We start from the raw sequence: 132,392 nt of genomic DNA on the forward strand, positions 1-132,392 counted from the left end.
CTGATGATCATTAACTGATCTCAATATTTAAACATTTGAGGTTGATTTCGATCTAAAGTACTAGTGTACGTATGCTGAAGCAATGCTCTTATATATTATATACTACTTTGAGATATATTCACTGGCCTGTATGTGGTGATCAGACGGTGGAGAAACACAAGCATCATGGCTTTGGCCATGTTCATCCCAAGGCAAGTCCTCCCTCCCATCCCAAATGCCAAGAAGCTGTATGGCTTTGTTTCTCCCTATATCAATGGAAGAGGGAAAATCACAATTATACTTCTTTCCTTCCTGGAAAATAAGAACAAACAATTGAGATTTCCCGGAAGAGATAAGACTTACAGCAAATCTTGTTGGATTGAACTCGCTTGGATCCTTGTACACCATAGCATCCAGGTGTATTGATTTAGCATCAATATTAACGTTCCACCCTCTTTTGATCTTAAATCCTATAGAAGCAATTAGTACATGACCTTAAATCAGATGAAATGTATAACTCCTTAAGCAGAGTATTTACTTTTTGATGCCTTTAAGGCAACAAACCTTCAATCTCACAGTCTTTGAGTGCTTGTCTTGGGAACCATGGTACTACGGATGCCATCCGTAGGGATTCTTTTACAACCTGTTCGTGACAACTATTTATCAACTTTTCGAATACATCCACAAAGAGATGATCATACTACAATAAGTACTACCTTTGAAGCATAAGGCATCTCAGTAAGATCTTCAACCGAAAGATATGGCTTCAGTGAAATCTTTTTGGCCATGAGCTGTTGTTCATTCTGCTCCCATAGGCAAATTAACATATAAGAAGAGTTAAAAAATTAATAAACCATAATCTAATGGAAATCATCAACAAAAGCATGATCCTGTGTTTTGTTGGGCATATACTTCGTTTCACTTACCCTAAGTGTCTCCAGGACATCTTGGTTCTCATCCAAGAATTTAACCATCCATGTGATTGCACTTGCTGTTGTATCCTGACCTGCATTTTATCTTCCACGATGTAAGTGGGGGGGCGGGGGTTTAGGAAAATTGTGCACTTCGCAAAATTTTTGAAATCTAGATGCCATTAGTTTTGTCAGTCTAATTATAAACGCCATGGATTAAAGAGTTTGTGGGGATAGATTTTCATTTACAATCTTTTGCTAACCTGCAATGATCATCGTTAAGATGTTGTCTTTAATCTCTGCGTCTGTCAGCCTTGGAGCTTCATCAGTACTAGATGCTTTTTCATCCTCCATCAACATCTGTTGCAGAAAATCTCCTTGATAAGCTTGTTTTATGCCTCCTCTTCTTTCACTAATCACCTTATCCAGTATGTTCATTATTCTTTTTCTGCCCTGAATTGTCATTAAACAAAGAAAAAACATGATCAAATGTGGCTACTTATAAACTTTTTAGGCGTTCTGATTACATTTACCTGGAGGCCTTTATGGAATCTTGTCCAAGGTAACCTCAAAGGGAATGCGAGCATTGCTTCACAAACTTGGGCGACTTCCTGCTGCAACATCTCTAGTTCTTCCCCGCTGTCTAGACTTATCAGCATTTTGCACATTGCTTTGCAAGTTATCTGCACCCGATCCAATCCCAACATCAGTACTATAGTAACTCTCGACCACAGAAAAAACACCAACAACAACAACAAAAGAACATGCTGGCTTTCGCAGCCAACCATGATGGTAATTCAGTCAGTGTGATAAGAAGTGTTGCCACTTTTCTGATACTATTTTTACTCTGACATGTCTAGGACTGTTGATCTTTGACTTGGGTTTTCGAAGGGATTTTAGTAGCTCAGGAGTTCGGCTCATTAGAGTCCGCTCTAGCTTATTTTTGAGATTCATATTGGGAGATAGAGCAGGTGACAGAAAGGATCCAACAGCCAGAGGTTCCGTTTTATGGGCGCTTAGTTCCCTTCTCATCCATTAATGGGCTTCATTTAGAAGGCCTTTAATTGGGCCAGAGACTGAAGCAAGCATGAGTCCAACAATTCAGATTTGGACTAGATTTTCCACTTGTTGGACCCCCCCATCTTTGTGATTAGCAACTATTTTATCAAGAGTTTTACCGCTGAATTAGGTTTACACAAAATTTTTATATAAAAAAATTTATACTTTAGATTTATAATGTAATTAAAAAAAACTTTATAATCTGATTGATTACATTAAGTCCCTTTGTGTATAAACTTCCTAATATAAGATTTATGTAGAACATTCAAAAAAAACTGAAGACCAATTATTTCTTGTATCGCGAATCATACTTATTGATGTGTTACATTTAAAAACATTTAAAAAGATGACTACTTAAAATATGATTTTAATATGTTAATTATTTAAATAAATAATTACTTAAAATATGTTGCCTCAACCGTATGAGATTACAAAATATGATATCTTTTTTTAGTTTTGTTATATATAATCATTTTTGTATATCTTTTATACATTTTATTGACGTGATTAGTAAAAATAATTATTTTTTATTAAAAAAATTATATAGCCAATTATATCAATATAATATATAAAAAGTACTTAAAATAGTACATGTATAGTTATTTATTTATTTTTATTTATTTTTTTGTCTTTTTTAACTGTTCTTCCTCTGAATTTTTGAGTCAAATGTACCTTGAGTGCCTCTTGGAGTACGACCACAGTGCTGCCATCATCCCAGGAGCGAAGTGTTTCCACGATAGATTCATCAAACTGTTTGACAAAAACTGATATAGAAGTAGCTGAGAAAAAACTGGAGAGACGGGTACGGATCAGTTTGTGGTGTTGGTCAGAAGCACAGAGAAGGCTTTGATCACCAACAAGCTCCGCGATCGACCTTATGTATCTTTTGGTGAATTTTCCCGAGTCATTGTTCAGAATTGCCTTCGCTGACTCTGTGCTCGAAACAAAAACATGCGTCTCCCCAAAGATGTTTGTCCTGAAGCAGTTCCCGTACCTGTTCCACTAATTCAGGATGCTTTTGTTTCGAAGAACAAAAATCTCATACCAAGCAGGAAAAAAATAAAAAGCGTGTACTTTTAAATCCACGTGAAGTTTTGGATAAAACCAGTTTTTATAATCTATGAAAACTTCTTTTTCCTAGGAGTACTAGAAACTGGTTTGCAGAGAATCAGATGGCATTCATCTATAAATAGCGTCGGAAATTTTATGAAAGAGATGTTACGTACTGGAGATGGCGAATCCGGACAAAGTGATAGAAGCCTTTGCCACTGTAGATGGAAGCCATGAACTGCAAGGTCTCTCCAATCAGCGGTAATCCTGGACTCCCCGGGGGAATCCCGGCAGTTGATTCTTGAAAACGGCATCGAAATATCTTCAGTACTATTTGAGACATCAAAAACAGAGAGACACTCAAAACAACAAGAGTGTAACAACAAATGCGAGGTTGCAGGAGATGAAGCAATAGCGGAAGCATTTTTCGATCTGCTACGCTGCTGGGTGGGCTGCTATATTCATTCTTTTGCTGCATAATCATATATATATATATATACACACACACACATATACATAAAAATTCAAAACGGTTTTCAGGCGAAAGAGCCACGCGTACGGTAGATAAAATTATGCTGGAGTTTTGGCCGACAATGGTTTTCCCTTTCAAAAATCAGGTTTCCACTCAAAAATCAGAGTGACAGTGGTGGGGTTGTGAATGGAGGTAGGCTTTCTTTTGAGATGGTGAGTTGATTAGTGAAGACCTTTTTCGTTGTGGTCGGATGACGGCAGTAGGTTGAATAATATTGAATTGAGACAGTGTGATAAATTTTATGAGATCTATTTAAAATATGTTTAAATATATTTATTTTGTTTAAAATATGTTTAAAATATGAATTATTTATTTATAAATAATTAAAAAAATTATAATTCATATGTGTATAGAGATATTAAATTAAAAAATAAATTGTAAATTTTACACGTAAAGAAATTTTAAATTAAAATAAATTTAATCATACAGGGTTGGAAAAATTAGACTGAAATGTTCAGTACAAGTTAAAAAGCACTTGATACCCCATTTTCGGGCTGCAGAACAGAGAATCAGCCAGTAATGAATCTAATGATGTTATTTTGTACGTTTGTTTCTGACTTTTCCTCATTTCCAATTCGTGGTATAGATATCGAGACAGCGACAAATATCGAATTTCTTCTTTCGGGTTCACCCAATATTACAATAACAATGCTTCAAATTATAAATATTATACAATTATTTAAAAAATAAATAAAGTCTATGATTAAAAAATTAATTTTTTTTTATGTAAATCTCATATTAATTCATTTTTTTCAAAACGTCTGCACGTCACTTACATAACCACAGCTGTAAATATTATTTCTCATATTATAATAATCACTTAAAGAAAAAAATGGAGAAAGTCATGAGTATAAGATCAAAAAATGGAAAAATTTACTTGTAAGTATAATTACGTATTAATATATATTAATTTAATGTGATTAGTTAAAAAATAAATTTTATTTAAAATATTACTAATTTAAATTTAAAATATAAAAGAATCAATATTAATATGTAAATTAGTATACGACTTTGTTTATACGTAACAAAACTTTCAAAAAATAAAAAGGATAAAGAATAAAAAGATTTTATCAAGGGATTCTATTATCTTTTGTTATCACAATTGTTTTTGGATTATTTTATTATTATTTATAAATTATTTTATTATTATTTATAAATAATAGAATAATATTACTCATCTTTCTAATTTGTAATGTTAGATGGTTGAATATTATTTGTTATATTTCGTTGTAAATTTATTATCTAATGTCATATCATAAGATAATTAAAAAATAATAAAAAAATAAATGATGAATAGATTTTTTCTAATAATTTTTATGAATTTAATTTTATGATATGAAATGGGGCACTTGTGCCATTGTTACATGTTAATTTTTAACGTGTTGGGTAGGGACAGGAATGTATACGATACCACTCAAATCTATTCCCCAAGTGCAATGACGGATCAATAGATAAAGCTGTACGCCAACATTCTCTTTTACCGTCCGAGCATGGAGAATACTTTCCGGGTGCTCTTGAACGGTTCTCTCAAATTTGGGGCCGTGAGTGGAGGTGCCGTGCGGACTGTACTAATTTTGTGATTGATGAAGCATTTGAAGATGGACTCGAGTCCGCCATTAGGTCAGAGAATGGCTTTGCGCATAAAGAATATCCTCCTGCTTGTTCTTGAAATAATTTATAAAGTCGGGCATACGGACCTACAGGATCGGGTTATTGAGGGGAACAGAAGCTTGATAAGTTTTTGACATAATAGAAGAAGCGGTTCATGCATGCTATGACATCATTTCTGGGTCTTGTCCAGTAACCAGAGAACTAAGTGGAGAGGGAGTGTCACACATTTATGCATACCTCTTTGCATTCCATTCCTCTGGTTGGAAGCTTGAAGATTGCAGAGGATTTTTTTATGATTGCAACTGCAAGAGAGACTGTAGTCTGATTATTGGTTTTAGACCAAGTGAAGATGGGGAATTCAGTATTTTTTATTTAATAAATTACATCTAGGGAGGGGCAACCAACCAAGGTTTTAATTACAAGGTACACAGCTATCTACACATTTCATTTGAATTTTGATATGCATGGTTGCCATTGATTTACCTTTTAGGCTTTCAATACTTTATTATCAACAAAATATGGGGTCGTCCTCTTTTAAAAATAAAACAAATCATAGCACGCTTTATCATCTTGACGTTTGGAAAGCACATAATTTTTTCCCCAGGAAAAGTGGGATTGTGTAGATAATTCATACTAGTGCCAAAAGTTTGGAATGACATGGTAAAACTTTTAGATAAAGGCAAATTTTTACTAATTAAGTAACTGACTAAATTTCCAGATTAAAAGTAGAATTTTTCTGCTGCAAGGTGTCGATTGTTATGATTTGAGTTGCAATTTCCTGGGCATCTTTCATTGAACTAGATTTGAGACCGTTTGAAGAAAATGGAAGACTCGTTACGAGTTACACAAGAAGATTGGGAGATGCTACACTCGTATGGTGGAAGCCGAAGAAGCCACAAGCATGAAGGCTAATTCTACTTACAGAGATTCACACAATGCCTTGGATGATAATTATCTGACCGAAGATTATCACTGCTCATCTTAACTAATGTTTCATCACGTTGATGAGGTAATTAGATTTGCCTTATAATATATTCTTTGTTTTTTTTTTTTTTTTTTTTTTTTGGGGGGGGGGGGTGTTTCTTGGTAATTCAAACTACCAGTAGCATTTTTTTGTGTTCTCTTTGCTCTTCACAAGAAGTCTTTTTTGTGTTTTTTTTTTTTGTTGGATTAGATTTCAGACCACGAATCCATACTCTAGATTTGATCTTTGCAGATGGAGTTACCGTGTTAATTATATCATTCCTACCAAATTTGTGATTTGCAAAGAAATGCTGTACCTGTAGGACTTCCAATATACATGTGTACTTCTGTTTCGTATTGCCAAAAAGGAGCTTACAATGTTGATCTAGCATAATCTTCAATAACAATCAAAGGCATTGAGTTCTGGACTTCATGTTTCTGGGATCTGTAAACAATGCTTGCCACTGGTTCTTAATCAGGAGGCATGCAATTGCATTCGGAAGATTGGTTTTGCACATCGCATCTACATGCATTGCCTACATTATGCAACTCTATTGACATACGTGTGCATGCTGCCATGTACCTCATATGCAATGCGATTTCACATGGTATTTTCATTTTCTTCTCATTATATTTATGGAATTTTAATAAGGGAACAGGAGAAAGTGACAGAACACTTACTTTTGCGCTCAGTGGAGAAATTGATGCATCAACCACTTCAATGCCATTTCATCCATACCCACGTGCTATAACTTCATACAGCTAATATTAATATCATATTTACTATGGTGTCCAGAAACTTAGGGCTTACTTACTGTTCCGGGTAGACCTCCCTTTGAAGCGTAATTACTAAACACAACTCTGCAAGCCAGACAATTGATATCAAAATTACTCAAATTAACCATGCTGTATAAAATTAGTTTGAAGGACGAACTGCATATTCATATCATTACTTGATACTCATACAAGTGTTCTCAGATCCTAGAAACTGATATCAAAACTGCTCATATTAACTATGATACCCTTGAGTTTGACACATATCGATGTTGTCACTATGTATGCAGTTGTATTATGGAGGTTTGCCGCCATTCAAGCTATTGATCTCTCCTAAACAATCCCATTCCCCCCCCCCCCCCCCCCCCCCCCCCCTCAAATATGGAGTGCAGTTTAAAATTTGTGTGGAAGTCTCAACTCTAATCATCATGCATCTTGAACATATAGTATTTCGTTTTAATCCTTTGTTTCAAATTGATCGAAGTTGGTAAAGTTTTTTAATACTCGTAAAACCAGATTTTGAGTCTCGGGTTGGACGTATGATATAGAAAATCCATGTTTCTAACTGCATTTTCAACTGCAGGCCGGCAGCCTTCCACAGACCTACTGAAGAATCAGTTTGCCTGACACCATAGAGCCTATTCTCATAGCAGGGCCCAAAGTAAATATTTTATGAAAAAACAAAATTTGCAAACTCAGGCTGAGCAGTTTTGGTATCTTAATCAGCTTAGTGGAATGATTGTGCAGTCCAATTATGTTGTCTGCATCCGGGTGAGCGGTGAAAAGGTCTCTCTCTCTCTCTCGCACGCGCGCGCGCGCACACACAAAACAGTGTCTTTAAAACATATTGTTGAAGGTCTGAATACGACCAAAAAATGTGTTAAATATACCGTATAAGTGGGCCAAGTTGTGTCCATTCAGATGACTTGAGAAACTAAAGGGTGTTAAATGCCTTGTTCGCTACCAGTTAAGACAAGAGGGTAATGTCAGGTATTATAAAACATCCTAGATTAACGCAGTGGATTATGTCTAGATAAGATCGTGGTTCCTTGAGAAAAGGATCAAATTTTCACTTACTTGGTGTATCATATAAGTAGCAAGCAGCGGCAATCATTTGGTTTTTCTTCCTTCAGCCGTCCACTTATGCACTTGCTATCCAGGGGGGTGAAATTAAAAACTGTCCAACCTCTCCCAAATGGTGAGGGAGTTTTATTTGGATCAAGGGCAAACAGTGTATTCCAGAAAAGAAGGTGTCTGTGCAAGAGTTTCCGGACATTCTGCATTAAAAGCACGTGGGATGGCATGTGTGATTAGATCAACTGCCTTCTGACTGGCATTTACTTCCAGTCACCAACTAACAGTGTCACTCTTATTATTCAGTATTGGACAACACTTATATATCCAAGAACACAGAGAAAGGATATCCCAGCACCTTTAAAAAAACAAAACCTAGTGAAACTGAGAAGAGAGAGCGAGAGAATGATTTCTATATAGCAATTCTGGATCCATCCGTACTATCTGTAGCATTGGTTTCAATCCTCTTTTGCTTTGCTTTGCTTATTGATATCCAATGAGTTCTAAGGTTCCATTCAGTCTGTCCTCAGGCGTGCATACTTTCAAATGCAGCATGTTCACATGATATTCTTTTTGCTTGTTTAATTTATCTGTGACCATTTTTTCTCCTTTCACTGACACTGCAGTATGTGCCATAGCATTTCTCCCCCCCTCCTCTCTCTCTCTCTCTCTCTCTCTCTCTCTCTCTCTCTCTCTCTCTCTGTGTCTGTGTGCAGTACTCAGTGGTACGTTCTGACCAAATTCTGTGTGTTGCAGAAAACTGTAGTGTCAGTGGTACTGCTCTGTTCAAAGTGCAGGCAGAAGGTGATGAAGTCAATTGCAACAATCGAAGGGATAACTTCTATAGTCCTTGACCCCTCAAAGAATACGGTGACAGTAATCGGGGAAGCCGATCCAGTGAGGATCATCAAGCAGGTCCGAAAATTCAGAAAAACTGCCACTGTGGTCAGTGTAGGTCCCGCCAAAGAGGAGAAAAAGGATGAGAAGAAAGATTCAGTTGTAAAAGAATCAGTTGTTACTTGTGTTCCAAAGACATGTCAGAGATGTGATTTATGGTATGTGGTTGCTGATGATTATTACAATCGTTGTACCATTATGTAACTAAGCAACTCACATTTCAAGAATCCTTTCATTATCATTTCATGCTGCAAGATCTGCTAGCTGTTATTATGGGGCAAAAATAATGAAAACCATCTGATCTAATGATTCGTCCCCCCAACAAAAGTAAAAGCAAGAAGCCTCAAGTTGTGTAAATTTTAAACAACTTACTGAAATATTCATTGAAATCGACATTATTCTCGACTACATTGTCCAACCAGAGAAGCCTGAAGGTGTGATTTAGGTGTTGTGGATGTTGGCACGCCGCTCTTGAAAGGTACGTACCAACCACAGAGAGAGAGAGAGAGAGAGAGAGAGAGAGAGAGAGAGAGAGAGAGAGAGAGAGAGAGAGAGAGAGATTCTATGGTCATTTGAATGTTCATCATGTTGCGCCTTTGGCATGTCTAAAATTATACAAGACGATATTTAAATAGTTTAACAAATTGTCTACACCACTAGAGTCAAAATTTACTGAGTTTGTATGAGATTACAACACTCAACAATTTCTCTCTCACGTCCACTATCTCTCTATTTTGCCCCTATAATTTTACACAAATGAGCTCTCCTTTTATAGGAGAAACTTCAGAAGACAAACACCTACAATTATTGACCAAGAGAATCGGTGCAGCAATTTATGATCATAAATTGCTGCTAGAGAATTGGATGTCCTAATATGACAAAGGACTTTCGGTGGCTACACATGAAGAGGTAACTGTGCATGGGTATGCATACTTGGGAGATTTCAACACATCTTTCTCGTATGAACCAACAACATCTTCTCTGTTATCCATCTGTTTTTGTCATCGTAGTTTAATCATTTTTATAAATATAATTATATGAGATACCAATCAAAAGGATTAAATACCTGGTCGAGAGCTAGTTTATATTTTGAACAACATAATGATTTCAATCAAGGGAAAAGCTTGGGACGGATAGGTGCCAAAATAATTTTCACACAGGCCAATAACAAATAGCCACGTAGACACTCCAGAAAAATCAGAGATGAGCCCGCATGTATAGACAACACTCTCCCTCTCCTTCTTTCTTCCCAAAACTGATGCGGCAAACACCTCATTGAGTACTGATGTTAGGCGTTTCTCATCCTCCTATTCCTTGCTACCTTTCTGCCCTTTTTTTTATTTTTCGTTTTTGCCGAGTCTTCAAGGTTTTGGGAAGGAAGAAGAGAGGGAGAGCGTTTGTTTCGTGCATGCGGGCTCATATTTGATGTTTTTGGAGTGTTTATGTGGCTGTTTCTTATTAGCCTGTGTGAAAAATTATTTTGGCACCCATGCGGCCCAAGCTTTTCCCTTCAATCAATCCCACTGAATAGTTGATCTTAGACTAGATCTAGGAATCATTCTCGATGGTTGGTGTAGCCATAAATCTATGTTGCATTCATTGAGTACTGATGTTAGGCACTATTACATTGCTACTCAGTCCCCCGAGTGTACAGTTAGTCTTTGAGAAGCATTTTATTTCGTCTAATAATTATAAATTTTTTAAATTTTCACATAAAATATAATAAATAATTCAACTTTTTTAAATTTTTATTCAACTTTTTCGAATCTTAAAATAATAATTATAATATTAACAAATAATATTCTAATAATATTTTATTTTATTTCATATTTTATCTAAAATAATTCAACTTTTTCAAATCTTAAAATAATAATAATAATATTAATAAATAATATTCTAATAATATTTTATTTTATTTCATATTTTATCTAAAATTATCTCATCTCATATCTGAATTCAAACCAACCCTTAGTACATTTTAATTTTTTTAAAATGTTAAAAAATATAAATAAACTCATTAGTGGGTATTTTTTAAATATATAAAAAAAATCAAAATACACTACCAGACACTTGAAGGGACAACCTAAGATTTTCCTATTGCCAATAAAAAGAACTTTTCATAGATTCCGTTGTAGTCAGGAAATTATATATTAATGGAAACAAGAACCTCTGGTTACATTTCTATATTTCTCTGTCTTGTTTATTTATAGGATGAATGAAGCTAAGGATCCCGTTGGGAGAGGGAGCTCTCATTCTTTTTTTCTTTTCTTTTTTTTCTTTAGTGATTAAAAAAATATTATTTAATATTATTATAAATTTGTTATTATTTTTAAAAATATTAAAAAATGATGTGAAAGAAAAAATTTTAAATTTAACCTAGCGGGCGCTCCCAGTGGTTGGCTCTAGAAACACCCTTATAGGATATGCTATAAATATTTGTTTATTTATTTATATTAGTGAAATTACATAATAATGTAATAAAAACTAAAATACAATTAAAATTAAAATGAAGTCAGTTTGGGTTGAGCCACAGAAATCCTACTTTCTTTAAGAATTCAAGTTATCTATACTATACAAAGTCTTAAATTAACTAGTGTTGCCCATATGACTAATACAAGAGAGTGAGTGAATTGAGTTGTATTAAAAAAATTACAATTATAAATCAAATATATAATATAAAATATAAACAAAATATGAAATAACGATAAATGTAAAGAGTAAGGGTAAAAGAGAAGCAAAGTCAGTATGTTAACGAGGTTTAACCCTACTACCTACGTCCTCGCCTCAAGCTACCCCTTGAGAATTTTCAAATTCACTATTCAACCTCCTTTACTTGGAGATAGAAACCTATTACACATTTGAATAACACTGCTACAAAAGATCCGTGTAGAACACCCTCTACACTTGCAATCACCTTACACGTAGTGATTCAACTATTCCCTGTGTAGAACACTTTTTACATGCACAAGAGTTATACACATCCTTTTAGTGATACAAGGGCAGATAGTGAATAGGTTATTAGAAAACACTCTTCAATTAGTGAAATAAGAACAATATAGTGCAAACTATATATTTCAAAATGAACAAATATTAAGGCTCAATGTTTAGAGAAGAGAAAATGAAAGTTTTGAATGAATTTTGTATGCTCTAGGTGCTATAAATGTGAAGCTCTCAAATGATCTATTTATAAGCATATGAGATTTCATATTTAAATTTAAAAAGACTCACATGTCAAAGACAACATCATTCACTTTTTCAAAAAATTCAAATAAAATGTTCTTCTTTTTTAATTGTAAAAAAAAAACATCATTCATTTTTCAAAAATTTCAAATCTAATATTTTACTTTTGACATACGACAAGAGGAGCACACTTTACTTTTCAAAAAATTCAAATCTAATCTTTTTACATTTTACATATGACAAAAGGAGCACATTTTACTTTTCAAAAAATTCAAATCTAATCTTTGTACTTTTTACATATAACAAAAGGAGTACATTTTGCTTTTTAAATATTTCAAATAAAAATATTTACCTTTTTCATAAGTAAAAAAAGCATCAATCACTTTTGAAAATATTCAAATAAAACATGTATATGCGAAAGATGACAATCAATCATCTTTAATATTTTCAAAATTCAAACTTTTAATCAAGACATGCACATGTGAAAGATGACAATCAATCATCTTTCATAATTTTTAAAATATTCATGCATATGTGGAAAATGTATTTTAATATTTTATGATAAAATATTAATTTTGAGTCTTAATCTTAATTTCAAATTTTTAAGAGATTTACAACATTATTCTATGACTTTAATGTAAATTTGTTCCCTTCTTGCTTATGCTTGTTTCCTTGATGTGCTTGATTTCATTGTATAGACAACTTAAGCTTGAGACTCCTTTATTCTTTAAATTCATTTGTTATCATCAAAATCTATGTGTAGATATATAATTATACAAAACTTAAAACTTTAGATTCAACAGCTAGTATAGCAGAACTCTTCTTAATTTAACTTTTTCAAAATATAATAACTCAACTGCTCGTCATATAGTCCAAACTAACTCTATATAAGTAGTTAAGTCTAAAATTCTACTCAAATAAAACCTCACTTTTATCTAAAAAAATACTCTAAAAAATATGTCTACCAACCAATATTTTGAATACCGTGCCAGATGCAGTATCGGTCAAAATACTGAAATGAAATATTTCGGTACTAATATCGTTTTGTATACCATTTCAGGATAGTCGATATATGAATAAATTATATATATAAATATATATAAATTATATTCTAAAATAATAGTTTGTATATAAATAAATTATACATAAATATATATATATAAATTATAAATAATCTAATCTGAATTAAAAATTAAAAAATAAACTTATAATTTGAAAAAAATTAAAAAAAAATAAAGTCTAAAATATCAACCAATACTACAGATACGGCGGGTATTTAAATCGGTATAAAATAAATAAAATTTCTATATTAGACCTGTGATCAGTACAGTACAAAATTTAAAATAATGGTACCAACTCCCCCACGTGAAAGAAAGACGCAACACACTAGAACGAGCGATAGCACAGATGGACATATAAACAATAACTTTATAATTATTGCATTCGGTAGCGTATGGTAATGTAAAAAACCATTTTAACAAGAGCTTTAGATACAGTCGGCAAATATAATTGATGTGCATTTACCTATATAGAATGAATAAAAAAAATTATAAAATTTTTTTTTTTATATTTAGGAGGATCTACATGAATAAAAAAAATTAAAAAATAATTTTTTTTTTCATGTAGGTTTCGTATTAATTTATTTTTTTTTTTTCATGACTGCACACCGACTATATTTACCGACTATAAAAAAATATTTCTCTTTTAACAAAAGTTGACTGACTGTTCGTTTTTGTTCAAAAGTCTCCGCTGGGCTGGGCTATTGAATGAAAGGACAAATAATGAGTAATGTCTTTTGTACACCCGAGCGGTTAAAGGAAATAAATGCAACCAACATTAATAGTAAACGTTACTACCTTGAATGTTAAAGTCAATGGTTACCCAAGTCTTCCTCAAAAAATTAAAAGAAAAATAAAAAATTGAAGGAAATCAACAGTAATGACTCTTAAAATAAAACGTTGATAATGATCACAAAAGAAACATTATTAATAAATATTATTTATTAAAAAATACCAACAATTTATTTTTGGACAGCCCTCTCATCAACTAAGAGATTCCCCGTACACGAGCAACGTGCCTGGGAGAGGGTTTTTGTATATACAGATTATACAAAGTTTTGGGACAATTTAAAAAAAAAAAAAAATTAAAGAGTGGCATTTTTATTTATATTGAAATTTTAAAAAGCATACAGGAATTATAAATATTTTTGAGAGACCATTTTCTATTTACAAATAATTAAAAAAAATCTAGAGAATATAAATTAGAAAAAAAATTTGAAAGATTATGATTGCCTACTCAAGTTATGTTTAGATGATAGAATCATCTCGATTTATTTTAAATTAATTATTGATGAGATCTATATTTTTTTAATTTTTTATAAAAAATTAAACCATTTCAATAAATTTTATATATTTAAATATATATTTTTATTTATTTAAATTCAAAAGAATCATAAAAAATTTATAAAATATTATTATTTATAAATTAAATCCACTTCATCGTTTGGAAAGATAACGTAGTTCAGACTAACAGCCCGCTCCACCATACACTATGGCTAGACTCATTTATTTGACTGACGTGTACCGAGCTCCAAAGTAGCTGCTTAACTGCCTGTGTGTCCTGTCTTTCTACGAGTTTCGTACTCCTCTACCCAACAACGTGAGGTTGGCGTTTAATGCTAATAAGCTGACCGTTAGATTTAAAATCAGGTGGTGGTAGTTGACACGAGTAAGGTTCTACTTAATTACTGAAAATTTTTAGATAAGAATTTTAAATTCTTAGATTAAATATTAAAATATTATATTTTAATATTATTATTATTTTAAAATTTAAAAAAGTTTAGAAAAAGTTAAATTGTTTATTATATTTTATAAAATAAATCTACACAACAGCCTCATACTTTTTTACACTATTGAAAAAAGTGAATTTACTATTTTATCCTTTGTTATTTTACACTGGTGTGTTGGGTGTGGGGTTACTGTGTAGCAGTGCTCTATTTTGTATGAAGATTTAAGAAAGTTATACTGATGAAATGAGAATTTTGTGTTTGAGATAAAAAATTCAAATGGCCAAATAATACCTAAATATAATTAAAAAATTTTATACATCACATTATTATCTTATTTCGATCTTATTGTATCAGATATGGCATCATTATCATTATTGAATAATTCTATGTTGGATAATTCTTTATTATTTAATAGTGATAAATAACCACATCTTATATAATGGCATGAAAGTAGAATTGTGGTATGTTGTATAGCATTACTTAATATAATGTGTCAAATTTTGATATTTAAAAATAAGAAAATTTTATACATCATACTACCATCTAACTTACATCTCACTAAATAAGATGTGATATATTTATCATTATTAAATAATCATTTATTACATACTTCTTTATCATCAAATGGTAATAAATATACCATATCATATAATAAGATGTAAATAAGATAATGGTGTGGTATATAGTATTATTATAAAAGAAAAACTTCTACTTACAAAATTACGTATAAATACTACAACTTACCGTACTAGGACGACATCATTCGTAAAAGAAATTCAAATAATATATATATATATATATATATATATGTATATATATTTATGACAGTTGACGGGACAAAGTAAGCTACACATACAACTTTTAATTAAGAAAAATGCTTGTATATCCTCTAGCCGTGCCCCTTCAAAATGACCTCTAGTCACAAAAAAGAAAAAAAAAAATCTTTTTATTTAGTAATTAAGAAAGTGTAATGATTTTTTTTTTAATTTTTTAAAAATATTTAAGTATATTAAAAAATATGAAAAAAAAAAGTGTGTATGCGGTCAAAATAAACTATGCACTCTGAGTGGCAGAGTAGTACTGCTATTTAATTAATTCATACAACTAAAGGTAGAAAGGACACCACTAGGGATCTGTTGGGATTCGCTTGGAGCTCCCACTCCAATTTTAGTTAATGGTTAAGGAAATATTATATACTGTGAATTTTTTTAAAAGAAAATATTTATAAGTTTTAAAAAAATGATGTGAATTTAAAAAAAAAAAAAAATACTCTTAACGAAACTGGGCAACGGGATCCCGCTGGGTGATCCCTAGCATTGCGACAATACAATGAGGTGACATGAGATATAAAGGCATGCAACGCCATTGTAATCTAAATCTTAACAACTAGTGTTGGTGTTGTGGACCAGTGGGACGTGATTTTTCCTGTTTCCGATCTTCTAATATATAAATTTGGAGGGGGATGTGTGCAGATTTCCGACAAGTGTGAGTAGTCACAATTTGGACATTTTTGACCTCTTAATAATGTTTAGTCCATCTTAATCGATGAATCGATGTGATATCAACATGAAATAAACTTGTGATGTCCGACGAAAGAGACTTAAAAAAGAGATCCCCAGGAAAGAGTATTAAAGCGATGGTTACACGTTAGAGTTAGTGCGATCACTTTTGGACAGCTATATAACACCTGTTTGTTTGTTTGTTTTTTTTTTTCCTTTCATTCTTTAAATGAATCTAATTATTTCCTCTTTATTTTTTTTACGATATTAAATAATCTTAATTATTTTTGCTTTGTTTTTTTCTTTGGACGTTTGAGAAAGATATTGACTTTTTCCTCTCTGCGTTAATTTTCTTATGCTTTGGCTAATAAAAAGGTAAAAAATGCAAAAATAAAAATAAAAATAAAAACAGTCATAATTTAATTGGGAATGGATCCGAGTTCACCATAAAAGCCCATTTTATGATAGAGTGAGCTATCATGGAAGCATATGCTACACAGCCTTCAATCTAGCCAATTATATTACATAACACATCTGTTTCATATTTTTAGTGGGCCCTTCAATGAGTCTTAGGCCCCAATAAGGTCACAAGCACAGGCCACATGAAGAGAGTTCTATCTTCATTGCCCAATTCCCTCTTTCTCAAAACCCTCACAGTTCTCTACCCCTAAAATAGCCACTGGAGCCCTCGTCCCAAACCGAAATGTTGCAGATAACATTCTATGATCCTATCAGTAGCTGCCACTTTTTTGACACAATGCAACCTACCTGGATGCGAAGAAACGTTAATAGGTTTACGAGGAAAGAGTAGAGTAAAGCAGGCAAGGCAAGGAGACGTGAATATTTGTTGCATGGAAGGAGCACCCGGTACGGGAAAGTCCAGCTTAGCGTTAATGATCTCTCAAGCTATGGAAAATCTACTTAACATGAGACACAATAGTTGGTGGGAATCGGGACGACAAAACTCATGTTGAAAAACAGTAATTTTCTATTTGTATTATAGACAATCTACTTTACATAGAGAGCACATTAGTTATACAGATGAAAAAAGAAAAAGCTCAAAGAGAACACAAAATAATAGCTTCGAATATATTAATTCATTTAAAAATCGCTCTGGTTCTGGAAGACCCAACTCTCTTTCAAACTATACAAAGCACATGAACGAAGTGGAGATAACATACCACCACATACTTCCTCCTGTACAGGAACCTCCTTTTCACCAGCAAGACTTCTTCTGAGGGACGCAGATATAAACGTAATCTTCAGAAAGCAGAAGAGGTATGGGGAAAAAAAAAATTATAGGGTACACAGAATTAAAATCTTAAGCTTACCCTAAACTTGGCTTCTTCCTGTCTGTCTATGTATGCCAGAAGTTCTTCCTGCCTCATTAAAGCTTCATGCAAAGCCTAATCAGGAAGAATCATATGAGATCCCAGGTAAAATAACAAGCGACTGAAAAAGGCAGGCAATAAGATCAGCCACGCATTGGGGAACATTTTGTCAGCGAAGTCCCTGAAATGTACTCATTGAAAACCTAGGCTAATGCCAAACATTATCAACGCCATAAGCCATTTACAAAAAATTAAGAATTCGCTAGGAGATTCAAGAATGTTGAGCAACTATCAGCAGATAGGCACCTTTAAAAGTTTTAACTGTTTAACCCAACTGGCAATCTACCACATAAAAGTACATGTCACCATATGCAATTGCTGCAGAAATAAACGCTTCAATCCAAACTAATTTAGACAGTCTACTATATATGGGAGTTATATTGTCCTAGGGGTTGGAGGGGACTTAAATATAGACTCAGGTCAAAATCAACTGATGTCTTGCTTTACCTAAGGCTCACGATAGCAGACCACAGCTCTTAAAAGACACGAACAAACATAAAATATTATACTAGTTATGCAAATGCGAGCTAGACTCATAAGTCAACTTATGAAGATTTTGGTACAGAGCTAGTTTTTTACGGTAAAGAGATGAAAACCACACTACTGTCATTGGGTTGCGTTGAGATTATCAAACGAGAGGATATAGTCACCTTTTTTGTTGCAATAAGCTCAGCCTCCAACGCATCCACACGACAAACAGCAGAATTCAGCAACTCCTCTTTCTCATAAGGCATCTCAAATGGCTTTGCCAGCAGCATATCTACTTTCTCCTCAAGCTTGCCCAGCCTTTTCGAAGCAGATGAGAGAAGGTCTGCTGCATCAGCAAAACCTGGAGCAGGAGAAGGGGGATGACACTTCTCCTACAGTAATTCAACTGTCAGGTCACAAATGTCGCAGATAGAATCAGACACAGTTTTCTGAAGTTTCTTAGTCACCTGGAACGCCACTGAGCGTAATAGGGTAATGAGGGTAAGGAAGAAGGCCACCACTGCAGCCCAGATTTGAGTTTGGATTCTTTCTGGAGCTTTTTCCATACTTGGAAAAGAAGATGTCCCTACAATTCATTTCAATAGGTATAAAGACCCCACTTTTGGACTCAATTTCAAGCATTTTTTCCCAATAGTGTATGCAACATCCATGCCCGCTAGAATCAGTGATCTTTACATCTAAAAATGTTAAGGAAATCAACCCAAAGAAAGTATGAAAACTGTGTCCAAATTATCTAAACAAGCCAGCACCATTTCACATTAGGAGGCATCAACAGGATACGACAAGAATGTATCTCTATAAAGTTTTCCAGTAGTAATGATATGTTATGCAACAGATACTACCGTTGCAACAGATGTGGAATTGACAATGATAACATATGAAAACCAGGCTATACAAGAAATAGTTCAATAAATGTGCAATTAAACTATCTAACCTCCAGACGCACTTGACTCTAGAAGTGATACTTGTTTCTTCCATCCCACATCCACAGCCTTGTCAATCATGGGAACGTGTTCATCATATTCCCAAACGCCACCACCACTGCTCCCCTTAACAGCAATTCTAGCCTGAATAAACACCAGAGCATACCAAATTTGAGTTGAAGTTTCACTATCCAATACTAGCATTTCACTAAATTTCCCTCCTAATGATGTCATGCAACATTAAAGCATTGTAAGTACTTATAATAAATACCAAATACTTATAATAAGAAAAAGGAAAAGAGAAAAAAAAAAAAAAGTGTTCGGACCCAATAATAAATGAGTAAAATATGCCTAAGAAATGGACAAGGGAATAAAATAGGATGATAGATATGAAGTTTATTAAAGAGAAGGCTTGAATACAAATTCTCCGTTATCCTGATGTTAGGCTCTTCCAACCTAAAGCGAATGATAACCAACTCTACAATTTGAGCCATACTCAATAGAAGCTTTTAGTTTTTGTAAAAAAAAAAAAAACTGAGCCACTAGAAGCTTTTTTAATTAAGAAACATATAGAAAAAATAAGAAAAGTTGAATAAAGGTATATAAATGTGAATTTCAAGTAAAGCAAGAATAATTGACTGCTTATATAATATTCAGTTTAAAATAAATCAAACTATCATCTCAAAAAAGATTAAAAAATAAGGGTTTATCCCTCATCAAACTGATCCAGATGTGCCTCCTTCCAATCATTCTTGATGAACATATTTTATAAACACTTACTTCTTCACGGACAGGAGTCAACATTGGTTGTGAATAGCTCCTACTTGCTTTAGGTGAGGTCATTTCTTCCATTTCAGATCCTGACTCTGCAGTAGATGCATCACTACTTCTTATCTGAGTTGCCAACATGATAAAACTAGGATTAGAGAACAGAGACTGAACTCTAATTGTATAAACAAAACTCAACGTCAAGGGAGTAGACCATACCATGTTATAATGTGGCTTATCAGATGAAACTATCTTCCCCTCACAGTTTGTAACAGTTACTATTTGTCTAGAACATCGTGCTTCACCGCGAAGAACCATCTACAAATGCAATTACTTTTCTAAGCCATATATGTTGCCACTAAGATAACTAGCAGATCTACTGAAACAAAAGCTAGCAACAGAACAGTTCAACAATATAGAGTGAGCACTAAACCTTCAATGTGTTTGGATCATTCCACGGCCCTTTGTCTGATTTCATACATCCTCCCTGGTCGGCACATGTACAGCTACCACCCAGAAATTCTGGCAAGTCACTATACAAGTCCCAAAATAAAAACTTTTTTATTCATGATCATAAAACTGAAAAGGAAAATGCACCACATCCAAAACCAATAAGTCTAATCACCTTGCATCAATTATTTCAAGTAATTTGCTTTGGTACTTGTTGCCAAGAACCTGTGAGAAAATCCCACTCTCAGGTAATTTATGATAATTCTGATAATCGTAAACAGTAAACACTTTAAAGGATATTAAAAAGGTACAAATTTAAATCCTTGAACGTACATGAATCTTTGTGGTTGTTCTGGGATCAAGAAAAGTTTTCACAGTGCTCCAGAGCAGCTTAAAACCAGGACCGGCGTTAATTATAAACATTCGAAAAAGCGTCTGTCGAGATGTGGTTTACATGTTAAAAGAAAACGCAAGCCTGTCATAATTCATATCCTGTAAGTACCGGAAAGTATTTCAAATATATTGACAAATGAAACTACATACTTCAGGGTAGTTGTCATTGTCAATCTTCTGCAGCCGTGTGATGAGTTCTCTTGCAGACTTGGTTAGGTTTTTAAAACCCTGCAGTGAAAATAAATTGAACAGGAAACAGAGGATTGTCACTACAATATTATAACACAAGGAAAAAAATGGTGCTAGGAAAACTTCAGATATTAATATAAATTAGCAAACATACCACTCCTTGAACATCTAAAATTGTTGTACTTGAATCAATGTGTCTCTTTGCAGCAATAGAACAGGCTGGAAACTTAATTGCAAAACTCCGTTCAAACCCCTGTACATGGTATCTCACATACCGATCCATAGTTGTCACTTGCATAAGCTTGTTGGGATCAATTTTTCCCAGTCTCTCAATGTATATAGGTCTTCCTTCCTTGTCTACGCCATGATAACCCTGAGGGTAGTATTGTAGAACTTCGTTCAACTCAGAAAACTCAAAATCCTGAAAAGATAAATTAAGTGAATAAAGCATCGTGTCAGACTTTTGTAGGAAGACCTATCTCAATACTTACCTTAAAATCCACAGTACGGGTCAGAAACATAGCCTTGAACTGAAGGAAAAACATTTACCTCCAAAATTGTGTCTGTACCAAAGTCTTTCCTCCAGTGAATCATGTTGGCCCACATGTGCTTTGCCTTCTCAATGTCAAACTTTCTTGCTTTCAAGAATCTGCAACAATAAAGCTGGACAATCAATACCGTACCCATGTGCATTATAAGCTGGACCTGCAATATCTTATCTTCCATGAGGCAAAAATTATACAAATTGCTTTAGCTGGACCTGCAAATACTACTTCCAAAAATTTTATTTCGGTTGCTCAATAAACACCAATATGCACCGACTCATGGTTGTTTTTTCTCCCCCCCCCCCCCCCCCCCCCCCCCTTTTTCCCTCTTCTCTTCTTCTCTCTTTTCTAGGTGAGTGACACCAAAGCAACTCCCCCCCCCTTTTCCCTCTTCTCTTCTTCTCTCTTTTCTGGGTGAGCGACACCAAAGCATACTAGTTGAAGTCAAGTATGAGTTATATGTAACAACATGAAGCATATTTCATTCAATAAATCAATGTCTTCACATCTAAGATATTGAATTATAAGATAATTACAGAACAGGACATGATTATACACGAATTTATAGTGGTTGAAACCTGCATTCAGGAACTTTCGGCCAAAAGCCCACATCTAGATAATACAGCCAGACTGAGAAATTAAAAACAGAGATCTTTAAAGTTTGAAGGCCGCCGTCATGTTTTGGAAACAAATCAACTAGCTTAAACTGGGGACATTAATGCCACTTAGATTTATTCAGGTTCCAGTAGTATAAATAGATGGAAACTAAGGCCAAGTTTTCAAATTGATCAGTCCATAGAGAAGCTAAAAGCAGACACAAACAGTAATAAAGCCCAAATCTGAACCAGGAGACTGCAGAACTTATACAAGAAAAGATCTTTCATTACGCATAACGCGAAACAAAGGAACGTCACCTCAACAACATATGGTAATCATCGTGTCTCGGAGGAAGCAATTCGTCCAAGATAAGTGCCTGCCGAAATGAATCTACGACCTGAAGCTCCTCAAGATCCCGCACATCCTCGATTGAAACGGAATTAGTTCGACTAGAACTCTTCTTCCGGCTCTTCCTCCTAAGAGAATGTCTGAATTTGCTTGACGCACTGATTGCTTTCTTCTTCAGACTACCGATTCTCGTCCTCTTGTCATCCTCCGAGTTTTCGAAGTCTGATTTCCGTTCTTTTCTTTCGTCGTGGCCAGAGAACCCCTCAAAACCTAAAGGAACATCAATAAAGACAAAACTCAGGTCCTATTCAATTTCTAATAGACTTGCTATATAAATTCATTACTTGTTCAAGATAAACCCTAATTTCTACTTTTTTTTCGATTTCTTCATGCGATCACAAGGTCAAGCAGGCCAAGACCGACAACTGTAAGCCACAAAACTAGCCAATTTAAGTAAGCCACAAAACTAGCCAATTTAAGTATAAGAGAAGATTCAGATTTCAAGAGACAGATGAAAACCAGGGGAGATCAGGAAAGAAGTTGGTAAAGTAAGTTAGTTTATCGACTCACAAGGCCTCGCAAAGCGATCGAGCGGACCCGACATGTTAACGCAATGGGGTAAGGAATTCGAATTCTAAGTCGAAGCAGAAACAGAACAGAGCATGAAGAACAAAAATCCGATGAGACAAAACCCGGGATAGATGAGACCGATACGTTGTTAATCGGTCAGAGCGAGGAAGGTCAAAGCACGGTGCCGATCTTTGAGGAATACTATTCAAAGACTTTTTAGGTTATCGATATGCAGAAAATGAATAATTCTTCTCATCAGCGTAAAATGACTCCGAGACGCTAACAAGGTGACGCCGTAGGGCAGTACATGCTAAACAGACGTTACGCGGGTAAGTCTTCCTCGGTGGTTTTTATACGTTGAGAAACGTTCCACGTGTCAATAAAGTGCGTCGGTCCAATTGACTGATGGCGGGAAACTGAGTGGAGAGCAGAGGGGATGTCGGCGTCCCTTCTAATTTTATCTTTTGATTGTAAATAACGTAAAAAATTAAAAATAGAATTAGTATTTTTTAATAATTTAGTCTTAAATATATCTTATAAAATTAAATTTACAAATTAATATAATTTTATATGATATATTAAATCATAAAATTATTTTTATTATAAAATAAATTTAATATATTATATAAAATTATGTCACTTTATATATTTATTTTTATAAACTCTTTTTATGACCATAGTACTAAATATTTTTATTAGTACTGAAATTTTGGAATAAATGGTCAAAATACAAAAGAGTAATGTTAATAAAGAATAGATTCATTATTAAAAAATTAATTTTTTTATAAAAATATTGTATTTATTTATTTTTTTTAAATTAATTGTGCAATACTTGTGGTATAACTACAATTATTATTTTTCTTCTTCCAAACTAAATCGAACATTTTACTGGTCATTGTAATCGTAATTAAAATCATAATTAAAATATGGCATATTTTTGCTAATATTTAAATTAAAATGGTTAAAATATCTTCTCGTAACAACTAGATTAAACATTAATCCAACCAATCTATCTGCCAATTACAGGATCTTCTCGTAAAATTGTTTGATCTAATCCAACAGCCATGTCTTTGATTTTGAAATAAAATTAATTGAGCGACCGAATAGAGTTTTTAAAATTAATAATATCTATTGGATGTAAAATTTAATTATTTCAAACAGTGTTCTGAAGGCTTATAGGTAAAAAATTTCATAAGTAAAATTATAAAAATCTTCAATATTTTTCACTAAACTGTTACCCAACTGCACATTTCCATCCTCTCTCTCCTTCCTCCAAAATAATCTTCATTGTTTTTACTTCCCAGAAATCTCCTCTTTTCTCTCTATACTATTCCCAATAGAATTGGTCAAGCACACAGGCATCTGCCATCATGTATATATGCAGGAACAACCAAACTAAAAAAGTAAAAAAGAAAAGAAATAATGTAAACGAAACGATTCATCAAATTAATGAACAATGTGCAGCTAAACATCCTATACAGCTGCTGCTTTTGCCCAACATCAAAGCACAGCCCAGCAATACGCTGGTGACAAGAAACTGTGCATCCTCATAACAGTTCCATTAGCTTCGAAACCACCAGACACAAATAATATGCAGAGTCAACCAGTCCCACATGTTCAACAAGTACTACATTTGCATTTAAAGTTTGTATTTACATATATATTCACAAGCTTCCTGTAGATAGAAGGGATGAGAGGTATCATTTTCGTGTTGAGGACCTCAACAACTTTGGATAACAATGTTTTTATGTGCAGATTATACTGTCCAAGAGCTGAAAGAAATATTTAATGACTTGTCAGTTCAATATCGTAGTTGTAACGATACAGCAATCAGCAAGTAATTTTCCAACTGAAGCGATGTAATGGCGAGTTACATACCTGTTATTTAAGTTCCTTTTAGCCCGAAATTGACTGAGTTTGTCGCGCCACTGAGCTGTAAATAAAAGTATCAAAATCATGAGAATTTGAATCCTCTTAACACTAACAAGGTAGTTCAACAGTTTTCTTCTGGGGGAAAGGGAAGGGGCAATGAATATGGGGATTATATCATTCCATTATAATTCACAAACGATGCTCAAGAAATTTTGAAAGACCAAACCACCAGCCAGACTGCCCATGGGCCATGGGTGGGATCAGGATAAGTATAGCATCATTCTTACCTAACAAAATACATCTTATTATTTTTAAATTTTCCATACTGATTCAGTCCTTGAACTGCCCTAGAAGCACTTCACTATCTTCTGTTTGAAAAAATTAACATTCAGAAGGTAAAAAAACTGAATATATTGTTTAATTGAAAATGACTGGACACAATATGACCCGTTCCCTTCCAAATGATGGCCCGTAGCTAATTGTCGCAGATTAAAGTTATTAAAATTAAGACCCACAACTTGATCCTCCTCACTAGCATATAGCACAATGTTGTACCTAATATCACAGGCTATGATTCAAAACCTGCTGTGAGTTTGAGCTCATGACTTCAATTAAACATGAGAAATAAGTTTTTTATCTAAAAGAGTCATTCTATTCTCAAGTCGACACCATCCACATCACTTAAATTGCAAAATTTAATTTGTAAGATTCAAGTTTTAAATCCACATCAAATTATGTCATGTAAATATTTTACTAAGTGTAATCTACACACCGGCTCGATAATAGAATTTTTCTATTTAAAAAGGGGCCAAATTCCAAGCAGAGGAAAAAAATACCAGCATCTCTATAGCGTTCTTCAACGACAGCAATCAGCATGTTGCGCACAAGATCAAACTCCTTTGTTTCAATGCATGGTTGACCACTTGGCCTGAAACCATATCATCTTCAACTCTCATTAATCAACTTTCAGAATTTATGACAAAAGAGTGGATCAATGTAAAACTCAGGCTAAAAATCATCTAATAGATAACAGCTGTCAGGTTGGATAAAAGAAAACTCACCCAAATCCACAAAAAGAAAAACACATTTTAACAGTATAGCTAAAACAGTCCAAACAAAACACCCAGAACGCAACTTGTCTAGACATCCAGCACATCAATTCACTCCCAATCAAAGAAAATAAGGAAAAATCCTTCGTAATCATAAGATTTACCGATCCATTTCAGTAAATAATAAACCATCTGAGGCTAGGGTTTGCATTAACAGCTTGCCAGATTCAATGACTTTCATTCCATCACTATATGCCAAGTACTTGTTAACCTGAATTGGCACCTGCAAATGAAAAACAAAAGGGCAGCCGATCATTAATCCATTACTAGGCATTTAGACCCTTCATATCTCAACATGGCCATTCTAAAGCTTGCAGAAGTACACCTCAGAAAATCATGAAGCCACAATGACCCGCATCAGCAATAGACCTCTAGCACAATTTCAATATTTACTTACAAAACATATTGTGACAAAATGAGCTCCCATACTAGGCGGTCAATCAGACATTATAAAATAATGTGCTAGGCCCAAGCCACCAGATATATAGGTAAATACACAAACATCTAAGTAAGGAACCATCTAAATCTTGGTTTATCATGTATAAGGACTTCAGACTACATGCAGAAGGTTCCAAGTTCAAAGACCTTCACAAACTTTTGGGTCCAAAAATCCCCCACACACCACATTTGAGGCAGCCAAACACTATCAACACAAGAACACATGCCCTATCCAGCAATCCTCAGTATGAAGCAGTTTGTGAGCTAAGAACTAAAAGTCGCCAAAAACACCAAAATTATAACCCATATCTCCAGACTCATGCATACAACGCACTGTATTGCACCATAATGTCATTATATTAGCCAGATTTTAATGTAGAAGCAGACAGTCACAGTCACACTTGGTTGAACTGTTGCATTATTATGTTCCTAGGAAAAATTAAATTGACCCTCCTTATCATCCCTCTTCCTGGTTATTACTATGTTGGAAAATGAAAATTCATAATTCAGAGCAGCATCTTGGGGTAAATGAAACTTTCCCTGACATAACAAACCTTCATTTATGTACATTCCAATTTCTGTTGACATATTGTTCATGATGTTTCAAGAAGCATTTTATGCAATTGTAGATCACTTACTAAAATAATACTAAGTTCCAATACTGAAAAAACCATAAAGAGAAAAAAGTTAATGAATAACAAAATGCGAGTACCTTGCATCTGACTGCAATGTTGATGGCATCTGAAGGCCGAAGGTCAAAACTAATACACTCTGTTCCATTATCTACCTGTTACAACATTGAAAAGTGTAACCAGACACTTTCTAAAAATCAATGGTTGTATAATTTAGCAATCCTCCCTCCCCCTATTTTTTCTCCAAATGAGAAGAATAAAAAAGGGCAACCAGAGTACAAGGGTATAGTCTATATTGCCTTGGTAAGATATAACTGAGCAAAATATGCCTCATGCACTCTCCGAGTAACTCTAACGAGTCTGACCTGCAGAAATCAATCCATATACACTCTCTTAGTATATAAGAATATTAAGAAAGTACGTTTGAAATGTTATAGTCTGATTGAAAGAGGATTATAAACAAACACACACGTACTTCATAGCCCATCTTATCAATCATCTCCTTAACCACTTGATACAGTGTGGGTCTTGCCTGACAAACATAACCACATGTTAGACACAAAACCAAAAGATTCTGCTTAATTCAGGATTTGACAGTTCAACACCACTGGGAATGGGAAAACAAAAAAAAAAAAAAAAAAAAAAAAAGAGGTAAGAAAGTATAAGTGAGGGGGTATGAATTGAAACATACTACTGGAACATTGCGTACGGCTGCCATGAGTAACACACTCGGCATCTCCACTGCAATTAAAGGCAAATCACAACTTTCAAAATGAAAAACTAAGGGAGCATCTGATATAATTTAAGTGAAAAAATTATTCTAGAACGAATCAGAAGCAAGATGAACATACAAACAATTATTGGAAGAAGAAGACCGGTCCCATCTTCCATTTTCAACACAATTGCAGGATGTGGAGCATAATCTGGCAAATGCCCACCCTGAGGGTTGTTGTGGGCACATCTTAGATGCCTTCCATCCCTCATTTTGATCATGAAACCATCTGCTCCACTCTTCACCTCAACTGTATGGAACACCCAAAAACAGATACTAAAAAAATGGAGCATTAACCATCAAATGACAGGAAAATCCTTGTAACACTCTATTATTTATTACCAGTTCTGACGCAGATAGTTGTTTTATAAGAACAGAATTTGGAAGCAAAACCGATTCTTTTTATTTTTATTTTTTTCACAAAAAAAAAAACCCCAACATATATCAGCAATAAGAAACAAATTGAGTTCTGAAAATCCATTAGCGTTAAAGACGTGAACTAACCACTGGCTTAGCTTACCAGCTTCAATCACGCTAGAATTTATGTAGTCTTCGTCGTTTTCATTGAAGTTCTCCGAGGTGCTTCCATTCCCATTGGAGGATGAACCATAACAACAATGCACCGTCTTGCCCTTTTGCACGTGTAATTGGTGAGAAAGATTCCCCAATTTAGTCTTTCTATAACTGATCCCTTTGAATCCCCAGAATTCACTCCCAAACAGCCTAGCCTTCGGGAAAGGACCAATCATTGGCAGAGCGTAAAACCCCACTTGCTTTGCTCGAACTGTGGGGCAAACAACTGGTCCTTGCAGAGACCCCATATTCCCTCCTTCGGCCTACTAAAATGAATCCAATAAAAAGAATTGTGATCTTACGACTTTATCGTAAGGGGAAAACAGAGAGCAAGATTTTGATACGCATAACTCGATAAAAAATTTAAAAAATAAAAAAAAAATAAAAAAAAAAAAAAAAAAAAAAAAAAAGGATGGTTTCAAAACAAATGTATTCATACTTGGCCTCGCTGCAAGTAATTAAGGCAAAAAATACAGTATCTGTCCTCGTATGTCGGGTTTTCCTTACTTAGAAATACTAAAAGCCACCAATCACAGATGAACCCATATGTTGTCCTCTTTTTTCCTTGTCTGTTTTTTTTTTTTTTCCTTTTCCTCTTTCTCGGAAACCAACAGACACAAAACTTTCGGAGTGGCATCTCTCTCTCTCTCTCTCTCTGTGGAATTTTTTTGAGTTCTCGAATGGTATCAGTCAGTTAGAAGTTCTAGAGAATCATCCAGATAGAATAAATAAATCAAAACCCGTAACCACACCTAAAAGCCTCCAAAAGCTTTGGAAGTTAAACAGAGATCAGCGATCAATAGCTCTTACTCACCGATCACAGACGGAAGCAGAAGGTTTCACCTCAGTTCCTGGACCTCTCCCACGAGATTCCCAAGATCAAGGATTCCGGAACTCAATTCCGACCAGGTAAATTCCTGAACGAGAAATGGTCGGGATCGGTCGGGGAATTATATAAAAGTCTTATAGATCCGAATCCAGGAAGCCCTTAAATCGGAAAAATAAGACAGAAAAAAAAAATAAATAAAAGGTGGGCTTGTTGCAGAAGAAATAGCTTTTGCGTGAAGCAACTGGAGGGATTGGAAGTGACAGACAACGAAATTTGGATAAAAGGAATGAGAGAAGGCGAGAAGATAAGAGATTCTTTTCTTTGTCGATCCACAGAGAGAGGATATTAAAGACCGATCGAGCTCTCAGTCTTAAGTTATTGTGTTTCCTCGAATTACGATTATGGCCCCTGCCTGCTCAATCTTGTTGATGAATGGAATATTATTTATTTGCAGAATTTTTCTTAATAAATTAATAAAATTTTTATGTATAATTATTTTTTGATATTTTTTATTTGCGATTGATTAAAATAATTATTTTATATTAAAAATAATACAGTTAATTACATTAATAAAATATATAAAAAATACATAAAAATAATTATATATAATATAATTCATTAATAATATCATAGAAATGCAACGTTAGTAGGTGACTTTTAGAATCTTCTGTTATTTTCATGTAAATCGTGGCATATTTTAGTTTTGATGTTTTTATGTATTAATAATTTCACGTGGTTGGCTATTAAATTCTTCTCTTTTTGTGCTCTATTATTGGGTTTGAATTTTTTTTATGAATTATTATTAGGTTTTTCATATTTCTTAATTTGAAAAACAAAAAGCTAGCACGACACGAGATTTATAAGCTCTGAATTTATACAAATTATTTCTTAATTTCATTTTCGGACACATACAAACAATTGGTCCCCTTTGTAACTCTTATGAGTTTTGAAAGTATGGAAATTTAAGGTAGCTCTCAAGTGATATGTAATTCATAGTTTTGTAAGGTACATATTTAATAATTATACATGAAAGATCCAACTCATAATACATTATATATACCATTGCATGATATTGTTGAAGTGACAACAAATCAAGTCAATTGTCTTGTTTAATGATTGGTATTGTAGACATTTACACACCAATAATGTTATATGAGTGTTGCACTTGTGACTATAATAGTGTGTTACACAGTGCTACATTTTGAATATTACAAGTAGTAATTAGTATGACTCTTTATAATTTCAGGAGAGATATGTTCTGAAAAATAAAATTTTATTAAAATTGGGTTGCGTTTGGATGTTAATATGAGTTGAATTTAATTATAAATAGTAATATTTTGTGAGTTTCATTTAGATGGGTTAACTTTTTAGATTGAAATATATGAAATAAGTTAAAATAAATTTAATTTTTTTATGTAAAATTATAAAAATAGTGAATTCCATTAATGACTAATTTAATATTAATTGAGATGAGTTTGTTGAACAACCAAATATAACCTTAGATACTGTAACTTTTTGTTTAATAGCTTAGATACTGTAACTTGTGTATTGTTAACAAGAATAATTCTATTTATTATTTTCATAAATCATATTTATTTTATTTTTTTTAATAAGTATGTCATCTATAGATAATAAATAGAATAATTTAATTAGTTTTAAAAAATAAATTAAAATAATAAATAATTTTAAAATATATAAAATGTGTAGTGTGTAATAATAATAAAATTAAAAAAAAAGCACGTGGGTAAAGTAGTCTTTGTCATAAGGGTAAAGATGACTTTTCATTCGAAACGGAGAGCATAAGCATCGCACGCTTTTAGAGTGTGATGAAGACATCCTCGGCGGCCGAATAGTCAGATCTGATTCTGAACCTTACGACTGACAGAACACAGAGCCGGCGCTCGACGATATCGAGAACGCCACGTGTATAGTTGTGAAGTGGCAGAATCTGGACAAGGCTCAGCTTTCCAAACTATCAATAAAAATGTCAGTTTTTAGAAGTTGAATACCTTTCCGGATTTTACTTGCATTCTCTCAGACACATTGCAACAATGCCAACAAAACATATCATCCTAAGGCCATGTACTGAAGCCAAGAATATTTTATTTCATCTTAATTTATTTTATTATTATAATTTTTATAAATTTTTATATAAAATATAATAAATAATATAATTTTTTAAAATTTTAAAACAAAATTAACATTAAAAAATTATTATAATAATATTTTATTTAATTTTAAAAAATATTTTACCGTATATCATCTCGTCTCATCTATATAACCAAATTAGATTCTAAATATTTTACACTAATTATATAATAATTTTTAACATATTTTTTATTTTCTTAAAAATATAATTTTTAAAAAAGTGAGAGCAAATTTGAGAGACTGAGACCTACTTAAAAAATCTCTTGTTAATGTTGAACGAACTTCCTTATAAATAAGTATGTAAGATTTTCACATTTAAAAACTGTATATAACATTATTATAATATTTCTTCTTATATATGTAAATTTTTCACATAAAATATAATAAATAAGTTAATTTTTATCTAAAATCATCTCATCTCACCATCTAAACCTCAACTAAATGTTCAACAAATGTTATAATTAAGACTATTAATGTAGCAAACTTAATAATTTAAATTATGATTGTTTAAAGATATATATATTTATATGAGGGGACGGTGGAAGACACTAAAGTCGTCCATTTTTACCATTCACATCACATTGTGTAGAAGGATGGAAGCTAGAGTCCTGTTTGGTTACATAAATGAGATGAAATAAGATGAGATGTTTTAAATAGTAATAAATAAAATATTTTTATAATATAATTTTATAATATTAATTTTATATTGAGATTTGAAAAAATAAAGTTATTTATTATATTTTGTATGGAGAATTGAAAAAGTTGTAATAATGAGTTAAGATGAGATGAGATGAATTTTTTAATTTTATGTAACCAATCCGGATAAGTTTTTTGATTGGCGGGATCAATCAGGGCATTTCTAGCTCTCTCTTTCTATTTATATATATATATATATATAAGTATATATGTGTCTTCAATAGGATCAACTTCAAAGGATAGAAGTCATTAGAAATAGATTTGAATAATTAATTTGGGGTAGAATATTGAATCAGAAAGAGCGTGGTTATTACATATATGCTGTTAATAATGCTCCTTGGCTCTTTGCTTGCTTCCAAAATAAATATTGATCATTCTCCCAACTTTTTTGCTTCCTTTTAATTAATCCATAATTTTGATTCCTTTTAATTTTAAATTCAAAATTGAGAATATATATTTCTGTCCATTTGTGCGACCTTTTAATTTTGCTGAACTTTGTGAGTGCAGATAGAGCAAACCATAAATAATCTAACTAATTGAATCTAGAACGCTCTTCAAATAAAAATTATTTTTTTATTATTATCATCTCAACATTATTTGACATGGCATAAAATGATAAGCCCATATATAAAATATATTTTATTAAAATATTGTGTAAAATTTATGAAATGGCTATATATATGTATTATTATTATTTTATTAATTAAATTAAATATTTATTATTGTCAACATTGATACACAACCAATTAGGGGTGTACATAAAATCAAAAAACTGGTTGTGACGAACACAGACCGACTGTCAGAGGCCGGAATCAATCAATGGGCGATAACATTTTAGCAAAACCGATGGACGTCAGTTCGGTTGAGGTTTGAGGCTAGCTCAAACAGTTGAACTGGCTGACCCCATATACTATTTTTTTTTTTTAATTTATACATATTTAAAACGACATTGTTTCACTTAAATTTAAGTGGAATGGCGTTGTTTAGTATTAAATTAAATGATGTCATTTTATCTATGAAGTACGGGAAAAAAATAAGTAGAACTACGTCGTTGGATTTAAAATCAAATGGCGTCATTTGATTATTACATCGTCTTCTTCCTTCACTTCTTCTTCCCCGCGATTCACTTCAGTCTCTCTCTCTCTCTCTCTCTCTCTCTCTCTCTCTCTCTCTCTCTCTCTCTCTCTCTCTCTCTCTCTCTCTCTCTCGGACGACCAGTGCCACTAGGGGAAACCGAGAACTTCTAGAGTCGATAAAGCCAATTCTCCGCCTTTCTATTAACCGGTTATGGTCAATTGGTGCTCCCTATTTCGTCCTGTCAATTTTACCCAAACTGAACCGATTGGGTCAGTTTTCACTCCTACAACCAACAACATGTTTTGAATACGATTTTATCGATTTTCAAGAGAAATGGGTTTCATCCTATCTATCTCCATTTAAATAGAAAGTGCCACTCCACCCATGCTAAAGTGAGATGAATGTTACTCATTTAAATGACATGTGACCATTATTCATTTAGGTGAAAATAGAAAATGGAGTCAATCCATATTAGAAATTTGTATCTCTCCATTTGAATTGAGTTTACAATAACCATTCAAGTAAACAAAACGCCCTAAATGGAGCAATGCTATCTGCCATCTTAAATTTTATCATTTTTAATCATATTTAGCATGCTTCAATCACCTACCCATTTAATTGATAAATATAAAAAATTACTTAGGCATTATTTGGATAGTAAAAGTATTTTATCTCATCTCATATCATCATTACAATTTTTTTAAATTCATACATAAAATATAATAAACAATTCAACTTTTTCAAATCTCAAAACAATAATAATATTAAAAAATAATATTTTATTTAACTTTCAACTTTCATCTAAAATAATTCTATCTCATGTCATTATCCAAACCGCATCTTAAAGCGATTCATATCAGCAGACATAATTGCGGAGAATAAGAATTTAGAATTGGAAAATGCTTGGGATCCCACTAGGGGATCCTGCATGGAGCTCCTGCTCCTTTTGTCTTTTTAACTTATTAATTAAGAAAGTGTTGTTTAATAATATTGTAAATTTTTTTCTTTTTTAAAAATATTTTTCAGTGTTAAAAAAGTAACGTAAGAAAAACTTAAAAAAATGCACTAGCGGAATGAGGCAACATAGTCACTAACATTGTCCTTTAGAATTGTTTGTTTTAGCTTCTATGTTACCAATAGCCATAATTTTTTCCTTCTTTTGAGATAAATGTGAGTGTAATGGTTTGGTTTTGTTATTATTCTAAATTTCTGTATTGACTCATCCAAACTATTATTGTTTATTGGAGTAATAACTTGAACACCTCATTTTTGTAGCTTAATTATAATTAATTCCTCTTTAGGGCATTGCATCTCCGTCAATCATTGAATGAGTCTGGTGAAACATCGAGAATCACCTTGATTAAATTTTAAAATGGAGACAAGGTAGTTTCAATTGTTCTTCTAGATGTTTCAATTCTTTAATAATTTGTCCAATTGCTTCCTCGTTTTGGGGTCCCTTTCCTTCTTTCGTGTACTTGGAATACAATTCAACCCTTAACTCTTTGTATTTTAAACTTAACTTTACTTGCTCTCGAATCGGTGGGAACATACATACATACATACATACATACATACATACATACATATATATATATATAAAGTGTTTATATCACATAATTTCATTTATAAGATAAATTTTAAAATTTAAATCTTATAAATCAAATATTATTATTTAAGTAATATTAATAGTGTGTTCTATACAAATAATTTTTTAAGTATACAAGTCACAAAATTAGTTTTTTTATAAATTTAACATATATATATTAATAAATTTTTGGGGGCTCCAACCCAAAGGGTGATTCCGGGGATTACGCCCCTGTACAGATGGAACATGTGCTTAACTTGTTTTTTTATTTCTTTTCTTAAGAAAATGGTAATAAAGTGAAGATCAGTTGCTACTTCGCCCTCGATGTGACTATTTTAAATCCTCGTTACGGAGTTTCAAGGCCGGGAGTCACGCTGATGAAGACATACTTGACATTCGCTCCAACTTATGGGACCCGTCTCGCATTAAATCATGTGGGAGGTATATCATACTTTTATATATATCGATGATTACTCTAAGGAAAGTGTGGAAAAATTCTTGAAGTCAAAAGATTAAATTTTTATGGGCATTCAAGCATTTCAAGACCGAGGTGGAGAAAGAAACCGAAAGGTGCATGAGTGCGGCGGGTGTATGTTGCGTGTTGGTAAAGAGCTTTGTTATATAACTTATCTTGTGAACAGGTCACATTCGGCTGCACTGAGAGAGTCAGAGAAACAATAAAAGTGAGATCCATAAAATACGTGGAGAATTATTATAGACATTCCCTCAAGGCTGATCTTTACCACAGGTACTTAATTTGGTTATAAGTGAATTTGAAAAATATTTAAATATTGAGTTAAAATAACTCATAAAAATGAAGGACTAATAATAAATATTAAATAGGAATGGCTAGTTTCGAGTTACACAGGGCAAGGGCTTCCAAGCCCACACCACATCTGAGCAAATACAACACAATATTTTAACAATTATTTTAGAGCCTACTCACCCTCTATTTTTTCTTAATTAATTAATTTAGTTTTGAGAGTTGAGACAATTACAAGGTCACTCTGTTAACAGTTATCTTCAAGGAAAAATGCCAGGTAAGTAGACAGAGAGGAATGATCGACAAGGGTCACCGATAGGACATTCTATTTTTTTTTTTTTTTAAATAGGTGGGGTGTTGAGGTGTTGGGAGGTTGTGTAGATTTTTTCAAGAACAATATGAGAACAAAATTCAGTATTTCTTCCAACAGGCTGTTGTCATTCATGAAACACACCATGCCATGCATTTTTCTACTCTGGAATTAAACCATCCAAGAGTTCAAAACCAAACAAGAGATAGCATCTCAACATCTAGAGTTTTTGGGCAGTTAAAGAATGATAGAACCCCTGCCAGGAACAAGAAATGCAATCAAAAACCCTATCCAAGACTGTTTGATTGTATCTGAAACCACAATTAACAATAACATAACCCCCCGCAACTGTCATCTTTATATGTCTGCTGCAAGGAAGTTCCCAGATAGTGATACCTGCATAAAGAGACAATAAGTATATAATGCTTGTTTCTCAATTAAATACATCCCTAAAATTGAGCGGAACGGAGGGGGGTGCGCTTATGATTTCATGGAGTACCTTCTCGCCCAGTTTGAATGGTGGAAGACCCTTGTAAGGGCATGTACTGCACCGAAAAGCATCCCCGAGTCCACACTGCAGGTTGCAGAAAACTTTCAAAGTATTGTAACATTTAAGAAAGAAAAGTGATTGAGATATGTTCGAGCAGCAAGCAATTGAATGCATTACAAAGTAGATAACTTTGACATTTCTTTAGCTCCTAAGATCTACCGAGTAAATTTTGATCTTTGATCATTGTGTACTTTTATAGGACAACAATTACATAAGCAACGCTACTTTTAACCCTTAGCTCGGAAACACGCTACCATAAGTCTATAAACATTTTTTTAGTATGTGAAAAACCAATAAAACCGACTCCAAATAAAAAACAATTCCAATATGATCAGTATCTAAAATTTCACCTCTGATCATCCTGGACTTTAAACATACCTAAAAGTAACACCACTATAACCTTTTATGACAGCATACCAGCTACATGTATGGGTATGCCACTTCAATCGTTCCAAAATGGTTGAAGAAAAATCAACATATGCAGCCAAAAAAGTCACTCCATTCAGCAAACAATATTCATAACAAACACTATGAGACATACACTGCCACAAGCTGATTGAGGATTATTGATCTGCTCCGCAGTCGGTCCTATCTGTACTTTTTCCTCTACTTCAGCCCTCCCACACGTGCAGTTTTTGCAAGCTTTCCTCGTGCTTCCAACTTCACAATCATCAACTGTACAAGCATATTGTTGCAAAATATATGCAAATACAAAGTTCAGGGAAAAAGAAGAGGACAAGAGGCAGCAGGACTCCCAAAAATAAACAAGATAATTGTTTAAGTGGTATTTGTCTAACCCAGTGTTATCTTCTTCTTTTTTCTTATACATAACCCTGGTTTTTATCTTACCCAGTGGTATTTGTGGTTTCTTCAAGTCTTCTTCACTTAATAGGCTATCTTCATCTATCAGGTCCAAATCATCATCGATCTGGACTTTAAGTGAACTTTTTGTGGCCTTCTTGATAGCAAATGAGGAACCAATCTTCCAAGAAGGCTTCTTAGCCTTGACCTGGGCAAAGAGGACACCAAAATTCAACTGACTAGCAAAAACAGGCATTGCAGATATAAACCTTCCTATTTAGGTTATTCTTCACACCCAAAAAATAATAGCAAGCCTCTAAGTCAAGGAAGTAGCATGAGAAAGTACCATTGATTTTTGTTCAAGAAATTCTACTTCTAAGAACCCCACCAAAAGTAATTTGCGCTGAAGAGTAGAGGTTGTCTGCAAGAAAGCCCTAGTGAGTCTTGCTGCAAAATAATTTAATGAAGTCATATACAACTCCAAAAAAATTACCTTGTCTATTTCACCTGCCACAGACTGAGAAGTGCCATGAATTAAGATTGTGCCAGCAGGCTTCAACACTCTAGAGACTTCCTCAAACAACCGATCGCTGGGAAATTCGGCTGATCTCCAGATACAAATAACATAATCTAGAGAGGAAGCCTCCACAGGTAGCTGATCTATTGTAAGTCAAGACCAAAATTTGAAGACAGTCGTGAACAGAATATTTATATAAGAACATACGTAAGACAATATAATCAACAGAACAGGGTTTTCTCCATGAAAAATATGCTAGAATAGGGAAATCATAATTCTGCATCATATAAGAGCTTCTCAAACCAAATATGAACAGTCATAATCCAATAAAAGATCACGAAGATTTTTCCATAACAAGAAACACAAAAAAGGATGGGTAGTGCTACTATGCCGCCCAGGTTTGCCCACTGGTTGTGCCCCTAGTACAAATTGCACTTTTTTGTTTTTTGCTTTTTCTCTCAAATATTTTTAAACATCTTTAAATATTTTTTAAAAAATAAAAAAACCAATACACTAATGATCACTTCCTTAATCATTAAGTAAAAAAAAAAGTTAAAAAATAAAATAAAATACATGAGCAGTCAAATTGAGGGGTCAAACTTAGGCAGACATAATATCATTTTTCGAAAAGGATATAAATGATAAATGATATCCAATTATTTTTATACTTGAGTTAAAATAGAGAAATCTGTTGCGTACCGATGCTACAAACACGTAACAGGCAACGAGGAAAAACAAAAATCACACGACACAAGGTTTACGTGGTTTGACAATGTATCTATGTTTATGGAGCTGTAGAGGATTTTATTCAATACAATGTAGGAATAATGTGGAACAATACTCTCTCTCTCTCTCTCTCTCTCTCTCTCTCTCTCTCTCTCTCTCTCTCTCTCTCTCTCGGGTTGTCTCTCTTTGTCTATGCCATTCAACTCTCCTCAAAATATCTCTAAAAAACATATATAACACACATATATATAGGCAAGCGGCAAAAACCCTAGAAAAACAAATTTTGGGTTATTTGCTCGAGCAACTCTATGCTGACCTATTGCACGACTATCAAGTAAGCTTTCTATTTTGCATTTTCTTAGCTCACAAATTAGGCTCCACAAACACAACAATCTCTCACTTTGAGACTGATTCAACCACAACCGTTAGCCACTATCTCCAACACAAGCCCTTCACACTTTGTAGCTCACAACTCCTGTCTTCAAGCTAGAAGACCATATGAAGTCATGCATGACTTCAGTTCCTCAAGCGTAGTTCCCTCAATTAACACATTTGCTGGCAACTCACAAGTTCCACTATACTAGGAATACCTGGTCTCATACCGACCTTGGTACACATCAGAGAACCTGTAGCTAAGGCCTCATTCTTTGATTTGGGCGACTGATCTCACCTCTTGTTGCCATCTTGTTTAGCCTTCAGTCAATGTGCCATCTTCTGTGCAAAACCTACTTCCTCCTTGGAAGTCCAGTCGGATTCTTGACAATTGACTCCCACTTGCTCGAATTCCCATCTAGCAAGATTTTCCTGTAATTGTGTAGGTCTGGTCATCCTGGAAGCCCTACGAGTAGCAATTGTAGGTGTAGAGGATCTTAGATCACCATACGTGCTCTCCTCGTCTCTCAAACCTTTGCTCTGTGGTCTCATGAAATTTATCCAACCTCACAGATTTAGATTCATAAGGAACTATAAAACTGACCCCTTTTTACTTCCCTGACCTCACATTCAAAAGTGTCTTCCCGTTCTGATTCATGTGACCAAGCTTGTTGTGTTGCAACTCTGTATTATTCTTTGCTTCTATGACAACAATCACATCACTTGATCCAAATGTCATATACAAAGTATATGCCCTCTAACCACGTGTGATACCCCCATATGATAAGGATAAAGATAAGGATAGGTGGTGTATGGGATCTTACATTGCTTGAGAATGAGAAATTCTTGCTCTTTATGATATTTCAATGGGGCCCAATTGTATCAATGACTAGTCCTTTTTGAAGTATAGACTATATGGTTTGGGCCTCCTATTAAAATGTTACAAATGATATCAGAGCCTATCTAAACCATAAATGTAGGACTTGAGCCCTACCCAAGCTTTTGAATTTCGTTCCATTTCGATCAGAATGGCTGGAATTTACCAGAACGGAATTTTCCGTTCCAGTGTAGTGCCCGGTACACTCTACAACCCCATTCCGTTTCGCTTCAAATTCCAGTCCCATTTTGGCCATTCCTGTCCTTTTGGCCGAAATTGAGCGTTTCGGTCTCCATTCCGTTTCGGACAATTTTTGTAATTTTCTTATACTTAGATGGCATTTTTATAAATTTTAAATCCAAATGGTATTTAATTCATTCTAAATATAAAACATATTTATATAATTTTATTTTATTTTTATAATTTTAAATATTTCCCCTCATTCTCTATTTTTTAATTATTATTATTTTTAATAATTTATCTATTCTTTAATTTTTTTCTTTATTTTTGTGTCTTAACTCAAGTTTGTATTTTTTTCAATATATATTCATTTTATAAATCTTCGATTCTTCTATATATATATACATATACATAATACACACTTACATATATATGTATTTATTTTATTAGTTGTTAGTTTTTATATACATATAAATATTTATATATAATATATAATTAATCTCGAAATAGTACACCGAAATGTATCGGTACCGAAATATTCTGTTCTAGTGCCTCAACCAGAATGGTCTCCGGAACAGATTTCAAAACTTAGGCCCTACCACCTAAAATGGACTAACCCAACGAAGATGTCAGGAATTTAAAGGGGGAGATTGTTATACCCTATATGATAAGGATAATAGTAAATGGTGTATAAGATCCCACATTGCTTGAAAATGAAAAGTCCTTGCTCTTTATAATGTTCCAATAGGGCTTCAATTGCATCATTGACTAATCCTTTTAAAGTATAGACTATGTGGTTTATGTCTTCCATTGGGATATTACACCACGAGCCAAGATCATCAATCCTTTTGTAACCTTTCACATACCTCCTGAAAAGACTACGGAGTGATTGCTATCATCAACTTGTCCCACAAAAATTAGGTTTTTCTTCAACTTGGTTACTCAGGAGTGTGTCCAACTTTCTGCAAAATCCACAAATTCCTGTTTGGGAGTATGATGCGCAAATCCCCCCACTTCTCCCACATCCAATGCTTCTCCATCAGCCATGTGCACCTAACCAAAATTACCAACAATATAGCTCTGCACGATTTCTCGGTGTGAAGTTGAATGGAACGAAACCCTAGGATCAAACACCCAATTGGCAACCGGACTATGAACTACAAGAAATAGAGCATCCTTTATTTCTTCAGTTATCACATTCTTCGGATTTCGACAATCTCTTTCAATGCGGCCCATCTTGTCACAATTCCAGCAAGTGATTTGCTCCCTAGACCTTAACTTGCTATTGTCCCTATTTTTAAACTTTGACCTGTTATGTCTACCATCCTAAGGTACTATTTGAATAGTAAGCTGAGCTGAGATAAGATGAAAGTTGAATAAAATATTGTTAGAATATTATTTTTTTAATATTGTTATTATTTTGAGAGTTGAAAAAGTTGAATGTTTTTTTATTATATTTTGTATGAAAATTTAAAAAAATTGTAATAATAAAATCAGATGAGATGAAACATTTTCACTATCTAAAAGGGAACCTAAGTGTCAACGTTTAGGGCAAAACCCAATCCTGAAATGTCTCCAAAATCTCTTCTTTGCAATTCCTCAGGAAAAATCAAATCTCGGATGTTGTCGTATTTTAACTTCATCTTATCGGTAGAAATGCTTACAGTTATTGTCAAGGCCTTCCCAACCATTCAACAATGACGCCAATAGGATCAATGCTCGAGTCTCATCATCAAACTTAATTTCGATATATGACAATTGGTTTGTGATGACGTTAAACTCATTCAGATGTTGGGCAACAGATATAATTTCTGCAATCTTGAGGTTGAACAGTTTCTTCATCAGATGCACCTTTTTATTCGCCGATAGATTTTTCATACAAACTAGGCAAAGTTGCCATGAGGTCAACTATAGTCTTCTCCTTGATAACATTGTTTGCAACTGATCTTGATAGAGTGAGCCTTATAACTCCTAGGATCTGTCGATCTACCAAGTTCAAATCAACATCCTCCATGTTGTCCAGCTTCTTTCCCAACAGAGGAAGATTGAGCCTCTTCCCATAGAGATAATCCTCGATCTGCATCCTCCAGTACTTGAAGTCCGTGACATCAAACTTCTCGATTCCAAACTCCACTTCGTCTCCTACCATCATTCTTCATTCGGACCTGAACCTTGGCTCTTAATACCAGTTATTGTGAAACAATGCTATAGACAAGTAACATGCAACGAGAAAAAATAAACAATCACAAGACACATAGTTTACATGGTTCGGCAACGTGTCTACGTCTACAAAGCTGCAAGGGATTTTATTAAAAAAAAAAAGTAGGAGCATCGTGGCACAATACAATGTCTCTCTCTCTCTCTCTCTCTCTCTCTCTCTCTCTCTCTCTCATACACACACACACACAAGGGTTATCTCTCTTTGTTTCAGTCATTCAACTCATCTTAAGATATCTCTAAAAAACATATATAACACATATACATAGGCAAGCGGCAGAAACCTTAGAAAAATAGATTTTGGGTTATTCGCTCTAGCGACTTAATGAGTGAGCCTCAAGCAAACTCTTTGCTTGAGTTTCACTTGAGCGACCTATCACATGACTATCAAATGAACTTTCTGTCCAACACTACACAAAAAACTTCAACCATAAAATAAAATCCTATCTTCAAAAACAGTCATGTACAATGCAGTATTGCATTCATGAGTTAAAGGCATACATTCTTCTTTGTGGATAAATAAAAGAGCCAAGAAACATACTCAAAGAAGACGCTTGAGTGATAATTTGAGGATTGCATTGTTCAACCCCTGTAATCCCAAGCTCAGCAACAGCAGTAGAAACAGCAGTGACTGATAGAACTGCATCATCCGTAAATGCCAGCACACTACCTTGCATTGTGGTGTTATCCTGCAAAAGACGATTTCAGATGTAAAAAAATGTGAACAGATGCTCAGTGGACTTTCAATCTTCATTCGCCAGTCAAATAACACAACGCATACTTCACGCAAGATTTTGAGGGAACAGCCTGATGCCTAACACATGAGACCCAATAATAAGGACCAAACAACAAAAAGAACAAAAAACAAAAAAATAAAATCGACAGCCTAAAACACCAACTGCCACAGATACACCGAGTTTTAGAAAACACGTAGGAAAGATATATTATTAAAAAAAAAAAAAAAAGTTTTGTCACAAAGCAGTCTAGAGCCTCGGGCACCAAGTGCTAAAATATTCCCTTTCAACGTGATAATTCTAGAAAATCTTTATTCATCAATACATTACGCAGGTTTAATCCATCCATCCACCGATTCGTAGACAAGGCTAGAATATTTAATACTTTTTTTCATTTTAACTCTCTTGCTAAGGTTTCTGGGCAACCAAAACTCGGTTTAGCGAAACCAACATAAGAAAACAAAAGGGCCACAGATGAAGAGGAAGAAGAAATCGAGAAATATAGCAATAAAATTAAGATTTAAAGGCAATCAGAGAAATGCGTTTGGATCTGATAACAGTACGGAAAGAAGAAGAAGAAGAAGAAGAGGAAATCAGAAGGAAAAGAAAAGGGACTCACCATGCGATCACAAGTAGGAGCTAACGAAAATCAGAAACCCTAAAGAAGAGAAAACCTTTTGGCTACTTTCTCTATTCCTCGTCAAAATTACCGCGTGATTTTGCGTAGAGCTGTATTAATAGCGAATCACTAAGCGGGGTGGTTGGGTGGAGAGTGCGTCTGTTTCTCTTTTTTAAAAAAAATTAGAATGTGGAGGAGGGATTACGTGTGTTAATCGACTGTGTCGCCGCCACGGGAAAGGCCAAATCAGATGATGACGTCGGGCTCAACGCGTGGGGTTTACGGGAGTATTTGACTCCTTGGGGTCAATAGAATTGTTCAAGTGTTCAACGAAGGCTCCTGATTTGTAGAAGTGTATTGATAAATTTTTTAGCTTTTTTTTTTCTTTTTTTTTTCTTTTTCCAAATAATACTATATATTAAAAACTGGAAAAACAAAAATGAAAAAAAAAATACTTTTTTAGTGAAACTATTTTTATAGTGTACTTAGGCAGAATTTGTTTATTTAAGATTTATACTTAACATTGTTCAATTAATAATTAATAGACATGTAAAGTAAGTTTTATATTATTTATAATTGTTTGAATAAATTTTTTTGAGAATATTAAATGCTCTCATTTAGAGAAAATATATTTATAATTGTGAATTATGCAATCGTCACGTAATAGCCTTAAAAAATTAAAATAAAATATAAGATCTATATGAAAAAAAAAATTAATTTTTTAATAATAAATCTCACTCTTTTTTAAAAAAATTAGCAACATTTACTCACTTCACAATTGTATATAAAATTACTCACCCTTTCATTTTTTTCGTTCAACTCTCATTTTCATTAGCTTTTCAAACTCCTTTTGATATATTCCGACCTCCTCCTTTGTCTTCTCATTTAATCTCATTTTTCTTGTTTTTCTTAATGTTCCTTCAAATTCTGAAAGTTACATGTATGGCCCCTCCATCCATCTTCATCAAACACACCTCTCATATACTTGCCTCATTGGACTGCGACCTTACGAACTCACCAATCCAACAATTTTCATAATCTAAATACTTTCTACGACTCGAATAAATATAAACATATTATATTAATTCCACTTTATTTAACGTAAGAATCCATATATTATGTTTGTCTCTATCTATTTTATGTCAACCCAAGTGAAATACAACATTTTTAGGCTTTCAATTAACTTGTAAATGTGATTCTGAGAGCTTTCTGTCTTATTCTCGTACTCGAAGCTTGGGAATCTTCTCATATATGCAAACTGTGACCTAGTCCCCCTTGATCTCAACAGAGATGAAGATTAAGGGTAAGATATGATGAGGAAGATGATATGTGACTCCATTACCATTCAGAAGCTGCTAGAGCTAATATGGAGGTCTATAATTCCTAGTCTTTTCTTGCTTGGTATTGCAGATCAGAGGCCTGGGGTAAAGGTTTTTCCCTTCAGATGATGACGTTTTTGCTGTTAATGCACCGTATGATTCTCTGGTGAAGACTAGTCAATAGATGCCCTGAAATTATAAGTAAACATGAATTCTTATTGGGCCTTGGGTCTTATGATCCACAGATGTTATGGGCATTGGGCACTAGGATTCAGGCTAGCCTAGTAAATTAAAACATCAGATTTTCGATAATTTTTATATGTAATTTTTTGTTTGGATATTATGATGATATGAAATAAAAAATTTATAAATAATAATAAAATAATTTATGAATAGAAATTAAATGATTTGAGTTAATATGTGTTTTTGGATTGTAGGAAATGGAAGAGAAAAAATTGAATAAAAATGTTATAAAATTAAAATATTATTAGAATATAATTTTTAAATATGATTTTTATTTTAGAATTTGATAAAATTGAATTATTTTTTGTGTTTTGTTTAAAAATTTTTAAAAAGTTGTAATCATTAATAATGGATACTTGGATGTTAAGATAAGATGTGATTTCTCATTCTATCTGAATATCTAAATAAGTCTTAAGATACTCACTACAATTATGCGCTGAGAAATAGATACAATATATATATCCATGATATCAAATGTGCAAGATTTGCATTGTCTAAGAGTAATATTTAATGTAGTAAGATTCACAAATTGTATCTATCTTCCTTTAAACTTAAACGGCGTCATAATAGAGACCACAGGACGCAGAAATTGAGTTTATAGAAAGGAAGAGGGTTTTCTTATCTTGCTAAAGTAAAGGCAATGACCCGTGTAGTGCAATTCGAAGTTGATGGTAGGCTCTCGACAAAGTGAAAGGTTATTGTACATAAATTAGGTGAGATCATGAGATCACCATACATAGTGACTTTTAAAAGATATCTTAACGGTGGCATCATGATCAACCTCTCAAAATTTAAAATTTTTTCATTATATTGAATAATAGGTGAGGTCATGAAAAATATATAAAATTATCTCTTATAATGAAATTTACCTCTAAATAACTTGTGAAGATAAGTATTATGTCGAATTACGTAAATTTATATATATATTTTTTTTATTCACTTATTTATTACTTATTGTCATTAATAAATACAAAAAATATTATATCAATGATCAAATCATTATCAAGGATGGAAAAAAATTCTTTTTTTCGACGATCGTGAGCGTGTTGGTAGAAAGAGTTTTTTTATATATAAGTAAAGTTGTGTACTAATCTGTGTGTCAATATTAATTCCTTCATATTTAAAATTTAAATTAATATTATTTTTAATAAAATTTAATTTTTAACTAATTATATTAAATTAATATACATATTAATGTATAATTCTACTTGTAACTAAATTTTTCTTTACAGAAAATAGCATGATAATCGTGAGCCTGTTGTGCAAATTTATGCACTAACATGCGCAATCAGCAAAAGGACGTGGGTTTGGACTGCCTTTTGTTCTTGACAAAAAGCGAGTTCCGAGTAGTAGTAGTTGGGTAGTTTGGTTACGCTTTCCAGAGTCTTCGATTGTTTCTTCATTTGATACTTGACATGTCACAATTAAGCAATCAATGCATGGAATCTACGATCACCACGCCCAAATCTTATTTATTTATTTATTATTATTTAAATATATTAAAAAATATATACTAATGGACACATCCATTAATCAAAATTAGGTAGCACACTAACACTATCTTTTTTTTTAAAAAATCTTATTTTTTTAGGTGATGCTGTGAATATTGAGTCTGTTCCGTACCGTTTTCTTATTTTTTTTTAAAAACAAGAATAATGATTTTGTACAAAACTTGTATGGTCTCTTTATAGTATCCTATCATCAAATGTGTAAAGAAAATTACTTTTTATAGTATAGTTTACTTTTTTAATAAAAAATTTGTCTAAACTTCCACATATTATTACTCTTTTTTAGATAACTATGACATTGACAGAGATATATTTTACAAATTTAGAACACGAAAAGATAAAATATACTTGTGAGTGAACCATTTTTTCCTCTATTTTTTTTTTTTTTATACAAATCTTTTAAAGATAATATTCTATGTTGTTTTTGTAAAAGTGACGAACCCATTAATTAAAGACATATTTTGAGAAAATTTCTTAGACATTTGTTATTTATTGTATTTGAAGTTTGTTTACTCATTTTCTGGTTTTTGGTTTATTTCGAGGATCCATTAAAGTGGGAGCCATCAGATGATTTATCAGTAATAAGAATCAATATATAATTAATTATATATAGTCTTACATAATTAAACAAGTCACGCTTATTTTCCACGTTCTTATCAAACCAAGGACTGAATTTTCTGTTTAACGGAGGCCATATAGATTCTAATCCCTTCTAGAAAGATAGATACCTGATCTCAACAAACAAATTAGGAAAAGTCACCAAAGCCAGCAGAGATAAAGATAGAAAGAACAAAGCCAGCAGAGATAAAGATAGAAAGAAAAACGTGTAAGCGAAAGAGGACATGGCTTTGGGACACTCATTAATGCAGAAAAAAGCAGGAAAAGTTCCTCAGCAGCATGACCCTACAAACCGACCACTAAGTACTAATACAAACATTTTCCTCCGTCTCTCTATCAACTTCGATTCAGATAACAGAAGATGGTTGTTGAAGAAGAGACTAGCAGTAAGGAGGATTAAAGACTGATGGCAGATCACTACTGGTCGTAATGGGCGGTGCATTTCCTTTCTCACGAACAGAGTTGTACTCGTGCGCAAGTTATACGTTCAATTTGGGGCAGTATCTTCGAGCATTCTTTTCTTTGATTTTTTTCCCCTCTAGCAGGCAAATAATGGCTTGGAAACGACCTCTATAGCCTTTTGATTATGCTCTATGAAAACTAAAATAATCTAGAAATTAAAAGGAGTGAACTAAATCAAAGACTATGTTGCTAAAAGATGTACTACAAGAAAAATTATCTATTGCAGCGATTTTTATATTATTGGAAATAAAATCGCTTCAATAAATCATTAATTTCAATGATTTTAATCTCATTGTGGACTTTTAACATCAAGTTTTAAAGTTATTCTTTTGCAGCGACTTTCTCACCTTTTACGACGATTTTTTTCGTCGTAAAATTTAAAAACTTAAAAACAATCCTTTTGCAGCACTTTTTTATTTTTTACGACGAATAAATTCACTGTAATAATTACAAAAATTATTACAGCGTGACTAATACGATGCAATTGATATTTTATCACTCGGGCACCTAAACGAAAATGCCTTCCCCTTCCCCACTGAAATTCGATTTTAGCTTATAATTCTCCATACATATTTCTTCCCCAACTTCTTTTTCTCCATTTTCATCAAACCTGCAAACTAACCCACCCATTTCGAACGGCATCCTGCGAAGACCACTTCCTCCCTAACCCAGTGCCACCTCGCGTCGCCTCTCTCTGCTCAGCGCCACCCCGCCCCGCGTCGCCTTCCTTTGCCCAATGCCACCCTGCAACACTTCCCTTTGTGCAGCGCCACCCCGTGACACTCCTTGGTCGCGTCGCCCCTCCCTGAAGCAAGTACATATCTCAGTTCAGATCTGTATATGCATGATCTTCCAGGTCAGCTCCTTCTATTCAACTCCATTATTTTTGTGGTGTTAATTACTCTGTTGGATTCATTTTTGCAACGCTAATTAAACCCTAACCTAGACTCTTCCTTCCTGTCTACTTCGCACTCTTCTTTTCCTTCCCCCTACTCTGCTCGCACAATAAGTTGTTTGGCCGAAGGTTTTCCAGGTTATTTCCTTTGGTTGACATTATGCCTCCCAATCTTGCAATTTGCTGCTTGTTTTGGTTCTACTTGAACTTCTTGTACATGGATATGTTCTGAATTTGTAAAATGAGTGATGTTGTGTTGTTATATTTTTGGTCGGAAAATGGCATTGTTTTTAAAAAAAACTTCACCAAGAAGATTAAATTTGGATTATTTAGGTCTTCAACCTCTAGTTCAGTTTCTATTTGAATATATGCTTGTGCAGGCTTTAGATGTTGAGTACATGCTGATTCTACAACTCTAGATGAAATTTATGGTTTTGGAACTTTGACTGTAAGTAGAAATTTATGTACAAAACTGAAAATGAATCTTTGGCCTTGCATTGAGGTTTTTTTTTTTTCAATTTTTCAATTTATTTTTTTATTATTGCATTTAAACTTAACTAATCAGTGTTCTTGACTTGTAATGTGAATGGATATTTATGTGTCAAGATTTGGGTTGGTTGGTTTTTTTTTTTTTTTTCTCCAAGTAGTTTGGTTGGCTATTTTTTAACTGAAAAGGGGGACTTTGCACCTCCAAAACTCAAACCCAGATGTTTTTCCTTTGTAGGATGACAAGCGTATTATATAAATGAAGGGTGAATGCATCTTCCTACCAAATTTTGATTGCCATCTCTCGGTCGGCTTGCTATTTTATACTTATACAATATGCATAATGTGCTTGCTCCACTTTTGAAGTACTTGGTATCTCTGATTGAGCATTAGATAGGATACTGATTCATTTTGGGGTTTGTCAAATTATAAATCCTATACAATATTCATTGCCAACTCTGTAGTAGATGCCAAACTCCCATGTTTCATTAATTAAGACTCTGTTTTGATACATACATGTTTCCCTCGAAATAATGGGATAGTATCCTAAGTTTTGTACATGGTTTGCAATTCATTCCATGGTGGGGCAATACTTGTCCCATACCATCTTTCTAGGCCTTGCTTACCCAGCTAGTTCGATCTCAAGATTCTAGATATCAAGCTCAAGTAATTAGCTACCTTCCATGAGAGATTTGTTGTTGGGTGGTGTGCCCCAAGTTTGGAGAAAATGCTATAAATTCCATAATGCTTCAGCTTGTTGGCTTGGATGGATTTCCGAATAATTCATGGGAGAAAACACAACCATTTCTTGTACTAGATAATTGCATGCCTGCCCTTCCTAAACCTAGACCCATGCCAATATCCTCTCATCTGCCACCCTTGAAATTATATATAATATATATATATATATATATGGCCATTGTTGTAAATTTCATATATATATGCATGCCTGCCCTCTCTAGTCCTTTGGGCCATTGCTGTAAATTTTAATGGCCAAAATATGCACGATTTTCTTATGTCTTATTTAGCAATTTAGATAGGTTTTATCTCTTGTATAACTTCTTGTTTTACTTTGGCTATATCTATTCGTATTAATACTATCGTTTACCTATAAAAAATATATATTTATATATATAGAGAGAGAGAGAGAGGTCTATGTTAAAACTGACATTCACAAGTTGGTTTATCATCCATTGTAGGCAACATATATGAATGCCATGCAATCAGAATGTCATATATCCATGTTATAAATTGCTCTATCACCCACTTTTTATGTGAATCATGTTCTTCTTTAAAATTTGTACATGTTCTTTTTCTTTTTTTCCTTTTGTAATTGTATGTAGTCTTTTTTTTCTGTCTTTGGGGGTTTGAAACCAGTCATGCATGGATATAATTAGGAGGTAAGAAGTAAACTTTGGTTTTCATGGTTTATCCTAAATCCACGTACTACAAAATGGTCACTACCATGAATTGGATTACATGTCATAAAGGATAAAGTTTTCTTCCAAAATATAAGCTATTAGGTATATTCATATATATATGATTAAAACCATTACTCATGTAATTTTTTCTTTATTTTGTCTGTGTTATATTCTGGTATTGAGTTTGAACTGAAAATTACGACGATTTTTGGGTGTAGCTTGTAGGACGGATGTCAAGTGCATTTGATTGAAAAGGTGTTGACTGAGCTCGACAAAATTGTTGCTGAGCTTCAACAGCCAAGGTTTGTCTGAAACTGGTTGCAATTGGGTATTGAAGGTAACAAAAGCATCTGCAGTTGGAAATCCTTTTTTTTTTTTTTTTTCGTTTCAAGACTTCTCTAAACATAGATGGATGTGCTATCTATCTGTTCAAGTAATGTAACCTTGCTTCTTGCTCTTGTCTTGCAATAACTCTTTGTTCTAATTGGTAACTAATTAATGATGGCACTTGGGAGATAAAAAGAATTAGTCCCCTTTATTAAATTTTCCAAATCACTTTATTCTTTCTTATCTATGTTGTCTCTTCTTCGAGTAATTCTCTAGCTACTATGACTCTACTCTTTGCTTTAATTGTTATGGCTTTTCTTGATCTTGATGATTATTAGATAATCACTGAAAGTCAAGTGTATTTTACTGACCATAGTATATTGGAATTGGTTTCATGTTTTGGGTGATGATGTTCGTATGTATGTAGACATGATTAGTCCCTTTGAGGCATCATTGATTGAGTGACACTTCCCCTTAATTACCTTCAAGATGCCTAAGTAAGATTCAGAAACAACTGGCAGCTGTTCTTGGTTCTTCAGGTTTCCTTAATATTTGTTATTCACTTAGAGATTTGATTCTAATAATAGTCTTGGTACATGCTTAGTATAGACCAACAGCAATATACTATATAGAGCCTTTTTTTTTTTTTAAATGGAAAAATTACTATATAGACAACTGGAGACCAATTAACTAGAGTCATCATCGATCTTTTAACACCTTAATGCAGATGAAAAATTTCCCACATATCAATTTTTGACCAAAAACACTCACATAATGTCATAAATAAGGATCATTTAGATTTTTTACTTTTAAATTGCCCAATGATCTTCATCTAGTAGATTTATGTTTAGGCAGCCAAGTATCCTGGGACCATGCCATCGAATTGTGGTTCCAGTTGATGACAGCAGCTTTGGTAATGAAATTTTTATAAATGTTTGCCCTATTAACAATTATGGGAAACTATTTTTTGTCCTCTTTGGGTGCTTTTTGGTAGTCAAGATGGTGGCTGGGCAATATATATATATATATATATATTTATTTACATTCACTGGGAGGTTCAATAGATTGCTGTTTTGTTGGAGCTAACTGGGCATGTTTTGGATTTTTGGGTTTTTGACATATCCCTAAATGTAAGTGAGATTTTAAGGTTCATGTTTTGGGTTATCTAGTGTCCATGTCGTTTTAAGAAATAATTGGGGGCAACTATATTTGTGATGAAATCAAGCAATCAGGGTAATAGAAGCATGTAAGTTTCTAATCTACCACTTTTATGCACTTATTACATTCAAGTATTGGCATGCACCCTAACTCCTTTACTTGGTATACAGGATCAGCAAAATCAATGCATGGTGTTGGTCGTCATATACCATTGCTGTCAAAATCTTGACTGCATGCTTTTGCTGGGTAACTGGTGTAGTCTTTTGCCAAGTTTGAGTTGTGACAGTTGTCAAGACTTATGTGCCACATAACGAAATGTGTTATGTGCTTTCGTTAGTCTATTACATAACGAAATGTGTTATGAGCCACATATTTAGGTACATTAGACTTATTGTTGTAGAAGCTCTGCGCTTGTATCCTCAACCTCCTTTGTTAATTAGACGTTCTCTCAGATCGAATGTATTGCCAAGTATTTCTTCTTACCAATATAAAACTATTTGATGAAGAATATTCATTCCTGAGGATTATTAAAACATATTACCGTCTCTATTCACTTTGCATGTGAATTCTACTGTTGTTATATGAACATTGTTCTTTGAAACTGAATTGCTTTGTATAATTCTCTTTGACGTTCATTCATTCATGCATTAACAGTTATATCTGGTTGATAAATTGGACTGTCCTCAAACGATATGTTGGTCTTTTTCCTACGCAAGTAATTTGACGAAATTTATATGTAATATTTGATTAAGCTTAAAAATCCTACATTCAAATTAGGGGTGTTGATCTATTTGATAATAGGAAATCATCAAAATTTGTAATAAAACTCTGTTTGTGTTCATGTCACGCTTTCTTAATTGATGCTAGAAATAAACTTTCTTCTGAAATAGGGTGGGAGTACAATAACATATAACTAGATTCCTAAAATTTACTAGTTAGCATACCATTCTCTTCATGGCTCTATACAGCTTTTAATACATCCTACATAATGGGGAATATCTTTCAAACTCTACTACCTCACCTTCCAAGCAAAAGAGAGAAAAATATGGGAAGCATTTTATATAAACTCGTTGCAACAAGGAACAAAGTTATTTTGTTGAAAGTAAGGACTGCATGCTGGGGAAGAATACTGGGCTGTATATGTTGTGGGATTCCTGAAAACTAATTTATATTAGCACCATAATGTATTTTTTGAAGCCCAATAATCTGCTTCTTCCAAACATCTTCTTCTTGGAGTTAAGAATATTCATGAAGAAGTATTATCAGGTTATGGCTGTCACACAAACTAACATACATTGAGGGGTGCTCTGATATATATTTTTTTTTTAAAGTTCTGTTTAGGTATACAAGAAAAATATTTTTATTTTTAATTGGGCTTGGTTAAGTTTGTCTATGGTTCAGCCCTCTAGTTTATGTAGGAGTGAAGGCCTAAACTAATATTCTGAATGTGTTTTTTTTAATATGAAAAATGATAGAAATTTGCTTTAATTGATCCTTCTAGCTTCTCCGGCTCTGCATTTCCAAGAAACATATCCTTGGAGACAACACTTTAGGCTTTTTGAGAGGGAGAGAGACAGAGAGAGCAAGTAATATCATTAATTATAGAGGCATTAATGTACACTACAAGAAATAGTGATTATATTTACACTACAAGAAAAAAAAAAAACCTTATATGTGATTGCCAAGTTAATGGAAACCATCTATCTTCTCACCTTATATTAACACTATCACCATTCCATATCCTCCAAATACACTCCAGACAACAATATATTATCAGTGCTAAGATTTATCTGGCCTTATTCTACATTTCCAAAAGAGATTATTCACTAGCCATGAGATAGTGCTAAGTTTTTCTAGTATAGAAAGTTGTGGTACTAGTTTCTAACTTCATCTCTGTTTTGGTTGTAATATCTTGAGTCTTGATATTGTCATAAACATGTCCCATAGAAGTTAGAGTCTTACTTTTTTTCAGTTATGAAGAAATTTATTTTTCAAAACTTGTCCCAAGGCTTCTAAGTCTGGGAATGTATCAATTGCTGCAAATTTTAAGTGCATGTCTTTCTGTCCCATTAATTTGAATGCCTCCATTTATATGTGTGTGTGTGTGTGTGTGTGTGTGTGTGTGTGTGTGTGTGTATTGGTGATTATACCATTTTTTGTTGGGTATGTGCTAGTAATTATCAGCTAAGATAATTTGGGTTGAAATAATAAATTTTGTAGTTTGACATGCATATATAGTATATGAAAATATGATATTAATGAAATAAATTCTTTAATTCAGCAACTCACTTTGTTAAGTTTTTATTTTTTTTTGCATTTACCAACTGCAGTTTTTGTCCCTTATATTTCTATATCTATTTTGATGTTTCCAAGCTCTTCTACATTCTCCTCTTTTGCATTTTCTTCCATTTTTTATCCTACACTATATGTGACTAAGCATTAACTTTCATTCTCATGGTTTTGAGTAATGGTTTGCTATTATAGGAAGTCATGACTTCATCTGATCCTTTCATGAATTTGGCTACATCAGATATCAAGTATTCATTTTGCTAACCATCAGTTACTCATCCAAAGAACCTGATGTGGAAGGTATAGTGTAGTTTAACCTTTGTCCTTTGTTCTGTTTGTAACTAAGTTCTGTACTCTATTGATTTACATATTTTTCCAGAACTTCTTTATACACATTTTAGAATTAGAGGGAGAAGACATAAAATCTCATCACAAACATGATAAACTAGTCCAATTTTCAATAACCTCAAGACAGTACTGTTAATCACTAAAAAGAACTTCTCTAAATACATTCTGTTACTGAGTTTCCTTTTATTTATTTTTTAAGTAAGAATATTTTATTAATAAGTGCAATGGTGGAACCCCTATACACAAGTAGTATACATGGGAGACACCTAGGTAGAGTACTCATTCCATGTTGAAGGAAAACAATATAATAAGAAAAACTGACAGAACATGTTGATCATTACAAATAAAAAAAGTAATTAAAATCACAGCCAAGTTGGGGTTGAAAACGCATACATTAACCAGAAAACAAAACCATGCATAATGCTAAAACTAATATAGCTTGTTTCCTGTTGATGACGTCTTCACATGCGTTCCTTTATGATATAAGCTTAATGTATTTACTCCACTGTTTTGGGTTCAGCAGTGTATAAGATCAACTGATTTCAAATGAAATCACTGTTGAAGATCAACAACATTTAAAGTTTAATTTAAATATGTACAACTATACAAGTAAAATGTGAGTATTGCATGTAATTGCTTGTACAGGAATATTAGTTTCAGATGCACTTATATATATATATATTGCATGTATAGCACAAGTAAAATATATAGAACGAAAGAATTCTTTCAAACATCTTTACAATCTATTTCTTTACAAGCAGCTTTGGTAAAAGTGCTAGTTTCCTTGTGAAGGGTGTTTTGCTTAAATGATTATAAGATATGATGGTTTTCAGCCTGATTTTATGTTTGCAATTTTGGCAATTGGTGATGATGAAGGAACATTAAATTTAGTTTTCAAATTTGAGTATTATTTTTTTGTTCATGCCAATGTATGCTCTATTAAACCAATCGTAGGGTTTACGTAACGATTCTCTTTATTCATTGACAAATTGGAGTTTGAGAGATTGAAATATCAAAAATGTTGAACAATGAATCCCTCCCTCCACATGATGTAGGCGTGTTGAAACTGTTCTACCCAAGCCATAATGCCCAGGTGCACATTGTTATAGATGACATATAATTTTAGTCCATAGAGAAGTAGGATAGTTAAACAATTTGAATGAATGTGGACATTTTTAATGAATGTGTTCTATATATTTAGTAGTTTGTAAGTTGTAGGTTTTGGATTCAAATTGGTCCACCCCAATGTATATAGCCCATAACTACATTAATGTGAATTTCTTACTGAGTTTAGATGAATGAATGTGTTATTATATTAAATGAAAAAGGTGCTCAAAGATTTGATTTATAATGAAAGTCCCAGAATTTTTCTTTATGTTTCCCATTTCTAAATTGGGTGTTAGATAAATACTATAAGTGTTATATAGCAATGGAATAAAAAGAATTATAGGTTTATGTGTGATCGTTTCATGTATGTGAAAACTTGTGGTGATTTTTATAATCTGGATTATGATTGAAAAGTGTTCCACAATGAATAATGAATTAATCTTAATTTAAATGACTTAATTTAAATGCAGTTTAAGGTATTAAAAAAAGTTAATTTATTGTTTCAGGTTTTTTAATAAATTGATTAAATAACTATTTAGTGATTGACATGAACAGAATAAAAAAATATTAACAAGATAAATAATATATTTCAGATCAAGTGCAAAAATGACACTTATATATATATATATATATATATATATATATATATAACCAACACCTCTGGAGAGAGTGGGGAAAAAAAATGCACCAAAAAGGCAATTGCAGCGATTTACATAGTTTTTACAGCGATTCTACATGCTGCAATTATACTTTAACAACGATTTTCCATACAGTCATGACTACATTTGCAACATTTTTTTCCTTTTTGCAGTGCTTTTGATTTTATTTTCAGCATTTTTATTACGCTGTAAAAAATTATTTGCAATAATTTTTAAATAAATCACTGGAATTGATCAGATCAATTCTAGCGACTTTATAGTAATTGCAGCATTTGCTCAATTCCAGCGATTTACATAGTTTTTGCAACAATTCTAAATGCTGCAATTACATTTTAACAACGATTTTTCATACACTCATGGCCACATTTGCAACAGTTTTTTTCATTTTTGTAGCACTTTTGGTTTTATTTTCAGCATTTCTATTACGCTGAAAAAAATTATTTGCAACAATTTTTAAATAAATCACCGGAATTGATCAGGTTAATTCCAGCGATTTTATAGTATTGCAGCGCTTTTAAATGTTGCAATTATATTTTAACAATGATTTTCCATACTTGAGTGATCACATTTGTAACAGTTTTTTCTCTATTTGCAGCACTTTTGGTCCTATTTCAGCGTCTTTATTAAGCTATAAAATACTATTTGCAATAATTTTGAAATTTTCATTGGAAATACCTTGTATCAATTACAGCGATTTATAGAATATTTACAAGGATTAAAAATGCTGTAATTGAGATTTTTCAGCAATATATCTTTATGGGCATGAGGACAGTTATAGTAATGTTGAGAGTATTAGTAAGGAAAAAAATTCGCTGGTAAAGGTATTTTTAGCAGCGAAAATTTTTTTATCGCTGCTTTGAGCAAAAAAGAAGCGATAATAGTGGCGAACATGCAAGGAATTTAAAATCGCTGAAAATGAGTATATGCAATATTTTATATAGTTTTTTGCAATGATTTTAAGCGCTGCAAATGACATGATTTCTTGTAGTGAAGAAAACATAAACATAAAACAATGCAACGACTGAGTTGTATTTAGTTTGTATTAGGTACTTGAGCTTAAAATTGGATAAAAGATTGAAGAACTAGAGATCGATCTCACTATACAACTCATGAGAAGTTCCGTTAAATAAGAGCTATATTTTGTTGTTCGCTGCTTATATCTTACTCGCTACATATAAGTAGGATATATACACAATGAGTAATATTAGATACAAAATATATAGTTATATGCACAATCAAGCAATGTTTCATTCGCTAGAAATCTCGTGTTATGCGTTCATGTCGTGAAAATTTTTTAAAATTCATGAAAATGGAATTTTTATTTCAGTTTTGACATGATTTTAACAGGTTTAGTCCACCAGTTAGCTACAAAAAATAAAATAAAAATATAACAGTCATCATCAAGACCAATGACCATGACCCAAACAATAACTATTAAACAATGGTATTCTATATTAAAGTCCCAAATTAATTAATTAATTAATCACATTGATAATAAATGTATTAAAAAAACACATGAAAAACTTATTTAAACCTTTGTTAGACATATATAAACCGCACCTGATGCGACCTTCCGAATGCACCCTAGAGGGTTCTCTATGGCCAACTAAATTGGATGCCAACAGCTATAAGTTTGAAGTAGCTTTCAGGCAACAGATTCGTATTAACCTAGGTAGTGTTTTACATTTGTGCCAAGGGAAAGTGTAATATTATGTGCAGTCATGAAGTATATAAGTGTCGTACAGTTATTTTGAAAAAGAATAGAGTCAAAATTAATTGTCTTTTCATGTGAGTCTCATATTTATTTATTATTTTCAAAATAATTATGCAGTACTTATACACTAATGACTGCAAATATAATTAAAGATGGTTAATTAATTATTGATGTGACAGACTTCTATAGCTCACATGATGCATGCATGCCCGTGCCTAAAAACAAGTAGATATATTATGTGAGAGGGAAAGTTTACCAACCTTCTCTCGATCAAGACAATACATTTTTTTGGACATGGCCTTTTTTGTTGAAATATTGTCAAAATTGATATAAGAAAAAAAGACCCATTTGCTTTTTATGCAGAGTGGATAAAAAGGATACATTGTTACCTAAAATGCATAAACAAAGAGTTGGGGTCGTATTGAAAAGTTAGGTTCAAACGTGGGTGTGAAAGCAATGGTACCAGTAATTGATACTCTTTTAACTTAGCATAATGGTGACTTGTGAGGGTGACTTTTATCAGTGCCTCAAAGACAGACTAACCTATCAAACTCAATCCATGTGTGCTCTCTTTGGCTCCATAAGATAAACCAACGAAAATTGCTTGAAATGGGAACTTAAAGGCGTATTTCTTGCATGCCCTTGTTTTGTAATGTCGCCATCTTTGAAGGACCACATTACTTGGTCATTTACAAATCTCCAAAGAATGCAATCTTGCTAGTGCATGAAAATCTTGGTCGCTAAGGATTTCTTTGAGTTTTTTAACCAAACTCTAGGGTCTAGAGTGAGAGACATATATAGATACATGAAATGCGTCATAGAGCATCTATAGTTGTTTGAATAAATTTCTTAGCTAGGTTCTGTGGAACGCTCAATAATTGATATGAAATCTATTTTATATGTCTATTTTTTTTCTATTTTAGACTCTAGAGTTTGGTCAATAACTCTAGAGGATTTCTTTCAATTTAATGCGGGTGTAATATAAATTAATAGAAACAAGATAATTAGGAATTTAAAAAAAAAACGGTTTCTAATTTATTTAAAATTTCAATCTTTTTCACAAATAATCTATCTTATATTTCTCTATTTTTATTTGGGGTGGGGTTAATTAATTGACACAAGCATTCTAGACATGAGTTATTAAAATCTTGGAAAATCGGGGTTCATTATCAATAGCAATTTGAGGGTGATTAAGATGTCCACTATCGATGCAAGTTGTGTATGTAGGGCTAAATGTGCGTAGTTTAATGCCCAGGAGGAAAGAAAAAAAAAAAAAAATCACATAGAGTAAAGAGAAGAAGAAATTGACAATATCATTTTATAATGTCTTTTAATCTCCCTTAGTACTTTATGATTGAGGACTACATGTACACCTCATAACACACTTTACTTAAGTTGAAGGGGAAGGAAGAAATATGCAATAAATTAAAAGAGTAATACTATATATAGTCAGCACTTTTACGTATTCTCTGCACACTATACTGATATAATTAGTTGAATTAATTTTTTTTTAATATGCAACCAGACACATCAATAAAGTGTGCAAAAAAGTATACAAAAATAATTGCATATAAAATTTTTGAAATTCAAAAGTTAGGTCATCTTCCCTCCTCGATCAATCTCTATCAAAAGCCACATAAGATGTTAACATTAGCCAATTATAAGCTTATAACTCTCTTTTCTTCCGAAAGCCAGAATTTATCTATCCTTTTGAATATCTTTCTAAAATTATACACATCCATTTTTTTATCTATCTTTCTCTCATACAGTAACATATTTAGAATAATATTATTTGACCATCTTAAACTTTTCACCTCAAACAGTTCTCTTGACATGGCACTAAAATGTGATGCCACATGATTTATTAAAAAAATTAAAAGTCCAAACATAAAAATGATATAAAGATCCTAAAGTTTCAATATTTCATTTTTTGTATATTTGGATGCTCTTTTGGTTTAACTATATTTTGTGTTTTATTTTTTATTTTTAATAAACCGTGTAGCACTACATGGTTGTACCATGTCAAGAGGGTTTTCTAAACGGTAAGTTTGAGATGAATCAATATCAATTTTCATATTTTACAGCTTTCATTGTTGCCTAAGCTATCGCATATAAACATGATCGGCAGTCTCTAATTTAACTTGTGTTGAAGAGTAACCAACCTAAAATGAGAAAAAATAGAAGAAATTATACTTCACCAACAGTCCCAATGTGATCACTAAGTCAATTAACCAACATTAATTAAATTTCCAATTTGGTCGTCCATATTGAACCATCAGTTAGTCGTTGAAATTGAAACGAATAAAGTGTCCTTAAATTTATCAAAATTTTTATGTACAGTCATTTTTGTATACTTTTTATGTACTCTACTAGTTACATTATTTTTTTAATATAAAATAATTATTTTAACCAATTATATTAGTAAAATGTATAAGAAATATGTAAAAATAACTATACAACATTATTCTCAAATATTTGATTAACTTCTTATAAAGAAAAATAAATTTAAAGATTGTCATACTAAATTGAATTATTATAGTGAGATAAAAGAAAGTCAATAGCGTGACAATCCTAGGGTAAGATTTTATTTTCTTAATATGCATCCACTTACCTTTTTGTGAGAACAAAGTAATTGATTAAATTTAAATTGGTCGATTAGAATTATTTTTACTTAACTACGTGAAGCTTAAGCATGGAATGAAAATTCAAATTCTTATAATATTTATTAATATTTATATTTATTTTTCTATATTTCTGATAAAAACCTATAAGTTGTGATGCATTTTAAGAGTGACTCTACAGTTACACATGGGATTTGGATAATATAAAATATTTTTTTTGAATTTATATATATATAGTTTAATAATTTTAAATATATACTTTTAAAAATTTACAATATTATTAAAAAATAAATTTTTAATCAATAAGTAAACAAAAAAACTCCCGTCCGAATCTCCAGTCGGGAAAATTCACGTGGGGCTTTAGCATTCGTGTGCATTTCAACACCTTTTTGTTAAACATGCAAGACACCTACGAGGAAAAAGATTGGTTCGTGTGACTGGCGATTATGACTGGGACCCGACCCCAAGGACAGTTTTATTAATTTCAGTTGTTAAAGATTGGTTTTTTATTTGACTTCGACAAGGAGTGGAGCCTAGTTGTAAATGTTTGAAAAGGAAATTATCAAAAATTTAGAAAGAAAAATTCCACACGGCATCTAACATTTTTTCACACTATTTAAACATGTAATTTTATTATTTTATATTTTAAAAATTTTAATATATTGAATGTGAAATTAGTGTGCAGCATGTCTCATTTAAAAAATATTAATTCATATTGTAGATTATAATCTTTTAATTTATGTCCAAATTCTATGATAACAAAATAATAGACACGATGGGTAGGCACTACATAAATTATAATAGATTTCTACGCATAAAACATCATTAAATGTAACGAAGAAAAATGATATATATAAATTCTAAATATATATATATATATATATATATCTTACAATCAATTAAAAAAATAGATTCTATCAGAAAAAAGATGTAAAAATTTATTTATTTTTAAGAAAAATTATATTTTTATAAAAGATCTATATATTTAGAGGTTGTATTTAATATTATTCTATTATGAATCGCATACGCTAGATTTTTTATTTTATTTTTATAATTTTATATCAAAAGTTCAAACAGAAATGCTAACGTATGAATATGTAATCATTTGAAAAGGGTTGCTTTTTATTTTATTTTGTGAAAATTGACAGGTTATATTTTTAAAGAGTAGAAACTGAAACTTATAATTTGAGAAGATCTATTTTCATGCCTATGGGTGGAATTCGAAGAACAAGTTGCAGGAATCTTACGAAAGGACGGTATCACCCTTCATCCAGTTCCATTATACCACCTCCATCCCTTAGATTCCTTTGTGACGTTCAGGTGTCATTTGTCAGATAAATACAGAACGTTCTCTCAACGGCGGTTTAATTCATTTCAAGATCAGATTTGAAAGGATTTATATTAAAGTTAAAAATTAAATAAAATATTATTAAAATATATTATTTTTATATTAAAATTTAAAAATATTAAATTTTTTTATTTTATTTTATATAAAAATTAAAAAAATTATAATAATTAGATTAAATAAAATGAGATAAAAAATTTTATAAAAATAAATGAGACTATTGAAATTTTGGATTATTTTAATATTGAGATGAATTGAATTGAATTGAGTTGAATTATAAATATAATATTTTATAGATTCTATTACAATTTTTTTAATTTATTTAGATTAAGATGAATTTAATATTTTAAATTAAAATTTATGAAATAAGTTGACATGCATTTAATTTATTTAAAAGTTAAAAAAATAATTAATTTTATCAATAATTAATTTAAAATGTGTTTAATTTACTTCAACAAACATAAAATAAGTAAGATTACGTTGGGTTACTAAATTTATCTCAACTCAATTCATTTTATTTAATTATTATAATTTTTTCAACTTTCAATATAAAATATAATAAATAATTTAATTTTTTTTCAAATCTTAATTTAAATTTTTAAAATTTTAAAATAATAATAATATTAAAAAATAATATTTTAAATTGTCATCTCAAATCAATTCCCTGCAAAAAAGAGCAATGTTATATATAGTCGTGAAATTACAAACGCCGCGCAATCGTTTTTAAAAAGAGTGAGGTCTACAATTAAAAAGTTTATTTTTTACTTGCATAACCACGACTATAAATATTATTTCTATACAAAAAATGGCTTTAACTTTGGGATGGTGTTCTGCTCTCCAGCTAGTCTTGGACGGTTGTTGAAATTACGTCTCCACCCTCACATCCCTGGTCATCTCTCTGCCCCCAACTATACCCTTGGAGGAGGTCGAATGCACCCTTTAAAAAAATTAATTAATTAATTTTCTTGCACCCATTTTTCTCTTCTTTTTTTATTCTATAAATTGCCTCCTCAACACCCTCAATCTCCTCTTCCTCCTCTCCCCTCTCCCTCTGTTGTTAGATTTCAGGCTTTCCAGTTCTTCCAGTTTCCTCTTATAAGCTCTGAGGTTCTGTTGTTTGGGTCGAGGAATTCTGCCTCTTTTGCTCTGTTCTCGTTCTCGTTCTTTTTGCTTCTTCTTTTTTCCTCTTCCTGTACCCCCTCGTGGGTTTTGCTCTTTTCCATGTTTGGATTTCTGGGCTTTTGCAGCCAAATTTTGGGTTTTGGGATTAATACCAAAGCCCATTTAGTCAATCTGTTAAGCCTCCCATTCCCGACGGCTAAAGGGTCGTGCTTTTTGCCGACATCTGCCAAACAAACTGTGTCCCTCATTTTGAATTTTGATGCTGAATATAGCGTTCTTAATGTTTGAGATTCATGTCTCCAGTTCTCAGTGAAATCCTCCGTTCCGGGTTTATGATCAATTCCTCACTCAGACGCCGGACCCACTTAGTTCAATCTTTCTCCGTCGTCTTCCTCTACTGGTTCTATGTTTTTTCATAAATCATCTTTCATCCCTGCCTGACTTAATATATAACTACGTATTTCCTTATATACCTATCATATATATTATATGATCGTATGAATTAGATAGATATTATCACTATTTTTGTTATCTGAATCCTGGATTTTTAAGTAAGTTTTCTTTAGTTTTAAAACGAAAGGAAAAAAAACAGAGGAACAGTTTTATGGCCTCCACCAGTGGAAACTCCTCAGCGTCTGCGCCAACCCAGAACTCTGGATCTGAAGGGGACGTGCAGCTTTTGATGGACCAGAGAAAAAGGAAAAGAATGCAATCGAATCGGGAATCTGCGAGGCGGTCTCGGATGAGAAAACAGAAGCAGTTGGATGATCTGACGGGCCAAGTGGCACAGCTCGGTAAAGACAACAACCATATCCTCATGAGCATCACTATCACCACCCAGCTCTACATAAATGTCGAGGCCGAGAATTCAATCCTGAGGGCTCAGGTGGTGGAGCTGAGCCAAAGACTAGATTCTCTGAATGAGATCCTAAATTTCATCAACAACAGCGGCAGCGTGTACGAGCCAGATCAGACCCTTCACGCAAGCCTTGATAACAGCTTCATGAACCCCACGAACTTGCTCCATCTCAACCAATCCATCAGGGCTGCTTCTGCAGACATGTTTCAATACGAATATTAATCAGGACCTAAAAAGGGTTGAAATTTGATCAATCTATGGTTGGTTGTCTTGTACTAATCTTTTCTGGTGGAGGTTGTTCGTGTTCTGTTGGTCTTAATGAGTGGAGAGGGAAAAAGAGTTTGCCGTTTGTTGTACTGTTGTAAAAGAGCAGTAAAAAGAGCAAAAAGAAAGAGTTGAGAAAGCAACAGCTATCTTCTTTATAAAGCTCCTAGGAGTAGGGACTGGCTTTTGAGAGAATGGTGATGGTCCAGAAAGGAGAGGGGAGTCAGGGGACCCGGAGGTTGGGTTCTTGCTTTGTCACTGGGTCAATATAAATATGGTGTTAATGGCTTTTAATGTATGTTGTCTCTCTGGTTATATTAATATGAGTATTAATCTTCATGACTTGTCTCTCCTCTTTATTAATGTTGATATAATGTTGACCACTCCTTTTTTTTTTTTTTTTAATTCTTTAATTTTTATTTTAAAGTTGTTCATTAATAAAACCAATTAGATAACTGCTTTTTATTCATGAACAATTTGAAAAGTGAAAAAAAAAAAAGAATAAATAGAGTGATCAAATGGTTGGCTGAATAGCACAGTCCATATAACATCGAGGTTAAGATCTTTTTGCCCATTTTCTAAAATATGCTTTGGAATCCATTCCTTATTTTCTCTGTTTTTGTGGTAATAGAATCTCTGATCTTGTCATTCTATATTTTAATAATTGGCCATTATAAGGTACTTCAAATGAGAATAGAATAGGATACTTTTCCTTCCATTCTTTTTTATATTCGAAACTTGACTTAATCTTTCAACTTTTAAAACTACAAAAATCAATATTTTTAACAGGTATTCCTCCATGGCCATGTGTCTATGGAGGATATGCTCTGGGTAAGCAAATATGGAGGATATGCTCTGGTTGAGAATTACAAGAAAGAAACAGCATCAATATCAGTAGCAATTGCCCAATTGGTTGAGACTTGAGAATTAATATTGGTTGAGCCTTGCAGTCAAGCTCCCTTCTGCATCAGTAATTGTGGATAGTAAGCTCAGAAAAATACAGGGTATGCCTATTGCCTATCCACAACCAAACAATCTCAATCAAATTCATTGCTACTAAATAAAGACACCAACCATTATCTTTATCATGATGAGTTAAACAATAATATCATCCAAGTAAGACAAATTTTCAGAGAGAAAACTATGAATTATAAGCCATCCCACCCCTCCCTTATTCCCCTCATCTTTTGGTTGTTGACATGTTGTTGATGCCCCAGCCCCAGGTGCTCTAGTACACCAATAATTCTTCTTGGTCCATTGTATCAGGTCTGTTTGTTGATTGAGAAATAATGTGTTACACAGTAACTTGTAAGCAGCAGAACACAAAACATAAACAGGGGCTCTGTATTAATATGTGCTAAGCTTGTGTGTGCAAAAAGTATACTCCCTATATCAACCTCAAAAGGTTGATTAAGAAAACAAAAGATGAATATACCGTTCGCTTTTCCGGTGCTTCTTTATTAAAAGTGTTATAATTACAAATAAATTTTATAAAAATAAATTTGTAAATTTTACTTTACAATAAAAATAATTTTATAATTTAATGTGTTACATTAATTTGTAAATTTATTTTTATAAAATCATTTTATAATTAAAGGCCTAAAGCATTTTTTTAATTTGTATTAGCAACACTTGTATCCATTAAGGTAGGCTTACTTCTGCATTAATCATTTTATATTTTACTATAAACAAAGAATAAATGCAATCTAAAGTAAATGTAAACTACCTATTAATATAATAGAAAGGTAAAAGATGATCTGCACGTCAACTTTCTGTACCAAAGTCATCGGAAAAAGGGAAGCTCGTGGTTTGCTGTTAAAACACAATGTGTGGGTGCGGCACTACCAACCAATCCACACTTTAATATTTATTTATTTTGTTCATTTTCTTTGGCGTAGCGTGTCGCTGTTATGAGTTTAATTTAAACTCTAAAAGGGAAATGCTATTATGCGTTATATTATTCATTGATGTGGCTGTGGTTTGTTGAAAATATATATATATATATATATAAAAAGAAAAATATAGTTGTAAATATAATTATGCACTAATTTATGCACTAATACGATATGATTGGTCAAAAAATAAATTTTATTAAAAACAGTATTAATTTAAATTTTAAATATGAATAAATCAGTATTAGTATACATATTAGTATACGATTATACTTATATATAGCAAAACTCTATATAAAATTACAAACACAAACATAAAAGTGAAAAAGGGAACTCATGATTTCAGTTTTCCAATTTTTGTATTTTTTGAAGTCATTTTCATATATATATATATATGTATTTAATAAACTAAGTGGCACCAAATGATGATGACAGGTTAATAAGACAAAATGAGTTGTATAGCAATTTTCAAACTAAAATAAGTCAAAGCGTGAATCTTATTATGGACAATTTTTCACAAGAGAATTTGCTGTATCTATACGTAAATCTTACCCTATCAAACTTATAAAATATGGTAGTTTGATATGATAAGTTAAATCTATTTTATAAAATAAAATATTTTATAATCTAACATATTATTATATCAAGTCATATAAATTTATAAATATATTTTTATAAGATTTTTATTAAAAGAAATATACCTATATTTAAAAAAGAATGTAAAGCGCATTATGAGAGACGGAAGGCAGATCAAGTAGGCTAGTAATCAAAACATTATTATAAAAAAAAAGGGAATTCACGAAAGTGGGTAAATTTAGATAGACAATACATATATATATATATATGTCACATCATCATCACATTTATTACTATATATATATATATATTAATATTCATTTTTCTGACCGTGAGAGGATACCAACAAGGGGAAACGAAGGATCACGAGGAAACCATTTGTCATGCCTTTCTATGTATGGAAATTGGGTTGCATGTTAGGGGAAAGTAACAGAGAGAGTGGCAATTTAAATGAGATGATGAAACCATGTGGCCTACCATTAATGAGAAGGAAAGCATTAATTACTAAAGGAAAATGGTGCCATTTTTAAAAACTCTGTGAGTTTAGTTGGCAGTCAGTAGCCAGGGGTTTAGTGGGAAATAACTTAATTAAAATGCCTCAATGTTGTGCTTAAAGGTCGTGGGAAATGATATTAGCAAGACAGCCAGTTTGGGTCACTGTCGGTGTGTAATATAAATTCAATATGGTCGGTCATGATTTCTGGTAACATGCAATTAAATATTGTAGGTATCGTATTAGACACAGAGAGAGAGACACAGAGAGAGAGAGAGAGATTGACTTCCTTTCCACAGTAATCTAGCATTTTTCCACCTGAACCCAAGTAACCGTCCTTTTAGATGCTAATTAATATTCTTTCTAATTTTTTAATCCAATGGTTTAAGCCAATATATATCTATATATAAAAGCCACAACATTAAATATTTATGTAAGATCTACTATGTTGGGAAATCTGATTAAAATAATATTAAATATAGGGCCCTTCTATTGTGCCGTGTGATGCTGTCTTTTATAAAACTAGAAAACTACATCCGGTGAAATAATAGAGAAGAATCTATATTGGTTGCCAATGCATAATGCTTAGCTCCAATTTGAATGCATGATGCTTCACTCCAATTTGAGTGTAAAACATACGGTATTTTCATAGTAGGGTTGTTAAGAAAAATTAAATTGATCAACAAAACAATCCAAACGTCTTATATTTTATACTAAACAAATAGTCTTCATTTTCATCTATAGATTATTACACGCGTTCGAGAATTTTGATTAACGAATTTTCATATTTATCTCTTGTAAATAACATTTAGCTAAGTCTTATAAATTATGCATTCACCCATTAAAAATTTAGAATTAAGACCCATAGAACTCATATTATGACTTTTATGACTCATATTGGCATAAGAAGATCTCTACCGTTGGTTTCAAATCAATCAATCATCCGACATCAAATAATTTTACATAATAGAATACTTGGAATTTCCAAGAAATTTATAATGTAGCTGAGGTTTGCAATAATCTCATGCTTTAACAGCTATAACAAGTCCATAGATCTCATGCATCCAAAAAAAAAAAAAAAAGTCCATAGATCTTTTCTCAATGTTAAGATGACTTCATTTTCTCAATTTTTTTTCTTCTTGGCATTTATACTGTTTTGTACGATTTTCTTCACCTCTGTTTATTTAAACAACATAAGACAGCTCAAAAAAAAAAAAAAAAAACATAAGGCAACCAAAAGCTGCAATTGTTTTGTATAAAAAACAAAAAAGCTGCAATTTTTATTTTTATTTATTTTTTAGCTGAATAAAAAGCACGGCAAAACGGGCAAATTATAAATTAAAGTTGCAGGCATTTGAAAGTGGCACGTGCTGGCACGTGGGGCAACGAGGATGACGAGAAAAACAAAACATTAAAGATGCGTGTTATTCATTTTTTATATATACTCTTGTAATTTGGTAATTGGTAAAAATAATTATATATATTTGGAGGCCGAAGGTCTTCATGTTTACCGCCTACCGTTTAAGTGGATTTGAAGCCGAAGAAAGGCCCATGGATCCGGCTTGCCTCCGGTCGTAAAGTAACAGGACATCTTCGGTTATGAAATTAAGAAGTATTATTGATCTTTTTTTAAAAAAAAAAAGAAAAAAAGAAGAAGAAGAAGAAGAGAGGGTGTTAGTACTGTGTTGGAGAGCCACATATTTATTTATTTTTTATTTATTAATTTTTGTCAAAATTTTACTACAAATAAATTTTAAAGATCCTTGTTTTTGCTATATTATTTATGTGTTGATATATAAATATATTATTTATTATAAATAGTAAAAAAAATATATATTAATGTCCTCAAAAATATAAATATTATAAAATAAAGAAATTTTGTCCTCCAGCACTTGCAATAACTTTACTCTCTTATGTATCCAACACATTGCATCACTTATAACTGTTTCAACCAAAAAAAGAAGAAAAAAATATTTATTTCACCATTAAACACATAATATATTTATCCATTAAATGTAGTAACTAGTATCAAATATATTTATATATGTTTTTAATATTTATAATAAATAATATATTTATATACAAACACATAAATAACATAGCAAATGGAAGGACATTCTCAATGTCTCTTTAAATTTATTTTTATTAAAATTGCAAGGGCATTCTCAACATGGTTGGCTTTTGCTTGCCAACATACCATGCTGGCCGTTAAAGTCTTAACAGGAGATGTCCTGTCACCTTGCAACTGGAGGCAAGCCGGAACCAATTCTGTGTCATCTAAGGGAAATTAAATTATTAACGATCCATTCTTCTGTTATGTTCCGACTTTGACAACTAGATTTATCATTTCAAAATTGATAACCTTCAAGCCTCATCCAGACTCACTCTCCTTTTAACCACCTGAGCGTCTCAGGTGCCAACTTCTGCTAGTTTTGAGAAACCAGACCTTCAACTTGATCAAAATTCGAGATCAATCAGGTAGGACCCCGAGCTTGCCTGTGCTTAACTAGATTTCAGAGTTGAAGAATACTTGATTACATAAAAGGGTTGCCACAGCCCTCGATCCCCGGATGAGGATGCTGCAAGAAAGTTCCTTGTAGCTTAAAAGTCGTGGATTCAGTATTCCATATGATAACGGTTTGTCTGAGTTGGTAGGCCTTACTACAAATGGGTACTGATGTCTTTATCCAGCGAACTTGCTTGTAAAATGAGCAAGGGTAGAGAGTGGAGACTAATTGGGTCAGTGGAGGACAGACCACAGAGTAATGGTTCAGCTGCAAGCTACATGCTAATTAGGTCTGGGTGGATGTCAAAACCAATGCGTGCATACATATAAAGACAATGTGGTCAACCGACCCATCACCCATTAGCCCGGAAAGCAGTTGGAATACGACGATTATTAGAGTGGAGATGTAAAACTATAAGGGTTCAAGTATCTACTATTCGGCTATCAGAACCCGGCTATGAATTCACAACTCACAAGTAGAGAGTTCAACAGGACTGGAACCACTTGACAACATAGCAAGATATTAACACGTAGAAACTATCACAACGAATGTAGCTAATTAACCAATTAAAAGAGGATCCTGCCATGGCATAAGTATAACTTATCCATACGAAGAAGTTCCATCTTTTGCTCACAAAGTTGGTTGTACAATAAAGTTGACATAATGGAAACACAACAGGATTTGATCTTATGCTTTCCATCCTTTAATCATATGGAATTTGAATATATGCAGCATCACATACGAAAGGGATGTCAGCATACATACCAGCAAGAGCACAACGTATGCATTCCAATACAGTGAAAAGGTACGCAAATGCCACAGCTGTCCAGAAGTGCATCCCCACTTTACCCCAGTAGACAGCAAGCGGCATCCAACGGCTTACAGTTCCTATCACCTGAAGGGCAATCTCCAACAACATGCCCATTACCACATGAAATCGAAAGAAGTGAGGCCATTCCTTTCTTCTTACCACTCCAAGATATGCTACAAAAAAATATGCCATCAAGAACCAGCTCGGCAGACTCCCAATGGCTCCAAGAAATGGGTATGTTAAGAATTCAAAGTCTTCCAGGAAAGGGTGCAGGTGATATGCCGTCTCAGCATACATCCATGTCTCATGAAGTGGCATTAAATAGGGGAGGCATGCCAATGCCCTCCACCACCATCTTGGCTTCTTGGTCATTGGAGGGTAGCGGAAACTGTATGGAACATCCTTCGATGCTCGAGGAGTCATATGAGGTCTGAGTCGCCTTGGTAACGAGGGGATTGCACGTAGAAGGCTACCCTGATCCCCACTTAAGAGTGGGATTGAGGCAGCCGAAAGGTGAAAGAGTGGCTTACCTATAATTAAGAACTAACGTATTAGAAGTCATTTGAGCTGCTCTAAAGAATTAGATCATCATCAGAACGATAAATGATAAAGGCTACAAAGAATACAGGACAAGACGTTCATGGGTCTATAGCCAACCTAGACTTACCCTCCTGGTGAGATCCCCGTGAACTCAAGCTTGGCAATGTCGCCATAGCAGGCAAACAAGGAATGCATGTGGAAAATGAGCAACGGGCTATGGTGGGTTTACACACCCTGGAATTCATAAAATCACGCCCGCAGGGCATAGTGCATCCATTTACCATCATAACGAATTACCTGTTAAAACAAATATCACAAGGAAAAAAAATATCAACAAGGATAATAGAAGTACATCGATTTTCTTTCTATATATAGACGAGAAAAAGTTCGTCGAAACTGAAAAGTCCATGCAGTTGAATTTGATCGCAATCGCTGGGATTCAACGAAATTCCACTGGCGGATTTCCCCGACCTTATTGAACCCAAATTTTGCAAGAATGAAATAAGTTATCGATCTACAAGCTTTCAAAACTAAAACAGTTTCAAAGGTACAAACTTTGGACCAATACCTTCTATTCAGCATCGCATCTCAAGTTCTCTCCCTATCTACCTTCCCAAACCGTAATCGAGAAAATATATACACATTCCGGTAAAAGATGAGTACAAAAGACGCAACTCAAAACATCAATAATGACCGTACGGAAAAATACAAAACCCCATTTTCATTTCTGATTATAAAAGTAGAAAAATTACCCCTAACAAGGACTCGACGAACCAAAGGTCCTCGCAACGATACTCTCTTCTGAAGTTACTACTACGGTTCTCCACTAATCTTCTCTATGTTTCATCGTTTGCGTCTCTGTCGCTGAGGCCGGAATTGTGTGCCATCGAGTGAGCCCTACCTCCCACTCTGTTCCTGTACGTTGGACTAATCCGAAACAACGTTATCCCTCTCCTATGTTTACTAGTGGTATAGGGTCGATGTATTTTTTTTTATCTCGATCCATTCACATGGAGCCCATCGGGCTCAGAGTGGGCTATTGGGGCCCAAATGTGCCTGCGTCGTCTTCTGCAGAAAAAGCGGTACAGAGTCGAACGCGTCGTGCGCACTGCACGAGGTGGAGAAGAAAGCAGCCATGACTTCCTGCTTTTTCATTTTCATTTTTAGCTGCCAAAGTAAGTAAAGGACGAAGTGAGAGAAAGAGAGAAGTTAAACAGAGAAACGACGCACAATTCCCCATGGTGTCTCCCTCACATTCACCCAAACTCATCGCTTCAGCCTCCATAACTCCGTCGTGACCGTCGGCGCCTCCTCTATGCCGCCAAAACAAATCCGCAGGACGCCGTCATATTCTCACACCATTTGAATCTCTCTCTCTCTGGCTCTCTTGGTCCTTCGCTCTTGCGAGAACGGAAAGCTCTCTCTCCAATCCCTCTCCGAATCCCTAGCTCCAGACGGTACGTTTCACTTCAAGCATTGTTCCTCGTGTTTGTGCTACTCGGTGTTCGCAAAAAACTTGATTCTTAGGCAGTTTGAAAGCACTACGTCACACCCCCCCCCCCCCCCCCTTTCTCCTCCTCAAATTGATGGAGGAATTTCGTTTATAAGTTGCGATTTGTTGGGGGTTTCTACAGGAACTTCCTGCAATTACGTAATGCTTTTTCGTTTTGTTCTGTGTATTTATCTATTTGCTTACAAAAAGTTAAAAAAACTATTTGCTTACATATGTATTTTTTGACAGTATCGATGTGCTCTTGACTTTTAATATTTATTACCTTTGAGTTCGGACATCTTGCAATCAATTTATCTCCGAAAATAAGGGATTTCCCATGTCTTCCCAATTGCTTCAAAACAACTAGGCTTAAAATTTTGGTTACGATTTTCGAACGGAAGAACTGGATAGCTGGTCCATGGACTTTAAGCTTCTTACCAATTGATAGTGACGTAAATCTTACTCTAAACATAGATGGCAAATGCTTTACCATGACTTTTCTATAAGATAAATTTTATTAATGATCAGAAAGGTACAATGCAAGTACACAGGGAGTATACTTCCTGTAAACCCAAGTATAAAGTGAAGATCAAGAAGTCCTGAAAAGTGAAGTTAGAGAAACATAAACGGGGAGCCATCCCCAAGTACAGCGTATTAAAGAATAAATCTTTGAGATACTCCATTGTCCTGTGCTGTGAACAGGAATGTTGATACGCTTCTTGTGAATGCTGAGGGCGAGAAAATAGTTTGACACTATGCTTGCCAGTGAAACTATGTACTTTGTTGAGCCCTTTGTAGTTTATTTTGCTTGACCTCCTTCCATCAGATATCAGTTTCTGAAGGGCTTACCTTGCCCATCATTAAATTTTCTTGACCGTCTTTTTTTTGGTCTTAATTCTATCTTGCTGTTGACATTTTTGGGCAAATCAGGATAAACTAGTAGTAGTCCATTCTACACTTTGTGCCGCCTCTTGCAATCTGCAGTAGATTTTCATCATGGGTTCAGCTTGTTGTGTTGCCGCAAGGGATCAAACTATACCCCACAGAGCTTCCGGTGAAGCTCTGCATAGGAATTCCATAGATTCACCATCATGGAGCTTCCGGTGGGATAGAGGGCGTGTGGCTGGCAAAATTGAGAATCCCTCATATCAGGTGTCCCATGGAATCAGCAGGAATGTTAGCATGGAGCTAAAGGGGTCTTTAGGTTCTGAAAGAGGTAATTTGTCTGATGGGGGAAGCCTTATGGAGAATTATGGAACACCAACCTCTCTGAAGTCTCCAGTCCATGAGGGAGTGGATGTGAATCTGATGACTCCACATTCAGGTAATCCCTGGAATGCATAGTTTGCCTGCAAGGCATTGTTTGAATGCTTCAAATGATTTTACTTCTCTTCGTAATTTTTGAGATCATATAAGCTCGAAACCAACATACGATATGTCTGAATGGATCTTTTTGTTCTGAACTTTGCACACTTCTGTTTATCCTGTTATGGGAAAAGCAAGAAATATTTTTTATAATTATATTTGATAAGATTACTTATAAAAAAAAAAGTATATTTGATAAGATATATCATCTGCACCTTACACAACGCATGTGTCCAATTTTTTTGCTATGGAATAAATGTAAAACAATTGTGTAGCATAGTACAAACTGTGCATTTGGCATACTTTTTCTAATGTTAGTACATCCACAAATCAACAACGAATATCCATTTCAGTAGCCATGGATTTCAAATGAAGTGAGTTTTCACTCAATTAGGTATTGCATAGAAAATAAAGTGCATGAGTATGAATGATATTATTGGTATTTTTGATAGGTAAAGAATGATCGTATTATCAGATTCACCAAACCAAATGCAATGATTCAAATGGTATAAATTACAGGGTTTTTTTTTTTTTTTTCAAAAAAACAATTATACTGTTAAAACCTGAGGCAAATATTGCTTTCCCAGAATTAGTTCTGATATGTAGGCCTTTCTCTATGTGTAAAGACCAATTTTCTGAATGCACTTTTAATTTATTTCTGATATAGATTTTTACTGATAAATTTTTGTCATTCAAGTTTTCATTACCAACGGACAAGAGAAGACAAATTGAGTGTTGTCTGTAAAGCTGTTCATCATTTGAAATCTATAATGGTGCCATGACTCATAATAATCTGGATCTAAAGGTGCATAATCCATTGGTTTGACTTCACACGTCCATCTCATTTAACACTACAATCAGGCTTCCCCAATTTTATATCATAATACACTGTTAGATAGTGATTTCGTTTGTGGATTGATGTCCATTTGTGCATGCATCCTCTGTCCACTGATGTTCTGGTGCTTGGTGCAGATCTGTCCGCAGCAAGCATTTTTTCTGCAGAGGTACGTTTGAAACAAATGTGATCATGTTTAGTGAGCTTTGCAGTTTGATTCCTAGCGCTTAAACATTTTCTTCCCTCATTCTTAGATTATTCCTAATTTCTTTTATTCTCTCATAGGTGAAGAGCATAGCAGAATCGCCAGAAATTGCAGATTCAGCTGCGCCAAATCTTTCTATTTTATCCATGATTTCAGCTTTTTCAGCACCATCTGTTGATTACCTGCCTACCCAGTCTTATCCAGTTCTGCCTAACACAACCCCATCAAGACGAGCCCTTCGTTCACCAGGATACCAGCTGTTGAGACAGGCCTCTGATAGTCGGATCTTGAGATTAAAATCGCCAAATAACAACTCAATATCTGAAGGAAGACCATCTTTTATACTCTCCACTGGCAGCAATGACTTGGCCACAGGATCTCAATTTGGATCTTCGGATGGTTGGTCCATCCGCACCTTTTCTGAGCTTGTGGCCTCTTCACAAAGAGAAAGGTGGTCTTTTGACAGCGAACACTTTGCCTCTGGCCGTTGCAAGATTAGTGGATCTAGCAGCAGGTTCTCATATTCCCCCTCTGTAGAATTACATTGTTGTGGGGTCTGCTCAAAGCTCCTAACAGAGAGATCTTCATGGAGTAGCCGTTGCAATGAGGTCCCAGTGGCTTCCGTGCTGGTCTGCGGGCATGCTTACCATGCCGAGTGCCTGGAGACTATAACAGTAGAGGCTGACCGGTATGACCCACCTTGCCCAATTTGTATGGTTGGAGAGAAGGAAGTCTCAAAGATGTCCAAAGCAGAGTCAAAGTCCAAGAACCATAAGAAATCCAAAAACCGGATAGTGGATAGTTACCTCGATGGTAATTTTGATGTTTTTGATCGCCAAAAAGATTCTGAACATAAAGGAAAAGTTCCCAAGATGGGGGGATCCAGTTCCAGCACTAGTAGCTCCTTTGCCAAGCCATTCTTGAGGAGGCACTTCTCTATTGGGTCCAAATGGAGTAGGTCCCTGTCAGAGAATTACTCTGCGAGGAAGAAGGGTTTTTGGGCAAGGTATCGCAAAGATTAAGCTCCTGTAAACAGAATAGTGGTGAGAACCTCTCTCATTAAAAGTTGTTACGCCAGCATTTTAGGAATTTTCTTCTTCAACGTAGTGTGTTAGCTTCGCTACTTAGAAAAAAAAGTTGTAGTATAGCTTGGCCAATAAATATAGTTTTTAGCTATTATTCCCTTGGAGGCTGTTAATTAGCAGTGGAGCAATCACCGTATCCTGCGTGCCAGAAGAAACCGGCCACTTTGGATGGTTTATAATTCATTTTATGATCATATAGCCCTCCTCTCCTGACCTTTTTTTACCCCTTTTTTTTTTAGAGTAATGCTACGTATAGTTATTTTTGCGCACTCCCTGCGCACTCCACTGATATGATTGGCTGGATTAATTTTTTTTTTAATACACAACCAATCATATTACTGGAATGCACAAAGGAGTCTGCGAAAATGACTGCACATAGAATTTTCCTCTTTTTTAAGGAAAATTTAACTTTTAGGGTGTTTTGTTGGGGGTGGGGGGAGCTCCTGTGCTTGCTTATTCTATGATGTTTAACGTATTACAATGGGGAAAGTAATTTTGTGCACTATGTCGTGGTTCGGTTGAGGTGCATGTAGATGTTTGGTGAATTTTTCCAGCCAGTGTCCACCCATCCCCCACGCCATATCTTCTATTTCTGTAGTAAATCCATGTTGTAACTGTTGCACTTAAAGACTGCGGTACAAATTAATAGATAAATTGACTACAATATCTCATGTTCTACAATTTTGGATATTAATAATTTATTTTTTACTCGATAGATGGTACTGTAAAATAGCCATTTAAGACATTCAATCGATATGAAGACTAACAATTTTTTAGAAAAATTAATTTAGATAATTATTTCGGCAATAATTCAATTATATTTTCTTTGAATCAATTTATTTGTCAATAAATTTATGTATAAATCAACTTATTTATCATTATAATCAATCTTATGCATTCATTTATATAATAGGATAAACTAGTTGATTTTTTTTTCAAAGCGAGTATGCGATGTTTATTGACTTCATGGTTGGATGTAAAATTATTATTATTTTTTTTCATCTTTCTTTTTGGGGAAATGATAGGGATTCCTTTCATTTGTCTTGCTCAATTTTTTTTTTTGATTTTTTTTTTACAGAGATTAAGAAAATGTTGTTTAATTATATTGTAAATTTTATTCATTTTTCAAAATATTTAAAAGTGTTAAAAAATAATATGAAAAAAAAAACACTAACATAATTTTCTTAATCTTTTTGTAAAAAAAAAAAAAAAAAAATGTTGAGCGGGATGCTTGAATGGGCTGGGCTCCCGCTGGGATCCCTAGCATTGTCCTTCTATTTTTACATCAAAGGTAAGTCGAGATGGTAGATTTGAATGCTCTCTTCTGCAATCTTTTCTTTGCAGAAGGATTGCTCTGGCAATTAATTACTGTATTCGAGTATAATGCCTTGAAAATTTTTCTTTCTTTGTTTTTCTCGGAAATCAAAGTGGCATTTTTTAATATAAGATAATGTTATTTTTTTTAAAATTATTTTCTAAAAATGTCCCTAATTTAAAATATAATTTTATAAAAACTGATTAAAAAAAAGGTTGACAGACATTAACCCATGAACAGATCTACAACCAATTAACCAGCTAGGTTGGAAGAGACCTAAGATCTTTCTTAACCACAGTTTATAATCATAAGGCGGGTTCATCATAGATTACTGTACAACAATATTGGCAAGTGAGCAATGAGCATTAACTTCTAGGTACAGACCAAAAGAAGAAGTAAAAGATGAAAATATATATAGACAAGAGCATGATGCGGTTCTTGTCATCCAGCTACGCCTTCCACAGCTAGCTTAGTTCTGTTCCGTATGTGGTTCACCTCCTGCCTCCAGCTTAGCATTGTGCAGAATACTCCTATTCGCATAATTAATAATGATTAGACCGTGATCAAACATTCTCAATGGCATGTCAAGATAAAAGATCAGCACTACTTCTAGACACGAGATTGGAACATTTTGATAAACCAACACAAATTAAGGTTGTCATGTGAGTCCCAGTTTTGGGTTTCCCCGCATCTGTGTTTTCTACCACACCTATAACAAATTTACCTAGAGTTTCGATTTCTGGCCTCCATGATGAATTCCTTGATCATCTTCATGTCCATGTTTTTACGATGAATATCATAATTTCTTACCTAACCAACCCCAAGCGAGACTGAAGGCAATGAAATTATGAATCTCGCTCTCAAGCTTGTCCATACTTTGGGCTGGAGATGACAAAGAAGCTAACACCCGATTTTTGACCTCAACTGCATCGTTTTCAAGTTGTCGAGCAGTTTCAGCCTTCGCATATGGTTTGACGGTAGTCTCTACTTGCTGTGGAGGCAACTGACTTGCTGGAAACCATGGATGAGTTGGGTAGGGATCAAGGCCAAGGTGGCCAAGACAAAAGCAACTAGGGTAAACACGTACGTGGATCCATGTCCCCTATAAACAAAATCCAGAACAACAACACCAAGGTGGCATATAACAAAGACACAGGAGCAAAAGTCGACAATGTCGGGCGCCCAACTTGGTTGCCAGTTTTCATGTATAAGCCAGAAATCGCAGTACCCAATGCATCCAAATGCCAAGTTTCTGTCTTTAAATTTGATGTGGACATCCCATAAGGTGAAGAAGCAACTGTCCATGGTAGGACTGTTCATCCAGGTCGGGTTTTTTCTCGGCCTGGTCTGGAACCCGGTTATCCATGTTCTGGTTATGGGTTTCGGTTAGGATTAAATCTAGGCTGGTACCCACATCATCAAAACTCAGATCTATGCGGTCTGTATACAATTTTGACACTCGGGTATCGGTTTTATCCGGGTTTAAACTAGGTACCCGGTTATAAAACTAAAAACCTTAAGCCCCGGATAGACTTCCCCCTCCCCTACGCAGACTCTCTCTCTCTCTCTCTCTCTCTCTCTCTAGGAACTTCAGGCAGCAGAGAAACCCATGACCCATCTCATCGTGACCCCATCGTCGTTACCGAATCATTGTCATCTCCTTTATTTCCGAATCGCCATCATCTCTCTCTCTCTCTCTCTCTAGTGCCGAAACCCTAGCTCATGCCACGCTTCCTCTACTGATCAAAGATCTATTCTTCATGACCATCTTCTTCTACTTTTCACTCCATTTGGTTAGATTTGCTATTTTATTTTAATGATTTTTTTTTCCTGTTACCAGATTTGTAAGAGGGTCCCAAACCAGCGGATGTTTGTGGCTATCGGGTAGAACTAACCACTTTGGGTGCTCTCTAGTGAGGTTCCTAACAGTCTGGGTATGTTTTCTGAAACCCTAGCCTCCTCTGTTTTTTGCGTAAAGGTTCAACTTCAGTTGAAACCCTTAACTGTGTATTTAAGTATTATATCTGAAATATTTTTATGCTTTGAAATGGTTGCTAGATTTGCTCTCTTTGTTTTTAAACTTGGGTTTTTTTTTTTGGCCTGTTTTGTTATGTGTTGCATATTGATTTTGGTTAGACATTTTGTTTACGATACTTATGTGTAGATTCAAGGGTTCAACGATTTTTGTCCAAGAACTTTGTTTTTTCTTTTTTCATTTTTTTCTTTATTTGTTTGTTGCTGATTCGAGTCCATACCTTCATTTTCTCAAAAATATCGTTTTTATTGTGAAACTTTCCTTTTTGTTTTGTTCCCAGTGCAATTACCCGGTACTTTTGCCTTCTACCTTTTCAAATGTGTTTAAGCTTGTGCACAAAATTCTTGAAACTTGCGTGCGCCATTTTTTGAGGTCACTTTTATGGTTTGAGAATTGATAATGATAGGTAAAAGCATAATTCTGGATTTATTAGGAGAAAACAATAATGAAAGAAAACATTTATAGAAGTTGAAGTTAATTGGTTGATTAACTATTTATGTATGTACGTTGGGTGCAGGCTGACTTGCTTCTATAGCTTTTCTAACTTAGCAACAATAAGATCCAAATGCCTGAAATCAAAGTTTACAACTGAAAATAGAGTGCTCAGTATTAATATGGAACAAGGTCAATATTAAGGAAATTTTGGAGAAATTAACCTAGGAATGATAAAGAAAGTAAATAAATTATTAGATCGGATCAAGAATAAAAAATTGGAAGTATTCATTAATTCATGTCAAGAACAAGAAACTCTTACATGGCTTTGGTACACTACCATATTCTCCAATATCATGTATGCAGCTATGCCTCACCCCTATTAGTTATGGTAAGATATTAATTTTTACCTTTTTCTTTTGTTAGAATTTTAACAAGTTATATGCTAATCCTTTCGCATGATGGGCATATGCATGTACAAAGGTTGGGATAGTTTCAGTGCCTTGAGTTCTTGTAGTTCTTTCTGAAGCCTCCTATTTTCATCTGACAGTGTTTCGCAGCACTTTTTCAAGAACTCGCAGTATACCTCAGTTTGCTTAAGCCAAATAGTACTAATCACATTTATTTCTCATGGAACTTTGTGACTTGGAAAGAAAAAAAAGAAACATCTTGGAATTTTGAACTTTTCTACCCAGAAACTAAAGCTCGCTACTGTTATTCTATTGTAGGGTTAATGGCTCTCCTGTTCTAGAACCTACAATGGCTATTCTGAGATAGGAAATTGATCAAAAATTAAATTCAGTTGTGGAGAAATGCATTAATTGCATGAAGCAGACATATTGTGTATTGGTGGCTCTATGTAATCCACTTTTGATATGTAATTTCATATATTGTAATTGGCGTTTTGTAATGTATAAATACCAAATAATAAAATATGTAGTGATTGCATTATGTTTTTTTAGATGCATTTAGTTAAAAATGTAATTAGTTTTATATATGAAAGAATATGCTTTGCAATATTTTTTCATGAAAAATTTGCAATAGAATATAGGCTCTTAGATTAAAAAAAAATGCTTATTGAAAGAAACTAAATAATATAGGTTCTTGTTATTATTATTAGAAAAAAAAAAAACAACCCAGTTACAGTCTGAAACCTGGATTCTGGGTTTTAATAAATCCGGATTCACCCAGATGGTCGTAACTTGCGTATACCTTTTTAGTCCGGATTTGAAACTCGGTTTCCAAGCCAAGTATATCCAGATATCCGGTCCGAAATTTGGATGAACAACCCTAGTCCATGGTTAGAAAGATGGCAGCAAATTTTTCAAAATGAGTATTATCACCAACAAGCTCCATGGTCAGTGTGATCAACTCGAACACGCAGGCCAACACTGCAATAGGCCTAAAGCTTTTGCGGATGATCAGTAAACGTTGGTCCCCAGTAATTTAAAAAAATAAAAATAAAAAATTGAGATGGCCAATCAGAAAGAAGATGGAAGAGGGATATTTACTTATTACGTGACCAAACGAGACCAATCTTCTCCAACAATTTCTCCCATGGTCAATCCTAATGTAAAAATTAAAATAAAGCAATTAGAGAAACGCTATGAGGGAACCTTACACCAGTACATCTCCATCTAATCAACATATAATGTCATTTTTGTCTTATCTTCTTAAATATGTGTGTAATAGGAGAACAAAAACGATAAATCATATATTGATTAAGTAGATATGTGTGATATAGGACTTTCTTATAGTATTTCTCAAGCTATTAATGATATAATCCAATTCCACAATGGAGGGGATATTCAGTATTCTGCACAAGGATCAGCTGGAGATTCGAGTTTGGCTACATCGTGCGAACATAGCCGTTAAGAAATAAAAGCAAAATGTTTTTCCTTTTAATAAAATAATGAAGAAAACAGTGTCACAAAATCCCTCATTTGGAATGGCTTGATCATTTCAACGTTTGGAAGAGACGACCAGATGTACCAGACTGGTAAAAAGCAACATTTTCTGCAGCACCCAATTTGGGTAACTAGAAAGCACATTTCCAGGCGGACCGAACAAGATGCACTGCCCAAGCATCCTTGGCTCTGAAAATGAAACGAGAGAATGCTAGTCTTTCCCAAAATCAGTACTGTAGTGGGAACTAGATTCAAGTTTCTTTGCTTCATTCAGTTTCCGCACAGCCTGAGACAAAGATAAAGAGATGAAACAAATATCAAGGCTTCTAAAAGCACAAGCAATCAAAGTTACCGTTAGTATCGCAGCAGAAAGTGAAAAACATTTGAATAAGAAATGGTTTACCTTCATGAAATCTTCATGGATTACGTAATCACGTTCGGCACGGATAGCTGACATTCCAGCTTCAGTACAAACGTTTCGAAGATCGGCCCCATTAAAGCCCTATTACAAATTGCAACAAATGACTAAATTAGGAGGAAGCGATAATTAGCTTAAAACAAGCACACGCCAAGATGATGATTCACCTCTGCAAGCTTTACAACAGCTTCATAGTCGATTTCACCATGTTTGGCAATTCCAGCAGCATGAATCTTAAGGATTTCCATTCTGGACTGCTCATTCGGCAATGGAATCTCTATTTTTCTGTCCAGCCGCCCTGGGCGGAGAAGTGCTGGATCAAGAACATCAGGACGGTTTGTTGCCATTATCATTTTAACCTAAACAAAGAGGTAAAAACAATTAAACGTTATTTCAGCTTACTGAATCAAAACAGAGACAAGGTCTGCATTAAGTTCAACACTCCTCCACATAAATATCAAGCAGATTGATGTTATTTAATTGACTTCAATGTTCAATCTCTTTACCTTTAACAATAAATAATAGACATGAAATTCATCTTTTCTAATAACTAGCTGTGGAGGGAAATTTTATGAGGTTGGCTAAAAAACGCCAGCACATGATTCCCAACAAGCCTCCTACCCCCACCACTTTTTACCCCCTAGAACAAAAATAGACCATGCCCTTGGATTTGACAGAAGTCAGCCTCTGAGTTTGCATGAGCACCTTCAATCGTATCCAAAACAGGAAGATAAATGACATACCTTCCCAAGCGAATCAAATCCATCAAGCTGATTAAGTAACTCCATTAGTGTTCTTTGAATCTCACGGTCAGCACTTGTTCCCTCACTGAAACGGCGCCCACCAATGGCATCAATCTCGTCCATAAAAATGATGCAGGGCTTTACAAGCAAATCAATGTAGAAAAGTTACTCCCTAATAGAGATACAATATATTGAAAAAGAGTATCACAATATAATTTATCTTACCTGGTGATCACGAGCATAGCCAAACATTTCTCGTATCAGCCGTGCACTTTCCCCAATGTATTTATCAATAATGGCACTTGAAACAACCTATATCCACATGACAGGTGAAACACAGAGAAAATAACAACATCTAATTTACACGAGCATTGCAAGTGTACCAAACTCTTACCTTTAAGAAGTTTGCATCTATGTTACTTGCAATAGCTCTAGCTAACAATGTCTTGCCAGTACCAGGAGGTCCATATAGAAGAACACCCTGAAAGAGGAAATTAAGGAAAAAAAAGCATGTCAATCAAAACTCAATCATCTAGGTCTCAAAAAACATTGTTCCGCAGCAATTTGATGGCTTCAAAATGTTTACACGAATTAAGAAACAAAGTAGATTTTTTTTCCAAATCAAACCTTCGGAGGTTTGATGCCAACTCTAAGGAAGAGCTCTGGATTCATGAGAGGTAGCTCAATAGATTCTCTTAATTCTCTGATCTGATCAGATAAACCGCCTACAGCAGAGTAACTAACATTACCAGGATCCTCGTGCAGCATGTTATAAACAACTGGATCAACCTGTCAACTCAAATAAACAGCCATAATGAACAGAGGGCCTTCGAAGATTACCACCAGATATGCAACTGGCAAAATCATTTCCACCCACCACAAAAATCTTCAGTTAATATTACAATCTACAGAATTAATCTTCGAAGAAAACTTACTTCACGTGGAAGAGCCCGCATGATAGTGAGTGTTGTCATATCAAGGACCACTCTTGTTCCTGCAGTCAGTTTTTCCTTATCCACCTTACTACGGCAGCCAACCACATATCTGGGGCCGCTGCTTGCCTTAACAATTACTGAAATCACACAAGCAATCACATTCTGCAATTACCAACCAGCTCCAAAGAACATCTCAGCCAAAAAAAAGCAATGCAACTAAAGATATAAGAAAAAGTAAACTTATTCCAAAAACAACAAACTTGGCACACAATTCTTCCAATAAATTCTATTTTTGTAAGTGAACTCTTTGCCGAGGCATCCCTGGGATAGTTGGGCACTGTTCTTGATCATCCGGTGTCAATAAAAAAAAGTTCTATTTTTGTAAGTGCTACACATGTCAAATACCCTGAACTGAGGATCTAGGAAGGAGAATGAAAATCCATGTACAAACCAAGGCCAGAAAGATAATATAACATGCAAACTTTATTGCAGATGGAACATGAAAGTCAGAAATATAAGTTACAGCGTTCATTGTCAAGAGGCCTGAGAACTTCTCCAATGATCTGCCCAACACTTTGAAGCGACTTCAAGTCATCTTCTGTTTTGTTGAACTCTTTCTTCGAAGCTCGCAAATTTTCCCTCACTGAAAAATCAGCACCCAACATTGTTACTTGCCCCTGGTAAAAAGAAAGCTCTAAACTGCATAATTGTTACATAACACAATTAAGATTTGGCCAAACAGAAAATACAATCTCAAAATGTGAACAACAATCAAGCACGACAATAGGTGCTGATTCATAAAAGGTTCAAACTTGTTTAGGAAAGGTCCGTCTTTTCTCAACCGTGGGTTAGTGAGAATACCCAAGTTGAGTATGAATTCCAAGCCCCAAGGGCTGCAATAATGGTAAGTTGAAATTAAATCCCACGCACAACTTCCATTGTCGTCCTTGTAAACCTAGCCAAATATGTAAACTTATATTTTCTATCTTCTGAACTGGTACCTTCAAATTACACACAAGGCATAACAAACAGTGCCAAGTTTTTAGTCGTTAACCTGTCTTTCCGACTAAGCTCTCCGAACAAGCCCAAACAATTCACTCTAATGCAACGAACAAGCCCAAATAAGCCCGAACAAGTCTTGGTCTTGGGTCTCACTCTCTCCAAGGTGTTAAACCTTGGGTGCAAACAATCATTTGTGCCACACCTTCATGTGAAAAGTGAAGGATTTAACCAGTTTTATATAGAAAAACTTTTAAAAGTGTGGTGCATGGGACCAAAGTTTACTCTGGAGGAGTAGGTCCCAAGGGCTTGCCTTGGAGAGGTTCCGAGATAAAAGTAAATAAATAAATCCCGATATTAAAAAAAAAAAATTTACGGATAATTTATGAAAATAAGTAGTGGACTCAAACGAAATATATTAGATCCAAACCATTTCGACAGCCACTTGCACGGAATGGCACAAAACCCTAAGAACAATTACTTGCCCAAAGCATTTGGAAGCCAATGGAAGCGGACATCCTAGCTAATCTTTAGATAAATAAATAACTGAATGGGGATCCCTGAAATGATTAAAGGACTAAAAAAGACCAATGTAGTAGGGTTCAGAAAACTGGGGCTACGAGACTGACCGGATCGTACTCGAGATTCGAATTCTTTGTGCTGGAGGAGTTTCTTACGGTACTCCGCCTCCGCATTACGACGTCTTGTAGCCTCCTCCGCGTCGCTCATCGTCGTAGCACTACTCGCAATGCCAGAGTCGGTCTTTAATCGGAGATGGAGAGCTAAAACTTGAGAAAGAAGCAACCTTTGGGATCTTTGGAGCTTTGGTCCGGTTTGTATTCCTAGCGACGGCAAACGGCTTTATGTTATGTGATTAACTTTGTTTGTAATTTATTTGAAGGAATGTTAGGTGGTTTGGAGTAAGAAATAATTTTAACTAATCTCATTTTATTTTATTATTATAATTATTTTAGATTTTTATATAAAATATAATAAATAATTATAAATTATAAATTATAATTTAACTTTTTAAAATTTTAAAATAAAAATAATATTAAAAAAAATAATTTTTTAATAATATTTTATCTAACTCTTAACTTTGATCTAAAACCATCTTATATAATCTCATTTCACTTTCCAAACAACCTCTAACTGTTATAGATAGATGTGGTTTAATTATTTTATAGCAAAAATAATTTTAAAATCTGACTACTATATCAAGTCATATCAATTTATAAATTTTGATAAGATCTATTAAATTTATTTTATAATAAAAATAGATTTATAATCTGACTACTACACAAATCATGTTAATTTATAAATTTTCTATTGTATAATTTATTTGTTACTAAACTATTTTTCATTTACCCCTCCCTCTTGCTCTCAATACTAATACACATTATTTGGCCATGTAAAGTCTACTAAAGTTTATTTTTGGATTAAAAAACCATCCCATTTAATTATTATAACTTTTCTAAACTTTTAAACAAAATATAATAAACAATTTAACTTTTTCAAATCTAAAAACAAAAAAATATTAAAATAATATATTTTTTTTTAAATTTTAAATTTCATCTCATCTCAACTCATTATTCAAATATCAACTCACAATCCAAATCTTTCCTAACACGTCATCGTATTAACCACAAGATCTTTCAGTTCTCTGAAATGTTGGAACAACAAAAACGTGATTGTTTGCATATATTTGTGATATTATTATTAATAGAGAATATTATAATCACAAAAAGATTTCATAAAAATAAATTTATAAACTAACATGATTCCATGTGATTCATTAAATCTATAAAAATAATTTTATAATCTGACGGAGATAATATCAAGACAAGTCAATTTTTTAAATTCATTTTTTAAAATTATTTTTTATATTCCTATTAGGAAAGAAGAGTAGCATTACTCTTTTTAAAAAAAAAAAAATCTATTCATCATCTTAATTCTCATCATTATATGATGTGATATTAAATGATAGGTTCATAATTAAAATATAATAAATAATTTCTAATTATCTAATGCCACGTCATAGAATGATGAGAGGATGATGAAAATTAAAATAACGAGTAGCATTGCTCTTTGCTTTGGGTAGAGATGAAATGGCTAAGGAATTAGAGTCCATTGGAATGAGAATTTAAGTCATACATTCTCACCATAAGATAAAACAATGGAAATTTTAGGTTAAAAACAGCCACAATTTAACATCAGTCATGAATGAAGAATGCAACTTTTCATTCGATCGATCCAAGTGCCATTGAAAGTCTTAAGAATTAGAGTGGCTCTTTGCTTTCAGAAGAACTTCCTTCAAAACCACAGCAATTCTATGGGACATGTGGTGTTCCAGAAACCTCTCCTTCACCCTCTCATATCCCTTCTTTCCCATCGTTAGTCTCCTTTCTACATGGGTGGCCAATTTGACAATGTTGTTTGCGAGAGGTGTTACACCTTCTTTCCCAACAGGATGCAACAACCCTGTTGTCCCATTCACCACTATCTCCATGGTGCCTCCGGCTGCTGTGCCCTGAAAATAATGAATAACAATTACAATAATGTACATAGGAACAGGATCAAGAAATAAAAATATGCAAGCACATAACCGTGCATGTGATGCAGGGTATAACTTGTACAAATCTATACATACATATATGTATATGTGCACCTTGCACACAAATATGTAGAGAGGAAGATCCAACCAAAAATAGGAACACAATAATCCATTCTGTATGTGAGCAAAAAATAATTTGGAGAAGGCACTGTAGCTCAATGGTATTTTAGCGTAGAAAAAAGTCTCTAATTAGCATACTGAATATGCGAATTGGAGAATGAGTACTGCAGGCTCTTGTGGAGAATGATTCCAATCTAGATAATGCAGTGTATATGGTGAAAAAGAAATGCTTGCAGTTTCGAAGACTGTAAAAGAAAAATAGAGGAACACAAATCTTCATTGTTCAATATAACTCTACTACTAAATGGCTGTTCAATTACTTTCTCTAGTTAGGTGTATATGATATATGCTCCCACTAACAAAAGTTATCATACTTCTAAAAAATACAATCTGATGAGGGGGGATCTGGATTTTGAGGGCTTTTCTCTAGAATTTAGAATCTTCTCTATTTTCAAGAACTTGATGCCAGTGCCCTTAGTCTAATTAACATATTCAGAAGGTAAAAAGAAAGTCATTCCATGTTCTGAAGGACCTACCAAAACAGGCAGCTGAAAGGCCATTGCTTCGATGGTTATTCTCCCAAAACACTCTCCCCGGGCCTACACATGAATCGGATAGGTTCAAACCCTTAGAGTGAAGCCCCAAATGAAGAAGAATGGCACGCAGATTCAATGACAAACAAAATACAAACCAAAAGAACACGAAGTGAAATAAAAAGAACAATGGAAGGTGACTGGCGTGGATAGGTACAGCTAATTAACATGACACAGCCGACCAAGATTCTTTAATTTCTTTTTAGGCTAGGAGTAATGGACTAAGATAAAAAGTTGACTGCTTCTAGCCTCTTAACAAAGACATCAAATAGCCAGATTCTGACATGTTCACCTTCATTAGCATTTTTTTTTTGTTGTCTTATCATGTTTCACTTGACAAAGAAATGCTCTCTGTGTGGAATTGGGTATACAAGGCAGGGGACGACATTTAGGTCAAGGATAATTAGCACTTTCGTAAATTGCTTATCAAGCTGGGGGAAGCAGTTAAAATGATTAAACATAAAAAGCAAACACCAACGTTTCATGTCAGTTACGAAGGTTAACAGTGGAAAATAGGCCATAGATTTTATTTAAAAAAAAAAAAAGTAGAATTACATTTTATATTTGCAGAAAGTACCTGAGAATTCTGAACAAGAACATCAATGGAAGCCAGATAAGGAGCTACTGTAAGGGTTTTGTTGACAAATTGAACATGATTCTGAATATTATTCTCCAGTACAAAGTTCCGCAGTTCTGTCTCATACTTCGTCTGAGCATTCATATCACTTCCCACTATAACTGCATGCATTGATGGCACCTGCAGTTTCTTCTCTTTAATTTTCTGTAGACTTTCATGAAAGGAACGAAGAAACAGATCCTGACCTTTCCCACGTGAAACACCTGTTACATCGTGCATTTTTCTTAGAAAATAAATAAATTTTAAAGCCGAACAGTACTATCACATGTGAATCTAACCTAGGGTAGCGTATAGAAACAAAGAAACAACTTGCCTACATGATGCCACTAATGGAATGTGACATCCTAAAAAGCCAATACCAAATTTTCAAATTGATCCTAGCCTAGGAAGATGGGGAAATATGCGAATTGGGAAAGTAGGTTCACTTCTTTGCAATAGAAGAATGTAAAGCACCCAACCATTGGTAGCCCAAGTGGTAAGGGAGAACTTGTGTGCATGAGCCCCATGTCACAGGTTTGATTCTCCCTGGGACCAAACTGCGATTTAAGTGGGAGGCCATGGCCGTGGGTTGCTGTGCTAGTCTCCCGGGGGTTTAGGTTCCATGGGTGAGTCCTAAGGGCTCTGCCATGGGGTGGTGCCCCCATCATAAAAAAAATAGAAGAATGTAAAGCACATGTAGGGACAGATAAACAAGTGAGTGTACAACACTACTTTTCACCAATCAGAGTAACCCAAGAGAGATGTCTTATCCCATCACTTTTTTTTTTTGATAAGTAATAAGAGATTTTATTCCCAAGAATAGGCATAAGCCTAAGTACACTTTTATCCCATTGCAAGAAGAGCATACTGTTAATGACGGCAAATATCAGATCTTCATTCCGCACTCCAAGAGATTCCCGGACATGCTCACGAAGAATTCTCTTGGCTACACCATCTTCAGCAACTTCTGTTAGTTCCTTGCTATTTCCAAGGTGTACGACATACGTTTCAGGCATTTTAATCCTGTAAAGCATAGTGGGAACATATCCAAGATAAGGTCACCCGTCACCAGCCAAAAGCATTGAAGTATATCAATTGTACATTACATACAATGCCAATGAAAACCTATCATAACAGTGTAAGAACTTCTATAGTTCTTCCCCACAAATATTGTAGAATTTAAACTTAAAGAAACTGAAGGCAGATAAAAGATTCAGCGCACAAAAGATTAAAAATCTATTTTGATATTGGAAAATATCCTAATTGAAGTTAGTTACATACCCTAAACGCTCTCGAGTCCTGTTCTTCCAGTATTCTGCAGTTGTATGTGAATCAATCATGGCACCTGCAACAAAAGGGAGGTGCTTAACATACTCCACTTTGAAATAATGTCCTCTCATTTCATGAATCCACCACAAAACCTTTGGAAGAACAATAGGAACTTTTTCCTTGAGAACGGCATCCAGCCATTTCCCAGCAACAGCAGTATTCAAAATGACCAAATCAGCTTTAAGAGCTGTATCAATAGCTTTTTGGCCCCTTGCAGCTAAGACCTAACAACATCAGAGTATTCACAATTAGATGGCTGATATTTCAGATGGCACATCAAATGCCGATTTCTTTGTCTTGACCTCAAGTTAGAAGAAATGAAGTAAGCCAACAGATATACAAGACATGGCAAAATTAAATAATCCACAGTAAGGTATATCTCATTAAACTGATTCACAATGGCCCTTAGTAACAAGTTTTCCAAAATAATAAATCTGATTTTATTATGAATGAAGAGCAAAGTTGTTTTTTTCGTATAACTAAATGAAAGAGCAAAGCTAATGCTAGATTAATCACACCACTTCTATATCACATTCAACACCACTGACTGCGAACAAAATCCAGTCTTTAGTCCAGTCAGTCTAGCAAACTAACTAATGCAACATGACCCACAGAGCCTCCATGATTTGAAAATTTGATATTAGAACGTTGAAATTCACTGCCAAGTAAAGGCACGTTGCATATTTTTTGGACGAAGTTAGTAGGATAGACATCAAGTAAACGTTACCGTCTTAAATAAACCAAAGCTCTCATTTTGCCATATATTTAGGAAATAGCAAAAGGAAGGATATCAAGTAAACTGAATATTTTTAGATAAAAAAAATTCTATACACCACACTCCCATCCTATTTTTATCTCACTGCGTAAGATGTAACACGTTTATCACCTGATCATTTATTGGATAATTGTTTATCATCCAAAAGTCATAAATAGGTCACATCTTAGATAGTGAGACATAAGTGGGACGAGAGTATAGCATTACTCTTTAGATAAACCAGACCTGCACCCCTCGGTCCAACATCTTGTGCTCCAAACTGTAAACAACATCGTCTGGTTCCGCTGGTTTCTGATTAGTAATCCAAACCACCTCCGAACCCACACCCCTTAACAGAAATGCAAGCTCCATTAGTAACAAAGGCCCGCCTGCAAAGAATTTGTAAATACAGAAGCATATTCAAGCTTATTGTTTTCTACAAATTTTATCTTTCCCGCGAATCAAAATAAAAGCAGCAATGTAAAAGTACCAGAAAGAGAGAGTTCGTGGGAAACCAAGAGCACGAGCTTGGACTTCATGAAATCAAGTGGATTTGGTGTTGCACCGCCGACTTGAGCTGCTGAGTATATCTGCGAGCTTGCATCTTTTTCTTCTCCAAAACTGTCGGTAATACTGCCAGTACCACTACTGGCACTTGTGGTGCAGGAATCGGTTCTCATGATGAACACCATTACGGTAGAAAGCGAAAATATAGCCAGAATCATCAGCCCCCACCGCTTCTTCTGAATGGACACCGCCCGCGGGCTCTGCTTCCCCATTCTTGTGCTTCTAAATCCGATGATTCTGCTACTAAAAACGCCGCATTCTAGGGTTTCCGAATACGATCGGTGTGACCAGTCGAGTATACATGATCTCCAAAATCTTGATAGCTATACGAATTACGAAATGTGAATGGAAAGCAGACTAGGCAACAACAGACTTTGGTGCCGGAAGCGAATCCATTTTGCCTTTGCACAAGATTTATCGGTAAGTTTCTTGGCCTTCGAAGAAGAAATACCACATGGATCTGATCCACTTTATAATAATAAAAGAGGGAAAATATAGCTGTAACTATAATTGTGTATTAATACATGTATTAATTTAATATAATTAATTAAAAAATAAATTTAACGATATTAATTTAAATTTTGAATATAAATAAATCAATATTGATATATAGATTAATACGTAATTTTATTTGTACATAATAAAACTCAAGAAAGATTATAATTTAATACATTTTTTTTTTCTTTTAAAGTAAACACACACATATATAAATAATCTTACGTGCAGTTGCTACAGTTATTTCGTACAGTCGTGAGTATTCAAGTGCCTTATAATCACTTAAAAAAATAAAATTATTACTATTAAATTTTTTTCATGTATGCGTTATATTTATTTAATTTTTTTAAAATAATTATACGACGCTTATATACTCATTACCACATCTATCATTTCTTTATATAAATATATATATGTATAAATAAATTACACCATCAAATATGATTATTGAGATCAATGGAAATAGAACATCTTAATAACCTTATGTAAAGATACAAATTTCCAAAATATAATAATTTTAGATACAATTTAACAGATTTGGTAAAAATTAAAAAGAGGTGATAATTTAGGCGTGAAAGACATTTTTTATTATTATTTTCTTTAATTTAAGTTGAACATCATCAACGAGATCATCTTTTTTTTTTCTGGGTAAACAGAGTATGGGTAAGAACATTGTTGGGATGGGCCCGCTCTGTGAGAATGTGTGCAGAAAAATCTACATGTCGTGATTATGAATCGTAATTCATGCATATTATATGATCATTACACTCTTTTTCTCAGAAAAAAAAAAAAAAAAAAAGAGGAAAAATGTTTAAAATAACCACAGAAGTATGATTGTATAATACAAGAACGGCTGTACAGACTCGGACTCTCTATTAACAAAGTCTCACTTGCCAGAAGTATAGAAGACATGAATGATTAGGAAACATGAAAGAAGTCCCAAGAAATAGATGGTGATTCAAGGAGGCTATGATATACAGAGTTGCCTCATTGGTGTGAGCAACCTTGCAAATCGAAGGGGCACATGCGCCTTCACCAATGTCCCATTTTCTTTATACTCCTACAAATTTTGAAGGCCATACAAAAAAAAAATAAAAAAAAATGAGAAAATAACACAATACGATACCAGATAGGAATTTTGTCAGTAGTAATGAAAGCTAGCCAATCCATCCTCACATCGCAAAACCATCATCTCGGGTGCTAATTACTCATATCGCTCATTTTGCCTCAGGCTCTAAAGCTCAGTCAAGTGAGCAGATAGCTAAACTTGCCTTTAAAATTCGACCAAGATCTCCAGTTTATCTTTCTTCTCCCTTATTTGAAGCCAATACAGACTGATGAAAAAACCAGTGATTATATTCTAGAATATTTTAAACCATTGATCTCTCTCGCTCTCTCTCAGGAGAAGACTCAATACAATAATTAGCAACACATTTACAGGACTGGGAACAGGAACAGATAAAGGGTGAATTAAAAGAAAAATAAATGAATTCAAGATACTGCTAATACTTACAGTTCTCTCTACCATTCCAACTTGATGTATGGTACTCAGGAGCTCTCCCTTGTCAAATGGAATTAAAGCTTCCACCCATACCATAGAGTCCTATCATGCATAATATTTATTTAATTTGATTAGTATCCTCTCTTAAGCACAATGCAGACTCGGCTCAGAGTACCAACTGTCAGAAAAAAGGAAAACTAACTATTTCCAAGGACAATGGAAATACTGATATAAACTCACTACCTTTAACTTTTCCTGAACTGCATTGCAGAATTCATGTAAGCCTTCACCATTGAAAGCGGATATGCAAATAACATCTTCTCTCTTCTCTGCTTCTGACTTTATTTTTTGAGGATCACTGACCTTATCAACCTGCCACAAGCAGCCACGGAAGTCAGGTTACCATCAATATCATCTTTGGAGCTTATGCAAGCAAGGGATGGACCTAAGAAGAGGATTCCAAATCGATAACCTCACCGAAAAGTTTCAGCGGAATTAAAAACTGTAGTCGCAACAAGAAAACAAAATATAAGATGGAAAAGAAAACATGCCTCATACTGAATCTAGATTTTGACAAAAGAAAGGTCCATGGAGAAAAACCAATAACTATAAGGCTTCACATACATAAAGAGGAAAGGCAGAATTCAATTGTTTGACCATACTGATTTGCAATTGTATCAGCAAAAAAATACCCCTCTTCACCTTGTTCCAAACCATCAACTTTGGAATTGATGACACATCTAGTTCTGACAGAACCTTTTCCACAGCTTCTATCTGTTGCTCTGCTAGAGGATGGCTGAAGTTCATAGCAATACATTATAAGACTGATTTTTTTTCAAACAATATATCACCAACAGGCTTACCATATTCTACCTTATGTCCACCACATGCACCAAAAGCGATGACTCCGATATCTCCTCCAATGTAGCTCTGAAGGCAGCAACCTGAAACCCGTTGTTGTTAGACATAAAAGAAAAGACTTCTTGGACTTCAGTCCAAAATTGGACTAAATTGGTCAAAACCCCTTCTTTAGTAATGATTATGACATCAGTCATCAATAGATTGAGGCGGATCTCACCAGTGTAGTGGGTAACTTTTGGATGAAACCAACCGTGTCTGTGAGAAGAAACTCCTTCCCGTTCTTCATCTGGATAGAAACAAAGGGAGAAAACCTTAGCGTTTTCAAAATAAGTCTGTATAGTGCTTGTGCGATGAAAGTCAAGATATCCAGATTCATTGGCACCTTAACAGAAACCAGTATGATTAAATGAAGTACAGACTCTTAATTGGAAGTCCTAAAAACACTGTCCCTTGACGACTTTTTAACTAAAATGAAACCTGGTTACTATCACATGGAAAGAGACATTATCTAGAATGATTGCTTTCCAACAACATAATTGCATAGAAAATAGTTTTGAACTAATAAGAATGTCGTGAAGAGAGTCTTCACAGAATATATTGACCAACCTGAACCCTTCTTGTAGTTGGATCAAGGGTAGCAAATAATCGATCCTCAGCAAGAACATTGGCTCCAGTCAATCGATTTAGAAGTGTACTCTTTCCAGCATTTGTGTAACCAACCTAAAATTTCATCCATGTCTACTGATATTAACAACTAAAAAAACAAGCATCCTTACAGCTTCGAAAGCCATGAAGTCCAGGAATTTACTCACCAACGATACTACCGGGACAGGAACAGATATACGCCGGTTTCGATACTGCTTTCGATGTTTTCTAACTGATTCAAGCTCTTTTTTGAGCGCCCCAATCTAGAATTTTGAATGTGTTAGCAGCCAAGTTCAATCTCTAAAGATAAGAAAAATCATACAATAAACTTTCGGTAGAAAAAGGCATGGCCGCCACAAAGTCCAAAATATGAGACCTTTTTTTATTTCCCTAAAAGCAATTAAAACCTCAATGGTCTACAAGTGTTTGAGAAAAGATGTGAAGACATGTCTGGATCATTTCTTCCAGTTATAAGGATACATTGATTATTCGTCAAAAGCATGTCGCGAAAGGTCGCTTACTTGAGTACGTAAGATACGCTTATCCACTTCAATTTGTTTCTCACCCATCCCCTTCACCTTGCCTCCCGCTTGACGCTCAAGGTGAGTCCACATTTTTGTTAGTCGAGGTAACTGGTATTCCATTTGTGCCAATGCAACCTAGAAAGAACTGATTAATGTTAGAGCATACCATAAGGAGTATCTTCCTTCTGCTATTTTATTAGTAGGTGACAAGGTGTTTGACCTCATTGGAAGACTTGAAAACCTGCACCTATATAGGTAATAAGAACTCAAAGTATAATAGAAGTGTTAAAAGAATTTGGCATCTCCTCTCCTATGGAGAGATATACTTCAAAAGAGTGATAAATTAATCACTCAAAGTATGCTCTTCACATTGTCCCAGATTTGCTTCAAAGATTTATAACAGCAGTATGCCAAAATTTACCTGTAAAGATGCTTCATGTGTTGCTGCCCGCTGGTTAAAGATATCCAGGATGAGGGCAGTGCGGTCACAAACTCTAACATCTCCTCCAAAAGCCTTTTCCAAATTACGCAATTGCCTAAAAAAGTGTAACATTAAAATGAAAAGCATATTTTAAAATCCAAAATGTGCATAATAAGGATTTATGCAGCTGCGAGGAAAATTAGAACAGGCCACATCAACAACATGGACAAAATGATCCCTGTATCAGATGAGGCCATCTAAATAAAGACAAGATTAAAATATAAGTATCACTCATATGTGGTACACACAATAGGGTCACACTCCATGGAATTTGATACCACAAACGATCTTGCCTGTTAGCAAATGCTCTTAAATTCCACCAAAATTCATTACATATTCACGTATTCTGAGCATCAGCTTTTGTCCCATTCAAAACTGAAAGAAAATGTACTATACTTGTATGTAATTACATTGCAAAACAGGACAAGGTCAAAGCAGCAGAAATCTTGAATTTACTGAAAATCAAAGCTGAAATACAGAAAACCAGCTTATGGTTGAAACTTCAAAGTTCCATTGGCAGGAGTCCCTATGGTATGAAAAGCTGAGAATAGTAGAACCAAAAAATAAATAACTAATTGGCGAAAACAAGTTTGAGCAACCTAGTATGTAGGAAGAGCCAGTATTGACAAGATAAATACCTCAGTTCAGAAGAACAAATTTAAATAGGAAGCATAGCTATAGACACAATAACCATAAAGTCAGGAATCTAACCCAGCTGAAAGCTCATCATCAAATATCACAGTCTCAACATCAAGGGCATGAATTGCACTCTTAATCTCTGCAACCTTGCCAGACCCAATATAAGTTCTTGGGTTCGGGGAAGCTAGTCTGCAGCACGTAGCAGAGTTATTAATTGAAGCAAGGATGCCAACAGGTCAATACTTCCTTAGAAAGAATAACATACCATGTACATAGGTTGTTGATGCATCGTGCTTTCAAAGGCATACAACACTACAACAACAGTCTAACTCCATGCTAAAAGAACATAGAAAGAAAATCCCACGCTTTAAGTGTGTTATACATGTTGAGGCCAAAGCAATTATGTTCTGTGCTTTTATAAATGCACAAATGACACCATAGTGAGTGACTAGCATTGGAGAAATGTATATGATGTCGTCTAGAGCCTAGAATTTGCATTCTAGGTTAGAAGAACTGCACTATCTAATCTCAGCTAATGGTACAACTTTTTATATTTTGTTTATTCAATAAGTGAACTCCATTGTTCCCTAACAGGATCCATAAGAGCTACAGACAGAAGGCAAGAGATCCACTTTTTTGTAATTATGCATTTGCTTAGCAGGTTTACCAGATGCATAACTAAATTAGTTGGATTCGAATCATCATCAATGCATGATGATTAAATAAGAATGGTCCTTAACATCTCACTTTAATCTCGCGTGCAAAAGAACGTTAACTGAACTGCAGCATTCAGATGAGAAGTATCCAGAAAGACTCACTTTTGATAAGTGGAATCGACAACCAGAAGTCCAGCAGTGTCAGCCAGCTGAGCCAACTCCTTCAGTGATTCATCTATATCAAAAGAATTCTCTGTATCACCTTTTCGTTCAACACCAACAAGGTACGCTTTTTCTTCAAAAACCTGTGAAGATGATTAGTTGATTAGTAAAATTACTTCTTTTTCCTTTCTTTATTTTGTTTCTAAATTTTCCTCTACAGAATATTCCACCTTAGCAAATTAAACATTGCTACGGTATACTCTAGCAGGATCTGAATATTATTGTTGGTCAGCTAAAGGGCTTCTACTTTTTTCCATCCAATTTAGCCAAGAAATGAAGTCCGCACAATTAAGCAAATTCCACGAAAATAAATTATTGAAATAATAATTTTCCATATAATAGCAAACAAGAAAGAAAAATCTGTCGAATCCTGAAAGCCAAAGCGATACCGAAACGTAAAAAATACAGTTAAAAGAAACGGACCTCTCTGCCGTTCCGTATCTTAAACCTATTCTCAAAGCTGTCGTCTTCGTCGTGCTCTTTCTTCTTTTGGACTTTAGTGAACGGACTTGGGGGTTTGGTGTCAGCGACTCCATTACGAGATCCATGGACCTCTTCATGTTCCTCCTTCTCCGCATCTTCGGTACCAATCGAAGGGTTTGAAGCTACGCTTTCATGGGGAACGACTCCGAGCCCTTGCTGGAGAGCTCCGGTAACGAGTCTTGAGGAACTATTTTTACAGCTCGAGTGCCTTCTGAGAGTGAGAGGGAAAAGTAGCCGATTAGGGTTTGGTGTGGATGGATTCCATGAAAGCTTGGGCTCGTGGTCTAGAACAGGCGAGAGCCGAGAGATGTAACATCCGAAACTTGCTGCGCTCATGGCTTTTTATCTTCTTCTTTTTTAGCATTCCATTTCAGCTGCTTCTCCGTGCTGGTTTTAAGTTGCTTTTCGGTACTAACGGTAACGCCCGAGATCAGCTGGTCCCTTGACTTCCACGTGACATGTTTGTTTCATAGTAATTAGATATTTATTTAGTATATACAATAATTTTACGAATTTTTTTTTTAAAAATAATATTTTATATAATCATAAAGTGTGTAAGTATCATATAATTATTTAAAAAAAATTAATTTATTATTAAAAAATTAATTTTTTTATATATATCTTATATTTCTTTATTTTTTAAAAGAAATTACGTCACATTTACGCATTTCAAGATTATAAATATCATTTTTTATATTTTTATTATGAGTTAAATTTTTTATTGAGTCAATACCAATATTGTTATTGCCAATTCAGCTTATAACTTACATTTTATAAAAAATAAAAAGATAAAAAATAACAAGTGTGTGGTTTAGGGATGTTGAGTAGAAATTTTTTTTATACAACATTTATATAGATATACCAATTTTTTTTATAATTACACAGGTAAAATTATTTTAGGCGTACACCAAAAATCTAAGTTCTGAGTTAAAAGGAATTTTCTCTCCTTTTAATATATATATATATATATATAAGTTTGTCAATCAAGAAAAAAAATGGTTCATGGAGATCAATACCCTGGGTAATTATGACTAGGCACAGAAATTTTTTCCCTTTTTGGCCATGGCCTGAGTTGGATTAATCCAATGCATGTAAAGAATTTCTTATATAATTTAATAGCAACCTCTTGAATATAGGCTTTGCAAAGCTAGCATTCACAGCTTTGATCACTCCCAATCCCAACGGCTAATTGCCACACTTGTTCCTTTTGCCTTTTTTGGTTCATTGCAGATTGTAACATAAACTTGGGGATGTTCTCTGGCCCTAGAGATTCCGGTTCGGATTCCGGTTCATTTGTGAGGGAGAAATCCTTAGCAATAAGAGTGCCAGATTAAAGCAGATTTGAAGGTTGCCATAGAGAAAAGTTGTTCAGTCAAACCGCCAATTCAACTTGCTTTCTCAGTACTAGAATGGAGTGTCAAAAATAAATGCAATCTGAGAGATGGGGAGCAAAAAAACCTTTATAATTTTGCTGGTTTTTTTAATCATAATTACTGCACTAACTCAAGTTTGGCAGAAAAATCTACAATTGCCAGTTTGACAAACAGATTTCACCCCCCAACAATTTGGGTTAGTGACATAAGAAGGACAGAACCAGAACATATTCAAATGCTAATTAACACTAACATGCTGACAATGACAGAGTTTGACAATGGTTTTAGCAGCCAACTTGCACAACTGCAACAGGCTTTAGAGACAACTCCTCTCAGTGTTGTTAAAGTAGAAGAAATTCTGAGCCTGGTTAGTTCAACCTACATCCGAAAGTCATTAATCTATAAATGCCAAAAAAAATAAAATAAAATAAAAGAACCTACTTTAGTGCTAAAGTTACAGAAGTTTGCACTAATTTCTACCCTAATCTGGTTTTCCTACCATTTCAGTTCAATCCTCTGCATGATCTGTGAAATCTTCCCTCATCATGGAATTGCTAGCTAATGGGTTCAAGTCTTCTGCAGAGTCCCCAAACTCTTCTTTGTACATTTCTTCAATCATGGGTTTCCACAACCGAACTCGAGCATTTATGAACCAATTTGAGACCTGAAACAGCCATGAAAATGAGAGCATTAACATCACAATTAGACCAACTTCACAACAGAGAGATACACACATAGAGGCACAGACAACATGGGAGAAAAATACTTGGCTCTTAGTCAGGCCTGTTTGTGATGCCAGCATTAGCTTTTCCGTATCATTTGGATACCTGAAAGAACCATCAAGTATCATAGCCTCATAAAATATGAAATCATTGTGAAGGTAGTAAAACAAATGATGCACTTACGGGTGGAGAAAGTGTTCAAAAAGCCAAGAGCGCAGGATTGTCACAGAAGTCTCAGGCAACCCTCTGATGGGTCTCCATGCTTGCCGTTGGTTTTGGATCATTCCTAGCTGTTGAAGGGACATTCGAGTATGTCTAGTTTCCGAATCAAACAAGTTAAGCTGCGATAACCCCATGCTAATTCTGGGAAACGCCTGCAAGAATTTTCTCTTTGTGATGTTAATTTGAGAGACTATGGCATCTCTCAAGCTGCAGAAATGCTTAGACATGGCTTGCAGAGCTAGTGCAGTGTATTTCTTGGCAGCACCTACACCTGCTATCAACTCAAATGATGATACAACTTCTTCCAGTTGGCTATAGTACTCATCGAATCTGCTATCAACCTGCAAATTGAGAGAGAGGTATTCTGACAAGTTTCTTTTGAAAAATCTGAAACAATCTAGTTCATAAAATCAAGAATTCAACACTGCATAGACCCACCTCCTCCAAAAGGGAGATAAGCTTTGCAATTTTAACTTGAAGCTCTTGCTTCTCAGCTGATAAGAGTCCATTACTGTACAATTCTGCTTTTAGTTCAGAAGAAAGTCCAAGAGCTCCTAATCTACCTCCACGAGACAACTTCGAAATATATTTTTCATTGCTTATGTCAATTGCTTTTCCACTGACATCAACAATTTCATTCAGAAGGGACTGAGCTGGTCTTAAATATATTGAGTTCCGAATAACAGCAGCAAAAGATTCTGTTCCATATGAAGTTGGACAAGTTCGATTTAGTGAGGTTGAAGAAGAAGCAAATGCACTGCCCATGAAAGAATACCCGTTGCTTACATGTTCCATTCCTGGATTACAGGCTTCCCGTGATTCTTCTCCAGACATTAAGTAACTGGGGCTTAGGAGATCCGAACTTAAGGACCTCTGCCTGTATTGCACAGAAGGAACAAGCACGTGAGAGCCCAGAGAAAGTGACAGCCTCTGGGCTTGGTGATTGGTCTCATTTGCTGCTCCAAGAAGATCCATGAAATGTCGGGTGTGGCTGATCTCAGATTCCTCCCCAACTGTAGAAGCTTGAACAAGATCTATTGATCTAGACATTCTTTCCCCAAGAGATTGGATGCTGGGAAATACACCAAAGGAATGAGGGAGTGTGTGATCGCGGCCTCTTAATGAAGACCCATATGCATCAAAGGGCTGGTGGAAATGGTTTTGATCGGTAATGGAGTCTGAGAGAGTGAATGAGTGCACGCTACTTAGAGCTGGATTTGGAGGCGAGTCTTGTGAAGTCATGTTAACCTCAACTGGAAGCTTAAAAGCTATAATAGATTTGCTATGAAGTACTGCAGCAAGTTCGCTCTGCCAAGCTTTACAAGAAGAACTGTCACTAAAAGACTAAGAATCCAATATTGCTCATCAAATAGGAACAGAAAAAATCAACCCAAATTATTGAAAATGAAGTTCCAATGCTAAAGATGAATCAAAATTTCTTAATGGCTGGGAAAGCAATAGATACTGTAAAGAAAACGATCTCTTGCTTGTCGTCTTCATGGGTTGCATTAAGTTAGCAGTACAAGGGGGATCAGATGGATCATTAAGGAGAGGCCAACAGAGGGTATGACTGACAGCACTGAAGTGGAAAATATGTACTAAGTTGCCTTCAAAGCAACTGAAACCAAAAACCAGAAAGAGATCCTGAAATATTAGGCGCAAGTACTAGCTTTATTAACACTACAATTTTCGACTTAAGAGAGAACTTTTGAGAAACAAATTCCATGGACAAGTGATCAGAAAGAAAACCGGCTCGATGCAAGTGAGTCTCGGATTTTGAACTAGAAGGAATGCTAACATAGCCGAACCACTAAAGAATCCACTGGAAAATCATATTAACAAAGTATAGAAACCAGAAACAAAATAGTCTCAAAGTCAAAAGCATTAAAAATGAGGCAACCATACAGGACAGAACTAACTGAAAACCAGACAAACCAATATCTTAACAAGTTCTTGCCAACTAACACCAGGACCTGATTGTAGAGTTGAAGAACTAAGAAAGTTCCAACTGAAAATACCCGCTGAAAAATGGAATGAACCCAAGTTATTTATTTGAAAGAGACTAAGGTAAGTTTAATTTGTCAACCTTTAATTGAAAAATTACATTTTAACCGACTTAAGATCAAACTTTCTAACTTCATCAGATTTAATAGTTAGAGACTGTGATGAAACCAACTGTTGCATGACATAGAGGCAAGTAAAGTGCCACTTTAATAGACCAGAGAATAATATATTTTTATTCTCACAAAACGTGATTTATATTTCTATATTAGTGGCATAATTTAGAAACAATAATGAAGCGAATTAATATCACTTTTTGAAGTCACATATAAAATAACTGGTGAATAAATATGTTTACTGTTTTATTCAAATACCATATGTAAGCCAAAACAACCAGGAAAATACCAGTACTATACAAGTGCTAAGAGCAAGCATACCTGTGTTAATAACAAGTCAAAGAAGAAAGACGATTCTCTCTCTTTCTCGCCTGCTAGCTCGCGACAGGTCTAAATCTGAGCGGCAGAAAACCTAGAGAAATAGACTTCTGCTAGTTCTTTAGAGGAACAAAGCTAATTGGCGAAGTAAATATGGCAGAAAATGACAGTAAAAGATGGTCCCCCGACCTCCCTGACTATAAAACAAACAAGCAAAAGTGTCGATCCTTCAACTTTACTGCCAACAGCTACATTTCTTTGGGAGACTCAAAAGTAAAATTTAGCTCAAGACAGTGTAAAATTCTCTCTCCCTCTCTTCGTTCCAGGGGAGCTCTCTCAATATGTTAAAATTGTTTCTGTTCACTCTGTAAAAGGAGGATAAAAAGTGAGCCATCTTTTGCACACTCCCAGTTCTAATATTGTCAGCTCATGGCCCTGTAAAACCATATGGGAATACCTAACTTTTTCCTGTTAGGTTTTGTAGTCATGCATAGAGATGTTGAAAGGACACTGAAATATCACCATCTTTCAAGAATATAACTCTAAAATTATAATCAATACATAAATTCTCCACAGAGAGATAGAGAGAGAGAAAACGAGACAGACAGAGATGGGTGTCGTTGGGTTTGGAATGGTGTGCTGATGAAACTGATTCTGAATGCATGTTGGTGTGGTGCCTTTGGATACTTTAGTAATCATTGCTATCTTTGTTCCTTTGGCTTCCTGCACTTGTCACTCTCTACTTCCGTAACTTTGTTTGCTTCATTGGGGCCCGAGATGCCCGGACACAGTTTAAAGTGTCTGCTTGATCTGAACTATACCAGTATTTTGCAAGCTGCAATTTCCTACAGACTTGTCCCCGCGAATATTACCTTGGAATTGTCAATCACTTTCCCTTTCAAACATCAAAGCCATTTGGGATGGATGAACAGATATGTTCTTTCTTACAAACATCTATACATGTACGAACGAATGCTTTGATTATACATGCATTAAAAGCTTATTAAAAGAAATCAAACGCTTTGGTCAGTCTCCCATTAATTAAATGACAACGAAAAAAGTCATTCTATGAAATTCTTGCACCTGCATGTGCCAAAAAGAATCATCCTGACAACCACACGGGTTGCGAACAAAAACCGAGAAGAAAGAGACTAATGCCAGCAAAACTCTTCATCATCACTTTGATGGTGTGGGTTCTCCTACTAATTATAAACTCATTTGTTCTAAGGGCTCGATACCCAGTTTTATGTATTAACCCCTTGTTTTTAGCAGATAAATAACTTCTACGAAGTATAGTCTTTGTGACTACAAGATCAAAACCAAGCAAAATTTTTCCTGTTTTTATACATGATTTGCACCCACCTTCACTGTTATCTAAGCCATTCTTGGTCCAAGTAGAGGAACATGAACAATTCAACAACCTCTCCTTTTCAAAGCTGATCCGGTTGTCTATCAAAAGCATTGAACAGCAATAGCTTGGCTACTTACCCGGCTTTGAATTTCGATCAAAATTAACCAGCGTTTGGGACCATCAACTGTGTGGCAGCACCAGAATTTAGATCCCCATAAAGGTAGCTCCTTAAGTCCTTACCAGGGGACCATCTTAGAATGCATGAGGAAATTCCACATAAATGAACACCTTTTTTAACACATAAAAGCATTTCTGAAACTGGGGGAATATTAACAGAGGTAAATAATGTAACTTAGACCTGTACTCCAATCTGAGGATACCAAATCAGGAACCTGAGGATGCTGGACCACTGGGGAAACCATAGGGTTGGATCATTACCCAGCTGGCCAGCTGGAAACAGTAAAATTGTCTGAAATAGTGAATGCGGAATTGCTTTTTTATCACACATTATATTAAATATAAGTAAACAGGCAGCATGTTACCATAAAGGAAAATGCTGGTCTAAATGAGATTTTTTTTTTTTAAAAAATAAATTGGGCTCTCTTAAGAAGAAAATTTGACTTATTAAATCAAACAACATCAATTCATTGTGAGATTATTACTCTTTTTTATATATTTTCTTTTGTAAATTTAACATTTATCTGCCATAAATATGTCATTTGGTGGAACAAAGATCTAATTTTATTAGCTAAAATTTTTAAATAAAAACTTAAAACCTTTTCTTTCAGATATTTCTTTTGGCTATAAATTCGTCTATTAAATGAACATTTAAATCCTATATGAACATTTAAAATGATGTGGAGAATGAAAATAATCTCATTGGAATGAGATGAGGATCTTCAGCTGATTCAGTTGAATGGCAACTTTTACACTGTTGTGAATATCGAAGCATCCATACTGGTTTAGAATAATGTGCTCCAGAGCTGGCTATGGTGGCTATATATATATAGACATGCTTTGACCCTTCGTCAAAACCCAGACAGTTGGCTCTAACTCGGACGGGTTGAATGGTCTGAAGTAGAACTGCCGGCTTTGACCACGTTGCTTGCACAGAGATCAAATCCACAAACCAAACTAATACAAATGGAAATCCAATAAAATTGGTCAATTATTATATAACGTCTGTTTTAGAGAAATGATACATCAATATCACAATTGGGAGTGCTTTTACAAGATTCCTTATTCAATCAAGTGCACAAAAATATATACGCATCTTATCTTTACAAAATATGCCTACAACTCCCAAGTCTTTTTGTTATATTGTGAGTACATCGTACCCATATCTACACGTATAATTGAAATTCTAGTGGTTTCTGTATCTTCAGACAATAAGGAAGTAGGATGGACAGTGCCGAAGCAAGCCCTTGCTTAGGCTACAAAATCATGTAACATATGGGAATTGTCAAACCTGTGATGTTGCTTTCCCAAATCCTGGCACTGAAAATCTACTGAATCGGGCTCTGCAGAAGTTGTTATTGTTTTATTACCTCTTAAATTGGTGACACCGGACATGGGAAATCCATCATTTTCACAATGCCGCAATTCTAGTGCAAGTGAAACCTGGCTGCCATCTACAAAAGTACGCAACTCAGACATATCATACGTGGTAGCGGCAGCCACAAGACTCCCATCACCACCTTGGTGGTGTGGGATATTCTCATCTGAATAAAGGCTATGGTTATCCACAACACTACTGCCAAATCCTATTCCTGTGGTTTTCCCATTTATTTCTACGTTAACAAACTTTGATTCACGGGCTTGTCCATGGCGAACATCATCAGCAGTTCTGGTTATCACACTGTCTTGCAACTCTTCCCCCCTATCCTCAAAAGCCCCAGAATTATCCCTTGGTGCTTTCGAGGCATTTTCTGGTGAAGATTGGGAGTTCAACTCTGATTCTCCAAACTCTTCTTTGTACATCTCCTCAACCATGGGCTTCCAAAGACGGACCCGTGCATTAATAAACCAGTTTGCAACCTGATTGGTATACAAAATTAATGAAGATGCCACATGAGCAGAAAAAGGGTCTGCATGGATTTCTATGACATTGTTTTAAGCAAAACTAAGGCATCCATTGATGAGGATGATATATATGTAGAAGATTTTCCAATTCAAAGAATCAAAAAGTCCTAACATGAACAGTGCATGAGAAGCAACATTCAGATGGACAATGTACTGGCACTTTTAAATTCCAGTACCAACAATGCATACTAAGAAACCATTTTTAGAATCATCTTACCTGATTTCGGGTCAAGCCCGTTTCCTTTGCGAGCATAATTTTTTCAGAGTCCTTTGGGTAACTAGTGAAATAAGGTGAGAATTAGTAAATTAAAACTTCTCAATACAATAGCAAGTACAGGATAGAAATAGAATTAGGGAAATTAAGTGTTGAGGGACATACGGATGAAGGAAGTGCTCAAAGAGCCAAGCACGGAGAATTGAAACGGAGCTCTCAGGAAGCCCCCTTTGAGGCCTCCAAGCATGTCGCATCACACCAAACTGCTGAAGAGCCCTTTGTTGCCTCAGATGCTGATCTACATAGCGGAGACGATGTATCCCTCCTCCTTGACCACACAAGGAAGCATCTTGCTCCCCAAGGCTTCTCTGGGTAGCTTGAATCTGACCCATGATTGCATCACGCAAACAGCGGAAGTGTCGAGAAATTGTCTGGAGTGCAAGAGCTATGTACGGTTCAGCTGCCCCACACCCCAATACCATGTCGACAGACGACACTAAAAATTGCACCTGATTGTAATATTGTTTGTATCTTCTATCAACCTACAACAGGAGCACAACTATTTGTGATTGTACCTTTGTAAGTAAAAAAAGTAAATGAATAAATAAATAATAACATGGGACAGAGAGTAAGAGAGAAAGAGGGAGAATCCATATATAGAGAAAGAACATGGATATGAAACCAAAAGGAGGAAGAAACATAGAAAAGAATAAAAAAAAGATAAGCCATTCCCATTAACAACTAATTGAACTTAAAATCCTCCTACCCTTCATAACCCATTTCCACACCCCAGCACACGTCTCTTAAGTACCAGAATGAGCTTGAAGCCTCCACTCAGAATCTTTTTCAATAAACTCTCATTATTTACCTTGAACTTGCAGAGACTCCTACTAAAAAACCTGGATTCAGCACTGCAAACTGATAAGAACATTCTCTCACCCAACCCAGCCCTATCCCTATTTTACTAGTACAAACTACTACCTGTGATTGTATCACACACAGCGGAATTCTCAGGAAATAGTTGTGTGAGTGAGTATGTAGTGTGCAGGAAGAATATACAATAGTCGAAAGGATCTTCTACAAGCGTATGGTCAAGAAATTCAAACTATACATGCAATTTAAAAGAAAGGAAAAAGGATAGAACTAGCAAAAATATGGAGGCAGTAGGAGTACCTCATCCAGCATGGATAAAAGTTTTGTCTTCCTATTCTGCAAATCCTGTTGTTCTGCAGGTGATAGCTCACAAAAGGAGTTGGGAGTTGACTCGCCAGGGTCTGAAGATATCTTTGCAGACCAAGAACTTGATCTCCCATCTTTCTCTTTAGAGCCATCCAAAACAATCCCCAGGATGCTTTGATGTCTGTTCAATCCATGTTGCTTTAAAGCCTTCTTGACATTGACCACTTCATCAAGCAATTGTTGTGCTGCCTTGAGATACTTTGAGTTTAACATCGTGTTTGCAAAACCTGATGGTTCATATAGATATTGATCAGAGAGCATCTCTTTGTGGCTCATAGAGGAATGACGATTGCACAATGTCTCTGTTCTTGTATTATTCTGGTTGGCTCCAGAAAAACCAGATAGCAAACATTCTGCAGTTCTCAACTCACCATACTGGTGAGTTTCATCAGCTTTACTAGATATTGTCCCCTTCATCGAGTTTTGGAGACTAGTAGTGGAGAAAGAAGACCCACCTGGGTTTGGGTTTGGATACTGGTTACCAAATGAACCTACAGGTATTGCGGATGGCATTTGTGTACCCAGGCTAAGAGATAATCCCTGACACTGAATATTTTGTTCACCAGCTGAAACTCCCAGCTGTGTCCTTGGAATCATCTGGGAATCCCCAGTAACAGAGTCTATGAGGGGATCGCCTGGTACAGAATTTAGCTGTCTGCCAATAGATTGCATACTTGCTCTGTCGCCTGTAGGTGGAACGAGCGTCATCTCATTTCTGCCACCCACAGATTCATCACGGTTGAGAGGGGATAGAGAACCGCCAGACAAGATATCTGAGTAGGATGCAGAAGAAGCTTGGTTCAGGTACATCATTATGTTGCCAGGATGGAAAGGCGGTTCAGAATATGAAGCAAATTTCGTGTCCCCTGGATATGGAGTCAGCAAGACATCTCTTTGATTACTTAGACTTTGGAAATGGGTAGCCATGTTTTGCTTCCTCCGACTCAGGCAACTTCAGTTGAGTATCTAGAGATGAAAGCAAAAACGTTACCACTGCTCTTCACAATTAAATGATAATTGCTATACCCAACTTGAGCAGAAAAAAAAAAAAAAAAAAAAATCCTAACAGGAGAAAGAAAAAACCCCTTCAGCGTCTTGGGAAAAATTACAAAATTGAAAATCCTAACTGTCCTATACTCGTCAAAATAACTGCACAGTTCACAAATACGTTTTACATTTCCTTTTTTTTCCATATAAGTACAAATACATTTTACATTTCAAAAGGTATAAACACCATGGTATCTTCAGATGTCGATTATTTTCAGGAAAAATAAAAACAAGCCAACAGTGAAGAAATCATAGATTACAGAGAAACACAGATCCCCAAACCACGAGGTTGAATGACGGCCAAAGACACCAAGCCTAAGAAAAGTAAGAAAACCCCTTTTTTTTTTAATATAAAACAAGTTCGCATTATAATACCCAAGCTCCCAAATATCAGAATACTGGAGGCTAACTAACAAATATTCCGAGGAACAAGCAGTCTAGGCGCTTAAAAGTTGTGAATTCAAAAGGAACTTCGAATCATTGTTCTTTGTAAGTGGTGATGATTAATCCTCACCCCAAAGTGTCTTCTTGGGAAAAAGTATCTGCACCGTCAATTACCAGATAACACATATTTACCCAGAAGCAAAATAACCCATCTATTAAGGCGATTATTAAGCAAACTCTTCTACCCATAAAAGTCTATCTTCTGGTGAACGCGTCGGCTACCTCATCCAATTCATGCTTCAATACCAAAAATTAGAAACACCAAAAAGAATAAAGCATAAGCATAGAGTAACCATCGGCAAAGTACAAAGTCAAATATACGGACACCCTTGAACAAGAAAATGTGCAACTTGTAAAAGCCCAAAAACGAAAACTTTTAAGCCGAAAGAACAAAAAATACAAAGTACCAAGAGGCACAGTTCTGACAATCAGCCCCAACACTTTCATGACTTCTTCTTGTTCAACTTTAATGATCATCATCATCAACATAATTATGTAGTTCATGCATCGGATTTTACCGCAGATAACAACTGTGATCGTCGAAGAACAGAGAAAAGGTAACTAACAGAAGCATTGAGAAAGAGAAAAGAAAAAGCAATTACCAGAAAGGTATAGGAATGATGACCCTTTAGCGGGAAGCGGAAAAACTCGGGCCTTTGAAACCAAAACTATCAGACCAAGCGACAATCTGTCTTCCCCCGAGCAGAGAAAAATGCCAATCCCAAGAGATATATTCCGAAGAATAGACCGCCCTCCCTATCATTGGAAGTACAAAGGCACCAACTCAATAAAATGCATATAATATTTATATTATACTAGTATATAATTGTTGCTGCCACCAACTACAATATTTTAATAGCAAATGAAGGTTGAAAAACTGTTCTTATATCCGTGTCAAATTATTCTGATTTTTGATTCTCACGTGTGACAAGACACCGGTCGGCAAAAACACGCTAGAAAGTTCGAAGGGCTGCGGTGGTTGTTTGCTTGGGAGGGTTCAAACCCTAACCACCAGTAGGTGGACCTACAACCCTCCCTTAAACATGCTTTTAACTCATAAGTCTCTCTCTCTCTGTTCTATTTATTTATTCCTAACAACCAGCTGTAAGCATCGAAGGTTGTTTCTCTCATTCTGTGGGTTTTCATAAAGAGAACTTGTACAAGAAAGAACACTGTGGTTATAATGTCATTAATCCTACATGTTTTTGTAATGTTACATGTTTTTGTAATGTTTCTTTGTTTTTGTAATGTTTCTTGCGGCTGATGTATTTATAACGAGTACAGTTATATATATAAATAGATGTGTAATCCATTTGGTTTGATCAGATTTTTGACATATTTTATAATCCAACCTTAGAACTTGTATATACCGCTTTTGAAATTTGAAAAGCTCTAAACCGATACTTTCAATTTTATCAGTTTTGGTATGGTTTTTTCAGTTGTTGAATCCAAAATTTTAAATTTCGTGTAATTATATATCTACATATTGATTTTGATGATAAAAAATGAATTCAAACACTAAAGGAGTCAAATTCAAGTTATCTATATAATGATGTCAAGCACATTAAGGAACTAAGCATGAGTAAAAAAGAAACAAATTCACATTAAAACTTATAGAGTAATTTTATATATCTCTTAAAAATTTTGAAATTATGATTAAAGTTTAAAATTAATATTTTATCATAAAACATTAAAATACATTTTTCACATGTGTTTGAATATTTTGAAAATTAAATTTAAAATTTTTGAAAGATGATTGATTGTAATCTTTCACATGTGCATGACATAATTAACGGTTTGAATTTTGAAAATATTAAAGATGATTAATTGTCATATTTCACATATGCATGCTTTATTTGAATATTTTCAAAAGTGATTGATACTCTTTTTGACTTATGCAAAACGTAGATGATTTTGTTTGAAAATTTTGAAAATATTAAATATGATTGATTGTCATCTTTCATATGTGCATGCTTTCTTTGAATATTTTCAAAAGTGATTGATATTCTTTTTGACTTATGCAAAGGTAGATGATTTTGTTTGAAAATTTTAAAAAGTAAATAGTATTCCTTTTGTCATATGCGAAAAGTAAAAAATTAGGTTTGAAAATTTTGTAAAATGAATGATGTTGTCTTTGACAAATGAAAAAGAAGAAACTTTTATTTGAATTTTTTGAAAAAGTGAATGATATTATTTTTGACATGGGAATCTTTTTAAATTTGAATATGAAGTCTCATATACCTATAAATAGATCATTTGAGCGTTTCACATTCACAACACTAAGAGCATACAACATTCATTTAAAACTTTCATTCTCTCTTCTCTAAGTATTGAGCTTTGAACCTTTTCATTTTGAGAGATATATAGTTTGCGCTGTATTGTTCTTATTTCACTCATTAATGAGTGTTCTCTAATAACCTACCCACTATCAGCTCTTGTATTAGTAAAAATGTGTGTATAATCTTTATGTGTGTAGAAAATGTTCTACATAAGGAATAATTGAATCACCACGTGTAAGGTGATTGCAGGTGTAGAGGGTGTTTTACACGGATTCTTTGTATCGGTGTTGTTCAAATGTGTAATAGGTTTCTATCTCCACCTGGATGAGGTTGAATAGTGAATTTAGGAATCCTCAACGGATAGCTTGAGGCGAGGACGTAGGTAATGGAGCCGAACCTCGTTAACATACTGAATTTGCTTCTCTCTTACTCTTATTTTTTATATTTATTATTATTTCGTATTTTGTTTATATTTTATATTATGTATTTAATTTATAATTATTAATTTTTAAATACAACTCAATTCACCATCTCTCTTGTGTTAGTCATTTGGGCAACAAGAGTATATATAGTATATACAATATAATATATTATAGTATATAATAATATATGATAATATATTGTAGTATATTATAATATATATTATAATTATATTATAGACTATAATGACATATGATTTTAAAATTTAATATTATATGAATTAGTAATTTATTATATATAAAAATTATATATAATATAAAAATATTTTATACAATATAAAGAATTAAAATACATATATATGAACCATCCGGTGCTAGAAAAATGAAAATCAGAATAAAACCGATTTTGAGAAAAATGAAATCGGTACTGGACCAAACCAAACCCATCGGTTTGATCCAATTTATCAATTCACCGGTTTGTTTTCACCCCTGTCTACAAAAGAATTACACAAAAATAATTCTATAAATTGACGTGATTTCATTTGATTTGTTAGATTTACTTTATAATAAAAATAATTTTATAATCTGACGAACTATATCAATTAATTTATGGGATTATTTTTGTGTAATCCTTTGTTGCTAGATTATTCTCCATTTATAAATAATTAATGCTAGTTACAAATATCAAATGTACAAATCTTATACAAATATTTTGTAAATGAGCAATGCTACTCTACCACCTGAGTAGCACCGCTCGTTTATACCGTTAGTTGATTTTGTAACCTTTTTTTTTCCATCTTTTTCACATTTTTTATATATTTAAATATTATTAAAAAAATAAAAAAATAAAAAAATATACTTAAAATTACTTTCTTAATAATTAAGTAAAAATAAAAATAAAAAAATTGCCTAGTGGTATACTATAGTGGTCACCTATGAGCAGCATATAAGCTTTATTCTTTGTAAAAACGTTAATTCCATGGAGAAAAAAAATGAATTTTTCATAATAAAATTTACTTATTTTTTAATAAAAAATTTATACGAAATTTGTACATTTGATACTTTTATATATATATATATATATATATATTAAGAAACTAATTCTTGATATACAAACCAGTCAGACTAACTTCTTTTGTTTATCAATTCCTTAATTTTTTTTCCCCCCTGATAACGATGTCTACCGGCTGTAGAGTGTGCCGCCTGTTATCTATACGCACACAGCAGGTGACAGTAACAGTCAAACAAACACATAAGTCGATCGTTACTCAACAAGTGTTGGTCAGATTTCTCAAACATTAAATATATTTAATTAAAAGAATTGTTTAAGATTTATACACTTTAAAATTATATATAATATTATTCTTAATTAAATAAGACGGTGTATAAAGTCAAAATTTAAACTCAACACTTATACTTTGATACTATACAAAATTATCACTTATCTAAAAAAATTAAACTAACAAAAAAATATAAAGTAAATTATTTATATTATATTCTTTAACGCCTTACACTCAAGATGTAAAAATATTCATTTAAATGCGTATAAGTAGATGAATGATAAAAATTAAAAAAAAATTAAAATTTGGAACATTTTGCATCAATGAATTAACATTATTTTAAAAAAATTTACATGAAAAACAATCAAAACTAGCAATTTAACTTCTTAACAATAAAATTTTGGTTAAATCACATAATCAATTAAAACCGGTCATTAAGATGGTTACATGTTTTTTTTTTTTCTCATTTACTTCTATATAATATTTAGAAAATAAATGCCGGAAGGAACTCGAGTATTAAAAATTATAATAGCGTATAAAAAATTAACTGATACGGTGCGTTTATATTTTTCCCTTAATTTAGGACGTGCCACCTATTACTAATTGATGAGTACAACTAGAGCCACCGATAGGCCACCTATTACTAATTAAAAAAGAAGGCCAGCGGGGGCCACCAGCGGTGGCCAAACTATTACTCTAACAAGACAGGAAGAGTTCCATAAAAAAAAAAAAAAATAAATAAATTAAAAAAAAAAAAAAAAAAAAAAAAAAAAAAAAAAAAAAAAAGCCATCACAGATTCACATTCTTCTAAAGATGTGAGGGCTTCATTCATGATCAGTGGAGACCATTTTGGAACTTCTGAGAACATAGAACCCTTGAACTCCGCCTGTTATAAAATAACAGGCCTGCATCATGCAAAAATAAATAAATCTCAATGAGTACTGTAATTATAAGACACTATATATCTACCTGGAAACCCTCAAGGTCTCGGGATCACCTTGTCTCCAACACAAAATTCTCTATGACTATATAAAGCTCTATAAAACTGTGTGGTATTTATAGACAAAGAAGGCAGGCACATCTCTCTCTCTCTCTCTCTCTCTCTCTCTCTCTCATAGCACACCATGTATGCCATACACAATTGCGGGACAGACCCCTCCAATGGAGACATCATTAAAAATGGTACTGAGAACTGGTCCGTTCATATCTGACGGGATTAAGAAAATGACTACAAGAAAAAACTTCAGCAATTGCATAATGGCAATTACCACCAATCCAGTCCCAGACAAAACTGTGATGAAGCTTGGGTTCTTCAAACAACAATTTTCAGAATATGCCATGCCTCTGAACCTCGAAACAAAATAACCAAAAGACTTGTATACATGTTTGGGTTTTGGCTTAGGTTCACTACAATGTGATCATTGCACGTTCACCTGATATGTAACAAGAATCTATAGGGATCGGCAATCCATATGCCCAAAAGGTAATTTGCAGTTCTATGACAGCCAATGAAGTGAGTCAAGATACCATTGGGATAATTGCATTAAACAAAAATACTTTCAGACGATATCAAACGTGAGGATCAATAATCACCTATTGAAGAAAGCATTATCTTCCTTGGCAGCGATCACTACAGACCAGTGAAAGAACCATTTCTCAAATTATATACCTGCTCATGGTGACGAGGTCAAGAATTCACAATGCAAAAGCTGATCGTGAATGCAATTCTTATCAAATAAGTATATGGACCTGAAAATTAAAGTAAGTTTTGTGAGGTGATGACAGGAAATATAGCGGTCGTGGTTAGCTTACCAAATGCTTATGGTTCCAAGCTACAGAAGTGAATATTTAGATAAAAATAGAATAGCATAAACATAAAATGGATGAAAGAGCAGTAATCACATGATTTACATTTGGAAGCATATCTCCTGGTCAGAAATTGCCTGAATGTGAATACAAGTGATCTCCATCCTGTCCAACATACCAGCCTACCGTCAGGTTGTAGTTTCATGAAATGGAGACTGATATAACAGCTCAAGTTTCAAGTGAAGTTATTCAATGCATAAAAACAATGCAAATAGCTAAGTAAATCAAGATTTTGATAACCTTTTTCACTCACATGTCATTACAAGAACCATGACAGCTTAAACAAATCTTGAACCCTCCAAAAAGCCTCTATGATTTTGATGAAGCTGATCTGGGGACTTCAACAGTTTTTATTTCAACTCTACCAATAATCCTTACAAGAACAATGACCATTTTTAAAATAGTGGAAACACTGTGAGTCGTTCAAGTATATTTCAGATCCATATGCCACAGAGATATATTTGGCTGCCCTGTGGCAATCATCACACATTCTTAGGTTTTTTACGATCCTTATAACTTTAGGTGCATTAGAGCCTACCATGGCGAAAGCAAATGCAAGTTTTTCACTATGAACCCCACCGATCTCTTCCCTCTCTTCCTCCCCAATGCAAAGCCCATGTTGAATATCATGTCCCTTAACCTTCTCTTGTATTCTTTGTATCCAAGAATATAGCACATCTGAGGATTGATCACCTGCAAGAAACGTATGGACTATGTTTCTAACTTCAATCCAGCATTGCCCTAGAAATTTTTGTGATGCATTCTCTTTTTCAAGCTTTCTCGTTTTGGAAGCATCCCCAAATTTCCCACATAAAGCATATACCTTGAGAATTAACTCGTGAATCAGGAAATTCCCCGGTTCTAAGTCAAGCAAACTTTCTCCCGCACGAATTGCCAAGCCAATATTTCCATGAATCCTACAGCCAGTGAGTAAGGCAGCCCAAGTAGAGGAATCAGGTTCAATGGGCATATCTTCAATAAACTCCATTGCCTTTGAAAGCCTCCCTGCACGGCCATACAGGCATACCATAGCTGAATAATGCTCCAAAGCCGGTATAATTCGAAACTCTTCAGTGATGCTAGAAAAAGCTTTCTCCCCCTCATCCACCATTCCAGCAAGACTGTAGGCAAAGATAACGTTCACAAAGGTACCTCTGTTGGGTCTGAATCTGAGCTTCTTCATCTGATTAAAGAGATCAAGTGCATTATCTGCATAACCATGTAAAACATAACCACCAATCAATGAGTTCCAGGTGATGACATCTTTGGAAGATATTCCATCAAATATTGTTCTTGAATAGGCTATATTCCCAGACTTCGCATAAGTGTCAATAAGCGAATTTGCTATAGAAAGTTCGGTCTCCAAGTTTCTACGGATCACACAACCGTGGATTTCTTTTACCTTCTTCCACGCAACTAAATTTGCACACGCAGGTAAGACACTTAAAATTGTGACAGAGTTGGGAATAACAAAGGAAGACTGCATTTGTCTAAATATTCCAAACGCTTTGTTCTTTTCCCCAATATGCAGGTAACCAGAAATAAGAGAATTCCATGAAGCTGTATTACGCCTAATTTTCCCATCCTTTTCCATCATGCGGAACAGGTCCATGGCTTGATCCTCATCTCCATTCTGCATAAATCCCGAGATCATCACATTCCACGTGATTACATTAGGTGGTACACCAGATTCCTTCATTTTCATAAAGAGGAGATGGGCTTTACCACAGTAGCCAGTGTGGCAATATCCTCCGATCATTGAGTTCCAAGTGTATGCATCTTTCTCTAAGATCATATCAAAGACTTGTTGTGCTGCTTCCAAGTCTCCACACTTGGAATACATGTCAACAAGTGAATTTCCAACCAATACATCACATATGAAACCCATCTTAACAGCAATAGAATGGATTTCCATTCCCTTGTCTAGTGATTTCAAAGACGCACAAGCTGAAATTGCACTTGTAAGCGTAACCCCATTTGGTTCAACCCCTTCCCAAAGCATATCCTTCAGCAAATCCAATGCCTGACTTCTCCTGTTGTTTTGAGCAAACCCTGAAATCATAGAAGTCCAAGTAAAGACATCGGGAGTTATTCCAAAACTATCCATCTTCCTCATCAATTCCATGGCAACATCACAATGCCCTAACTGGTTATAACTAGAAATCAATATGTTCCAAGTCACTGAACCTGGCTGAACCCCTTCTTCACACATTGCATCCAACAATCTACGAGCTTCCTCGTTATCACCCTTCTGGCAATACCCAGATATGATTGCATTCCAAGTCACCCTATCCCGCTCATCCATGTTTTCGAAAAACCTCCTAGCAGAACTCAATTTCCCGCTCTTCGCATATACAGCCAAGATTGAATTGTTAACGCGCAAGCAACGACTCATCCCACATCGAACCACCAAGGAATGTATCAGCTTCCCAGTCCCAAAATCCCTGCAATTCGCACACGCTTGCAGGATCTTTGGGAACAGAAAACTATCAGGGACAAAACCACCTTCCATCATATCAAAGAAAAGTTCCACCACTTCCCTCCATCTCTGCTCTCTCGAACAGGCACCAATCATCGCCGACCAAGTGTACAAGTTTTTCACACGTATTTCATAAAACACTTTACGCGCATCATCCAAGCACCCACATTTAGCATACATGCTCACGATCTTGGTCTCCACGAATGGGTTCACCTCCTCGACTAAATCAATACGTGCATGTAGCTTCCGACCCAATTGAATACAATTCGCATCAATGCAAGACTGTAACAGATTAAGATAGGTTTTGGGCTTTACCTTGGACCCGCGTTGAGCAACGGAATCAAGAGCCGTTACGGCCTCGCTAAGGCGCCCATTTTTGCGAAGGTAATTCAAGTAAGAATCTGCAACTTTTGGGTGTGGTTTTTCGGCGAAAGACAGAGTGGGTTTGGGTGAAAAGTTGGATTGGTTGCCTAGTTTGGATGGAATAGGCGCGGGAGTGCAAGAGTTGCAGGGTATAATTTGGGTCTCCATTGCTCAACTAAATGTTGAACAATCGCTCACTCCTACTTGAAATTTCGTTGGTTTTTGGAGAGTAACATACAGAGCAAGATTGGAAGAAGATTGGGGAGGGAATTGGAAATGGAGAGACATCCTGCCAACGATTTCGAGGTCCCACCCACTTGTGCGTGCTATCCGGAAATTCCCATTCGTTTATCGTCTTATGGATATGGTTCGCACGACTTAAGACGCCCAGCTTCTTAACAATCTGGGCGCTGTCTTGTTGATGTAGTTCGGTCTCTCTCACTCCGAGTTACGTCACTTTTGTATGTACAATTTGATCCATATCGATATACCGGGCTTCGTTTTGGATATGCAGGCCAAAAGCCCAAGAAATAAGACTTATCTATCACCATAAAACTCGTATGATGTTTTTATATCTTCTCAATCGGTATTGTTGACTATGTGTTTCGCGGCTTGGGCAGTTGCATGGGCCCACCCTGTGTACCTGCAAGATGTGCAGAGGATGGGCTCGGGGGAGTCCGTTAGTCCTCCTATGATTTTGTTAGTAGGTGTTTCACATATGTGTAAAAATGATCAATTAACCTTTTCCGTAAAAAGGTTGGGGCTTTTATACGTGACCCGAACTCTGTCAGTTAGGAGAGGTGTGGGATTCTGAGGTATGTCTGAGTCAAACCTGTCTCGTCTCTGACTCAGCAATGACTTGCCATGCTGTGTTCGCATGAGGGTATACCTTGCCACATAATAAATGCAATGTGTTTTTGATTTCTTGTGACTGAGCTAGTAATAAATGCAACGTGCCCTTGCCCACCCAAGCGTGGAGAGGCGTGTTGTCCTTCCTTGGGTCGGGTTGCCTGGCCCTAGGCCTGATCCCCCCACATTACCCTGCAAAATCTCACTGCGGCCACGTGGCAGGATTTCCAAATGGGACGACCTTCTTGATTCCCAAACTGTCTCGACCAAACTAGGGATCGCATCTTATGGGCTTCTAGCTTCGCTGGACGTCAGTTAATCGTTGTTTCGGCTTATGTGCCACATGTTTTCTGTCAGACAGGCAGGCAATTACTGGCAGGAATTGATGTGACAACTAGCACATCTTTTGGTCTCCTTAAGACCTCATCGAACCGTGTTACTCACGCATCCGACATCCCTTTTATTGCCCACAATGATTGGAGACTGGCAAGTCTCTTCATAGTAGTTAGTCAAGTTGGTATCGCTTCGTTTCTCGAGCTGTGCACCGACGCCTTCGTTATTTAAAGTTTTGGGTTCGTCTTCCTCTTCAGCATTTCTGTAGTTTCCTCCCGCTTGAGTATCTCTTTCCCTCGGCCTTTCTAAGTCTTTCCCTTCCCCTTTCGACTTTGGCTCCTTTCTTCTTCAGTTCCAATGGCAGTGCAATCATCCACCGATGTTCCTTCCCCTTCCTAGGATGGTCGATGCTGGATCTCTGTAGTCACTGAAAGGGATCTTCAATCTCTTTGGAGGGAGTTCAACATTACCCGATCGGTCATCCTGGTGGTTCCTCAACCGTTGGACCACAATGAATCCTCTTTAGGGTTGGCGTCCCAGGTCGCCTTATGTAACAGTCCGCTAGAAATTCAATTATGGAATTTCTATTGACTTTAGGAACCTCGTGAAGACTCTATAAGCTTTCACGAATCTACTAATCGCATAGGTTTTAGCCTGTCAACATAGTTAGTGTTATCACTCACTATGGTGCCAGAAATGCGATTTTAATTATTTGAGATAGTTAAAAGTATCAGAATACATTATAGTCTACACCACTAGGCTTAATTGAATATTTAGGATTTTTCAGTACTAAGTTTATTACGTTTATTTTTGGAGTGAATAGTAACCTCAGTAAACAACTAAGCGCAGTGTTTTCAAAATCACAGTGTGAAATGTCCAAATTAGGTTAGGGAAATTTTATTTGGACACTTGGCAAGATCTTAACCACACATAATGAATAGTATTAGATACTTGGCACAAAGAGAAACCATTAGATGGAATTGTGAAGGAAATCAAGGTGTGAGATCATGACACCTAAGCAAAATATACATTTGGAAAATATCTTAAGAATAGAGATTTAAAATACACATGAAAAGATTTTAGCCACCTTACTCTTCCAAGTCTACTCCACATTTGGAAAATATCTTAAACTGATTTTTGTAGATATTATTGGATAGAATATTTTGAGATAATCTTTTATAGATATTTTGGGTAGGAGAAAACTACACTCAACTCTCAACTCCAGCCTTATCATCTTCTTTATCTCGTCCATAAGCATCTCCAGCCATCACCCACGAACTTATCTTCATTTACACGTTCCTTTAAAAGAATATCAAACACTTTCTCTCGGACAGTTTTTAGGAGTTTTTTTGCACGCCCATTTCGAAGCTTTTGTAAGTGTTTTATCATAAAGTCTCCTTCATATAAGTTGTTCCTTTTTGAGTCTAGTTTACATGGATATCTTATTTTTCCCATTTGAAGATCATTTGGTCAGTAAAATATTGTGTAAACTATAAAAAGGTCATTCTGAAAGATAAACTGGAGAATATGTTATAGTTTGGAGTTTTTGACCAAGCTAATGGATAGATATTGGTCCGAAATTTTTATGGAGTATTGTTAAAATGTATATGTGACTATTGGTTGAGGATTTTTTCATGATTAAAGATTTTGATGAAATATTTTCTTAGATTTAGAAACTTAGAAACTGGAAGAAGAAAAACAGTTTCTGTTTTGAGAAAGTTTAACTCTTTGGTGGTCTAACCCTATTCCAATAACTTTGATAATTTTATTGGAGGATCCTAAGCATCTTATATACATGTTATATTATTATTTTGAATATATTTGATGTTAGTTTCAAAGATATGAAATTTTATGTAAAGAGATATTCAAATAAGCCAAAGTGTGGATGTTCTTGACTAAATTTATGTTTTGGTTAATTTTTAACCATGTGATCTTGAATTAGAAGCTTATATATGTTTTAGGACATCTTTTTAAACCATGTGATGGTTTAGTTTGAAGATCACATATTTATAAATCATAGATCAAAAGGTTGATCAAAACAAGTTGGAAACAAAAATCAATAGAAATAGCATATGAGAATTTTGACCCTATGGAGTTTTAATAGTTGTGATTAGTTTTAAATTTTTCTCAATTGATATATGAATTGAGGATAAAATTTACATGAGGCATGTAAATTTTGGTGACTTTTGAAGTTAGTATGCAAAATCCTTAAGTTATGGGTAAAACGGTCATTTTCCTAGATGCAGAGAGTAAAATAGAAATTTTAATGTTTAAGTTAGTATTTTCCATATTTCAATTTATTAGTGATTTAGTGCTAACTTTTAGAATCACTAATTACAGTTCCTCGTGATCGCGCTTAAGGCTTTATAAGAAACGCGGAGATCGAGGTAAGTTAGCTTTTAACTTAATAGCAATCTATTGTGTATGTGTGCTAAGTAAATGAACTACAGTGTATGTATGTGTGTTATCATATATGTCATGCCATGCCAAATTATCACATAATTGTCTATTATACAGAATGTATTCTGTCATCAATTTTTATCTGTTACATAATATATTCTGTTATGTATTACTGTACATTACAAGTACGTCATGCTAAGTATGCCATTTATTACATGTATGTCAAGTTAGGGGTGGGCAGCGGGGCCCCGTTACCCGCTGCCCCGCCCCTGCATAGGGCGGGGCGGGTCATCCGCACCGTCAGGGCCGGGGTGGGGCCCCCCGGCTCGGAAAGGCTAACCCCAGCGGAGGTGGGGGACGGGGACGGACCCTCCCCGGTCCATTTTTCCCCCGCCCCGCCCCGCATCATATATAATATATATAAAATATATATTATATTATATATATATAAGTTTAAGTATAATTTAAGTGAAACGGCGCCGTTTCACTTAAGTTATACCCCTTACCCTTAACCCCCCCCCCCGGGTGTTCGAAAATCGAAACCCAGAAACTTCTTCAAACCCTTCTCCCGACTCCCTCCCCTCCCCTCCCCTCCGAAACCCCCAATCCCCTCCCCTCCGAGCCTAAGTCGCCGTGCCGCACGCCGTCCCTCCTCCCTTTGCCACGCCGGACGCACACCGAACGCACACCGGACACACGGTATTATTTTCTTAATTTTTCTCCGTTAAATTATATATATATATTTTGAGTTTTGATCCGAGATTGGAGGAAGGATGGGGTTGAATCGGAGATGGAGGATGGGATTTGTGGATTGTGTGCTGTGGATTCGTTGATTTGTCAAATTGTGTGATTGTTTCGGATTTCAAGCATTTTGGATGTTTCGGATTGCCCATTTTTGTTGTAAATTTCATTGAAATCCTAACCCCTAAATTTAGGGGTTAGGGTTTCAGATTGGGACCCTAAATTAAAATTTAGGGTCCCAATCCGAAACCCTAATTTTTTTTTAGGGGTTTCAATCATTGAAACCCCTAAATCAATTTAGGGTTTCGGATCGGGGTTCCAATCTGAAACCCTAAATTGATTTAGGGTTCAACCTAAATCAATTTAGGGTTTCGGATTGGGGTTCCAATCCCCAATCCGAAACCCTAATTTTTTTTAAGGGGTTTCAATCAATTTAGGGTTTCGGATTGGGGTTCCAATCCCCAATCCGAAACCCTAATTTTTTTAAGGGGTTTCAATGATTGAAACCCCTAAATCAATTTAGGGTTTCAGATTGGGGTTCCAATCCGAAACCCTAATTTTTTTTTAGGGATTTCATGGATTGAAACCCTTAAAAAAAAACCCTAAACTTGTTTGAGATAATAATCATATACATATATATATATATATATATATATATATATTTATATACATATATATAAATTTATGGAGTTGTGAAACTTGTTTGAGATAGTAATCATCATGGACGCACGGTATGATTTATTAGGGTTTTTGGCATCTTTCTTTTCTTGGCTAGGGTTTTTGCTCTTGAAAGTATGAAATTAAGTTTTTGGTAAATTTGTACTTTTTGATCTTTTTTATTTTTCATATTTTTTAAACATCTTTCAAGATTTTAAAAAATTAAAAAATATACCAATATACTAATATTAATGTCAGTAACTATTAAGAAAATAATTTTATAAAATTAAATATATGAAAAGTAAAAATGAGAGAACAAAACTATGAAGCATATTATCATTTTTTTTTGTTTTATTTAAAAGTTTTAAATAATTATAACTATTAGATAATTAAAATTTTAAAAAAATCAATTTGAAAATTATATAAAATCAAATATGGCCTTCATGAATGTCTTTTTTTATTCAATCATTTAAGTACATATCATTTAATTGAATGATATCATTGGGCGATGAAGACAATGATAATTTTTGGGTGATTAAAATTATGATAATTTTTTTTATTCAATCATTTAAGGACATATTCAATCATTTAAGTACATGTCATTTATTCAATCATTTAAGTACATATCATTCCCAATTACGAATTGAGAAAGTCTGAGTATTTTTAAATGATTGAATAAAATTATCATATGTACTATGGTAAAGTTTTATACTCATGACTCCACATGATATATATAACGTACACATGATTAACCTAAATTACCTTGGCCTATATATAAATGACACGAAATTAACCCCTACGCTTGCCAAAACTTAAAAAAGGGTAAAAAAGAGAAAAGAGAGAAGAATATAATGCCTATTAAAAAATGTCTATTAAAGTGGCCTATTAAAATAATGCCTATTAAAGTGGCCTATTAAAATAATGGCTATTAAAGATATGAAGCATCTCTCTTCGACTCTTCCTAATCAAATTATTTGGAATTGCTTATATGAGGTGTAAAAACTTATTATAGTGTAGCCATTCATATTATCATCATTATATATAAAAAGTACTTAATACATCAATAATAGTTATGTATGTAGTTTTTGCTGATTGTGTTGGATTGCACTTTGATTTTTTTTTTTTTTTTGTTGGAAAATCAGGAATGTCTTCGGATTTCAGTGATAGCTCGCCTTCCCCAGCCAACACCCCTATCCCAGAAACTAACCCTACTCCTACCCCTATAACGAGTACACCTTGCCCTGCTCCGAAGCCCACACAGGGCAAGAAACCTGTATCTATAGTTTGGCAACACTTTACCAAACTAGAGGGTGGGGACCCCAACAACCCACAAGCTAAATGTAATCACTGTGGAAAAATGTATGGATGTCACTATAGGAAACATGGTACATCCCAGCTGAAGGTCCATCTAGAGGAATAATGCAAGAAGAGTCCAATTTTAAAATCCTTAGTAGAGAAGGGCCAATCTAGACTAGATTTTAAAATGGCTGATGGGAGTACTGGGGCCGGGGGGCCAACATTGAAGGGGTATACGAAGTATAACCCCGATGAGTGTAGAAGGAAGTTAGCTCGTATGATTATCATGGACGAGCTGCCTTTTCAATTTGTGGAGGGTAAAGGGTTCCAAGAATTTGTCCAAGAGTTGGAACCCAGATTTGTACTTCCTTCTTGTCACACTGTGGCAAAGGATATTAAGAAGATGTACCTTCGTGATAAAGATGTTTTGAGGGGCCAACTCGCGGGTTTGGTAGTTTGCCTCACTACCGATACTTGGACTTCTATCCAAAATATGAATTACATGTCGTTGACTGTGCATTTTGTTGATGTTGATTGGGTTCTGCACAAAAAGATTATTAAATTTTGTCAAATAACTGATCATAAGGGTGAGATAATTGGGAAGGCATTGGAGGCCGCAATAAAGGAGTGAGGGTTGGAAAAGGTTTTGTCTGTGTCAGTTGATAATACGTCGTCTAATGATGTCGCATTGGGATATCTAAAGAATTATCTTAAAGATGCAAATAAGACATTTTTGGGTGGTGATTACTTGCATGTTAGATGTGCTGTACATATTTTGAATTTAATTGTGACTGAGGGGTTGAAAGATGTTGATGACTCGGTTGCACGAGTTAGAATGGCTGTGAAATGGGTGAGGTATTCTCCTTCTAGATTGGAGAAATTCAAAGTTGCTGCAAAGGCTGCGGGCATAACATCGAAGAAGGGTCTTTGTACTGATGTTCCTACCAGATGGAACTCAACCTTCTTAATGTTGGAGGCGGCCCAGGAATATAAGGCAGCCTTTCAATTATTTGGTGATGAAGACATCCAATATGTCAAATACTTTGATGAGCACGGAGGATCACAAAAGCCTAATGATGATGATTGGGTGGTAGTTTCTACTTTCGTTGATTTTCTTGGATTATTTTATGATGTCACGTTGAATATATCTGGTTCTTTGTACCCTACATCCCATGAGTTTTGTCAACAAATATGTAGGGTCAAAGAAGAATTAGAAGATATGCGTAGGGGTTCCAATGAAAGGATGAGGGGGATGACAGTGACCATGATGCTAAAATATGACAAGTATTGGGGAGATTTGACTAGAATGAATATTTTCTTATATGTGGCTGTTATTCTTGATCCCCGTCTGAAAGTTTCAAGCTTGTTATATGGGTTGGGACTTGTTCACGATCAGGTATGGACTGACATTATTGGTGAATTGGCCCGAGATACCCTGAAAAAATTGTTTGACGAGTTTATGGCAATTAAGGGTGGTACTACATCGAAGACACATACACGGTGGTACTACATCGAAGACACATACACTGACCCCAACTCCTTCTACAGACACCGTGACCGGGCCTCCTACAAAGAAGCGCAGAATGTCGTGGACTAAGACCCTCGCACAGAATCCCACACTAGTCCATCAATCTACGGAGGTCGTTTCTGAGTTAGACAACTATTTGTCAGTGGATATGGTCCAAGATGATGATGATCATTTCGATATATTAGGATGGTGGAAGAATGCCTCAAAGAAATATCCCATCATTTCTGAGATTGCCCGCTATATTTTGGTCATCCCTATTAGCACCGTTGCCTCAGAGTCAGCCTTTAGTACCGGAGGTCGTATATTGGATCCTTTCCGTAGTTCATTGTCTCCTACAACTGTAGAGGCATTGATATGCACACAGAGTTGGACGATAGGAAAGGATATTCATGTTCCGGATATTTTAGATTTTAAGGAGACCGATGAGAGTGGTGATCAGTCTGGATTTGGACCACCTGGTAATTATTTTTTATTTTTTTATTTTATTATTTTAATTATTTTATATTCATTTCCATTTCATCGTTATTAATTTTAATATTAATTTTTGTAGTAATACATGAGACGTCTAGCACCTCTACAACATAAAAATGTGCTCAAGCCCGGGCCGCTCCAACTGTCACACCCCTTGACTCAAAGACAAGCCACAGCTGACAAGCCTCTTTAGAATGATCAATTTTTATTGATTTGTAAAAATTTTGTATTCAATAATTTGTAATGTTGATACAATGTCCTTTGGACACTTTTATGTTTGTAATTTTGTAATTGTTTAGCCTTTCAATTTTGTAATAGCTTAGTTATTATTATTAGTTTATTACGTATTAGACTCTTAGACATAACACTTTTTTTTTCTTTTAATCTGGGTTTTAATTTTTTTTTTCTTTTTTACTTATAATTTTATGGGCTGAAAAATGAAAATGGCCTACAAGGTATTTTTGGGCCAAAAATACATACTTGTGGGCCATTTTGGCCCATTGCTGAGATTTCTGGGCCCAAAATGGCCCAGAAATTGCTTCTGGGCCTAAGGCCCAGAATGGGGGTGCGGGGGGCCGGACGGATTGCCCCCCACACCCGTACCCCGTCATGCGGGACGGGGTACCCCGCCCCCGCACACCGGAGGCGGGGGACGGGGGGGATTTTCCCCATCCGCCCCATGCGGGGGCGGGGTGGGGGTCTACCCTGCACCGTATGGTGCGGGTAGCACCCCTATGTCAAGTCATGTAATATTCACTATTGCAAGTATGTCATGTTAAATATGTTGTCTATTATATGTTATGCCATGTTACGAAATGTTTCTATCTCAAGTTGGTCATGTATTTTAAGTTATGTTCAAGTCACGTTATGTTACGTCAGGGCTTCAGTCCTTTCGTATTCCAGTCACGTTTCATCTTGATTACTTATGTATGGGGTCACAGCAATTGTGACGCATACACTACGTGAGACACAACAATTGTGACATGTAGAATACATGGGGCCACAACAACTGTGGAGTATGTATTTTTCATGTTAAGTCAAGTTTGTGTAGAATACATGGGGCCACAACAACTGTGGAGTATGTATTTACACGTAGAATACATGGGGCCACAACAACTGTGGAGTATGTATTTTTCATGTTAAGTCAAGTTTGTGTAAAATACATGGGGCCACAACAACTGTGGAGTATGTATTTTTCATGTTAAGTCAAGTTTCATAACAAGTTCATGATAAGTCAAGTTTCAGATCAAGTTCATGTCAAGTCAAGTTCAGTTCATGTTTCAATTTAAGTTATGTCAATTATGCTATGTTGTATGCTAAGTTATACTTTAATTACTTATGAATTTGATTATGCATTTATGCTTTTACTGTCATCCATGCATCATTAGCCCGTGTGGAAGTTTTTTGTTAACTTGCTGATATTTGTAATCAAATCTCAATGTGGTAGTCCCAACTACCATTCCCCCCAAATGGTAGATCTTGTTACAGGATCTGAAGGAGAATCAGGAGCTGACCAACTAGACACAGTCGACTGAACGACGATGTGTCGTTAATGTTAATATAGTAGTTAAATTACTACTTATACGATGGAGTTGCATCTCCAGTACTTTTGGATCATAACTATTTTGGACTAGTGTTGTGATCTTAGTTGTTCAATAGGTTTTTATGTATGAAGTATGTTTTAAGCATTTGAGATATTTTCAATTTGGTGCATAGTATTGCTAAAGAAAAAAAAATTATCCACTGCGAATATTGCATATTGTTATATGCATATTAGGAACATTGCATCTTATATGTCATGAACGGGGGTAGGTAACCTTGTGTTGCATGTCTCGAAGCTTCAAATGTCCGTTCGATCCTAAACGGAATTTGGGGGCGTCACACCTTATACCTCGGGATGTTTACCTGCGGAGTTTGCCTCCCATTTTGTCGCCTCATCTGGGAGGTTCTCCACTACTTGGAGTTGGCTCCTGCCCAGCTTATCCTAAATGGATGGATATTGTTGATGTCCAATTGTGTGATTGCCACGAAGGCACTCTGCCGGGTCGGGGAGGTGTACCCCTACCTAATGGCTTGGGAGTTTTTGTCGGTGTACTGAATCAATCGCCATCCAGACAACATGTGTGGGTTCCAAGCTAGGTTCCTGGTTTGAAGAATTGCAACATTGGAGTCTCACTACTCAAGCATAAAGGACCACACAAAGAAGTTCTTTTTCGTCTTTGGTTCTGGTTAGGAGTTTCCCGAAGAAGAGCAGGCTCAGGGGGAGTTTCCCATCTAGGCCAATTGGGGGCTTCTCCCCACTACGTAGAGCATGAATATTTAGTTGACCCCGGAGGAGGAGGCTCGTGTCAAGAAGGTGGTTGACTGGGCTCGGAAGCACGAGTATGATTTGAACATCAACATCGCACTCTTAGATCCTAGCATGCGGGAGTATTACCGGTTGCCGAGTGGCTCACCCCACAACATGCATACGTCCCCTGCCCAAGGATCGAAGAGGTCGGTAGAGCCATCCCAGCAAGTTGCTAGGTGATCGAAAGCTTGCCACGACTCCTTTCCCGGCTCCTCAAGTGGGGCCGGCCCTTAGAGCCGCCCTCACAACGGCGGGGAGCATGCCGAACCCTTCACTGTTAGAGTATTTCCTCCCCCCACCTGGAGGAGGACGACTTCATATCTTGCCAAGCCACACGACAGGGCATGCGTATCTTTCTCATCAGCCCCTCGGCCTGTTGCCAGGCCATCTTCTCCCACTGGCTCTCAACAGGCCCCGTTGAGCCTCTGCTTCTAGTTTTGGAGGAAGAGGATGACTCAACTTTTTAGGTAGCCTTTCTTGAGTCTTTTGCCTACTTTCCCTCGCAGGTGCCAGGCGATGGGGGGAGGTTCGAATCATTCGAGGACACGTTGAGGAAGGAACTCACCCACGACAGCACAGGAGCAGTCGATGCAATAGACTAGGGAGAGGGAGGAAGAAGAAGAAGAGAGAGAAAGAGAGGAAGAAGAAAGAGAAGAAGAAGAAGAAATCGAGGAAAAAGGAAGAGAAGGAGAAGAAGAAGGATAAGAGAAGGGAGAGTACGGGGATGTAGACGAGTCCAGGGAGCGGTTCTTCAAAGGTAGGGGGAGAGCTCGTCAACGAGATCCTCCGATTCTTCTTCTGGATCTGGGTCTTGTCGTAATGAGGAATCCCCAATTCGGTCCTCTTCTGTTGTCGAACTGAGCGACAACGAGCATTCTGAGGGATTGGGGCCGGACGACCGTCACAATTTTCTTGTTGGGTTGCCCCTTGGGGGTTTGCAGCTGCGTTGCTTTTTAGAACTACTGGTGCATGAGTGGCAAGAACATTGGGAGTGGGCCACCCATAGCCTCTAGGTCCTGCCAGCTCCCCTCCTGGGGTTGGGATCGGGGCGAAGCAGAGCCTTGAATCGGAGATGGAGAGAGCCCATACGGCTGCTATCGAGCGGATGGCTCAAAAATTGCTGCAAGTTGGGCCCTCGAGCTCCCCCCTCCCCCCCTCCCCAATTTTTATTGTTTCCCTCCCTTCACTTGTTTGTTCTGCCTATGTTTCGCAGGCAGTCGACCAGATTGCCTCTATGGTTGGCGATGAGGTTGGGGAATTATTCGAGGCCAATAGCCAATTGGCTTCTTTGGTCCGTCTCGAGTATTTCAAGCTTTGACAGATGAGGCGGAGGAACGAAGAGCTCGAGACCAACCGCAACGAGTGGGTCAGGGAGATCAATGAGTTGCTGGAGCGCATCGGTTGGATGGAAGGGGAGGTTGCTAGGCGGGATCGCTACAAGGTGAACTTAAGGTAGGAGCTTGACATCGCCATGGAGAACGTGTCTTAATTGTAATAGGCAGTTGGCGGATGAGCATGATGTTGTCCTGCAAAGGTTGAATGCCCAGGAGATTGGATGGGCTCAGGACCAAGCCGTGCTGAGACAGCTTTGTCAAGATCATACTAAGGCTCGAGAATAACGTCCGCAGCTGTTGTCCTCGAGTTTTGTGAGCCAGGAAAAGGTTTGGGCTCTGAGGGTAGAGCTTGAGCAGACCGAGGTAAAGGTGAAACAGAAGGTGTTTGAAAAGAACAAGACTCTCTTGTCGCAAGATCTCTCCATCATCAAGCTGAAATCCACTCTAGAGAGTATCCGTCGCAATGCAGCGGAGATCAGGGCTCGTATCCAAAATTGTAACGCCATATGAGACACAGCCTAGTCGTTCGACTATCGGGAAGGCCTCGAATGAATGCAGAAGCATTGGCTGGAGTTCCCTAATGAGGACTTGCACAAAATGAATTTGCAGTCACTCAAGCCGAACCCCGAGACTTGGGCCTTCTGCAAGAACATTGGGAGGCTCGGGTACCCCCCCTTTCCTCCCAGTGGTTCGACCCTACCCCTTCCTTAACAGGCTCAATGTCTGTTTTATTTGTTGTATTTTTTTAATATATCCTCTTTGTACAGATCGCTCTTATTGATGAGAATGTTTATTTCAACAACTTTTCGCTTGCTTTATTCTACAAGCCTTAGGAATTTCATGGGGCGAGCCTGCCCTTACCAGCCTAATCGGCTGGACCCATCATCTAGATCGGGTGGGGGTTGTTCAATTCGTTTTTTGGTCTAGGGACTCGACTCCGTTGGGTGGAGGTCTGCCAGTTTAGGGATTTGGATTTATCCCACAGCTTTGATTGGAGTAAGTCTAAGAACTTGGCGAGTCTAGGGACTCCATTTCATTGGCGGGGGTTTGCCAGTTTAGAGACTTGGCCTTACCATTGAGGTGAGTCTAGGAACTTGAATTCGTTGGGCGGGGGTCTTCAAGTCTAGGGACTCGGCCTTATCCCATGACTTTGATTGGGGCGAGTCTAGGAACTCAACTTCGTTAGGCAGGGGTCTGCTAGTCTAGGGACTCGGCCTTACCTTGCGGCTTTGATTGGGGGCGAGTCTAGGGACTTGACTTCTTTGGGAGGGGGTTTGTCGGTCTAGAGACTTAGCTTTACCCTACGGCTTTGATTCAGGCTAGTCTAATGATTTGATTTCATGGGAAGGGGGCTTGCCGGTCTAGGGACTCGGCCTTACCCTGAGGGTTGATGGGTGCGAGTCTAGGGACTCGACTTCGTTGGGTGGGGGTCGGCTGGTTTAGGGAGTTACCTTATGGGAGGGAGAGGGCGGAGAGCGTTTCCCCTGTGGGAGTCCAGACAGTAGTTCAATATGTCCACAAGATGCTCGGGAGCTCATCTACTCAGGCTCCTTTATGTATCTCCAACTTCTTCTTAAGGGTAGAGAGGAGGTCTTGTTGGTTGCTTCAGCCTGGCCGTCGGCTCGGCTTGCGGATGTCCAGCGATGAGTACTTCACTTTGATTCAGAGCTCTGCACACCAGTCTCTGTAAAGTTGGCAGTTGAATTGCTTCCCGTTGTCTGAAACAAAGGCATGGGGTATGCTGAATTTGCAAATGTTTGACTTTCAGAGGAACTTCGTGACGATCCGTGAGGTGATGCTTGCCAGGGGCTCGGCCTCGACCCACTTTGTAAAGTAGTCGACCACCACGATTACGAACCTGGCTCATCCTCTGGCTATTTGGAACGGGCCGATCAGATCAAGACTGATGGCTTGCAAAATTTCATATTGCAGATTTTACAAGTTCGCTCGAGCGGAGGCTCTTGGCCGCTCGAGCGAATTCAGGCAGATTCAAACGCTCGACTGCCGCTCGACAGGGAGCTCGAGCAGGTTGCTGAAAAACGAAGATCGCTCGAGCGGAGACATTGGCCGCTCGAGCGAAATCAGGCAGAGTCGAACGCTCGATGTGCGCTCGATAGGACGCTCGAGCGAAATCAGGCAGAGTCGAACGCTCAACGCGCGCTCGACATCCCGCTCGAGCGAACATCGTATTTTGACATATTTTAGGTTTTCCGCCGTGGGACCATATAAAAGGCCATTCTTCACTCTAGAGCTGCGGTTTTTGACTAGAGAACACTCTTTGGGAGAGAAAAACATAACTAGAGGGATTCAAATCATTTGTTTTGGAGACGGAATTCCAATTTATTGCACGTACGTTGGATTCATACACGAGCACGGACGGGAGAAAGGCGTTGAATCGTTCTCTTGAGCTTTTGACGACCAGTTGAGGCTGCAAGGAGGATTTTTCAGTGTTTATTTTCTTCTTCCCATCTTCTCAGAACAATTATGGTGAATTCGTTTATGTTGAATTCCAATTCTAGTATGAGCTAAATTTTCTTCTTTCTAGGAAAACGATGTAACCTAATTCCGAACTATGCTTGTTTGTCCATGCTAATTTAATGCAATTCTCTATTTGTTTATCTGATTTATTCTGAGTTTAATGCTTCTAATTAACTGGCCATTGATTAGATGATTATTAATCTTGTGATTTGCTATCGAAAGAGGGAATCATAGGGTAGATCTTGGATATTTCAGCATAGGTAAGTATAGAGATCGAAAGACTTGTATGAACCTGTGTAGTAATTAAATCATTGGTCTTATTGCGTTCTTGATTATTTAATTTGCATACTCTTGTGTGAATTGATAAACTAG

The 132,392-nt window shown here is 35.1% G+C and overlaps 14 protein-coding genes and 2 long non-coding RNA genes across 40 annotated transcripts in view; 4 read left to right on the forward strand and 12 right to left on the reverse strand.

The window, feature by feature from the left end:
* The window catches only part of LOC122319057 (abscisic acid 8'-hydroxylase 1), a 4,057-nt gene extending 399 nt beyond the window's left edge, over nucleotides 1–3,658 (reverse strand). Inside the window, exons 1-9 of the mRNA XM_043136932.1 lie at nucleotides 3,176–3,658; nucleotides 2,622–2,943; nucleotides 1,424–1,573; nucleotides 1,154–1,343; nucleotides 906–985; nucleotides 696–782; nucleotides 544–622; nucleotides 343–449; nucleotides 127–245 (exon numbers count right to left, since the gene is read on the reverse strand). Of these exons, the coding sequence (XP_042992866.1) occupies nucleotides 127–245; nucleotides 343–449; nucleotides 544–622; nucleotides 696–782; nucleotides 906–985; nucleotides 1,154–1,343; nucleotides 1,424–1,573; nucleotides 2,622–2,943; nucleotides 3,176–3,483 (1,442 nt within the window). The 5' untranslated portion in view covers nucleotides 3,484–3,658. The remainder of the gene's footprint in view (nucleotides 1–126; nucleotides 246–342; nucleotides 450–543; nucleotides 623–695; nucleotides 783–905; nucleotides 986–1,153; nucleotides 1,344–1,423; nucleotides 1,574–2,621; nucleotides 2,944–3,175) is intronic.
* A 2,189-nt stretch (nucleotides 3,659–5,847) lies between these two features.
* Nucleotides 5,848–9,243, forward strand: LOC122318308 (heavy metal-associated isoprenylated plant protein 2-like). 3 transcript variants are annotated; one of them, XM_043135548.1, is made up of 3 exons: nucleotides 5,848–6,151; nucleotides 7,463–7,665; nucleotides 8,710–9,243. In XM_043135548.1, the coding sequence occupies exons 2-3, from the start codon at nucleotides 7,552–7,554 to the stop codon at nucleotides 9,052–9,054; spliced, it is 459 nt and encodes a 152-aa protein (XP_042991482.1). In that variant the 5' UTR covers nucleotides 5,848–6,151; nucleotides 7,463–7,551; the 3' UTR covers nucleotides 9,055–9,243. The 3 variants fall into 3 exon arrangements, 2 of the variants coding, with proteins under 2 accessions (XP_042991482.1, XP_042991484.1); XR_006244795.1 differs by lacking the exons at nucleotides 5,848–6,151; nucleotides 7,463–7,665 and adding an exon at nucleotides 7,871–8,578; XM_043135550.1 differs by lacking the exons at nucleotides 5,848–6,151; nucleotides 7,463–7,665 and adding an exon at nucleotides 8,276–8,461 and having other exon boundaries at nucleotides 8,710–9,156.
* A 7,471-nt stretch (nucleotides 9,244–16,714) lies between these two features.
* LOC122319073 (phosphatidylinositol/phosphatidylcholine transfer protein SFH8-like) lies at nucleotides 16,715–23,304 on the reverse strand. Of its 4 annotated transcripts, XR_006244990.1 has the most exons (16): nucleotides 22,981–23,304; nucleotides 22,380–22,680; nucleotides 21,470–21,569; nucleotides 21,075–21,341; nucleotides 20,882–20,959; nucleotides 20,672–20,773; nucleotides 20,514–20,563; nucleotides 20,322–20,421; nucleotides 20,108–20,206; nucleotides 19,901–20,014; nucleotides 19,132–19,264; nucleotides 18,644–18,762; nucleotides 18,359–18,568; nucleotides 17,649–17,769; nucleotides 17,499–17,551; nucleotides 16,715–17,085 (listed from the first exon to the last, which is right to left on the reverse strand). XR_006244990.1 is itself a non-coding variant. In XM_043136954.1 (15 exons), the coding sequence occupies exons 1-15, from the start codon at nucleotides 23,012–23,014 to the stop codon at nucleotides 17,534–17,536; spliced, it is 1,788 nt and encodes a 595-aa protein (XP_042992888.1). In that variant the 5' UTR covers nucleotides 23,015–23,304; the 3' UTR covers nucleotides 17,288–17,533. The 4 variants fall into 4 exon arrangements, 2 of the variants coding, with proteins under 2 accessions (XP_042992888.1, XP_042992887.1); XR_006244991.1 differs by lacking the exon at nucleotides 16,715–17,085 and having other exon boundaries at nucleotides 17,288–17,548; XM_043136954.1 differs by lacking the exon at nucleotides 16,715–17,085 and having other exon boundaries at nucleotides 17,288–17,551; nucleotides 17,649–17,723; nucleotides 19,144–19,264.
* A 1,096-nt stretch (nucleotides 23,305–24,400) lies between these two features.
* On the reverse strand, nucleotides 24,401–29,550 carry LOC122319235 (bifunctional nuclease 2). Of its 3 annotated transcripts, none has more exons than XM_043137206.1 (11): nucleotides 29,191–29,550; nucleotides 28,324–28,639; nucleotides 27,883–28,053; nucleotides 27,723–27,772; nucleotides 27,507–27,563; nucleotides 27,331–27,396; nucleotides 27,112–27,186; nucleotides 26,066–26,184; nucleotides 25,689–25,780; nucleotides 24,859–24,913; nucleotides 24,401–24,752 (listed from the first exon to the last, which is right to left on the reverse strand). In XM_043137206.1, exons 2-11 carry the CDS (start codon nucleotides 28,622–28,624, stop codon nucleotides 24,737–24,739), a joined length of 1,002 nt encoding a protein of 333 aa, XP_042993140.1. In that variant the 5' UTR covers nucleotides 28,625–28,639; nucleotides 29,191–29,550; the 3' UTR covers nucleotides 24,401–24,736. The 3 variants fall into 3 exon arrangements, with proteins under 3 accessions (XP_042993140.1, XP_042993139.1, XP_042993141.1); XM_043137205.1 differs by having other exon boundaries at nucleotides 28,324–28,642; XM_043137207.1 differs by lacking the exon at nucleotides 29,191–29,550 and adding an exon at nucleotides 28,816–29,176 and having other exon boundaries at nucleotides 28,324–28,642.
* Nucleotides 29,551–35,891: 6,341 nt separating this feature from the next.
* On the reverse strand, nucleotides 35,892–43,546 carry LOC122318996 (anamorsin homolog). The gene is made up of 8 exons (XM_043136839.1): nucleotides 43,378–43,546; nucleotides 42,566–42,713; nucleotides 37,629–37,795; nucleotides 37,482–37,556; nucleotides 37,184–37,343; nucleotides 36,876–37,009; nucleotides 36,284–36,358; nucleotides 35,892–36,180 (listed from the first exon to the last, which is right to left on the reverse strand). Exons 1-8 carry the CDS (start codon nucleotides 43,378–43,380, stop codon nucleotides 36,142–36,144), a joined length of 801 nt encoding a protein of 266 aa, XP_042992773.1. The 5' UTR covers nucleotides 43,381–43,546; the 3' UTR covers nucleotides 35,892–36,141.
* Nucleotides 43,547–62,912: 19,366 nt separating this feature from the next.
* LOC122274189 (bZIP transcription factor 44-like) lies at nucleotides 62,913–64,484 on the forward strand. The gene has a single exon (XM_043083193.1). The coding sequence runs from the start codon at nucleotides 63,624–63,626 to the stop codon at nucleotides 64,098–64,100; it is 477 nt and encodes a 158-aa protein (XP_042939127.1). The 5' UTR covers nucleotides 62,913–63,623; the 3' UTR covers nucleotides 64,101–64,484.
* A 5,567-nt stretch (nucleotides 64,485–70,051) lies between these two features.
* Nucleotides 70,052–71,891, reverse strand: LOC122318529 (protein TIC 20-I, chloroplastic-like). Of its 2 annotated transcripts, none has more exons than XM_043135963.1 (3): nucleotides 71,714–71,891; nucleotides 71,089–71,258; nucleotides 70,052–70,951 (listed from the first exon to the last, which is right to left on the reverse strand). In XM_043135963.1, exons 2-3 carry the CDS (start codon nucleotides 71,246–71,248, stop codon nucleotides 70,314–70,316), a joined length of 798 nt encoding a protein of 265 aa, XP_042991897.1. In that variant the 5' UTR covers nucleotides 71,249–71,258; nucleotides 71,714–71,891; the 3' UTR covers nucleotides 70,052–70,313. The 2 variants fall into 2 exon arrangements, with proteins under 2 accessions (XP_042991897.1, XP_042991898.1); XM_043135964.1 differs by lacking the exon at nucleotides 71,714–71,891 and adding an exon at nucleotides 71,530–71,688.
* Nucleotides 71,892–72,066: 175 nt separating this feature from the next.
* Nucleotides 72,067–76,624, forward strand: LOC122318528. 2 transcript variants are annotated; one of them, XM_043135962.1, is made up of 4 exons: nucleotides 72,067–72,418; nucleotides 73,355–73,777; nucleotides 74,791–74,822; nucleotides 74,939–76,624. In XM_043135962.1, exons 2-4 carry the CDS (start codon nucleotides 73,450–73,452, stop codon nucleotides 75,878–75,880), a joined length of 1,302 nt encoding a protein of 433 aa, XP_042991896.1. In that variant the 5' UTR covers nucleotides 72,067–72,418; nucleotides 73,355–73,449; the 3' UTR covers nucleotides 75,881–76,624. The 2 variants fall into 2 exon arrangements, with proteins under 2 accessions (XP_042991896.1, XP_042991894.1); XM_043135960.1 differs by having other exon boundaries at nucleotides 73,384–73,777.
* Nucleotides 76,625–77,483: 859 nt separating this feature from the next.
* Nucleotides 77,484–78,810, reverse strand: LOC122318531. Its single transcript, XR_006244857.1, has 2 exons — nucleotides 77,983–78,810; nucleotides 77,484–77,788 (listed from the first exon to the last, which is right to left on the reverse strand). It is a non-coding gene; the product is annotated as an uncharacterized LOC122318531 (long non-coding RNA).
* A 24-nt stretch (nucleotides 78,811–78,834) lies between these two features.
* On the forward strand, nucleotides 78,835–80,681 carry LOC122318530. The gene is made up of 2 exons (XR_006244856.1): nucleotides 78,835–79,192; nucleotides 80,454–80,681. It is a non-coding gene; the product is annotated as an uncharacterized LOC122318530 (long non-coding RNA).
* Nucleotides 80,682–81,461: 780 nt separating this feature from the next.
* On the reverse strand, nucleotides 81,462–85,598 carry LOC122318532 (26S proteasome regulatory subunit 10B homolog A). Of its 3 annotated transcripts, none has more exons than XM_043135966.1 (10): nucleotides 85,357–85,596; nucleotides 84,252–84,371; nucleotides 83,729–83,865; nucleotides 83,421–83,582; nucleotides 83,188–83,274; nucleotides 83,019–83,105; nucleotides 82,794–82,931; nucleotides 82,218–82,409; nucleotides 82,036–82,134; nucleotides 81,462–81,918 (listed from the first exon to the last, which is right to left on the reverse strand). In XM_043135966.1, exons 1-10 carry the CDS (start codon nucleotides 85,454–85,456, stop codon nucleotides 81,844–81,846), a joined length of 1,197 nt encoding a protein of 398 aa, XP_042991900.1. In that variant the 5' UTR covers nucleotides 85,457–85,596; the 3' UTR covers nucleotides 81,462–81,843. The 3 variants fall into 3 exon arrangements, with proteins under 3 accessions (XP_042991900.1, XP_042991901.1, XP_042991899.1); XM_043135967.1 differs by lacking the exon at nucleotides 85,357–85,596 and adding an exon at nucleotides 84,590–84,608; XM_043135965.1 differs by having other exon boundaries at nucleotides 81,462–82,134; nucleotides 85,357–85,598.
* Nucleotides 85,599–86,836: 1,238 nt separating this feature from the next.
* Nucleotides 86,837–91,740, reverse strand: LOC122318533. 2 transcript variants are annotated; one of them, XM_043135968.1, is made up of 7 exons: nucleotides 91,184–91,738; nucleotides 90,940–91,082; nucleotides 89,892–90,163; nucleotides 89,479–89,633; nucleotides 88,572–88,834; nucleotides 87,938–88,000; nucleotides 86,837–87,257 (listed from the first exon to the last, which is right to left on the reverse strand). In XM_043135968.1, exons 1-7 carry the CDS (start codon nucleotides 91,470–91,472, stop codon nucleotides 87,000–87,002), a joined length of 1,443 nt encoding a protein of 480 aa, XP_042991902.1. In that variant the 5' UTR covers nucleotides 91,473–91,738; the 3' UTR covers nucleotides 86,837–86,999. The 2 variants fall into 2 exon arrangements, with proteins under 2 accessions (XP_042991902.1, XP_042991903.1); XM_043135969.1 differs by lacking the exon at nucleotides 87,938–88,000 and having other exon boundaries at nucleotides 91,184–91,740.
* Nucleotides 91,741–92,544: 804 nt separating this feature from the next.
* LOC122318535 (GTPase HflX) lies at nucleotides 92,545–98,190 on the reverse strand. Of its 5 annotated transcripts, none has more exons than XM_043135970.1 (13): nucleotides 97,708–98,187; nucleotides 97,225–97,367; nucleotides 96,479–96,595; nucleotides 95,708–95,822; nucleotides 95,284–95,421; nucleotides 94,930–95,025; nucleotides 94,724–94,837; nucleotides 94,335–94,403; nucleotides 94,130–94,200; nucleotides 93,881–94,052; nucleotides 93,500–93,628; nucleotides 93,269–93,358; nucleotides 92,545–92,815 (listed from the first exon to the last, which is right to left on the reverse strand). In XM_043135970.1, exons 1-13 carry the CDS (start codon nucleotides 98,101–98,103, stop codon nucleotides 92,723–92,725), a joined length of 1,743 nt encoding a protein of 580 aa, XP_042991904.1. In that variant the 5' UTR covers nucleotides 98,104–98,187; the 3' UTR covers nucleotides 92,545–92,722. The 5 variants fall into 5 exon arrangements, with proteins under 5 accessions (XP_042991904.1, XP_042991906.1, XP_042991908.1 ...); XM_043135972.1 differs by having other exon boundaries at nucleotides 93,959–94,052; nucleotides 97,708–98,184; XM_043135971.1 differs by lacking the exon at nucleotides 92,545–92,815 and adding an exon at nucleotides 92,864–93,089 and having other exon boundaries at nucleotides 97,708–98,190.
* Nucleotides 98,191–99,209: 1,019 nt separating this feature from the next.
* On the reverse strand, nucleotides 99,210–104,478 carry LOC122274181 (BEL1-like homeodomain protein 11). 3 transcript variants are annotated; one of them, XM_043083181.1, is made up of 6 exons: nucleotides 102,171–102,501; nucleotides 100,523–101,400; nucleotides 100,046–100,425; nucleotides 99,907–99,967; nucleotides 99,640–99,804; nucleotides 99,210–99,518 (listed from the first exon to the last, which is right to left on the reverse strand). In XM_043083181.1, exons 1-5 carry the CDS (start codon nucleotides 102,223–102,225, stop codon nucleotides 99,649–99,651), a joined length of 1,530 nt encoding a protein of 509 aa, XP_042939115.1. In that variant the 5' UTR covers nucleotides 102,226–102,501; the 3' UTR covers nucleotides 99,210–99,518; nucleotides 99,640–99,648. The 3 variants fall into 3 exon arrangements, with proteins under 3 accessions (XP_042939115.1, XP_042939116.1, XP_042939113.1); XM_043083182.1 differs by lacking the exon at nucleotides 102,171–102,501 and adding an exon at nucleotides 102,523–104,478 and having other exon boundaries at nucleotides 99,210–99,804; XM_043083179.1 differs by having other exon boundaries at nucleotides 99,210–99,804.
* A 536-nt stretch (nucleotides 104,479–105,014) lies between these two features.
* On the reverse strand, nucleotides 105,015–109,948 carry LOC122274180 (BEL1-like homeodomain protein 7). Of its 2 annotated transcripts, XM_043083177.1 has the most exons (6): nucleotides 109,819–109,948; nucleotides 109,499–109,652; nucleotides 107,340–108,371; nucleotides 106,332–106,708; nucleotides 106,170–106,230; nucleotides 105,015–105,907 (listed from the first exon to the last, which is right to left on the reverse strand). In XM_043083177.1, the coding sequence occupies exons 3-6, from the start codon at nucleotides 108,330–108,332 to the stop codon at nucleotides 105,299–105,301; spliced, it is 2,040 nt and encodes a 679-aa protein (XP_042939111.1). In that variant the 5' UTR covers nucleotides 108,333–108,371; nucleotides 109,499–109,652; nucleotides 109,819–109,948; the 3' UTR covers nucleotides 105,015–105,298. The 2 variants fall into 2 exon arrangements, with proteins under 2 accessions (XP_042939111.1, XP_042939112.1); XM_043083178.1 differs by lacking the exons at nucleotides 109,499–109,652; nucleotides 109,819–109,948 and adding an exon at nucleotides 109,304–109,461.
* A 3,442-nt stretch (nucleotides 109,949–113,390) lies between these two features.
* Nucleotides 113,391–117,999, reverse strand: LOC122274178 (pentatricopeptide repeat-containing protein At1g19720). Of its 6 annotated transcripts, none has more exons than XM_043083173.1 (4): nucleotides 114,995–117,999; nucleotides 114,787–114,846; nucleotides 114,545–114,624; nucleotides 113,391–113,780 (listed from the first exon to the last, which is right to left on the reverse strand). In XM_043083173.1, the coding sequence occupies exon 1, from the start codon at nucleotides 117,749–117,751 to the stop codon at nucleotides 115,103–115,105; it is 2,649 nt and encodes an 882-aa protein (XP_042939107.1). In that variant the 5' UTR covers nucleotides 117,752–117,999; the 3' UTR covers nucleotides 113,391–113,780; nucleotides 114,545–114,624; nucleotides 114,787–114,846; nucleotides 114,995–115,102. The 6 variants fall into 6 exon arrangements, with proteins under 6 accessions (XP_042939107.1, XP_042939109.1, XP_042939105.1 ...); XM_043083175.1 differs by having other exon boundaries at nucleotides 114,778–114,846; XM_043083171.1 differs by having other exon boundaries at nucleotides 113,391–114,624.
* Nucleotides 118,000–132,392: the final 14,393 nt, after the last annotated feature.

Source organism: Carya illinoinensis, chromosome 8 (genome assembly GCF_018687715.1).
Source record: "Carya illinoinensis cultivar Pawnee chromosome 8, C.illinoinensisPawnee_v1, whole genome shotgun sequence".
In the NCBI taxonomy this organism is placed as follows: domain Eukaryota; kingdom Viridiplantae; phylum Streptophyta; class Magnoliopsida; order Fagales; family Juglandaceae; genus Carya; species Carya illinoinensis.

Bases quoted from the DNA above. Each gene is read 5' to 3' on its own strand.
- LOC122318535 (XM_043135970.1), bottom strand. From the start codon at position 98,103: ATGAGCGCAGCAAGTTTCGGATGTTACATCTCTCGGCTCTCGCCTGTT. The intron at 95,823-96,478 runs GTTAGATTCCTG...ACACTTTTTTAG, and splicing joins GATGATGAGCTTTCAGCTGG to GCAATTGCGTAATTTGGAAA. The intron at 93,359-93,499 runs GTAGTGAGTTTA...TATGCATGATAG, and splicing joins CAGTTCAGGAAAAGTTAAAG to GACTCTATGGTATGGGTGGA.
- LOC122319073 (XM_043136953.1), bottom strand. From the start codon at position 23,014: ATGTCGGGTCCGCTCGATCGCTTTGCGAGGCCTT. The intron at 22,681-22,980 runs GTGAGTCGATAA...ATGTTCCTTTAG, and splicing joins CGATCGCTTTGCGAGGCCTT to GTTTTGAGGGGTTCTCTGGC. The intron at 17,724-18,358 runs GTGACTATATCC...CTTCCTGATTAG, and splicing joins AGCTTATTGCAACAAAAAAG to GCTTTGCATGAAGCTTTAAT.
- LOC122318996 (XM_043136839.1), bottom strand. The intron at 37,344-37,481 runs GTACTTTCTCAT...CTCTTTGCCCAG, and splicing joins TTCTTGAACAAAAATCAATG to GTCAAGGCTAAGAAGCCTTC. The intron at 36,181-36,283 runs GTACTCCATGAA...CTCTTTATGCAG, and splicing joins CATTCAAACTGGGCGAGAAG to GTATCACTATCTGGGAACTT.
- LOC122318529 (XM_043135963.1), bottom strand. From the start codon at position 71,248: ATGATGGTAAATGGATGCACTATGCCCTGCGGGCGTGATTTTATGAAT. The intron at 70,952-71,088 runs GTAAGTCTAGGT...TCTTAATTATAG, and splicing joins ACGGGGATCTCACCAGGAGG to GTAAGCCACTCTTTCACCTT.
- LOC122319235 (XM_043137206.1), bottom strand. From the start codon at position 28,624: ATGGGGTCTCTGCAAGGACCAGTTGTTTGCCCCACAGTTCGAGCAAAG. The intron at 28,054-28,323 runs GTAAGCTAAGCC...TGTTCCATACAG, and splicing joins TTCTAGCGTGATTGAAGCTG to TTGAGGTGAAGAGTGGAGCA. The intron at 25,781-26,065 runs GTAAATCTTATG...ATATGGTTTCAG, and splicing joins TTATTTACTGAAATGGATCG to GCCAAGTGGTCAACCATGCA.
- LOC122318533 (XM_043135968.1), bottom strand. From the start codon at position 91,472: ATGGGGAAGCAGAGCCCGCGGGCGGTGTCCATTCAGAAGAAGCGGTGG. The intron at 90,164-90,939 runs GTCTGGTTTATC...TGATGTTGTTAG, and splicing joins TGTTGGACCGAGGGGTGCAG to GTCTTAGCTGCAAGGGGCCA. The intron at 87,258-87,937 runs GTAGGTCCTTCA...CATTATTTTCAG, and splicing joins CCTTTCAGCTGCCTGTTTTG to GGCACAGCAGCCGGAGGCAC.
- LOC122318308 (XM_043135548.1), top strand. From the start codon at position 7,552: ATGAAAAAACAAAATTTGCAAACTCAGGCTGAGCAGTTTTGGTATCTT. The intron at 7,666-8,709 runs GTCTCTCTCTCT...TGTGTGTTGCAG, and splicing joins TCCGGGTGAGCGGTGAAAAG to AAAACTGTAGTGTCAGTGGT.
- LOC122318532 (XM_043135965.1), bottom strand. From the start codon at position 85,456: ATGAGCGACGCGGAGGAGGCTACAAGACGTCGTAATGCGGAGGCGGAG. The intron at 83,106-83,187 runs GTAAGAGTTTGG...ATGTGGATATAG, and splicing joins TAGATGCAAACTTCTTAAAG to GTTGTTTCAAGTGCCATTAT. The intron at 82,410-82,793 runs GTATGTCATTTA...CTCTTTGTTTAG, and splicing joins GATTTGATTCGCTTGGGAAG to GTTAAAATGATAATGGCAAC.
- LOC122274180 (XM_043083177.1), bottom strand. From the start codon at position 108,332: ATGGCTACCCATTTCCAAAGTCTAAGTAATCAAAGAGATGTCTTGCTG. The intron at 106,231-106,331 runs GTATGTCCCTCA...TTATTTCACTAG, and splicing joins TTTGAGCACTTCCTTCATCC to TTACCCAAAGGACTCTGAAA. The intron at 105,908-106,169 runs GTAAGATGATTC...TATACCAATCAG, and splicing joins CGGGCTTGACCCGAAATCAG to GTTGCAAACTGGTTTATTAA.
- LOC122274181 (XM_043083181.1), bottom strand. From the start codon at position 102,225: ATGAAGTTAGAAAGTTTGATCTTAAGTCGGTTAAAATGTAATTTTTCA. The intron at 100,426-100,522 runs GTGGGTCTATGC...CTCAATTTGCAG, and splicing joins TTATCTCCCTTTTGGAGGAG to GTTGATAGCAGATTCGATGA. The intron at 99,805-99,906 runs GTATTTTTCTCC...TGGCTGTTTCAG, and splicing joins CAGGCCTGACTAAGAGCCAA to GTCTCAAATTGGTTCATAAA.
- LOC122318528 (XM_043135962.1), top strand. From the start codon at position 73,450: ATGGGTTCAGCTTGTTGTGTTGCCGCAAGGGATCAAACTATACCCCAC. The intron at 73,778-74,790 runs GTAATCCCTGGA...TGCTTGGTGCAG, and splicing joins TCTGATGACTCCACATTCAG to ATCTGTCCGCAGCAAGCATT. The intron at 74,823-74,938 runs GTACGTTTGAAA...ATTCTCTCATAG, and splicing joins CAAGCATTTTTTCTGCAGAG to GTGAAGAGCATAGCAGAATC.
- LOC122274178 (XM_043083173.1), bottom strand. From the start codon at position 117,751: ATGGAGACCCAAATTATACCCTGCAACTCTTGCACTCCCGCGCCTATT.
- LOC122274189 (XM_043083193.1), top strand. From the start codon at position 63,624: ATGGCCTCCACCAGTGGAAACTCCTCAGCGTCTGCGCCAACCCAGAAC.